The 116,233-nt window shown below is 40.2% G+C and overlaps 1 protein-coding gene across 2 annotated transcripts; it reads left to right on the top strand.

Annotated features, from left to right (window-relative positions):
- Positions 1–31,952: 31,952 nt before the first annotated feature.
- DTWD2 (DTW domain containing 2) lies at positions 31,953–113,920 on the top strand. 2 transcript variants are annotated; one of them, XM_066181357.1, is made up of 7 exons: positions 31,970–32,109; positions 64,838–64,928; positions 72,079–72,173; positions 81,455–81,644; positions 83,716–83,784; positions 107,814–107,942; positions 110,082–113,920. In XM_066181357.1, the coding sequence occupies exons 1-7, from the start codon at positions 31,979–31,981 to the stop codon at positions 110,250–110,252; spliced, it is 876 nt and encodes a 291-aa protein (XP_066037454.1). In that variant the 5' UTR covers positions 31,970–31,978; the 3' UTR covers positions 110,253–113,920. The 2 variants fall into 2 exon arrangements, with proteins under 2 accessions (XP_066037455.1, XP_066037454.1); XM_066181358.1 differs by lacking the exon at positions 83,716–83,784 and having other exon boundaries at positions 31,953–32,109; positions 110,082–113,919.
- Positions 113,921–116,233: the final 2,313 nt, after the last annotated feature.

Raw genomic sequence — 116,233 nt, 5'->3', positions numbered from 1 at the left:
ATCTTACTCGTCAGTCGATCTTACTCATGCAAGGACTGCTGATCATTGATAAATGATCTTAATTCTCCTGCCAGCTGCAAAATCTCAAAAATCAACCTCAGTGAATTTTTCAGGTAACAAAAATTCTGTTCATTGGGTTCTAGGTAAGAAAGTAAATAACTGAAAATAGTAAGAGACCCTCATTTGCAATTTTCAGTACAACCAGCTACTTCTGGCCTCACACTGTGAACTGCTCCAACTTTGCCTGCAGCCAGCTGGGACTTCTTCTCCAAGGACTGATCCAGAATATGCTGGACCGAAGAGGTCAGAGGTGCTGCAGATCTATATTGCTTCTTCAAGCTTTATTCGATCCACAGGTGTAAAGGCCATAGGATTTGAAGTGTAACAAAAGAAAGAGCAGAGTAAGAGTAGACAGCAATCCCAGACCCCTGTCTGAGAAAGGTGAAGAAGTCAGGAAGGTTGGGAAACTCAGGACACCAACAAAAATAATGAAGAAAGGAGTTTTACTCTGCAGTTGATAACTGCTTTTAAATCTATATCTATTTACAACACAGTATGACATTTATAACTGCAACACCCTAACATGCTGATATGCTAAGAAAATACAGAACTTCTCATTTCCTTTCTAAGTGAATTTGACCTTTGTCACTACTCCGATTAGTATGTTTGGCTTACTTTACAAAAGAAAGGACATTAACTTGTGTTCTCTCCGGTGTGGATAGAGTGAGCGCCTATGTAATGGCCTGCCAGGTTTATAAATCCATATCAGGGCTCCCATCCCCACAGGAATGGGGCACTACCTTCCTCCTCCCACATTTTCTGTCAGCAATGCGCTGTAGCCCAGGAGCTTTCACACCTCACCTCACTGCTGATCCCTGACATTGCTACTGTGCTTTTTCTACTTTTCAGCCTGGGGAATGGCAAAGACAGACACCAGCCATGTGCCCTGCAGTTTGATTGTTGCCCCTTCTCACTTCTGTAACATCTGTGAATTCAGCTGTGGACAAATTATGTACTGTATATTTTATTATAACATCAAAGTGAATGCATTGTAGGACACTGGCATTTAAAAAGAAAAAACTGTAAGTGGTTTAATACAATTAAAAGTGTATTTATACGTTGTCTTGTTGAAAAAAACGTAACTTGGTTTAACTCAGAATTTTAAAACTTGACAGTTTCTCAAAGATAAAAAAACAAACAGAAAGCTAACAGCTATAACAACAGGTTTTTCATGTTGTTTTTGTTCATTTTGCATATTTCCTCAACTTCTCAGAAAACACTTTTTCTTCTTTTAAGAGGATCTTTGGTTTGCCTTTCACTCAGAAGAGTTAAAAAACCAGAATAGGCATGGAATTTAACCTACAGTATTATAAAATACCATTATAAGTTCCTTTTCATTGTTTTTCCCCCTAACCTCAGTAAATCTTCTTTATTTGAGTCTTCCAGGATCTGCAGTTCTTCTCACAAGCTGATGAGTCCTGTCGTTCACAATTGCTAATGATTATGCTCACTCAGCCCTTTACTTTGCTTTTTAAAGGGGTACTATAAGAAATAGTGTCTGTATCAGAAGATCAGGAAGGTCAGAAAAGAAAAACCCTAATTTCCCAATATTTTAACAGTGGCTGTGGCTGTTCTGAAAACCTTACAGAACTGCAGCATTTGTGCATGTACAAAAGGGCTTAAAGTGAACAATTTTCTGCTTTTTGATTATTAAGAAAAACATTAGTTTTTCAATAACAATGTGGCCCTTAAATGTTCCATAAAGGAATACCAAGTATATGCATACACACTTTTCATTAGTAAATTCTGCAAATGTTTTTCTGACAGTATCCAGGGAAAGTCTAAATGAGAATTTTAAATCATACTCCCGCAAGTCTCTTCTAAATTCAAAATTGCAAATCTGCACAGCAAATCTGCACTGACAATATTCTTCAGTATAATGCAGTACAAAATTGATATATATATATATGTAATTTTTTTTCTTGCAGAATTACAATGATATACTTTGTGTTCTTTCTGTACAAGAAACATCCATGAGTCACTCATTAACAGCAGTGAGGCCACTTATGTCAATGATATACAGGCAGTTTTGAAAGAACCTGGCATTTTAAGTGGCATGTTTACAGCTTGTATATGGTACTAGAAAACATTGTATTCTTCCTGTATTTCTTAATAATTAGCTACAGGAAGATAAAGTACTTTTTTACATTTCTATTTTACCTTTCATGCTAAATAACCAATGCACTGCAACTGGGAATAACTGTCCCACCACATGCACTGTTTGACCTTGTCTTTGCTGCTCTTGATCTTTCTGCAGGGTTTCTTTGATTTGTGAATACATAAGGCAAAAGTTGCACCTTAGTGAGGTTAAGACTGAAAAGCCCTTACTGATCTCCTCAAGATCTGGTGTTCTTCCTTTGTGATCACACTGGGAATCACTTGAAAAACTACTTAATTCTCCTCTTGAGTTTTTGTGACTTTTAGCAGTGTAAACACATGCACCATAGAATCTTGGGAAAATGTGAAATGCATAAATACATAAATATTGGCATTTAGTAGTGTGATTCTAAACAGATGATCATTTTGTGAAACCTTTCTTTCCAAAAAGCTTGCTTTATTCATGTCTTCAGTACCCTGAGCTTCATTATTTGTAGCCTGAAGGTTAGAGTGACATTTGATAGTTTTTGGGTAGAGTTTTCATTTGGTGAAAGATATTTTGTGACAGCTAATGTTGCTGCCACATCTCCTGTACAGTGCAGAATATTGCCTTTCACTTCAGTGATCTGATGTAACCTTTTACTTGGTGAGGGAGATATTTACTGACTGGTACTCTTTTTTACAAGATATTTACATCTTTACAAGTAAAGATATTTTCATTTATTAAATTCAGGTTTTATTTGGCTTTCAGTGATACTTTGGTTCCAGCTGAGACTATCATAACTATTTGATTCTAAGATAAAAGTCAACCATTATTAAATCCTTCAGGCTTGCAAATTAACAGTTAACAATTAACAGACTTTCAAAATTTCCATTCATATAGAGAGTTTTATATTCATTTCACATAACTGGGATTTAAGCTACTATTGAAGAAAGTCATGAAAGGGCTGCTGGGTAGTACCTTAACTGTCCACTCCTTCCCCATGTATTTATAAAATATTCTGTGATCCCTGACAGCTGAGGATGCTGAGTTGGACTTTATCTCTCGAGTGAGAGTGGTGGGGGGCCCTGGTAGGTCCGCCCATCACTTTCCAGCAGGCTGCTCTCAGGATACAGATCTGCACCACAGCAGAGCTGGGAGAGCCAGGGGCGCTGCTGTGGCATGGAGCTGCTGTGCAAAATATCCACTGGTGGATTCCGCAGTGCATGGTTGAGAGCGATCTTGTTCAGCATGTAAAGGTCCTGTCCTACTGCAAATGCTAAACAGTGATGAATTCTAGATGCATCAGTTTTCACATGTCATCAGTCTCATGTGCACAGGGTACTTTTTGTGCCACGGTGCAGTAGTCAGTATCCTGGAAATGACTGAGCCTGGCTTTTTCCACCAATACAAAGATGCTGTCTGGTTGGTCAGTTCTTTGTGTAGACCTGGGAAGCTCCATCTGGCCTTGGAGAAGTTCTACTGACAGCTCACCTGCTGGCACTGAATTCTGATTAGGCTGCTGATATATAGCCTGTTACTTGAAATTCACGTGAACAGCTCTTGAAATAGCCATTATGCAGTATTATCTACCAGAATGTATTTGTCCTTTTTATGTAAATTCTGAATTATTCAGTAAGTTTATTTCTTTTTTATAAACTATGAATTTCATATCGAGCATAATAACAAATACTATTTTTTTTCGTTTACTCTGAAATGTTAAGTTATATGTAAATAAATATGTAGACTCCATATTCACACTATTAATTGTCATACTGCCAGTCTATCCCGACAAAGAATATTCTTTTATAAGTTTTGAACTCTCTAGGGTGTTTCAGATGGCATATGGTTTCCATGTCAAGCTTTGAAAGGTGAGACCCTTAATACATGTCCCTAAGAAACTTACCTGAAGTATAATGCAATCACTTTACTTTACCTTTCATATTTATATCAAACCCTTGAATATGTACATTTTCAAATTCAGTATCAACACATCTCCAGAAATCTACTGCATACAGACATTCATATTTATGTCTTTAAAATAGCTTGAAACACTCAAGGGCTAGCCTGGGGGGATAAAAACAAAAGTGATTTTATGCTAATATTTGAACCTGTTACCTCTTTAAGGCTGCTAATGCCTAGGTTTTTACCTCTTAGGAGGATGATTGAGCATTTGACAGAAGATTGTTTTTTCCTTATACCTGTACAAAAACTTAAACAGATGGCCGTTCAGGTATTGGGAAAGAAAAACACAAAACACAAAAGCTCATTGTTCTTTCCAGTTGCAGTGGAACTAACAATTTTATTCTCAAATGCATACACCCCTCCTTATCTCACAGCCATTTTGTGAGGTAGGCCTGTATTTTGTTCTTTTGCCAGCTGTTTTCAGGGTATTGCAAGTTACAAGTTGTTTCTTTTTCAGGTTGCTACATTTCATTAACATAGTTCACATTCATAGGTACAAATGCAGGGTTTCTGGACTGCCAAGCATCCTTGCATTTACAATATTAATATTACCTTTTTCATATTGTTTTTATTCCACAAGTAGGGAAGAGAAAGGAAGCACAATCAAATGAATGCACATTCATTCCACCATTCAAAGGCATATTCACAATGCTATAGAAAAATAAATTTAACAAAAGTGCTGAGACAAATGAAATGTTTCAGCCTGATGGTAAATTCTCTGTTGACTGCTATATGCTGAGTAGAAAATGGTGTTCTAATTACTGATTTTCAGTGGAACAAACGACACACTTGAAAAAAGCTATTAAAATTGCTGTCTTTCTCATCACTTGAACACCTGTATGTCATCTATTTTTCTTTATAAGTTTGTGTTTTTATAGAAGAGAATGGTTTTGAAACAGCCTCTATTTTATAAACAAAAAAATTGTAAGATTTTTTAACATAGCTGTGAACAGGATATAAAATTTACACATGCACATTTTAAAACATATAAAGTGTGCTGGTTGTTCCAGCATTTGGTACCAGACTTCATCTGTTTTGCAATTAAAGAAAACAACTTTTTACCAGATTTAAAAAAAAAAAAAAAAAAAAAAAGGCGCACACAATTTTCTTGTTTAAAGATTTTTATGAGTGTAAAGTGTCACTGTGTTTTATGAACACTATGACTTTCCTGAAACAGCATGTGCGTTTGTGGTGTACACTGTTTAATCTGCCTAAGAGGGATATTGATTTTTCATGACTCTTCTTCCACCACATATTGTACACTCCACCTCAATGGACTGATTTTATTTACTGCTGAGTCAATATTTACCACTTTGGTACTGCCTGCAGTAGTTTTAATCCCTGTCTGAATGGTAGCTTTTTAAAGGAGCTTTTTAAAGCTTTAGGCCTTAATGCGGTCGCATTCATCGAGTTTCTAGTGAAAGTTAAGGATGCCCAACACCCCAAAGTATTAGAATGCCTTGGTTATTATTATTTATTACCTGTATTGCAATAGCCTTGGAAGACTTGATTAAGCAATGGGGAAATACTGTGAGGCAGGGCGTATATAAAACCTAGAAGGTGCTTCTTGTTCCCCCACAGTGTTTTTCTAACCCCATGGAACAAGTAGTAGGATTTCTTTTTTCCCCCTGCATGTGTGAACAGAAGGGGATCCAGTTGTACCAGCAGCATTGTAGTAGTTTGAAGGCAAAACAAATGAGAGGCTCCAAGTCAGAGATACAATTTAATAGGAAAAAAAAGAAAGAAAGTAAAATAAAATAGATGCAATAATACAAAAGACCACCGACAGAGTCAGAATACAACCTGAGCGTAGTGATGGAAGCAGTCCAGATGAGGTGGTCTTCCTGAAGCAGTGATCCTGTAGAAAGGTCTGGTAGCTCGGGTCCTCTGGGAATCCAGTGGGTAAGCGCCGCTCTGGTGTTCAGAGTCTCAGCTTATATCCAGGCTGGAATGCTTAGTTTCTCCTTCTGGGCGGAGCATCTCACAATGGGATGGTGAGTCATGTGATAAGGCCTGATGGGCCCATTAACAGGAGGTAGTCCAGGAGGGGGTTATCTGTGAGCTGTGTAGCAAAGGTGCTGATGGCCCATTAACAGAAGATAAGCCAGAGTGGAGGAGGCAGGGAGCACTGCCTCACCTGGTTTCAACAGTTCATGAAGATGGTGATAGAATATACTTCAACCCAGGACATTATCCACCCCTTATTCTATTACCATCTACATCATCCCAAATCAATACCTTTCTTAAACTACACACACACACATAAATATATATAATGAAATCCTACACACAGTTCTCACTTAAAATAAGGTCTCCTTGTGGTACACAGTGGGTTACCCCATCATTTTGCATCACCCACCAAGTGTAACCAGGTCCTTGAGCAAAGACAACCCCACGGATGGGTTTGCCCTTGCCCGAGGTGGGATTAATCCAAACAGTCTTTCCTAACATACCTCTCATGTGTACCACAGGGACCTTATCTCCATCCACTGTGTGCAAGGATTCAGATTGGGCAGGACCAGCTCGATTGATGGACCCTCGGGTATTGACCATCCAGGTGGCCTTTGCTAAATTCTGTTCCCAATTTTTGAAGGTCCCTCCACCAAGTGCCTTAAGGGTAGTTTTAAGCAGTCCATTGCAGCGTTCCACCTTCCCAGCAGCTGGTGCATGATATGGGATATGGTATATCCATTGGATTCCGTGTTCTCTGGCCCAAGCGCTTATGAGGCCATTCTTGAAATGAGTCCCGTTGTCTGACTCAATTCTCTCACGGGTGCCATGTCTCCACAGGACCTGCTTTTCCAGGCCCAAGCTGGTGTTCCGGGCAGTAGCATGAGGCACAGGGTAGGTCTTCAGCCATCCACTAGTTGCTGCCACCATGGTGAGCACGTAGTGCTTGCCTTGGCGGGTTTGGGGAAGGGTGATGTAGTCAATTTGCCAGGCTTCCCCATACCTATACTTTCACCATCGTCCGCCATACCACAGAGGCTTCACTCGCTTGGCCTGTTTGATTGCAGCACAGGTCTCGCAGTCATGGATAGCCTGGGAGATGCTGTCCATAGTAATGTCCACCCCTCGGTCACGAGCCCATCGATATGTTGCATCTCTCCCTTGATGACCAGAGGCATCATGAGCCCAACGAGCTAGGAATAATTCTCCTTTGTGCTGCCAGTCTAGATTAACCTGTGATACTTTCACCTTGGCAGCTCGCTCCACCTGCTCGTTGTTATGATGTTCTTCATTAGCCCGACTCTTGGGTACGTGCGCATCCACGTGTCGAACCTTCACGGTCAGCCTTTCTACTTGGGTGGCGATGTCCTGCCACATCTCAGCAGCCCAGATGGGTTTCCCTCTGCGCTGCCAGTTGGCCTTTCTCCAACGGTCCAGCCATCCCCACAGAGCATTAGCTACCATCCATGAGTCAGTGTAGAGATAGAGCCTTGGCCACTTCTCTCGTTCAGCAATATCCAAAGCCAGCTGGACAGCTTTAAGCTCTGCAACCTGACTCGATCCACCTTCTCCCTCGGTAGCTTGTGCATCTTGGCGTGTGGGGCTCCATACAGCAGCTTTCCATTTCCGGTTAGCACCTACAATTTGGCAGGAATCGTCGGTGAAAAGGGCATATCGTCTCTCACTCTCCGGTAGCTCGTTATATGGTGGGGCTTCCTCGGCCCGTGTCACTTGCTCCTCTTCTTCTTCAGAGGATAATCCAAAGGTCTCACCTTCAGGCCAGTTTGTTATAATTTCCAGAATCCCAGGGCGATTCAGGTTTCCAATACGGGCACGCTGCGTGGTCAGGGCGATCCATTTGCTCCACGTGGTGTCGGTGGCATGATGTGTGGTAGGAACCTTTCCCTTGAATATCCACCCCAGCACCGGTAGTCGAGGTGCCAGAAGCAGCTGTGCTTCAGTACCAATCACCTCTGAGGCAGCTTGGACTCCTTCATAGGCGGCTAAGATTTCCTTCTCTGTGGGAGTGTAGTTGGCTTCGGATCCACTGTAGCTTCGGCTCCAGAATCCCAGTGGTCGTCCCCGAGTCTCACCCGGCACCTTCTGCCAAAGGCTCCATGACAGACCATGGCTCCCGGCTGCAGAGTAAAGCACATTCTTCACCTCTGATCCTGTCCTGACTGGGCCAAGGGCTACCGCATGAGCGATTTCCTGCTTGATCTGGGCGAAAGCTTGCTGCTGTTCTGGGCCGCAGTGGAAATCGTTCTTCTTGCGGGTAACCAGGTAGAGAGGGCTCACGATTTGGCTATACTCGGGAATGTGCATCCTCCAGAAGCCTATGGCACCTAGGAAAGCTTGTGTTTCCTTCTTGTTGGTCGGTGGAGACATTGCAGTGATCTTATTGATGACTTCGGTGGGAATCTGACGCCGTCCATCTTGCCACTTCACTCCCAGAAACTGGATCTCTCGAGCAGGTCCCTTGACTTTGCTCCTCTTGATGGTGAAGCCGGCCTTCAGGAGAATCTGAACGATCTTCTCTCCCTTCTCAAAGACTTCTGTTGCGGTGTTTCCCCACACGATAATGTCGTCAATGTATTGCAGGTGTTCTGGAGCCTCACCCTTTTCCAGTGCAGCCTGGATCAGTCCATGGCAAATGGTGGGACTGTGCTTCCACCCCTGGGGCAGTCGGTTCCAGGTGTACTGCACGCCCCTCCAGGTGAAGGCAAACTGAGGCCTGCATTCTGCTGCCAGAGGAATGGAGAAAAAGGCATTTGCAATATCAATGGTCGCATACCATTTTGCTGCCTTGGATTCCAGCTCATACTGAAGCTCCAACATGTCTGGTACGGCAGCGCTCAGTGGTGGTGTGACTTCATTCAGGCCACGGTAATCCACTGTCAGTCTCCATTCTCCACTGGACTTACGCACGGGCCATATAGGGCTATTAAAGGGTGAACGAGCCTTGCTTACCACCCCTTGGCTCTCCAGCTCACGAATCATCTTATGGATGGGGACCACAGAGTCTCTGTCGGTGCGATATTGCCGACGGTGCACTGTTGCTCGGGCGATCGGCACCTGTTGTTCTTCAGCTTTCAGTAGTCCCACAGCAGAGGGGTCGTCTGAGAGTCCAGGCAAGGTACTCAGTTGTCTGATGCCTTTTGTCTCTAGGGCAGCTATGCCAAAAACCCAGCGGTATCCTTTTGGGTCTTTGAAATACCCATTTCTGAGATAGTCTATGCCCAAAATGCATGGGGCCTCTGGACCAGTTACAATGGGTTGTTTCTGCCATTCTTTCCCAGTTAGACTTACTTCAGCTTCCAGTACAGTCAGCTCCTGGGATCCTCCTGTCACCCCAGAAATGGAAATGGGTTCCGCTCCCACATACCTTGATGGCATCAGAGTACACTGAGCACCGGTATCAACCAGAGCCGTATATCTTTGTGGGTCAGATGTTCCAGGCCATCAGATCCACACAGTCCAGTAGATCCCATTGCCCCTTTCCTCTACCTGGCTAGAAGCAAGGCCCCCCTATTCCTGGTCATGGCATACATTGCTCTCTTCTTGTAAATATGTTTCTGAGGTTCCTTCAAGAGGATCAGTCATATCATCATTCCTGTACCGTCTGGAGTTCTGTGCACGAGAGACCGGAGCAACATTGATTCTAGATGGGCTCTTTGTGGTAGGTGTTTCTCTTTTCAGTTCACGTACCCAGGCTGCTAAGGAGGAGGTGGGTTTTCCATCCCACTTCCTCATGTCTTCTCCATGCTCCCGAAGAAAAGACCAGAGGTTACCTCGTGGTGTGTATCCTCTCTCCCTGGCTGGGGAGCGCCTGCTTCTAATGGCAGAGACTCTCATTGGCTCTGGTTGGATATGGTAAATTTCTTCCTTAAGTTCTTTTTTCAGTTTCTGATGGCCTTCTTCAATCAAGTTCAGGACTTGCTCAGCCAGGCTTGTTTCCACAGACGAGACATGGGTACGAACTGGAGCAGTGACAGTGTCCTCGTAAATTCTTAGTTTATTAGCCAAGACACCTACCCTGTCCTCACCTTCCCTCCATTGCAGTGTTGCCAGGTAATGTGAGTACATCTCGGGTCCAAGCCGTGCAAATCTCAACCACATCCGTGATGTGCACTGGACATCATCTGGGTTTTTAGGAAATCTCTCATCTTCTGAAAAAATGATCTCCAACACAGCCAATTCCCTCAAGCATCGGATACCTTGTTCTATTGTGTTCCATTTTCCTTGGTGCACTTGGAGGTCTTCTTTACAAAGGTATCTATCCTTCACACTTGTTAGCAGTCGCTGCCAGAGGCTTAGAGGTTCTTGGCTTTTCCCAATCCCCTGGTCAATGACCACATCCTGGGACAACGATCCCAGTTGCCTGGCCTCACTTCCATCCAGAATGGTGTCATAGGCTGCAGCATCCCTGATGAGGAGCAGCCAGGTCAGGATGGACTCATTGGTCTGGCGGGTGAATTCCTTTCGCAGGTCACACAGCTCACCCAGAGATAGAGAGCGAGTGATGATTTCTGGCTCTGTCTCTTCTGCTGATTGTGAAGGTCCTGCTGCACCCTCATCAGTCACTATGCGGACTGATTTGGTCCTTGATTTCTTCTTCTGAACGGGGGCAACTGCTACTGGTTTAGGCTGTTCCGGTTCAGTGATGGTTTGTGTGAAGATGCTGATGGCACCCTTAGTCCCTTTCTCCTCTGTGACAGTCTGCATAGATGTGGACACTGTTGCCTCACTTTTGGCTTCTTTCTCCTCTGTGACACACTGTGTAGACACTGATATTGTTGCTCTGCTTCTTTTTCCCTCTTCCTCCAGAACACGCTGTATCACACTAGGTAGTGTAAGCATCGTGCGGGCCGTGCAGAGAAGACAAAGCAGGACTGACAACAACATCATGCTGTCCTTGGCATCCAGAGGGTATTCCATATTTTCAAAAACTGCTGTGTCATGCCTGAAAAGCTGGAAAAAATCATTCTTCACCCCTCCCCACAGGGGCTGGGTGAGATTGTTGAGGCCCCAGATGTAGCATCCTAGACCAGAACAAGAAAACAAAAGTGGGTGTATATTCTGAATAATGTTCATTGCCTCGGAGTTTATCAAGCAATGGACATAATAGACCACTAAAGCAATTTTAGTACCATACCCTGGTCTACGCAGGAGCATTAAGACTGGCAGATAGTATCCCAGTTGTGGAAAAATATAGAGAGATAGATATAAGACACATGTAAGCATGTTGAGCATAATAGCGAACAGGTGTCTTCTTCAATACAAAATTGTAATTCTGACTTTTCTCAATGCCTTGTTCCGCACGTTGGGCGCCAAAAATGTAGTAGTTTGAAGGCAAAACAAATGAGAGGCTCCAAGTCAGAGGTACAATTTAATAGAAAAAAAAAGAAAGTAAAATAAAATAGATGCAATAATACAAAAGACCACTGACAGAGTCAGAATACAACCTGAGCGTAGTGATGGAAGCAGTCCAGATGAGGTGGTCTTCCTGAAGCAGTGATCCTGTAGAAAGGTCTGGTAGCTCGGGTCCTCTGGGAATCCAGTGGGTAAGCGCCGCTCTGGTGTTCAGAGTCTCAGCTTATATCCAGGCTGGAATGCTTGGTTTCTTCCTCTGGGCGGAGCATCTCACAATGGGATGGTGAGTCATGTGATAAGGCCTGATGGGCCCATTAACAGGAGGTAGTCCAGGAGGGGGTTATCTGTGAGCTGTGTAGCAAAGGTGTTGATGGGCCCACTAACAGAAGATAAGCCAGAGTGGAGGAGGCAGGGAGCACTGCCTCACCTGGTTTCAACAGTTCATGAAGATGGTGATAGAATATACTTCAACGCAGGACAAGCATACACCTGGGAAGGAGTCAAACGTAATGGGAAATATTAGAGAAATGACATAAAAATAGCCATCAGGAAGCTGGTGTCCTCTGCATTGATATGCTAAATCATTTTGTAAATAGAGTCTCCAGACAGAGCTGTTTCAGTCTTTCTTCTGTAAATCGGTATATGGCTTCGTAAACAGTTTATTCTGACAGGTTCCAGCAGTGATTTATAAACACAAAATCTGCTTGAACTATATAGATATTAAAATACTAACAGGGAAAATGAAAAAAAGCTGTGCAAGTCTTTCTTCTGTAAATATAGGTAGCTCACACATAAAAAATTGTATCACCTTGGAGGAGACTGTCAGCTGTGTTGTAAAGACACTGTCCTTAAATACATTTTTGAAGAAGAAAAGTAAATTTATCTTCTCCAATTCCAGTGTCTTATTCTGTATGTTAAGTGCAGAATTTCCATTGCAAAGACCACAGTGACTCAGTAGCTCTACTAAATAAACAGTAGTGCTCTAATTAATCTAACACCTACAAGGAATTGTTTCTTGTACTTAATATCAAATATATTACCTCTATTCTAGAGGACTTTGCAAAGAAAAAAGGTGCCAAATACAGTCACATAGTAAAATAGAAGCATGGTATGTATTTTGGTTTGCATTTGCAGCTTATTCTATCTTCTTTCTAAATAAAAATAGAAAGCTCCAGTCTTGCCTCAGGAAGAGAGAGAAATGAAAGTGATAGCAATCCTATATGATCTATAATTAGATCCTGTGTTTAAATATACTAGTCCAGAAAGGAAAATAGTTAAACAGGTAACTAAATAAATAATCAGCACTAGAAAGCCTAAACCTGGCAGTTCAATCTAGGAAATGGTTTCCTGTTCTTGAGGTCCACATTGAAGTAAACATTGACCAGTCCTTTTTACCTCATTGCAATTCTGTGTGTGCAAATGTGTGCATCCATCTGTGTGGGGTTTTTTTGTGTAAGAGAAAAAGACCATGAATCACCACCAGTGCATGCTATTTGGCATGTTTTCAGCATGCATAGCAATCAGCAATGATTACTTGAAATATGAAGGGATTTGAATGTTTGATTATGTTATTGCTAGATGATTCAAATAACAACACATGAACCTTTGGGTTACAAGATTTTCATCATTCTAAGAATTCACAGTACTTTCATATTACATAAGAAATACTATATAACATAAAATGCGTTTTTGCCCAAGATGCAGCACTGGAGTTTTTGCCTTAACACCTAAGGACTGTTTGACAAAACAATATTTAATTATTTTATGTGCTATATAATAGGCAACACAAAATACAAAACAAAATATGAAAACCATTAAAATCAACGATTTGGGTTTTACCATAGATAAAATTTACTGTGACAATGGTAATTTTCCACTGAATGATTAATGTGCATGTAAACAAAAATAACTGTTTTCAGGTAAGTTCCAGTGAGTATTATGTCTTGGTTTCTGTGCTGCTTGTGCAAACTTAAAGCAGTAAAATCTCCAGGAACTCTTTGACAAAGGATATAAATATTTCTTGGGGAAAAAACCCCAACAAATGAATTGTTTGTTTTTAATTATCTGTGACGTCCATGTTAATTCTAAACTTCTTTTAGTTCTGAATTTTAATTTATGGGTCTCCAACTTCAATGCTATCAGAGCATTCTTTTTTATAAAGTTACATTTCACATGGACCATAAAAGCATTTTAAATTTGAGAAATGGTAAGTGTTATAAGGCCACTTTGCATAATATCCTACTAAATAAAATAATTTAATTTGAAGAAATTTAAAGTTTCATAAAAGAAGGAAAAATGAGTAGATTTGCTGCAGGATTTTATATTGCCCACTGGTCCAACAAGAGGAAAGAGAATGGCAAGTTAAGCACAATGCAAATCATTAACAAAATGTATTAGCTGTCAGTTTTATTGTATTTGGAGAAACCTAAAAGGAAAAATATCTACAAATAACTTCATTCATTCCTAAGACAAGTGATCTAATTTTAGCCAAGTGTGCATTTTATTTACTGATGACAAAAACTGGGAGATGGATCTGGAAATTTGCCAAACCCTTTTATAGTTTCTAAATATACAAAAAATAAGAACATGATCATCTTTTATGTAAATTGGAAAAGTGATGTGTTATTTGGTGTGTGAAACTGATGGACACAGAGGTACATAAATATTGGTGGAACACATTACTCCTCGATATATCTGGGCACTTGCCAGTGGAGTGTTTTGAGAAGCTCACTAGTGCCCTCTGAAGATGTTATTTGGTTGCCTGTTTATTGCAAATATTTGGCAAAAGCCCCTCTAAGACCCTCTCCCAAGAAAGAACAGACAGGATTAAGTTAACTGAGCAGAGATGGAAGTGTGTCCCTTCTCATTCATTACCACTGTTAAGTGAAATATGTGAGCCCTTGACCTAAGATGCTTGGGACACTAAATTTATTCACAGGTGCCCTTATTAGGATATAAATTTTTACAAACTTACCTTCTAGTGGTTTTTTGATAAGGTACCACTGCAGCAGCCTTCAGCAAAATCAGAAGCCAAAGCACTGGGCACAGGATTGGAAGCCAATATTGATTCCTTTTCCTGAAGGACCTTCGGGGCCTAAGAAAGGATTACAGGTGACAACCTGATGAATCTATAATTAGTTGGTTAGTCCGTTTTGGGATGCTGCAGGTGAGGCTACAATTCTGGACAGCACTGAAGTGAGGCATTTGGGATCCTTGTCACTTGATCCAGTCATCGACCAACAGATGATGACAGAGGCTAATCCTTGCAGTCTCTGGATACGGGTCCTAGGAAGTGTGGCAAAAAGATACCTGTGTGCGGATGACCTTTATATGCAACAAACCCAATAGAAGACCACAGAACAAGGGATTCAACGCTTGAGAGAAATGGCAGTGGCAGAGATTGTCTTCTCAGATGTCATAAACACTAGGAACCCAGACTTGGTACCATGTACATCTGTGATGTGGCAAAAACTTATAGGACTTGGGCCACAAGAATACTCTTCTGCTTTAGCAGTAATGAAGCAGGAGGACACGGAGGAGACTGTGCTTGATATGGCAAAGAAGCTCCGGGCACATGCAGATGCTGTGCATGGCCCAAGATGTGCCAGAATCGCAGCTGTGGAAACACATCTCCAGAAACTAGAAGATAAGATAGAGGAGAAACATAAGAAACTCAGGGAGGAGATTAGAGAGGACCTTCTCCAAATCTCGGCAGTACAGATCAGAGGTCCTGGTACCCAACGCAGGCTTTCCCGAGATAGGGAGAGTGGGTACACTCCACGAGCTGAGCTGTGGTTCTTCCTGCATGATTGCAGAGAAAACATGAAGAGATGGGATGGAAAATCTACTGCTGCTCTGGCACAACGGGTGCGTGAAGTGAAGGAAGGAAAAACTCAGAGAGGAAGTTCCACCAAAAGGGAAGCAGCTCCAGTTGCCCATAGACGAACTGCCAGGTATGATGATGATGACATGTCTGACCCCCTTGAAGGAACCTCTAAGACATATGCCCAAGGAAAGAAGGATAACCAGGCTTAGAGGGACCCTGCCTCTAGCTAGGTAGAGGCTAGGGAAAACCGTGTTTTTTGCACTGTGTGGATTCGTTGGCCTGGCACATCTGAACCACAAGAATATGAGGCCTTGGTTGACACTGGTGCACAGTGCACATTAATGCCATCAAGCCGTGTAGGGCCAGAATCTGTCTCTATCGCTGGTGTGACAGGGGGATCACAGGATTTTACTTCAGTGGAAGCAGATGTGAGCCTGACTGGAAATGAATGCAAGAAACACCCTATTGTGACGGGCCCAGAGGCCCCATGTATTTTGGGCATAGACTACCTCCAAAGGGGGTATTTCAAAGACCCAAAGGGACTCAGGTGGGCATTTGGGATAGCGGCTGTAGTGACAGAGGGCATCCAGCAATTGAACACCCTTCCTGGACTGTCCGAGAATCCATCTACAGTAGGACTTCTGAAGAGGGAAGAGCAACAGGTACCAATTGCCACTTCGATAGTGCTCCGCCGACAGTATAGAACAACTCGAGATGCTGTGATCCCCATCCATAAGATGATTCGAGAGCTGGAGACCCAAGGGGTGGTCAGTAAAACCCACTCACCCTTCAACACCCCATCTGGCCTGTGCGTAAATCTGAAGGAGAATGGAGATTGACTGTGGACTATCGTGCATTAAATGAATTGACTCCACCACTGAGGGCTGCTGTGCCGGACATGCTGGAGCTCCAGTATGAGCTGGAATCCAAGGCAGGGAGGTGGTATGCCACTATTGACATTGCTGATGCATTTTTCTCCATTCCTCTGGCAGCAGAATGCAGACCCCAGTTTGCCTTCACATGGAGGGGAGTGCAGTACACCTGGAACCGACTGCCCCAGGGGTGGAAGTACAGTCCTACCATCTACCATGGACTGATCCAGACTGCACTAGAAAAGGGTGAGGCTCCAGAACATCTACAGTACATCGATGACATCACTGTGTGGGGGAACACAGCCGCAGAAGTGTTTGAGAAAGGAAAAGAAATCATCCAGATGCTCCTGGAAGCCAGTTTCACTATCAAGAAGAGTAAAGTTAAGGGACCAGCCTACGAGACCCAGTTCTTGGGAGTAAAGTGGCAGGATGGATGGCGTCAGATTCCTTCTGATGTCATCAACAAGATTACAGCGATGTCTCCACCAACCAGCAAGAAGGAAACGCAAGCCATAAGTGCCATAGGTTTTTGGAGAATGCACATCCCTGAGTACAGTCAGATCGTAAGCCCTCTCTACCTGGTTACCCACAAGAAGAACGATTCCTACTGGGGCTCTGAACAGCAACAAGCCTTTGCCCAGATCAAGCAGGAGATTGCTCATGCAGTGGCCCTTGGCCCAGTCAGAATGGGACCAGATGTGAAGAACATGCTCTACTCTGCAGCCAGGAGCCATGGTCTGTCCTGGAGCCTTTGGCAGAAGGTGCCTGGTGAGACTCGAGGCTGGTCACTAGGATTTTGGAGTCGAAGTTACAGAGGGGCTGAAGTCAACTACACTCCAACTGAGAAGGAAATTTTAGCCGCCTATGAAGGAGTTAAAGCTGCCTCAGAGGTGATTGGCACAGAAGCACAACTCCTCCTGGCACCCCAACTACCGGTGCTGGGTAGATGTTCAAAGAAAAGGTCCCCACCACCCACCATGCCACTGATAACCACATAGAGCAAGTGGATCGCTCTAATTACACAGTGCACCCGTATGGGTAAATTGAATCGCCCTGGGATTTTGGAAATAATCACAAATTGGCCTGAAGGTGAATATTTTGGTCTCACAGATGAAGAACAAGAGCAAGTGACATGGGCTGAAGAGGCTCCACCATATAACCAACTGCCAGCTGAGGAGACACATTACATACACTCTTTTCACTGATGGTTCCTGTCGCATTGTAGGGATGAAGTGGAAAGCAGCCGTATGGAGTCCCACATAACAGGTCGCTGAGGCCACTGAAGGAGATGGTGGATCAAGCCAACTTGCAGAACTCAAAGCTGTTCAATTGGCCCTGGACATCGCTGAATGAGAGAAGTGGCCAAAGCTGTACCTCTATACTGATTCATGGATGGTAGCCAATGCTCTGTGGGGATGGCTCGAGAGGTGGAAAGAGGCTAATTGGCAGCATAGAGGAAAATGAATTTGGGCTGCTGAAGAGTGGAAAGACATTGCTACCAGGGTAGGGAGACTACCTGTGAAAGTCCCATATCCCCAAGAGTAGAGCTAATGAGGAGCATCATAACAATGAGCAGGTAGATCGGGCTGCATAGAGGTGTCAAAGATAGATTTAGATTGGGAACACAAGGTGTGGTGGTGTGATTTTTACAATGAGTTTTAATGTAAGACAGTTGTTCTTTGTACCCCTGTTCAGTGCCGTTCTATTTTAGGACCCTTTTGTTACAAATTGTAAGCTTCTCCCTCAGCCTTCCCCAGATACAACCCCTGATTAGTTTACTTTTCCCACCTTGGTTACCTGTCCATCATATGTCGGGAAGCCCTCCTACCCTGCCAGTCACCCAGGGCCTGTCCCCCAGGTCCAGAAGTTTCGAAGGGAGATCTCTGGTGACTGGCTGGATTGGAAGCTTTCCCCTCCTTCCTTCTGATCATTGGTTAATGTTAATGCTTGTTGTGTCAGTAGACACTCCCCAGCTATACCCCATTGGTTGCATGTGTACCCACCCTCAATTTCCACCCACTGTATAAAACCCTTTCCCCCCTGAGATTCAGGGTCTCTCTGAGGCACTGATCTTAGGGTGAGGGCTCCCTCCTTCCTACCAATAAACCTAAGTTTCAGCTAAGCCTCTGAGAGTCCCGTCTTTCCTCCTCTACCTTCACAATGTGGCAGGGCAGGTCGGCAGCCAAGATCCCACTTTTCTATAGATCTTGTGGGGGCGTGTCGGGGCTAGCCAAGCGTGGGAGGACATGCAACGCCGCAACAAGGGAGAGTTGTTCCTAGCCCAATGGGCCCACGATGCCTCAGGTCATCAAGGTAGAGATGCCACCTATAAGTGGGCACAAGACCGAGGGGTGGATCTAACCTTGGACAGTATCTCTCAGGTTATCCATGACTGTGAGACGTGTGCTGCCATCAAACAGGCCAAGTGGGTGAAGCCCTTGGGCGGTGGTCCAAATATAAGTATGGAGAGGCCCGGCAGATTGATTATATCACACTGCCCCAGACACGTCAAGGTAAGCGCTACGTGCTCACCATGGTGGAAGCCACCACAGGGTGGCTGGAGACCTACCCTGTGCCTCATGCTACTGCTCGGAACACCATCCTAGGCCTTGAGAAGCAAGTCCTGTGGAGGCATGGCACCCCTAACAGGATTGAGTCAGACAATGGGACTCATTTCAAGAACAGCCTTATTAACACCTGGGCTAGGGAACATGGCCTTGAGTCGGTGTACCATATCCCCTACCATGCACCAGCTGCAGGCAAAGTGGAGAGGCACAATGCACTGTTAAAAACCCAGTTGAAAGCATTGGGTGGGGATCTTTCAAAAATTGGGAGCAGCATTTGGCAAAGGCCACCTGGTTGGTCAACACCCGAGGCTCCACCAACCGAGCAGGCCCCGCCCAGGCTGAGTCTCTGCATACAATAGACGGAGATAAAGTCCCTGTGGTGCATGTCAGAGGTTTGTTAGGGAGGACAGTGTGGATCGAGTCTGCCTCAAGTACGGACAAACCCATTCGTGGGGTTGTTTTTGCTCAGGGACCAGGTTGCACATGGTAGATAATGCAGAGAGATGGAACAACATGATGTGTACCTCAGGGAGATCTCCTTGTTGGGTGAGATGCTACTGCCATTGTCTGTACATTAAACCACGCAGACATGAAATAGGAGGAAATGCATAAGTGAAAGGGTATGTGTAAGTATTGAAGGTAGGAGCAAGTGTTGAAGGTATGAGTAAGTGAAAGAGGGACTTTTGGGTGAGCAAAATAAAAGAGTGGGGAACCCTGCAGCCCTGCAGCCTGGGATCTGGATTCAGTGGCTCGGTATGGGGCGTGATAGGGACGTGATGGGTATTGCTTGCATTATTGTGGGGAGAACGAATGGAAGATTTATGTGGATAAATGAATGATGTAGAATATATACTGGTTTTGGTCATATGTTGACAATATGGGGATAAGGGGTGGAATGTCCTGGAGTGATGTTGTGAGGTTTGTATCCCCAATTGTCTGCTGAGTCTCTGTTGGATATTGCCCTGTGTGCCTTTGGTGTTGGGTCTGGGAGCAGGGGGAAGGGAGAGGTGTGCGGTTTGTTTTCAGAAACTCCTCTGCTGGCTGACCTTGAGAGATGGATTCAGCAGCACACGGTGACAGATGGAGTTATTTTTTTTCTTCAGTAGTAAGTTAGCTAGTTAGGAAGTAGCTAGCAGAGGAGGAGAAGCTTCACTTTTTTTATTTTCCCTCTCCTCCTGGTATTTTTTTCTTTTTTCTTTCCTGTTTTTTTTTCATCTTCCCTTGGAACTGTTAAAATCTCTCTGAACTGAGGACTCGGAGGAGCTCCGTGGGGGGGTCGCACCTGGAACCCACCAAGACCCATCCTGCGCAGCGTTTCCCACCGCCAGAGGGGCTGAGACAGAGCAACCACCTCCAGGAAGGACTTCTTTTCGAATCCTGTCATCTCTCCAGAGCGGCACGAAATTTTTGTGATCTGGTATTGTTGAATTTATTGTGCTGGGGAGTGCTTTGTCTGTTTAATAAACAGGGTTCTTTCCACTTCTCTCGGAGGAGGTTATTTCTTCCCTGAACTGGTTGGGGGAGGGGAAGGAGGGCCCCCGTAGGAGGTTTCCTCCCAAAAATCTGCCTTAAACCACTACAACTTCCCAGTAAACAGTGTAGTGGATAGTATCTGGGAATGTATGTTTCTCAATTAACTCTTCAAACCTACACTTTTTTTTTTAATATCATGACGAACTATGATGAGCTGTTAGTAGGCACATGTATTATAATATTTCATCCATGACAAATGCAGATTTACGGTATGCTGTGACATGATGCATTATTAGAGTTTCTGCTAATGTGATTTCATCCTAACGACACAATATCATAACATCATCTTTGCTGGAATGTACACACTTCAGGGTTTGGCTTCCATATGTCCAGAACTGCATTTGTCCACTTTACTGATTTTTACAGGTTTCATACTTCATGTATTTTTCCCCTCTCTTTTACAATGGGTTATACCATGTGACCTCCACATATTTTTATGTAGGCTGCTGTAATACTTGCACTGACACAGTTTTAGTACCTTGAGTAGTAAGTGATCAGTGATATGTATCTCTGAATTGAGCTGGTAATAAGAGGCGCAGTGTGTACTTTCCTGGCTGCTTACTGGGACGGACGTAAGGAGTTTCTGCAATGTCTTATCTTTTGCTGCAAATTTATTCCTCATTCTTGCTGAGACAGGACAATCTTAGGGAAATTACTTAGGTATAATTAATCCTATAATTTTCAAATACAACTGTCAAATACTTTTCAAAGAATTCATCTTATCAGATGCCTTATCAATCTTTATTTCCAAGTTTGTATCCTATTATTGAATCATGTGGGGGAAAAAGACCCAGTGACTGTAATTTGGGAGGTATACCCACTTATTCCACCTTTCCAATGGATACTGTGAATTTCTAATTTGCTTCTGTCATGAAGAATATCTCAAAAGGAATTTCATGTATTTGATTATGCCCAAGCACCACAGTGTAGTTATTTTAGTTGTAGTATCTTTTCTCTCTAACATTTTATTTCTAGCCAATTTCTTTATTTCAGCTAAGACACCCAGAAAGCTTAATACATGTTTGTCTGTATCCTCTACCAGTCTTTTCCACACTCTGAATTCTTGATTTCAATTACAGTATAATATCAAGTGTGTATAATTAATATAAATATGATGAATACAGTGAAGTGTGTTTGAATGATTATTTTAAATTCAGTTTTAAAAGAATTTAAAATTCCCCTTCTTGCTGTGGTCTAGTGTGAAATCTGTTTTTTTTTTTACAAAAGAAGGTTTTCCTAGGAAGGTAGTTATCCCTATGTCCTGCTTACTGTCTATAAAATCTCATAGATTGCATTCTCATCTTAGTGTGCTAAAAACTCCAGCAATATTCAAGAAAATTGATAGCTTCTATGAGTCTCCTTTTTCCTTGGATACAGCTTGTTAAAAACTTTTTCCCCACAATTTTGCAGCATTTTAAGCTTCAAGCCTTCTAATTCACAGAATTAGGGTCGTAATGGACCTTCAGATATCATCTAGTCCAGGTTCCACAAATTTCATTACTTTTCATCCCAAAAGTCAAAGAATCATCAGATTGGAGGAAAACTTGGATATCATCAAGTCCAACCTATAACCTAACTATCAGGTCTTAGTCTTGTAAAGAAAATTATTCCAGCAGGTCCTTTGGGATTCACTGCTTCCACTGATATCAAAGCTGGCTCTGATTCTCCAGAGAATAGGCTCATTCCTGAAGTGTCTGTCCAACACCATGACTGACCATGCCCTGTCTTACCAGACAATGCTATAAAATGCAAACACATGTCCAGGGTGTTCCTTAAGTAGTGAACTACCTTATAATTGTGACATTTTCCCTGCCTCCTTTGTCCTTACAATATTTTTAATGATTTTGCTGGCCTGGTATCTACAGGACTGTATAATACACCCTCCTTTTCTCTTCCCCATTCCTCCCATGCAGTGTCATGACTAAAATAATCTACACTAAAATCACTACTTTTGGTGTCCACATAAGGACAGCTCTATTTAGGTATGTAAGTACAACCCACCACACCGTTTAGTCCCTGCACAGCTGGCTGTCCTTACAGTATCAGGGAGATATCAATCCGTCATTCTTCTAAGAAAATCCCTGTTGTGACTTGTTGCAAAGTGAGAGGGGCTTTGTAGACTGGCTGAAGTCACGTTAAGGTTACAGATAAAAGATAATAGATGCCACGTCCTTGCGGTAGGAAGTACATTGCCCTAGGAAGTACATTGCCATTATATCTACACTATGTCATGGTTTCTACTGATATAATTATGTTAGGCATTGATCTTGCCTACTACATTATCTATCAAGCAGATGGTAAAGTAACACAAATATATTGACACTACCACAACAATTTGCTGTGCAAGGCCACTCATGGAACTACACATTTGGGTTATTTAGCACAGTTTAAAAGTTTTGCTAGAATGTAAAATTTCTTAGAGAAAAAAGAAATCAGTCCAATCTAAGGAAAAGGGTTTGATCAGGCTCTGGCAAAGCAATAAAATCAGGGCATTAAGAAGGAAGCTGTCTGCTTAGCAAAATAAAAAGATTCCTAAAATTAATAAGGCAGTTTATTTTTATTTCCTCTGATTTGCCAGCTGCTAGAAGAAAGAGTATGTTTTGCTTGACAGTACTTTCTATTATGTCAAGCAACTCTTTGTAGGGGATACAAATCCATGAACTTTAATTTTAACTTCTTTAAATGTCTGATGCCATTAAGGATATTGCTGGCATTATGAAGGATTAGCAACGATATGCAAGAGTAAGCACAACTATCAGAACCAAAGCAAAAACAGAATCCCAGAACCCAAGATGCAGAGGTAACTAAAGGGGATTTTAATATGCTATGCACTATTGCTAGCATTTTGCCTAAAAATTATCCTAGTTGTTTATGTGCATCCATTTAACAATTTAGGCTTAACCATTAGAATAAATATAAACTATCAGTATGGCTGTGATAGATGCAATATGTCACAGAGTGTATGACAGGGATAATGGTACCTAATAGCACCAGATTTGGGACATCTACACTGTTAGATGCAAAGCAAGAGAACTTATCTCCCCTGTGAGTTAGAAGCATCCAAGAAAGGTCCTGTCCAGGACCAGGAAGCACCCTGAATCAATCCACTTACTGCACCCTTGCTAGCACAGAGGCAAAAAGTATCTCCTGTGCTGTACATTTTGCTGTCTAAGGCACAGTTTTTGTTCAAACTTCTTTCTACTGGAAATATGTGTCTCATTAATGCAGCTTTCTTTCCATATCATATAGTATTGTCTTCTCTTTTACTACTACTACAGGATGAACTTTTATTTCTGTAATTACCTGTCACATTTTACTGTGATATGTATCCAACTACAGCCTAGTCCTAGAGTAGCATGGCAAATATTCAGATACACTAATTAATACTAGTTTAGTGTTTGATCTATAAATCCAGGACAATAGTTCTGCATTAATGCTGCTTTGGAAGCAGAGAGTTTTTATGACTTACTGTTTGCTTTCACATCTTTCAATCATTTTCTTAAACAGTCTAGAGCGGAAAATTGAAATGCTCACATTTTATGGAAAAATTTTGCTACTTTCTTGTCCCTACAAGAAGGCTCAGATGAATTTCCTGTGCTACTGTTGTCACCTGAGGCTTTTACTCCGTTTGCTGTAGTCTTGTCTGGAAGACTGTATTTGCAGAACCAGAAAAAAAAAATCCTATAGAATATATTGTGCATCCAGTCTGTGAAACTCCCCAGCCTAGGAAATGGTAAGTTACTGCTAAGCACGTGGACATGAGTAAAGTTGCCTGACATATCCCCTTTGCATTGTCATATTTTCCAAATGACCAAACATCCTGGATTTAAAGAGACAGGTACTTCTGCTTTTCAGAGGTGAATTCTTTCCACCAATAAATCATCTCTTTAGTGGGATATGCCCTTCTGACAGAAGAAAAAGAGCACAAGTTGAATGTTACCTTGCAAGAGAGGTACAGTTTATACTTCTTTCATCCACCCTTAAAGCTTTTTATTTCACTGTTCATTAAGTGCTGAAGTAATTCAGCTACACTTACGGTGGGAGTTAAAGAACAGGCAACAGTTTCTAGACAAGTGGAACCTGTCTCCTTTGACCACCTAGGGTAGGGCATACCATTACTGACAATGGAGCAGGAAACACCAAAAAATACTGTAATTATGGTGTTTGACCAGCTTTTCAACCAGAGGCCTGTGAAACTTCATACTCAGGTTATAATTTTCTTATGGCTTTGAAATGACTTGCCGAATGCAAAACTTTTCATTTGAGTGGAAAAGGGGGTTGGTTCTGACGTCTCAAAATGCCCTCTAAAGGTACTGCTAATTGGAACATTGACTTCTAGAGGATTTAAATTAAACCTCAAAGATTTCCATCAGTATTCTGAATAGTGCACCCTTTTCTCTCCCTGTAACAAGCCACATCTACATCAGTAGCACAAGCTGATAAAAGTGAATTCTCTGCTGACATGCTTGTCAGCTTCCAAGAGACATGTAACATACAGCAGTCTCCACTGGGTAGTCCTGGAAACAGGAGCTTTGTGGTTTAGTTCTAAAGCTATAAAATTCTGGAGGACATACTGACCCTTGCCTACAGTATCTTACTACTTCAAAGGCTGTCTGTCATCAACCTATTTTAATCTCCATCACTGAAGTTGACCTACTTTGTCTTACACTTGTTCTTTGCAATTTCAGCTGCATTTTACAATTACACAACATACACAAGCATATCAAGATTATACAACCAACCTCACTTGTCTCTATACAGTGCATAGGTTTTGATTTTTGAATCTGACTTTAGTTAAGCATTTTGAAAGTAGTATGAAGGACTCAGTTATCTCTTACTGTAATGTGCTCCAAGTCATCAAAGATGAAATCACAGGCTGCAACTACAAGCTTAGTGATTGAAATTACCTGTTATTAGCCCTGTGGCCATGATGCCATCAGAAGCTATCAGAAGTTACCAAACTTTCAAATCAGTGATGAAATGACTGTGTTTGAATATGTGTTTACACCTTAAAAATGTTTGCTTTTTTCTTCTATGAAAGAAGTAAATAAATGTTAGGGATTTCTCACATGATGTATTTCACTTACCTTGGATGTTCAGTCTAAGCTGTTTCAAAAAGGAGATGACACGAACATGTGACCTCATAGAATAACTGTGTGAAGTTCCATGTGACTTTCTTATGTAACATGAGAGACCTACTTGCAACAGACAAAACCAAAAGGAATTGAGAAGGCAATTAGTTTTTACAAGCATAAAAGCAATCAGACTCATGAGCTGAATTAGGCAACCAAACTATAATTCAGTGTATTCTTCCAGACTACGATCTCTTCACATCTTTTGCAGCTTGCCCATAATAGTGAAACAAAGAATTGAGTGTACAGAGATTTTCCAGATCAGCAAAGCCTTGTGAGTATTGTGCTGGCAGGGAGCACAGACCAAGGAGCAGCCTGGCAGGCTCTTTCACAGCACACCATGGCATGGGTGAGATGAACACTGCAGCAGCAGACCAATGGGAAAGGAAGAGTAGCAGCTTAGAAAAAGGAAAGGTGACAGAAAAAAGTGAAGCTGCCATGAAGGGTTATTTTTAGCTGGCAATACTTGCATATCTTGCCATATGCCCTTCCAGTACATTCTGCCTGTACACATCACAGGGCTGGCCCACACCAAGACAGCAACTCGTGACCAAGGCCATCCTCTGCAGGCACCAGTACATGCCCAGAAAAGCAGTTTTTTTCCCCCCAGCATTTACATTTTTACTGGTCTCTTTTTCACTGACACTAGAGATCTGAATGGAAAGGTGGACATTTTTCTCCTCCTTGTTCTTCATGCACACTTGTGACAGGCATGAGTGTGGCTGGTCACAGGATAAACCTAGCAGGTCTGTCTGAGAGGAAATAGAGAAAGAAACATGCAGAGTGGCTATGTGGATACATGGGCACTTGCATTACACCAGGCAAGATGGGGAGTGTGGGAAGGTGGGCAAGATCATCATCTTACTAGCTCTGATAATTTATGTGCACCTTCAAATTATTTGTTGCATTTAGAAATAAGCTTCAATTTTTAAAATTTGTTGAGTATGTGCTGACTTGAACAACATGCTCATTTGAGCTTGATAGAAATTGGCTGGACGCAGCCTGCAGCAGCATCATCTAACACCTGATACCCTGCCAGCACTCACTAGTTTCTGAGCTGGAACAAGTGAACATTGTTTCATGAGAATCTAATATGTCCATGTTTGTTTACAGTTCTCATTAGCAGAAGGAATTGTTAATCCACCACGAAAGGTGACTACTTGATCAGGAACAAATACCCGCAGAGCCATTGGCATCTGACCACCAAATGCAGAATGCTGAACTCCCAGCGCAGGTAGACTGTGAAAAGCCATACAAGCACTACAGATTTATTAAATTCATTTGGAAGTAGCCACCTTTCTGTATAATTAGCAACATTTTATAGTAACAAATGCAACCAAAATGTTCCAAAGCTGCCTCTCAATAATGTCTGCTACCATAATTGTATCTATGCCAGAGGTTCAGGGCTCTGCTAGTTTATCTGTGTAATGTAAACACTGTAAAATGTATTTGCAAGTGATGAATGGTAACTGCACAAGTGTGCAGCTGCAGACCAACCTTTGGTATTCTTAGGGTTTCTCTCTTTAAAATGAGGCTAACATAAGCCACTTAGGCTAACCTTCAAAAGCAAAGCTCCAGACTGTACTGATATTTGTCCTACCACAGTACTGCCCATATTCCTGGAAGAAAAATATTACTGTGTAAGTACCTTTATATAACTTCACTGAAATTAATTCCAATATAGATTCACTAAAAGGTTTCACTGATTTAAGACAAAGTAAAGAAATAAGGTTCTATTCAGTATCAGTGTGTTCACTGTTATAGTTTTTTTTCAAAATGGATGGTAATTATCTGCAAGGGAGAAAGAGAAAGAACATTTCCTGGTATTAACCATACGTGAAAATATGTAAACCAGTGGTTTTGAAATGAAGTAGTTACCTTGCAAAGTCATGCCCTGATTATTTCACTGTAACTCATCTGTGTAGTTATGGCAAAAATAAAAGTGTATGTATGAGAAATAGCAGAGACAGCTGGGATGGAAAATTATTTTGAGCTATTTCCTCACATGAAAATAGTTCCTAACTGCATGTTCTTACAGGGTATCTGCAAGCTGTGGGGAAAGCTCCAACAGACAACCATTATTATCCCCCAAATCCTGTGATTCTGGAAAGTACCTCTTTTTTTGGCAAATATGTAGAAGAGAGGTGCGAAAGAACAAGCTCTGCAGAAGACTTTTCATCAGGTAGAATAAAGGCATAATCATGGCTGCAAAGCATTTTGGACATAATGCACAAATTTTAGTTCTTAGGTCAACAGAAAAAAAACACAAAGGAAGAATAAGCGACAAACTGTGTGTTTCTATTGCTCCTGCTGTTTCTCTAGTTTATGTAAAGGACACTTCCAAGCTCCCAGTAGAAACTAAAATAGCTGAAATGAATTCTCCATTTTTCAAGTCATTTGCTGTCAGTATTTACAAAGCAGTGACTTATCATGAATGACAGACAAATCCAAAGACTTTAAACATAATGCTTAATGTCTGAAGCCTACAGGTTCAGCCGCTTGGGAGACAACATTATGTACTGTACATAATTGTTATGCAGTTCTTACCATGAAACCAGATTTTTAGTACTGGATGATTAAATCTTTGTCACTGTTTTTTTTTGTTTTGTTTGTTTCTTTTGTTATGTTTTTTGGGTTTGTTGTTTAGGATTTTTTTTTTTTTGTGTGTGTGTGTTCTGTTTTTGTTTGCTCATTTGTTTGTTTTGTATTGTTTTAGTTTCTACTTTTTGTTCCCTGAAATGTAATCGTTAGCTGCCCAGGCAAACAAGTAAGATGGGGTGCTTTAATCCCATCCTTTGTGTTGCAAATCTCTTATATTATAGCATCTTCTAGAATAAAAACAGGCACAGGCAGTTTTGGCCCTTAAGTCTCACAGTATCTCTGTGCGTGTGGAAAAATACAGTACCTCCAGCAACAGTCATGAAGTCCTTGGTGGAAAGTTGGAGAGGATTATTCCTCTATTCTGGCCAGCTATCTTGTCTCACAAAAACATTCTTTTTCCTTCAAAAAGGCCTGTTTTGGGAAACAAGTGGGCTGACAAATCAGGTCAGTACATGTTTAGGTCAAACAAAAAGCAAGCTCTTTCCCAAAACTCAACAGTTCCTGATTTTAAGTTCAGACACCCCCACACTTCTCCTGCACCGAGCTCTATTTCCACCCTGAGTAGTACTTACCAACATTGCTCTGGACCCCCCTAATCTAATAAACTGTCTTCCATATTGCACATGGGGTTCGATTCACACATGTTGTCATCTTGGAAGCTGCTTCATTGATACCATTCTGCTGTATGAACACCAAGATGTTTGTCTTCTGTTGTGAGGGAATGAGGCAGAATCACACAGCAAACAAAAGCATCACCCTTCTTTTTCATGGCTGCCTTTGTATAAGCATCTCCCAGCTCACCTGTCTACAAACTTGCTCCTCTTGGCTGACATTTCTCAGTGTCAGTCAGTTCTCCAGGCTCATCTGTGGTGCCCAGAAGGCAGCATCTTAGCCCAGCATGGCTTCCAAGCTCCCAGTTCCCACTGCACTCAGGCAGACTGTGCCTCCTGCTGACGCCAGTGACTGCGCAGTAAGACAGCTCGGGCAGCCCCTCCAGCTTGAATGCTGGATCAATTCTTGTCCTGAATGCATGGACAAGGATGGGGATAGACAGGAAACATGAACCACAGCTACCCGAATTCAACATTTGTGAGCTACCATGAAAGAACATTCTGTACAAGGACACCGCTTTTACAAAGAAAACAAAATAAAAAAATATAATGTATCCACCAGGATTTCAAATTACTTATGCTGGTATTTGAAACTCTGAGTCGAACCAAGCAGTAGAAATATGGTTTTTGGAATTAAACTGGATAAAACTGCTTGGAAACTACACCTGCCATTTGAACATGCTTCTTTGAGAACTGCCATGCTGACAGCTTTTTCATATCTCTTAAAATAAAGGTATATAAAATTTGAACTTGTTGGTGTGGAAGGAATTTTTGGTGACTTGTAGCAGCAGGAAATATAACTTGTTCTTACTCAGTAAGGGTTAACCCTAAAATAAAATAAATACTAAATCCTAGAACAAAAGGGAAATTGTTTATGTAAAAATGCAGAAGAGAATGGACATGCAGAAGAACAGTACTTTCCACAAAATTTAATGGACTTTCCACACTACAATGATTCACTAAGCACCTGACCATTTATTATCCCAAAAAGGGAACGGTGAAATGCATCAAATGTATTAAACACAAGTAAGAAGCTCCCAGTCATCCCATCATTTAGGTTTGTAAATTTACAAATTGCAAACATTGGTCCAAAGACATGCTGTGGATTCCTCAGGTTTCTAATATGATGGTGGATGTGTTAACTTGCATTTAAGTCTGCACATCAAATACTCAAGCTAATAATGCATTAGAATGATACTGTGAACATAAATACCTATTAGCCTGCATAAGATTATCAAGATCTGGCATAAAATATATTTTACTTTTTGTCTTAGACTTCAATATTCAGTAATTCTTCCTCTTAAATGCCTTTTTATTGAAACAAGTTGTTTAGGCTAAAATAATAATGCTTCCAATTTTAAAAAATTAGTATTTGGTGTCAGATTTGTAGCTTTTTGGCCTTTGGTAAGAGAAGATTCTTTGAAATAACACAGATATAGCAAACATTAGCGCTGTTAAAAAAAAAAAAAAAATGCTAGGGTTCAGCTGGCTTTCAGTCCCTTCTACTGTTGTTGATAGTCCAGAACAGCAATGTTCTGCTAACATGAACCCTCTGTTCTCAAGCCTACTCAAGGTCAGGTTATCCTAAGCAGCTCTCATGTTTCCATTTTCCTTCAGTTTCAACTGACTCACTGCGCTCTTCAGATGCACGCATACAGAGAAAAGCCTCCTCTCGTTGCTGAACCTCACTGTCACATTCACCCATTTCCTTGGCAACAAAATTACTTCAGACCAAGTTATTGTTACATTTATTTTAGGCATCGATCTGCAGATCTATTTTCTTCTTACCTGTGGTCTGACCAGAACAGTTTACAATAGTTTACTTTCTTTTTAAGTTGATGACTGAAGATGATTATACTTAGCAGAGCAGACAAAAAACTTGTCTTTGAAGACTTGTGGAAAGCTTTGAAGGCATATCCAGGCTTCTGCTGGTAGCCCTGCATGGGGACACTTCTCAGTAAGGTGAAACTAGGAAAGTAGTCATTAATACTCCTCGTCCTGCCCACTGTAATCTTCCTAACAATAGGCCTAAAAAAGCTGTTTGTAGGTTATAACAACTCACCTCCTGATGAGGCTTTCAGCTTAATAAAAAAGTTTCATCCTTCCCCACCATCCACATTAGTCTCCCTATCCTAAATTAGGCGGCCTATAATACTAGCAATAGATAATTTTGTAATTTAGAATTTGCTTAGTGGTGGTGGGCTTTTTTTTTTTTGTTTGTTTGGGGTTTTTTTTCCTAGGTTTTTTTCCTGTTTGTTTCTTTAGGGGTTGTTTTTGTTTTGTTTCATTTACAGTATATAAGTATATAGCCAGCTTCAGTATCAGTGGTCTCTGATTTTTTTGAATCTTGTGAGGAAAAATGACTTTAATACACAAGAAAATTAGTGCATATATAGCTTAAGCTACAAATACACAACTATAGTACAAGAATACACAACTTAAAAGCAAAAGTACATTAACATTGCACATGAATCTAATACAAGGAGGTCTGAATTACATCAAATGGCTCTGATGATTGTAAACACATAAACACAATACAGTTTATTTTGGATGCCTAACAGAAAACAGGAAATAACACAACGGGCCCACTCATCTGCAGATGCTAATTTAAGGAGAGGATCTCTTGTGTGGAAACTTACTGGCTGCTATATGTCAGTACATTTCCAATGTAAACTGCAACAACTTTGGAGTTGAATTTCATTGTAGTGTATAATGGACTCCGACAGACTCAGCTTATTAACATATCTATCTTAATGACTACAATATAACTTACAATTTGTCTTGGGCTGCAGAATTGCGTGAACCCAGGAAAGGATATAAGGGAACTAGGGCATGGGAAGTCCTGAACTCCTACCCTGCAGCACTTGGAATAATATATCAATTAAAGTGGATAATTACTTAACAACTAGAAGTTCGTGATTTTAAAAAAAAAAAAAGTATCAAAAATTCAATCTCCCACCCGAATGTCACTAGTAGCACCAGCAGCTGCTGTCTACGCGGAGCGGGGCGCTCTCAACTCGGGACCTGGGCTGTTTGTCAGTCTCTCTCGACGGTGCCGGTGCCGGTACCGTGAGGTGAGGACAGTGGCAGGGGCGGGCAGGGGTTCCCGGTTCCCCGTTCTCGGCAGGATGGGACTCACCCGGACCCGGCGCCGGTCCCAGTCCCGCTCCCAGCACTGCCCGGGAAGGCCGCGCTGACAGCACCCCCTGCTGGTCGCGCCCCACTGCGCAGCGCGAGGGGCTAGAACTGGCGCCGCCTCAGTGGGCGGGGCTCCACCGGCGCTTCGCGAGCTCCCATTGGGCCAGTCCCGGGAAGGGGCGGTACCGCCTCCTCGCGTGAGAGGGGCCGCGCGCTCTCCTGCCCGATGGCGCCCTCTGGCGGTCGGCGGCCTCGAGCTCTCGCCACGCCGGCATGGAAGGGAGCGGCGGCGGGGCGGATCCGGGCCCGGCCACGGCCCCGGCCGGGGAAGGCGAGGGCTTCGAGGGGCTGTGGGAGCTGCCGGTGGAGCTCTGCGAGAGACGGCCCGTATGCGTGCGCTGCAGGTGACGAGGGCGTGGGGCGGCGGAAGTTCCGCGGGGCCGGTGGGTGAGGCGGCGCCGAGGCCTCGGGCGGGCTCGGGTCTGTGGCTCGGCAGTGACTGAGTAGTCCTCAGGGGCAAGCGCACGGAGCGAGTCGCTGTGAGCGGGTTCTCGCTCGCCCTGTGCGCCCTCCAGCGCCTATGGCGTCGCAGTCATGGAACGGGTCAGGCTGAGAGGGACCGCGCGGGGTCATCTGGTCCAGCCTCCCTGCTCAAGCAGGGCCATCCCAAAGCACACGGCAAAGGATTGCATCCAGGTGGTTCTTGGATATCCCCGGTGACGGAGGCTCCACAGCCTCTGTGGACAATCTGATCCAGACACAGTAGAGGTGTTCTTCCTCATGTTCAGGTGGAACTTCGTGTGTATCAGTTTCTGCCTGTTGCCTCTTGTCCTGAAACCATCATGTCCTAAAGGCATGTACGCACCTCTTGTGTAGCCATAACATGACATGAATTAACTCTGTTGTCCAAGGAGCGGGTAAATGTGGTGAGCAATAGCTAGAGGCTCCATCCAGAGAGGATGCTGCACCTTTTCACTGTATGCTTACCTTTGAAAAGCAAAGGGGAACGGGAAGATGTGTCCCCTCAGTGCCACGCAGTGAGGCTCGTGAGGCTTCAGTATGGCTGGGCAGTCTTTGGTGCTTTGTCAAAAGAAAATGAGAAACTAATCTTACCTAACAGCTTTACAGCTGATTTTGAGATCTGTTCAAGCACTGGTTAATGCAGCTTGTGAATTCAGGAATCTTTTTGAAGCAGGCAGTGACTTATGGTCTTACAGAAATACCTCACAAACTGATTTTATGCTTATTGTAGGTATGTCCTTTTAGTAAAGTGAGTGCAGGTTCCTGAGCTGAAATGCTTGCGCATAACTGCCAAGGAAAATACACTTCTCAGCACCTAGAGTGATTCATCTATTCATGATCATTGGTGAAACAAGTGGAAAGGCATGTGCTTTTGCTAACAGTGTAGTTCTTTTTCAAGTGTTAGGAGTTCAGAAGCTTACTGCTGGTGAGTTTCCTGTTTGTAAGTTGTGATAAAAACTACCTATCATGCAAGTCATAGTAGTTGAAAGTGTTCACTGTTAGAAAGAGTAGTCATTAGCAGTTGATGCTCAAAGATGAAAACCAGGCAGGTGAGTGACACTTGCTTTTTGCTGCCCTCTTTTTTTCCAATCGCTTATAGCTCAAAGAACTTCTTGAGCTGGATGTGGTTTTGTATCTAATATCCCCCAGTAAATATAGGGGGCTTTTTGGATGTGAATTTCTCCAGTCCCCCTTAGACCCATGTAAACTCCATGTATCAGCAACATCTGGCTAGCAAGGACACATGACAGGCCTACAAACCACAGTAGGGAGGAATTACCTTTTAGTTTATTTTGTCTGTGGCTTCTGCCTTCCTCCCTTGCACATAGTATTCCAGGTGTGAACAAGCCAGCCAGAGATTTATACCTATGGTGATCTGTTTCTGTTTGTATTTATAAGGACCCTTCCTCATTCTATGGTTGCTTAGTTTCCTGGTAGTCTTTTGGAAAGCCAAAGTTGATTTTTGACAACTACAGTACTCTCACCCCTTTATTTATTGACTCTTTCAGAGATCTTAAATAGTTCTGAAAAGTAGGATTTCCTTTTGCTAAAGCCATGCCAATTCTTTTAATATAAACCACATATTTTTGTAAGGGTCTAAATAACCATATTTTTATTTGTAGTTTCTGTTCACAATAGCAGTCTTCTTTGTTGAAGTTGTTTTTTTTCAGTTGTAGTTTTTTGCTGCTCAGCATTTCTAGTCCTGACATGCCAAGGAATTGGCTGAGTGAGAGTTAACCCACGTTCCTTATTGGGCTTTTTAATGTTGAGTTTAAAATGCCTGTAGAGTACTGCCATTATTGTTGTTTATTTTGTTAGAGGGTTTCACAGTATCTGCTTTAGTTCTGTCAATTTTGAACAGATTCGCTGATGAGTTACATACAAAAATGGTTTCTAGAATAGGTATCTCTCTGTTTTCTTTCATAGTAAGCATGATGCAAAGTATTTATTCAGCTCTTCATTACCGTGTAGAGTATTAAAACATCAGCTTCCTAAAGAGCTGTGGATGAATTAGATGTCCTTGTGAGGAGCATGGGAACAATGAGCACAGACTCTGAAAGAAATGTGGGGGCAGAGTAAACGAGGATGAAAAGACCACAGAGCTACTTTTTAGGAAAAAAGGAAAGTGGCCTTGTGGTTTTGTTTTTGGGGTTTTTTTTGTTTGTTTGTTAGGTTTTTTTTGGTGTGGTGGTTTTTTTTTTTTTTTTGTTTGTTTTGGGGGGTTTTTTTTTTTGGTGGTGGTGACAGTGCAAGACTAAATTGTACATTCAATGCTTTTTTGCACCGTGTTCCCTCCATGCTATTCTTCAGGATTATAGTTAAATTATGATTTTCATTGATCATGACATTCTGTGGGATGACTTGGGGTTGAGGTGGGTAAGACTGTAACTTAGGGTCCCTCATGGGAAGCGATATGACCATTAACAGTACCATGTTGGTTTGGGCCAGGGTTATTTAACTGACTTCCTCAATTTTCTGAACTCCAGATTTTTCTTGTATGGTGTGATTTGCAGAAAAAATAAGACTGCACAACTATTAAGAGTTAGTTGAAGAGTAGCTATGTGTTTTTTTGGTGCCGAGCGCGATGCGTGATCTTTCCCAAGGCATGTGCCACTCCGAAGAGTCACCTATCTCTACTTATTCTCTAAGATATTACATATGCATTAAGTTGTCTGTGCATATTTATCACCTAACCCCGCCTATTCTCGCTTTGCATTGAAATGGTGTGATCAGTCTTTTGTGCCTGCGCAGTGCCCTCTGGTGGTCGTCGGTGGTCTTCATGGTGAAGTAAACCAGTCTTCCTCTCGCTGGAACTTTTTACGCCGTCCTCTTGTGCATGCTCACTGGCTTCTTGGTCACAGCCCCAGCCTCAGGGCTGGCCTTGGTCATATCAGTCCTTCTTATCACTGCCTCAAGCAAACAGTTCCTTTTTTTATCCGCTAGCCTCGCATTCTTTTCATCTTGCTGTTGGAAGCAAAGGCCTTGCTTCCTCTTGCAAGCCCAGCATATGTTGAGCGAGATACATTGTTCAGACTATTATCCATAATTGATCACCCTTTGACTTTTAGCCCCCTTATTACTGGTACCTTAATGAATGTCATTTAGGTCTGAATTCAGTGCAAAGGCATGGAAGAATGGGTTCTCTTTAGCATCGATTGGTGATTCCTCAGGGGACCTGACTTCAGGTTCTGATTTTTTTAGATATGTCAGGATACCTGACTGACAACTTGGTAACAAGTGCTCAGTCTGTCAAGATGTGAAATAGAGATGTGGAAATAAGGTAGATAAGTCTTCTTTTTGGATAATGTGAATGTCACCTGAGTGTCATGAAGGAACAGGTTGTTTCTAAGTGTAACGTGTTTGAGACTTTGTATTTCCTGTGATGATGGTGGGGAAAATATTAGCATTTGGAATAGCCTGTGATGGAGAATTTGTATGAAATAATGTAATACAATTTTATATTCTGAAGGTTTTTTTGTTTGTAAATGCCATTTAAAAAAATAAAAACGAAGTGTAAAATAACTCTGCTTATGATTGGTATTTGACATAGCAGGCAGGTGATGCAAATGAGGTATGTGCAGCTGACTATTTTATTCTTGAGGAGAGACTTTAATACATAGTCTGTCTGCCAAAACCAAAATGTTAATGGTGATAAACTTTGAATCAATAACTTCTTAATGCTTTCATAACTAACTTAAGTATTCTACTTGCTTTCAGAAATTAAAGATCCACACTCAAACATTTAAATAGGTGAATAGGCATAATATAGTTTCCAAGTTGCTGTTAGCTTCAAAAATAAAATGAGCAGGCCCCACAACTGAAGTAATGTAGGACAACAATTTGATTTTGTGGTGTGACACTGATAGTAATTTGACATTTTGAAATTGTGTCCTTCTGTGGGTCAGGTTTCATTGTTTTCTAGATACATGGTGTTCTGTTAGGCAAAAAGCCTTTTGGCAGTTCAAGAGCCGCGAATACACAATTGACTTCTTGCCACAAATCTTGACTGCATGTGTGGAAAATTCCATTGTTATAGGAGAACTTTTGGGTGATATTTTCAGGAGAAATTATAACTTTAAACTGTGAGTGTTATTTGTCATCTCTGGACATTGCTGGGTCTTTTGTAGGCCATCACAAATACCCACTGTTAACAGTCCTCTATATTTGCAGGACAGGTTTATGTTGTAAAGTTAGGTTAACAACACCTGGTGTTTTCTCAGTTCTGCTGTTATATATGCTGTGCTGCTGAGTATGTATTTCAAGGGCGGGGGCAGGAGAAGGAATAATATTAATCCTTTAATGTAAATATTCCCTTTGCCTATATTTAAAATAACTACAGTGAATTTGAGTGCAATGAGGGCTCTTGATAGCATTGATAAATCAATGATGACTTTTGATGACATGGTTCTGCTTCATATTTTGAGGAAAAATGCAATGTTCTTACATGAATGTCACATATTTGTTAATAATTGTGTTATGTTGTATAAAGGATGAATCTGAAGAAGCAATGTGGGCTTTCTTCAGCACAATAAATACATACAGATGCTTTATAGCAGACTTATATATTTAGGTGCAAAAATGGATTTTCAAAGTTTAAGTAGCAATCACAGAAAATGAAATAAACATGCATGAAGTCTTTTAGCACTGCCTGTTGCAAGAAAATAGCTTTATAGCCTTTTATTACTTGTACTTGGGAATAATTTTTTTCCAGTTAGCATGTTTTTGTTGTTGCTGTGTGAAGACGAATACCCACTTTCTCTGAGGACATAATTGTCAATTACCACCCTCACAGTCTGACATACTCAGCTGGGGCTGTAGCCCGGTCACTCTGTCATGTCACCATTCCCGCATCACAGAATCTTATATACAGAATGGTGAGGTTGTCAGGGACCTCTTGAGATCATCTTGGATCCAGACCCGTGCTGAAGCAGGGTCAGCTAGAGCAGGTCACCAAGGTTTGTGTTCAGCTGGGTGTAGCAGTGTGAAATTATTAGTTTGTAATTTTATGTAGAATGGTTTGTTCCAGACTACCCCGTGTTTTAACCCCTTTAGTTTTTCCCCAGTTGTGGGTCCTGTCCATCTCCCTGCAACCCAGCCCAGACGCTGGTGAGAGGCTGGGGTGATTGGCAGAGCCTATAACTTCTCCGCCCTGTATCACGTATCAGATGTCCTGTGTATTGTCTTTCTGTCTTGGTCACTCCCTCCTTACCTGGTATTGGTTATGGTTCCCCCTTACCCCTGTCCACACCCTTCATACATGAGCTGAAACCAGAACCCCAGGAGTCACTCTCTCTGGACCTGGCCCTGTGGGAGCAATAAACATCCAGCTTCAACCCACCTGAGAGTCACTTTTTCTTCTTCCATGTCCTCTCCATGCTTCAGTCTGGGTTTCCATGTGGACTGGTGAGTGATCAAGCTGGTAAACAACTCCAGATGCCACCACAGCTGGGTTTTGAATATCTCCGAGGATGGAGACTCCACGACCACTCTGGGAATTTCTTAGTGTTTGACTCCATCTATGTTCAGATGGAGTTTCATCGTTTACTTGTGTGTTGTGCCTCTTGCCCTGATGGTGGGTGCTGTTGAGAAGAGCCTGGCTTCATCTTCTTTCCCTCCCATCAGTCATTTATACACAGGGATAACACCCTCCTTAGCCTTCTCTTTTCCAGGACATAGTCCTAGTTCTCAGCCTCTTCTCATACAGAAAGCTCCAGTCCTCTAGTCATCTTTAGCTGTGTGCCAGACCTACTCCAGTGATTTTGTTATGTTCTGGCAAGCCCAGATTTGAACCCAACACTCCAGACATGTCCTTAGTAGTGCTGAGTAGAGAGGAAGGATCAGCTCTCTTGACCTCCAGATCAGCTCTCTTGACCTCCAGGCAGTGGTGTTAAATGCAGGCCAGTTTGCAGTTGATGGCCTTTGTGTCAAGGGCAAGGTCAGTTTTTTGACTCATGATTAGCCTCTTTGCCAGTTCCTTCTCTACAGAGCTAGCTAGGTCTTTGGTTCCAAAGGATGTACTGGTGCCTGTGGCTGCTCTTCCTCTCATACAGGACTTTGCATTTACCTGTGCTGAAACTTCATGAGGTTCCTTCCAGCCCATTTCTCTAGCCTGTAAAGATCTGTCCTGCCAGAGGTCAATGTTCCCAGATAGGGTTCTTCTGGATGTGCACTGTCCATCGTTATGTTGCTATACGGGAATGTGTGGGTTGAACCCAGCTCAAACCCACCACTCTTTTTGAAGTTAATTTTGTGTTTGTTTAGCTTTTGTACTATGCTAAGCCCTGTAAGTACTTTTTCCATGCTGGTCTGGCTGGGTCAGGAAGATGAAGTAGTCTCTATTGATTTTTTTAGTGGAGGCTGCTTACACAAACAGTTGATCCACAGAGCAGTTTATCTAAAGTAAAGGCCACTCTCCAGTCCCCTTTGTGCTGAAATAAGTCCAGCTTCCTTTGTGATAGCCATGGTAACTGTCTACATTTTTTTCTGAACTTTTTCTTGAAAGGGCTCATTTGTCATCAGTGAGACCTTTGAATGGCCACGCTGCCATGTGCTAGTCACTCCTGTAAGCTGTGAGCTTATTAGGATGTGCTCTGTCCAGCATACAGGTCAATGATGAAGAGGTTAAATGGCATTAGCCAGTATCAATGTGTGGAGTACTCCACTAGCAACTTTCCTTCAGCTGGATTTTATCCCACTGGTCATGCCCTCAGCACCTGGCTGTTGAGCCAGTTCTTGTCACTGTCAGTTTTTCCAGGTGGTACTTTATCAGCTTATGTAGGAGGGTGAGGCACTGTCAGAAGAATATCGAAGCTGAGTTGGACATCCAGTGCTTTCATCCACCAAGGTAGGCACCTCACTGTGGAGGGCCATCAAGTTGATCAAATGGGATTTTCCCTTTATAGTTCCATCTGACTACTCTCAATACCCTTTTTTTGTTTGTTTGTTTAGAAATGGTTTCCATGAGGATTTTCTCTACTGTCTTCTCAGGGGTTGATTTAAGGTTGACTGACCTGTACTTTCCTGGACATTCTTGCAGAGAGGAGTGACATTTGAAAGAAAGCAAATGTCACCTTTCAGCAACCTCTCTTGTTATCTGGAGATCATCAAAATAATAGCTGGTTGTAATAGTGTCAGCCAGCCCCCTTAGCATGCAAGAATGCTCCAAGAAGGATCCACTGCGTGGCAAGGCTGAGTGATGGTGTCGGCACCACTGTGGTTACCTTGCAGATCATGGTGAAGACCACTGTGAGGCAGGCTGTCCACGCACAGCCCATGGAGATCCGTGTTGGAGCAGAACTCCATCTGCAGCTCTTGGAGAGCCCCACACCAGAGCAGGTGGATGCCTAAAGGAACCCGTGGTCCTGTGAGAAGCATGGCTGGAGTAGACTCCTGGCAGGACCTGTGGACCTGTAGGGCAAGGAACGTGCATGGGAGTGGGTTTGTTGGCAGGACTTGAGACTCTGTGGAAGGAACCCACACTGGTTCCAGTTCATGAAGAACTGCAGGCAGGGGAAGGAGTTATGTTGGAGAATTTCATGGAGGACTGTCTCCTGTGGGAAGGGACACTGGATCAGGGGAGAACTGTGAGAAGTAATTCCCTTGCAGAGAAGGGAGTAACAGACAGTGTGTGATGAACTGACAACACTGCTGGGGAAGAGTGGGTAGAGAAACTGAGAGTGAAGTTGAGCCTGGGAAGAAAGGACCGGTGCGGGGAAGGTGTTTTTAGGAATTGTGTTTTGTTCTTGTTTTTTTACTCTGATTAACAATTAATTAAACCCATTTCCCTAAATTGGGTTTTTGCCTGCTGTGGTAGTTGGTGAATAATCTCTCCCTGTCCTTGTCTCATCCCATGAGCCTTTCATTATATTTTCTCCCCCTGTTCAGCTAGGAGGGAAGTGCTAGAGGCTTTGGTGGGCATGTGGCACCTATCCAGGGTCAACCCACCACAGATAGTAAAGAGACAATGGCAAATAGGAGGTCTGTCAGAAGAGCACAAGTACCTGGTAGTAAAATTTAGTTCTGAGATGAGGCAGAAAACACTAGAGATCGTAATCTTTCTTTAACATGAATCTGGCCGTCCAGTTCTTACTTACAGTCAAAGGTTATGTTATGAAGATGCTACATAGTGTAGTTTAGATGGCTATCTCTAGAGTGTCTGCGACTTCAGTGTTTGCTGAGAAAAAAGTTTTGGTAAGTAGTAGTATTTTGCAGACGTGTCTAACAGAGCATGTGTGAAAAGTGATTATGTTGATGAAATTAAGTCTTATATTTGCTTTTAGATTTTTTTAGAAGGATCTTGTTAGTGGCACAACTCCAGCCTGAGGCTAGGGAAGAGGGGATTACCTAGAAGGGAACTGCTGGAGGGAGGAACTAGGTTTTTTAAAGGGGTTGTCTTCAGCTGTTGCTTTTAATAGAAGAGCGGGTAAGCTGTTTATTGTGTTGCCGTATAGTTGATGGAATCAGAAATTACTTATCTCTTAATAGATTTTTGGCTGTGGAACTGAATTTTCTTTCTTGTAACTTTTTCATTTATTACTTTTCAAAAAACATGGTGCCTTTGCAATTCTGTTGTATCCTTGTGTCGACCCAGTAATTACTTGCATAAGTTTTCCAAAGTGTCGTCTGGATTGGGGGAACATAATTGCCTTAACTGGAATGAGGCTTTTGTAAGGTAATTTTAACACAGAAAAGCCTGATAAAATATTTGAGACCTTCTCACCTATAGGTTGTATTTTGTCAAAAAATAGGCAGAAGTTATTTGTCAAAGATTTCCTATCTCCTTACTGTGAATATAATGTAAATGTTTATTCCTAACATTCAGAGATTTTTATATAAATAGGGAATACATAAGGGTAGACGTGTAGATCTATTTCTGTTTCCATAAGTGTAGGTATTTAAGCAGCTGAGAAGGTAAGAGAGACCTGCATGTCAGTCAGGTGTCTGACGTTTCTCCGGGGCTTTGTCAACCCTGTAGCAAGAAGGACTCTGTTACCGTGACCATATTTTTTGTTTCCTGGTTTATGCTTTCTTAGCCATCTTGGGAAATGTGTGTTCACATAGAGAGATCAGAAGCACTGCACTCAGAATGCTAGAAGGTAAGTTCTTAAGCAGGAGGGTGCTAGTGGCCTTTTGCCCCCAGTCTTGAAGTTGGTAGTACTTCACTGGCCAGCAGAGAATCCAGCTGCAAGACCACAGAACAAATTATTGTTATGAATTTTATGCTTGAACACATTAAGAACATTTCTGAATGGTTTTACAGCAGAAAGCAGAATATTTTAACAATAAGTGCCTATTTTTGCAACGGCTGAAAGTTATTTTACAAACTGAAAATTTATTTCAGCATTAAGTGGTTGTGTTGACTTTCCTGGCCCTGGAGAAGCGGAGGTATTTATGCTGTAATACATCAGCTCTTCTGAAGAGGCTAAGAAATTTTATGTAGGGCTGGGGATGTGAAAAGCAAGAGTGTACAAACTTAAAGTCTCTTCCACTCAAGAATTATCCTTTTTGCTTGATAGGCACAAATGTCTTTTAAGTTTTTTATTTATTTTCAATAGAAGATGCTCAAGGAGATTTGAGGAATGTTAAGAGGGATGTCTTGAAATTGCGTCCTTGATAGTAAAAAAGATGCAGAATTTACCAGCTACAGAGTAAGATATAACTTGTTTGAAATTGATCAACTACAATATATATAATCTGTACCACATTTTAAGAAGAATAGCTAAAGGTAAATGGAAAAATTATCAAGTATTAGATTGGAAGTTCAGTGCCTTTTATAATCTTAACATGCTTCTGGTAATGTTGCTTTAAATGATTGTAGTTTGCTCACTAAATTCTGTATCTTCTATTGGCTAGAATTATAAATAATCAAGCTAAATGTATGTTTATTTTTATTGTTTATTTTTCTTATTTAAAAATAAACAAAAATGTTTAATTTTTCTGTGTTTAGCAGTTGCTGTATATGCAGTAACTCATGCTGCTGTTTCTTTGGTCCATATCACCAATAATGAGTGGAGCCAGAGCTGTTGGTGAATTAAAGATTTTGTAACTTCACTGTTACTTATTTCTGCTGCACTAAATTTCAAGGGCATTTATTTATTTCCTGCCATATTGTGATCAGATTAATGAGTAGTGACCTTTTTAGGCTGCTTCTTTTGGGCCTCAGCTGACTTGGTTAACATGCTTTTTTGATCTCTTGGCATTAAAAAAAGGAAAAAGAATATGTCAGGATGGCTGTGGATAACTATAGGCTAATAGGAGCACATGTGAAGACAAGAACTGCTGCAGAGAATAATCTTGTTAATTAAAACAGTGTAGTACCTTTGATTGGCTTGTATTCTGTAATTGCACCAAGTACACTTTTTCCTTGGGAATGGTAGTATATTGTAAAAGAGGTCAAAAATATTTCAGCATTGATCAAGCCTTCCCAGTTTAATTGTAAGGAATACTGAAAATACCAATGGTTATTTTTGTAGATTTGCTTTTGATTTTTGTAAACATAGCACATAGCTAAAACCTAAAAAAAGATGAATTTTGCTTTCCATTCTGTGGGGGTTACAAAAGTAGCTGAAGACTGTTATCCATATACCCAAGTAAGAGTTGGTTTATGTACAGCAAATCCAGTATTTTTCATGTAATTTCTGGGCCTTACGACTTAGGTCAATTTCAGCTGCAATGCTGTCTCGTTTGAGGAGAGCCAACCCTGACATATCCCTGAGATTTTTATTGTGTAAACTACTCTAGAGCTTGTCTGAGCATCCTGTGACTAATTGGTCTTAATTCACTAGATTATTTTCAGTCACCTGGGTTGTTTTTTTTTTTATTTTTAACGTTTTCCTTCAATTTTGAGTTTTGTTTTTAAAAAACCTTTACTGTCATTTCAGATGCATCCAACCTTCTTCATTTGTTGAAACAGTATGCCTAGAATTTCTTAAAATTCCTTTTTTTTTTTTTTTCCTGAGTAGTCTGAGAATGACTTATCAGGGTCATCTGACTTCTTCTACCTGATTTTTTCTGATGTCTTTCATTTATGATTTTTTTGTTTGTTTTTCCTTTCCTGACAGATTTGTTGGAGTCTTTTCTATTCCTTTTAATGACTGCATGTCATTCCACCACCTGATCTCCCATCCCTTACAATGCACTTGGGTGTCCCTTTCTCATTTTTTTAAAGTAAAATATTGTTCTGAGAACTGCATTTAGATTTCACTGAGCAGTTTTATAGCTTTACTGGACTTGTACTTTTGCTTCACGAGCTCTGCTGAAATGTTTTTCATTAAAGTCTGTAATGCTTTTGCTTGGAATAAATAATCCCAGTTCAGACTCCTGGATCTGTCAGCCTGCTAGTTGTCTGTGTTGTTACTAGAAGCATTCCTCTTTTGGCTTGTAAGACATAGTCAAGAGATTTTTTTTTTCCTTCATCTTTCTACATACGATTTCTGAGTTACATCAATTATGTCTATGCTTTATGGTACAAATTTCTTTTGAAATTCTTGTACTCAGTTCCTAAATCTACTTAGCATGTCAATATGGAAGACTGCAAACTGTCTCTAACATATGATTTTTATTTAATCTCAAATTTAGTTTCATGGAAATGTCTAGCTGTATTAGTTATATGAAGGGGAATGTGTCCTTTCAGTACTTAATTTTTGTTTTCCCATGAACATGTAAAGAAAATGGATCAAATGAGTCCTATGGCTCGTCTGGCACAAAGTAGTAGTAAGTCATCTGTGTTGTAAAGTTAACATGATTTTTTTTTTTTTTTTTTCCTAGTGAATAGTCAAATACTTACTATCTTAGTGTGAAAGACAGGTGTCTGCTGAGGAGAGCCGGAGCCTCCCTTGGGATGGAGAACATAAACCCTCTCCCTCCGAATTATTATAATTTTGAAATTAAGGGGGCTCTCAGGCAAAGGTATGGGGTTAGGAATAACAGTTCTTTACTAGTATTGTATAACAAGGCAAACAAAACAATAGCTGCGGCATTAACAACAAACAGAACCAGGAACCTCGTGGCAGCCTTCTCGGCCGGGACGGGAGGGGATGCAGGAGAGGCTTTGCTTCACATAACCCTGGGGCAGTCTGATCTCGGTGCCCCTGCAGGACCTCTGCAGTGTTCCAAGCTGGAACGGCAGGGCTGGTGGATGAGATGTATCAGAAGCATCACGGTGGTAGCTGGAACTGCGGGAGGTCCCGACAGGGCGGGTGGTGCGGGGCTACAGTGTAGCAAAACCACCCAGAGCAGTGCCCTAGAAACAACGGTGCGGCTTCTGCGTGGCAGGGGAAGGCGAGCTCAGAATTCTTGGACACACGAGCAGATGGTGGTAGATCCGTAAGTAGGACTGGACTTTGGTGGTGACTGTGAATTCTCCCCTCAGTAAACAACAGCTTGTCCGTCCTTCTTTTTTCCAATGCCGAGAGCGAGAGAGCGCAGCTGCCCCAGCTCCGTCCTTTACTTGCCCCCAAAACTCGCCATATCCTCCCCCTCCGAGAGACACTCCCAGAGACCAAAAGAAGGTGTAGCAGGTGCTGCACTCCTCTCCTTTGGCCACTTTGTTTTTCTTAAGCACTGATAAGCCCCAGTAGTTAGTTTCCTAGCAATTTACGGGGAAAAAGTCTATAAGTAAAAAATAAACAAACCTAACACTACATTCCCCCCCCCCCCCCGCTCCACTCTGCACTTACAGTGGCTTATCTTTATTTCTTTCTACATGTTTTCCTTAGTTTTTAAATATTAATAATTCATAATACAATTTTCTGAGTGTTTTTCCCTTCTTTTTTTTTTCCCTTTTTTTAAAGCAATCAATCAACTGTTGTCCAAAAGGCCAGAAATATTAAGTAAAATTGAGTATGCATGCATCCTACATTTGGAAGAAGCACCTTTTAATGCATACTTTTGTGTGAATTGACAATATCAGCTTATACAACTCTACAATATTTATTATAAAATACTTTTATTTTCTTATGGTGTCATGGAATTGGCATTCTTGCCTGTATTTCTGTGTAGCACTTCAGCATTTCTATTTGTTCCAGAAGTCCAGTTTAATGAAATTGAAACTAGACGAATTGTACACTAGGGAGAGAATAAGTGGGTTTAATTGGAATGAATATGAAATATTCAGGAATTCTATATTTTAATGCTTATGTCAGATAGTGGTAAGAAAATGCTCCTTATCTAAAAAGCACCTAGAGTTTATGGATTAATTGAGGATGCCAGACAGTCTGAGGAAATCTGCTGCCAGAAAAGTTAATTAGAGATAAGGCTAGTTTTGTTAACAATGGGTTATGTTCTTAACAGCTGTAAAATGGTAAACCAAGACAGTGGTATTTTGTAAAAAATGTACTTTGTAAAAAAGGATTATCTAAAAACAAGTGATTTAGATGTTCTTATGGTTTGCTATGTGTATGAAACAACAGCAGTGATCCAATTCAGTTTTATAATGTATGGAACTTATTTTTCCTGTTTTTTCTTTTTTTTTTTTTTTTGAATTCTGTATTACACTTAAGCAATTTAGGAATAAGCCACCTTGCCCCCCACCCTCCCCCCCTTTGGTTTATTAGAATTGTTGGTTAGAAACTTTAGAAATTCTCTTTGTTAGAATTTTCAACAAATGAAGATGTGAGGCTGTAAAATCATTAGAGTTTAAATTTTTGTCTTTAGTAGAAGGGCTTCTTAACTGTACTTTCCAAAAGCAAATTTGCTGCAGTAGTGGTGGATACGACAACACAACAGTCTGTGTTCATGCAGCAATAGCCAACTTTTATTGAGTGCTGTTCTCCTTATATTGTTTGGAAAGTCCGTGTGGTTACTCCTAATTGTCTTAATTAGTTGCCACCTGGCTATCTGGCCAAGAGCTGCCTGTATCCCCAGTGGCCTAGACCTGCTCCACAATGGCCTAGATTGGTGGAGTTATATAATTGAGGCAGGTATATAATTAGTTATATTTCAGTTAAAAAATATGATTGTTTTTAACTGTGAGTCCTCCAGGCCAGCTGTTAGCAAGCACAGAAATTTCTTCTTTAAAATACCAGATAAAGATCAATGAGTTCCAATTGTGTTGCTTCTTCTGGTGACCCAAGTCAAATTCTCCTTGAGAAGTTCTTCTAAAATTCTTTTAAAAACCCTAATGCATGAAAAGCAGGCAGCTAGTACAGTGTATTAAGTTGATCTTAAGTGCCTTTTAGAATATGTCATGTACAACTTGGTTAAAAAATAACCCCTAGTGTTCAACAAGCCTACTTACACCTAAAGCTGCTTCATGCCTTACAAAACAAACAGGCATGCTGGTGAATATATGCTTTAAACTCAAGTAGGTTTAAAGATGTCTGGGCACCCAAATATCTTGGAGCTTGTCATGGGTTTTGTGCTTAAGTCTTAAAAACTGCTTCAATAATGTCTTTAGTGTTTATAACAGTACAGTGGATGTAATCTGTCAAACTCTATTAATAAAGTTGATTATGCTAAATATAATTCTGTTCTGAGCCACTGCTTTCATTTTGTATTCTGTTCACATTGGCAAATGCAGATTTTGTAACTATTGGGAGAGGGGTCGAGGAGAAATTTAGTAAGGGCACTATGAGAGGACTACTGAAGTCATGTACCACTAAAACAAATGCAGGTAGGGGACAAATGGAAGAGCAGCATGCCCATGTTCTTCGGCAGACTGGTTAATGGATTTAGCAATATCTAACCATGGCTACAGGTTCTGGTTCTGGAGTAAGGGGTAGTTAGTTTGTCTGAGTTTAAGAATATCAAGGGAGTGTTTGAGAGCTTTCTACAAAAGTCAAGCTGGGAAGATACATGCTAGGGAATGGGTCTACAAAATAAACAAAATAAAAAGAGCCTTCTGGGCTGTTGAGCTCAAGCAGTCGACAGTTTAAAGTAGGAGAGGTCTATGTGGGGGTTTACGCTGTGGGCAGAGCTGTTGAACATGCTTCCAGCGCCCGGGCAGGTGGGGTGGAAGGCATGCACAGCCAGCTTCCTTGGTGACAGCCAGGTGGAGGGGGCAATGGCTGTACTGCAGGAGGTTAGAGCTGCTATTCAGAGAGACACTGACGGCTTTCTAGTCATGAGGAACAAAATTCACACATTCAGAGCTCAGTGCCCAGGCTAAACAAGCCCCAGTATCACTGTCAGCCTGCATACTGGCCTGCAAGGGAACTACTCTGCAGCAGACGTGAGCAGCAGGATAAGCGTGGGCCAGTAGCATCCCCTGGTGGGAGAAGAGGCCCTGTCCTGTTTGTTTCAATCAGAGTGTAGCTGTGTTTCAGCTTCACTAAAAACGGATTACACTTTTTGAGAGTGGTTGCATGCTAGAGCTGGTTGCCTCGTGAGTCTCTGGTATGCTAAGATCAGTTGGCTCAAGGCCTTTGAAATTATGCATGCTTTGAGTCGAAAGCTGTCCAATTCTGAATTATTTTATGAATCTGTTCATAGCTTTGTACTGCTGCGCTGTTTCAGTTCATACTAGTGGCCTCTTAGACCAAGCCATAATGCAAATTTGCACTAATTTATTAGTGCAAAATTAACTGTTAACTGTTGTGATCCTTCTTATTCCTGTTAATCTCTTACTGAGGTACTCAAGTGCAGTCTAACCTTGTTTTTTGTTAACTTTTATAAGCATGCTTGCTAAATATATCCGTAATAAAACTAGTGTTTCCAAGATACACAAGGAAGTTTAATCTATGCAGTGGACCTTTAACTTTCTTATTTGAAAGAAAGTATTATTGTGGGGTATTTTTTTCCAGGGATATGAAGCCGGCAAAGCACCTTGAGTGTTAAAAATCAGTGTGGTTCTGAGATTTGATGTGGTGACTGCTGTATTAAGCATTTAAAAAGCACTTGTGCTGAATTGATTGTTTACCTTAAAAGCAGCATCTTCCAGTATCTGAAAAAAGCTTTAGAACGGCTTCATGAATTGAATGCTTGGTTGAATAAAACAAATGTTCTGGATTCAGTAAAAATCAACTTATTTTAAAGAAATAACTTTTTACTGTTAAATAACAGGTACAGTGTTTTAAAATACATCATTTTGTTACATTATACCAGGAAACTGACAGATTGCTATTTAGTAAGATTGATGCTTGATCAGAATCCGTGTATTTGAAGGGCTGCTATTCAGAAAAAGGACACTAGAGCGTGGTGTAGCCTTTAAAGTGCTCTAACAGTGGAGTGGCCTCAGCAAGTCTGAAAAGAACATGGTATGCACATGGACTTTTTCATATGGTTTTATAATGTTGAGTTGTACTGAGGTTTTCTTTGTGTATAAACACGACTCCATTCTTCTACCATCTATGGCAGAAATGAAGATTATTCTAGAATACTTTAATTAAGATTCTATTTAATATTTAACAATTTTCCTAGTACAGGTTATTCATCATATGAAGCTCCATTAACTGTATTTTTGCTTGCATTCAGTTGAAGATAAATGACAGAATCTTTCTTTTAACAGGAGTGTATATTCTTTAAAGGAATTTCACCTGATAGACATTATCTACTTTTATGTTAATGCTAAATATAATTTAGAAAGGGAGTTCTGTTGTGTGTTATGTTTTACCATAATTATAACAAGACCTTCATTTAATAGTTGGGTGGGGGTTTTTTTAAGTTTTGAAAGGAATAAAGGTTAAATTCATAGCTAGAAGTGTCAGGATAAAGCATTGTTGTGTAGATTGAGAGATGTAAGAACTTAGCTCTTTTAACTTCTGGAAGATGTGTGGGCACTGAACCTGCTTTCACTAAAAATCAATCACAGAATTCCCTTGACTTCATTTGGTACAGAAGTGAGCTTTTAATTTAACTCCCTTTTTTCATCTGCTTGTTTCAAACTAGGATTCAGACTTGCTTTTCTTATTAAAAAAATAAAGTATGCATTTCAATAGGTTCTGTGTTTGAAGCACTATATGATGAAGTTGCACAGAAGACCTAAATTTCAAACGTGAAAAGACTTATTGCTTTTATGGTGATAGAAATTGCAGTTCTATTGAAATTTGGTCAGTGTTTTTTAAACTTAAAACTAAAAAAACCCTATAAGCTGGTACATAGAAATTTGGTGTTAGAAGTTTTTATTCTTGCCTGGGTAGAGTTTTGCAATGTTACCCTTAATGGCAAGTTGTAACCATCCTTTTTTGATCAAGAAAAAAATAACAAGCAATGACAAGCAATAACAAAACAACAGTGCAGGGATATTTTAGGTAAATTTAACTTGAGATTTATAAACTTCATTTACAAAGCTTCATTTGCTGTTTGAACCCCTCACTGCACCTGTAATGTATTCAGTGGCTCCTGTTAGACGTGCTTTAATCTCAGTTTCCCTGTCTCACTCCAGTATTAATTATGAACCCTTATTATACATGGGGTGCTAAAGAACCTGTGTTCTCTCACACCAAGATACCAGACTGAGAAGAAGAGGGGGAGTCAGCCACAGTTTCTGAGAGTCATCTGTGGAGAGGCTCTTTGTGCAGGCACACCAAGCTTGGCAGACCCAAGATGCTGGTGCTGTATTGTTGGATTTTTTTTTCTTTTTTTTCTTTTTTTTTCTTCTTCCTTGGATTGGTGGGTGTCCTGGGTTGAAGTATATTCTATCACCATCTTCATGAACTGTTGAAACCAGGTGAGGCAGTGCTCCCTGCCTCCTCCACTCTGGCTTATCTTCTGTTAATGGGCCCATCAGCACCTCTGCTACACAGCTCACAGATAACCCCTCCTGGACTACCTCCTGTTAATGGGCCCATCAGGCCTTATCACATGACTCACCATCCCATTGTGAGATGCTCCGCCCAGAGGAAGAAACCAAGCATTCCAGCCTGGATATAAGCTGAGACTCTGAACACCAGAGCGGCGCTTACCCACTGGATTCCCAGAGGACCCGAGCTACCAGACCTTTCTACAGGATCACTGCTTCAGGAAGACCACCTCATCTGGACTGCTTCCATCACTACGCTCAGGTTGTATTCTGACTCTGTCAGTGGTCTTTTGTATTATTGCATCTATTTTATTTTACTTTCTTTCTTTTTTTTTCCTATTAAATTGTATCTCTGACTTGGAGCCTCTCATTTGTTTTGCCTTCAAACTACTACATTTTTGGCACCCAACGTGCGGGACAAGGCACTGAGAAAACTCAGAATTACAATTTTGTATTGAAGAAGACACCTGTTTGCTATGATGCTCAACATGCTTACATGTGTCTTATATCTATCTCTCTATATTTTTCCACAACTGGGATACTATCTGCCAGTCTTAATGCTCCTGCGTAGACCAGGGTATGGTACTAAAATTGCTTTAGTGGTCTATTATGTCCATTGCTTGATAAACTCCGAGGCAATGAACATTATTCAGAATATACACCCACTTTTGTTTTCTTGTTCTGGTCTAGGATGCTACATCTGGGGCCTCAACAATCTCACCCAGCCCCTGTGGGGAGGGGTGAAGAATGATTTTTTCCAGCTTTTCAGGCATGTCACAGCAGTTTTTGAAAATATGGAATACCCTCTGGATGCCAAGGACAGCATGATGTTGTTGTCAGTCCTGCTTTGTCTTCTCTGCACGGCCCGCACGATGCTTACACTACCTAGTGTGATACAGCGTGTTCTGGAGGAAGAGGGAAAAAGAAGCAGAGCAACAGTATCAGTGTCTACACAGAGTGTCACAGAGGCGAAAGGAACCAAAGGCAAGGCAACAGTGTCCTCATCTACACAGACCCTCACAGAGGAGAAAGAAGCCAAAAGTGAGGCAACAGTGTTCCACATCTATGTAGACTGTCACAGATGAGAAAGGGCCTAAGGGTGCCATCAGCATCTCCACACAAACCATCACTGAACTGGAACAGCCTAAACCAGTAGCAGTTGCCCCCGTTCAGAAGAAGAAATCAAGGACCAAATCAGTCCGCATAGTGACTGATGAGGGTGCAGCAGGACCTTCACAATCAACAGAAGAGACAGAGCCAGAAATCATCACTCGCTCTCTATCTCTGGGTAAGCTGCGTGACCTGCGAAGGGAATTCACCTGCCAGACCAACGAGTCCATCCTGACCTGGCTGCTCCTCATCTGGGACGCTGCAGCCAATGACACCATTCTGGATGGAAGTGAGGCCAGGCAACTGGGATTGTTGTCCTGGGATGTGGTCATTGACCAGGGGATTGGGAAAAGCCAAGAACCTCTAAGCCTCTGGCAGCGACTGCTAACAAGTGTGAAGGATAGATACCTTTGTAAAGAAGACCTCCAAGTGCACCAAGGAAAATGGAACACAATAGAACAAGGTATCCGATGCTTGAGGGAATTGGCTGTGTTGGAGATCATTTTTTCAGAAGGTGAGAGATTTCCTAAAAACCCAGATGATGTCCAGTGCACATCACGGATGTGGTTGAGATTTGCACAGCTTGGACCCGGGATGTACTCACGTTACCTGGCAACACTGCAATGGAGGGAAGGTGAGGACAGGGTAGGTGTCTTGGCTAATAAACTAAGAATTTACGAGGACACTGTCACTGCTCCAGTTCGTACCCATGTCTCATCTGTGGAAACAAGCCTGGCTGAGCAAGTCCGGAACTTGATTGAAGAAGGCCATCAGAAACTGAAAAAAGAACTTAAGGAAGAAATTTACCATATCCAACCAGAGCCAATGAGAGTCTCTGCCATTAGGAGCAGGCGCTCCCCAGCCAGGGAGAGAGGATACACACCACGAGGTAACCTCTGGTCTTTTCTTCGGGAGCATGGAGAAGACATGAGGAAGTGGGATGGAAAACCCACCTCCTCCTTAGTAGCCTGGGTACGTGAACTGAAAAGAGAAACACCTACTACAAAGAGCCCATCTAGAATCTATGTTGCTCTGGTCTCTCGTGCACAGAACTCCAGACGGTACAGGAATGATGATATGACTGATCCTCTTGAAGGAACCTCAGAAACATATTTACAAGAAGAGAGCAATGTATGCCATGACCAGGAATAGGGGGACCCTGCCTCTAGCCAGGTAGAGGAAAGGGACAATCAGATCTCCTGGACTGTGTGGATTCGATGGCCTGGAACATCTGACCCACAAAGATATACGGCTCTGGTTGATACCGGTGCTCAGTGTACTCTGATGCCATCAAGGTATGTGGGAGCGGAATCCATTTCCATTTCTGGGGTGATAGGAGGATCCCAAGAGCTGACTGTACTGGAAGCTGAAGTAAGTCTGACTGGGAAAGAATGGCAGAAACACCCCATTGTGACTGGTCCAGAAGCCCCATGCATTTTGGGCATAGACTATCTCAGAAATGGGTATTTCAAAGACCCAAAAGGATACCGCTGGGTTTTTGGCATAGCTGCCCTAGAGACAGAAGGCATCAGACAACTGAGTACCTTGCCTGGACTCTCAGATGACCCCTCTGCTGTGGGAGTACTGAAAGTTGAAGAACAACAGGTGCCGATCGCCCGAGCAACAGTGCACCGTCGGCAATATCGCACCGACAGAGACTCTGTGGTCCCCATCCATAAGATGATTCGTGAGCTGGAGAGCCAAGGGGTGGTAAGCAAGGCTCGTTCACCCTTTAATAGCCCTATATGGCCCGTGCGTAAGTCCAGTGGAGAATGGAGACTGATAGTGGATTACCGTGGCCTGAATGAAGTCACACCACCACTGAGCGCTGCCGTACCAGACATGTTGGAGCTTCAGTATGAGCTGGAATCCAAGGCAGCAAAATGGTATGCGACCATTGATATTGCAAATGCCTTTTTCTCCATTCCTCTGGCAGCAGAATGCAGGCCTCAGTTTGCCTTCACCTGGAGGGGCGTGCAGTACACCTGGAACCGACTGCCCCAGGGGTGGAAGCAGTCCCACCATTTGCCATGGACTGATCCAGGCTGCACTGGAAAAGGGTGAGGCTCCAGAACACCTGCAATACATTGACGACATTATGTTGTGGAGAAACAGCAACAGAAGTCTTTGAGAAGGGAGAGAAGATCGTTCAGATTCTCCTGAAGGCTGGCTTCGCCATCAAGAGGAGCAAAGTCAAGGGACCTACTCGAGAGATCCAGTTTCTGGGAGTGAAGTGGCAAGATGGACGGCGTCAGATTCCCACCGAAGTCATCAATAAGATCACTGCAATGTCTCCACCGACCAACAAGAAGGAAACACAAGCTTTCCTAGGTGCCATAGGCTTCTGGAGGATGCACATTCCCGAGTATAGCCAAATCGTGAGCCCTCTCTACCTGGTTACCCGCAAGAAGAACGATTTCCACTGGGGCCCAGAACAGCAGCAAGCTTTCGCCCAGATCAAGCAGGAAATTGCTCATGCGGTAGCCCTTGGCGCAGTCAGGACGGGATCAGAGGTGAAGAATGTGCTTTACTCTGCAGCTGGGAGCCATGGTCTGTCATGGAGCCTTTGGCAGAAGTTGCCGGGTGAGACTCGGGGATGACCACTGGGATTCTGGAGCCGAAGCTACAAAGGATCCGAAGGCAACTACACTCCCACAGAGAAGGAAATCTTAGCCGCCTATGAAGGAGTCCAAGCTGCCTCAGAGGTGATTGGTACTGAAGCACAGCTGCTTCTGGCACCTCGACTACCGGTGCTGAGGTGGATGTTCAAGGGAAAGACTCCTACCACACATCACGCCACCGACACCACGTGGAGCAAATGGATCGCCCTGATCACGCAGCGCGCCCGTATTAGAAACCTGAATCGCCCTGGAATTCTGGAAATTATAACAAACTGGCCTGAAGGTGAGACCTTTGGATTATCCTCTGAAGAAGAGGAAGAGCAAGTGACACGGGCCGAGGAAGCCCCACCATATAACGAGCTACCGGAGAGTGAGAGACGATATGCCCTTTTCACCGATGGTTCCTGCCGAATTGTAGGTGCTAACCGGAAATGGAAAGCTGCTGTATGGAGCCCCACACGACAAGTTGCACAAGCTACCGAAGGAGAAGGTGGATCGAGTCAGGTCGCAGAGCTTAAAGCTGTCCAACTGGCTTTAAATATTGCTGAACGAGAGAAGTGGCCAAGGCTCTATCTCTACACTGACTCGTGGATGGTGGCTAATGCTCTGTGAGGATGGCTAGACCGCTGGAGAAAGGCCAACTGGCAGCGCAGAGGGAAACCCATCTGGGCTGCTGAGATTTGGCAGGACATCGCCACCCGAGTAGAAAGGCTGACCGTGAAGGTTCGACACGTGGATGCGCACGTACCCAAGAGTCGGGCTAATGAAGAACATCATAACAACGAGCAGGTGGAGCGAGCTGCCTAAGTGGAAGTATCTCAAGTTGATCTAGACTGGCAGCACAAAGGAGAATTATTCCTAGCTCGTTGGGCTCATGATGCCTCTGGTCATCAAGGGAGAGATGCAACATATCGATGGGCTCGTGACCGAGGAGTGGACATTACTATGGACAGCATCTCCCAGGCTATCCATGACTGCGAGACCTGTGCTGCAATCAAACAGGCCAAGCGAGTGAAGCCTCTGTGGTATGGTGGACGATGGTGAAAGTATAGGTATGGGGAAGCCTGGCAAATTGACTACATCACCCTTCCCCAAACCCGCCGAGGCAAGCGCTACGTGCTCACCATGGTGGAAGCAACCATTGGATGGCTGGAGACCTACCCTGTGCCTCATGCTACTGCCCGGAACACCATCTTGGGCCTGGAAAAGCAGGTCCTGTGGAGAAATGGCACCCCTGAGAGAATTGAGTCAGACAACGGGACTCATTTCAAGAATGGCCTCATAAGCACTTGGGCCAGAGAACACGGAATCGAATGGATATACCATGTCCCATATCATGCACCAGCTGCCAGGAAGGTGGAACGCTGCAATGGACTGCTTGAAACTACCCTTAAGGCACTTGGTGGAGGGACCTTCAAAAATTGGGAACAGAATTTAGCAAAGGCCACCTGGATGGTCAATACCCGAGGGTCCATCAATCGAGCTGGTCCTGCCCAGTCTGAATCCTTGCACACAGTGGATGGAGATAGGGTCCCTGTGGTACACATGAGAGGTATGTTAGGAAAGACTGTTTGGATTAATCCCATGTCAGGCAAGGGCAAACCCATCCGTGGGGTTGTCTTTGCTCAAGGACCTGGTTACACTTGGTGGGTGATGCAAAAGGATGGGGAAACCCACTGTGTACCACAAGGAGACCTTATTTTAAGTGAGAACTGTGTGTAGGTTTTCATTATATATATGTGTGTGTGTGTGTCGTTTAAGGAAGGTATTGATTTGGGATGATGTAGATGGTAATAGAATAAGGGGTGGATAATGTCCTGGGTTGAAGTATATTCTATCACCATTTCATGAACTGTTGAAACCAGGTGAGGCAGTGCTCCCTGCCTCCTCCACTCTGGCTTATCTTCTGTTAATGGGCCCATCAACACCTTTGCTACACAGCTCACAGATAACCCCTCCTGGACTACCTCCTGTTAATGGGCCCATCAGGCCTTATCACATGACTCACCATCCCATTGTGAGATGCTCCGCCCAGAGGAAGAAACCAAGCATTCCAGCCTGGATATAAGCTGAGACTCTGAACACCAGAGCGGCGCTTACCCACTGGATTCCCAGAGGACCCGAGCTACCAGACCTTTCTACAGGATCACTGCTTCAGGAAGACCACCTCATCTGGACTGCTTCCATCACTCCGCTCAGGTTGTATTCTGACTCTGTCAGTGGTCTTTTGTATTATTGCATCTATTTTATTTTACTTTCTTTCTTTTTTTTTCCTATTAAATTGTATCTCTGACTTGGAGCCTCTCATTTCTTTTGCCTTCAAACTACTACAGTGGGTTCCTCTCTTCCCTGGGAAACTCTGGACTTTTTCATGAGATGTTTTGGTTACACAGTTTTTCTGCTTTGTCTTTTCTTAGCACCTAAACTTGTGAAACAGATTGGGAATTATAAGATGGCAGTGTAAGGCTTGAGTTTAACATCTTAATGTCTTAATGGCACACTTTAAATGCCATTACTGATTCACCTTCTTTAACAAATTTAAAGCACTGCTAGCTGTCTGGCATCCAGCTTTTTAGGGTGCCAGGTATTTTGCCAGACTGTAGAGCCAAGATGCATGAAAATGTCCACAATCTCATTAGTTTTTGCCTTTCCTGGCTTTTCTATAATGACTGCAGTGCTGCATAAGCTAAATGCTATTTTATTTGTTTACTCATATTAGTTCCAGTGGAAACCATAGCCAGCTTTAATGTAAACAGTTAAGCTGTTGAAAGAATGCTCTCCTATTGATTGGTTAATTTAAGTTATTTATAAGGAAAGCTGCCTGCCAAAGTCTGCTTCCCTGTAATACGTTCAGAAAATGATACAGTGTGGATATTTCATTCTTTTCTTCTTCCTATCTCTTCTCTTTTAAAGCACTAGAAGATATTTATTGTGTTGGATATGTTTTGATTAGGCTTGTAAAGCTGCCATGAACATTCCAGGCTGAAAAGAAAATTCCCAAATTAATTTGTTTGTCCTTTATTTCTGATTTAATTGGTCAGACAGAAAGGTTATTTGCCTTGGGAAATGGACACCTGAGAACACAGCACAACTTAAAAGCCTTTAATAAGGTTCATGCTGCCTTTGTCCACATTTTTGAAATATATTGATTTTTGTCTGTATACATTCAACACAAACATATGCAAAAGATCATTCATTAAGGATAGCATGCTGTACTAAAGAATCTACTTATTTTGTTGGATAACCTGTTGCTTCCTATTGTAGTGTCAAAGTCTAAAGGAAATGTCCAAATTAATTTAAAATTCTTCCAATATAATTGCATGTCTCTCTAGTGTTACAAGCTTTTGCATAAAAGCCACTTCACCCATAATTGGTAATTCTCTAGATATTGTGTCTTGGATATGGGCTGCTACTCATCATCCTGATGATGAGGATAAAATCTCTTGTACTATTTACTTTGTGTTGAAAACCACTGTGAAAAATATGGTACTACAAAATAATAGAAGGTTGTAATGCTACATAAGCTATCAGATACTTGAAAGGAAAAATACCTTTCTTTAATAATTTTAGATATTTTTACAAATATGCATTTCCTAAAGAGAAATATATGTAAGTATGTATGTTCATTTGCCTAGTTTTTGAAGAACTGCACTAACTGCCATAATTTTTGTAAAAATGGGAAGGTTTTCCTTAATGACACCTCAGAGCTTGTTATGAGGTAGGTGACTGCTTCTGTCCCTTAATTCTGGAAAGCTGCATTTTTAATTTTAAATATAGGAAGAATAAGATCTTGTCTGTTAGTAAGGCTTAAGGCCTTTTCAAATGTATTGCTACAGTTGTTCAAATCCAGACCAGTTGAACTTCAACTGAAAATCATTACAAGCTAATAGTTGTTTGGTGCTGAAGAAAAAATGAGTTGGTTTTGTAAATCCTATTTCTAGTAGCTGGCTATCAACAGCTGAAAACTCAGCTGTTTTTGAGATAGATTTGTTGCTTTTTTTTCCCAGTAAGAGCTCAGGATATAAACCCTGGAATATATTGGGTTGCTCTGAAAATAAATGTTAAAATGGAACCTCATACAGTCTCTATTCTTGTTTTCAATACTTAGCTCACTGAGCTTTATGGTCTCCTGCTAAGTATAGGAGCTGGATAATGGTCTATTGCTTCTTTTTTTTAAGATAGTGAATTGTGCCAGTAAACCATACTCAGTGCAAATGGGTCAAACATGAGGTTCTCTGGTGGAGCGCTAAACAATGAATAACGTGTGCCTAGGGATCATCATAAATATAGGGCACCTGTAGAGTGATATTTATGGCTGATAAGAATAGTGGTTTTGTGATTTTCTGAACTAAAAAGCATGTCTTCATGCTTTAGTAACTTTTGACAATGGACTGCTTTTTTATTGCTATGAATTTCTCCCATTCCCATTATGTGAGGCAACATAACTGTTCATGAAACAGATGTAAATATGTGTTTCTTTTTGTCCTTAGTCTCTGCTGGTATTCCTTGATGCCTCTGTGAATTAACTCCCTTATTCTTTGTTCAGGCTTTTTTTTCCTGTCCAGTGAGCTGGGCAGAGGCCCAACATTGTTTTGAATTTACAAGAAAGCAAAGTTTTCAAATTGATTGACTAAGATGGAAAACCAGGGTTTTGCACAAGAGGCTGTAGCTACAGTGGAAAACAGAAAAAAGACGATGTATCTTCTCACCATACTGTGTAGGAGCAGGAGAACTTCTGAGAGTTGGTGCCAAGGTATCTCAGTGCTAGGAAATAGTTCTGTGATCTCCTAGCTGCTCACTAGTAGTGCATGCTTTGTTGAGGGGCAGGTAGATGGCTCTATCTCGCTGTCCCCGTTCTGTGCCTCTTGTCTGAAATATCTCTGACCCCATCACATTGACTTCTCCTGTTGCTGCATCCCTTGACCCTGTTAGTTCCAGTGGGATACTAGATCAGTTCAAAGGCAGTATTTGTCTAAAAATACTGTATTGTTTTTGAATGTCTCTGTTATATATCATGCCTCTTTATACTGTGACCAAGTTTGCTGTGTTGATGGTACGTCATGGCAAGAAGAACAGATGCTATGTTTTATTAACCGTACAACTATCAGGAAAGTGCCCTGGAAACGAACTTGTTGAATACAATGGTAACCTCTCTTTAATTGTTCGACTTTATGGTCTTGTTGATTTGGAAATTTGTGATACTGCCTTAAATGTCTTCTGGTACAAAATGCTAAATTTAATCTCGCATATTTTAATGAATTTAATATTTATACTGCAGTGGCTTTTCTTGGAACTAGACAGAAAAGTTTTGGAACCTGTACCAGAACACATTACAGGTTTAAAGTGTAAAAGGAGCCAGATCTGTAAGTTAAAAGAGATAAAATAATGTTTAAATTAGATCTTAGGAATAAATTGTTTGCTATAAGGGTAGCGAGGCACTGGAAAAATTATCCCAGGGGGGCTGTGGGTGACCCATCTGTGAAAGTGTTCAGGGCCAGAACAGGGCTTTGAGCAACCTGATCTACTGGAAGGTGCCTCTCACCATGTCAGGGGAGTTGGAATGAGAGGATCTTGAAAATCTTTTCCAACTCAGGCCATTTTGCTGTTGATCCACTGATACTGTTGATCTAAATGGATATTTCTAGGAGGATACCTTTTTTTTTTTTTTTTTGGCTGGTACTCTGGAGCAGTAAAATGAGGAAGCTGATAGTGTTATGGAGTCTTGATGTTCAAACCAGGGTCTCAAGCTCTTTAGCACAGTGCACATTTGATATGCATTGAAAAATGATCTGCAAAATGGAGAGACACCAAATGACTCCACAGTTCTCTCATGACAGCCTGAAAGCTGTGGTAGAAATTTTTATATGAATTAGAACAAGTGTTCTAGATTTCAGATCAACTGAGTTAGTTTATTTCTGTGTTCTGTTGCCTAAAGTTGCTGTCTTTATTGTGTTGAAAAGGTTACGAAAGCTTTTGTACATGATAAATAAATTTTCTTTAAATAGTACCATTTTTTGTTGCATTTTTTTTCAAAATAAATGATTCATGTTGTTAGGTAACATGGAAACAAGTTTTTTTCCATTATTGTGTATAATCTTTTCATTGAAAAGAAGATTTTCACTGTGATTTGTGTTAGATGTTTCTTCTGTCCACACATATTTAAGTGAACGTTTTTACTTAAGGAACAAGGATATGTTCCGTTAAATTTACTGGTTGAACCATTAAAAAGTTAAAATACCAAAACAAAACCAACCCATACACCTGTTTTATTTATTTATGACTTCTTGTGGGAAGCAAAACTTCAGCAGTATGCCTTTTTTGTTTCTTTGGTTGGTTGGTTGGTTTGTTTTGTTTCCTTTTTTTTTGCCAGGAAGCTGGTGTTACACAGATTACCAAATAGAAGAGGAAGTGCTTTATTATTGTTCTTGATACTCCCTTCACCTGTGTTTCTGATACTTAGTTTTATGTGGCTGTTGACTCCTAATGAAATTTGTAAGGATTTAATTTTAAATTTTTATGCCTTATGATCAATAAGTTTCTAAGTCTTTTGAAAGAGATGGGAGGAAGAAATGGGAGCTGGAATGCTATAATCTTTTATGCCTGATTTTTCTCAGGAAACCCCATTAAAACTAAGGCTTGAAATTTTGCTTGAGTAAAGAATATCCAAAATAAGCCTAGAGGAAACCTAGACAGGGCCAGTGGCATTACTCCATGTATTTTTGATCAGGTTTCTTCAGCACTCAGAATGTGCACCAGAGGTTTTTGTGGTGTGTTTAATTTTCTGTGTTTAATTATTTCATCCTTTCTTAGTAACACTTTTCAACTGATCTGCATTTTTGAGAACTGCCCAGCATTAAGCTGCTGTTTTCACAGGATTAGTTTTTGAAAGTTTTTACTATTGAATGTTATGTCATATTAACTAAAGACTGTGTTTTTTTCCTAAATGTTGAGTTAGGATTATTTCTTCCTAAATGCATAACTTTAAACATATCTATGTATAAGATGTACTTATTTATATATAATCTACTCTTTCTTTTATGTTTCCTCTATAGGTGTAGTGGTTAAGGTGAACAATGCAAAATGTCATCTTAAATCAATTTTTAGCTTAACATAAAGGTAGCGAAAAATAACAGTAGTTTTCAAATTTTTAAAAATATATGGGCTTCTCCTTTTAAACTTCACCCACACAGCTTTGTAAAACTCCTGAACGTTGTTTTAATGCATGGGTGTAATGGACTTGTGTCAATATAAAACATACATAAAAGCCTTAGTATAAAGCAAACATATGGTAACTTTGTGGCTTTTCTGCAGATTTCTCATGTGGGTTTTGACCTTGAAGACCTTGGTGTTTTGATAAAAACAGTAGAGAAATCTAATTTACTTGAAGCAGCCATTTCTTTTTTGGCAGACGTATTTTTTTGAAAATACAGTCTGCGGCCTGACCTTGGCAGTATGTGTTGGGACATGAATATGTTGCTGCAAGTTTTAGTAGTTAGAAAAAGTCAACCTTATTTTAATATTGGAAGCATTGTTTCTAGAACATGTGCTTGGCATGCTTAACCTCTCTTTGTTTCCATACAAATGTCTACAAATGCCAAGCATAAAACTGCAACTTTGTTAGTTTTTGCTTACTTTGTGTTTGAATCCTTGAATAACCTACTTGTAGTTTTTTGGGTATGGGCGTAAGAGTATACTCACTTGCATTCACAAAATGATGCTTGTTCTCAGAAAAAGGTTTTGGAAATGTGGCAAGGTAAAATTTAGTTCTGAAGCAAGTGTGGACATATTTGCAGTAAAATAATACAGAGATCTGGAAAGAATTTTAGAATTAGCTCACTATTTCCCAGACTACAGCATATTTACTTTTAGAGTATCTCTGCTCAGAAACTGGAATCACACTAAACCTGACACCACTGTCCAGATTCAGTTCTGCTGGGAGGATAGACCTAATGTTATTCTCAGTATCTTTAATTTAGATATAAATAATGGAAAGAAAGCTATGAAGTCAATACATGTACATGGCTGTGTTTTTCATGTGGAACACTCTTGCAAGATATGGAATGATTATTTCTTTTTCTTTTAGTCATGCCGTTATGGTGTGGTAAAACATCATAAATTTTTAGATTAGAAGAGCTGTATTGAAAAACAGGTAAGAATCCACTTGGGTAGATTTGAGCTGTACTGAAATTGCATACAGGTGAATAATACAACAAAAATTTTCCTCCTTAAAATCCTAATCCCCACCCGCAAACCTTTCCCTTAGTATTCTGTATGCTACTGCTCATGCCTGGAGCTGATTGCTACTTTGATTTCCAGAAATGAGAAAGCTGATGTTCAATGTTAAAGAAGTTCCTGCTGCTGCTCCTTCTTTTCTGTAACATCAGCTGTGTATGTAGGGCAAGACTAAAACAGCATCTTTAAGCAAAAGAAAAAGACCAAATGCCTTTTCTGGCTAGGTGGCCTTTCTCAGAGCAAAGGCAGCTTTTGTGCAGGTGGAACAGAACTTGGTTTGTTCTGCAGTGCTTCCTGTCCCACAGTTGTAGACTGGTGGGTAATGTTGGTTTCATAAAGGAATAATGTTAGGATTCTTTTGTCTCACAAATAACAGTTAGGTTCCAAAGTAAAATTACAGAAGTAAGTCTTGTGCCCTTGGGATGGGGTTTTAAAAGCATGTATTCAACATAATTAGGTACCTAATTGGGTGCTTAAAGTTAAGTGATGTATATGCATATGTAAGTAATAAAATTATATTGGGAAACTCTTCATTTGTCATAGCCTGTGCTCTGCTCCCTACAGATCAAATTATAGGCAGAACATATTTTCCAGCTATTTGAAAATTCTTACTTTCCAGGTATTTTTTTTCTTTTTGTTTGGGTTTATTTATTTTTTGTTTTCTAGAGAGATTAACAAAGCTTAGAAAACTATCTGTGAAAAATCCAAACCACTCTGGAAAATACAAAAAGCATATACCAAAGGGAAACTTGAAAGTAAGTAAGTTATAGCTAGCAAAATTTGTTATAATTAAACACCCTGAGGTCAGAAATCGCTGGAAGCTCTTTTTATGTGCTTACAGGAGGTAATGAACAGTGTAGCTCATGGGATTGAAGTCAGCAGCTAACTGTTTTGGAGCAGCTTGCTTTAGTGGATTTTCATGCCTTCCTCTCTCTTCAGCAGAAAATGCCATAATGGGGAGAACTTTAACAACTTATCTTGTATGTGAAACCAGCTGTTGGAGTGAACCAGCTGTTGGGGAGAAACCAAGGAATCACACTTTATACACACACCTGACTTTCTGATAAACCTGGTGATCATAAAGAGGATGAACTTTGACTTAACAATCAGGACACAGGCAACAAATAGTCTCCATGGTATTTGTTGCTTCTAGGCTGATACCAAAACAGATTTCTGTTTAAATTGCTCGCATATGAGAATGTTTGGGAAAAAGGCAAAGGGATTACACTGGAGAACAACCCATCAGACCTGGAAGTGAGGTGGTTTCCAGTTCATTCACGATGAAGGTCCCTAGGGTAGCCCACTGAATAGTCAGGTTACTGAGTGCTTAATTTTAGGCCCAAAGCTTGCCCATTAATACAGTAGAATGTGCCAAATTTTTGCAGCATTAGTGACAGGAAAATGCCAAGTACTACAAGGGAAAACAGACAGCAGGCTACTGGAGCAGTACATGAGAAGAGTGTATCAGAACAATTTCCAGTTTGTCGTTAGGATGCTTTATTGTCTGTGAGCTTTTTAAATATTTAACATCAGTTTTTCCTGGTGCTTATTTTATCCTTGTCTTGCATGAACATCCCCCACATCCTCACTTTGTATTTAGACTGGTGTTGGGTAACCTTTAATTGTATGTCCTGTGGAGAAGTGAATAGCCTCTATACCTCAAGCCCCAGTAGCTGGGGCTTGAAGTACGGGTTTTAAATTAGCACAGGCTGTCAACTGATGAAGAGGAGCTTATCAGTTCTTACCACCTTATTATAATGCTGCTATTTACTATTAAGTACTAATGTTTGAATGGGAAACAGTTGTACTGGTGTGGATCACTGTAACGTTACTTAGACTATCTCTCTGGGTGTGTGCTCATGTGAAAAAGCAAATTCATTCTCAGTCAGACTCATCATGAATTTAATCTGAACCTGTCTTCAGAATTCACTTCTTTGAATCACATCTGCTGCAGTGATTCATTGCTTACTGTCACTCCTGTGTGTGAACTGTTAACAATAAAGGTTACAAGGAGGGTGCAGGTGAAATTCTGCTCCAAGTCCCTATCACTGCTGAAAATACTGACTTTGTATTTTTTAAGCATGTAGGGTTTTATTTGAGGCGATGGTGTGATTTTAATTGATGAATACAAGCAGTAGTTGCACTATTAAGAAAATTCTTCATTTTTCTGAGTAGTTGAATAACATATGCTAGGAGCTAGAGTGACATCTGTCTGTGCACATGAATGTGTGTTTTTCTGGAGTGACAGTTCAATTTTTCTGTGAGTAACTTCAAGCATATTTCTTTGCTTCTGTTTATTTTGGATCATTCAGCACATCAGTTTCATACTAGGCATAAGATAATTTCTTTAGATATTGTTCTTCAGCTAGTCATTTCAACAGCTTGAGACAGTACACCAAAGATTTTAAAATAATTTTTTTTCTGACTTAGATTAGATGTTCCTGATAGGGATTTTTCTGTTTTCATTCTACATGTCTGCTGCATATTTCAACATAGATGGAATTATAAAAAATACAGCATGTCTGGGGTTTCATGTGTGTATATTCCTAAAATGTTATATTCTAATCAATCATTATAAATATTATATAAATTGTAAATATTGTATGTTCTATTATAGCTTATCATATTGTTGAAACTAACTTGTAGGAAAGCAGTAATACACTTGTCTGATATGGATGCTAGTAAGCTGCTCATCTTGAAGATGTCAGTAAATTTTTAGAGTGCTTTAACCCTAACCAAACTACAGAAAGTATCTGAACACTGTTCTCAAAATGCTGTTTCAATGAAAGCCTTGGCTCTTTATTTTTAGAAGTGAAAGAAGTTTTAAACATAAAATTACATGAAGTTTAATACATTGTGGTTAGGGGAAGTTCTTAGGGAATGTGATATGCATTTGTGCAATGTATTTATATCTCCTTTCACAAAATGCTGATTGTTTTTATTGTTCTCTCTCTCTCTTTTGCCATGTAGCCGTCCTCAGAAGGTGTGTCTGTGTCCTTTCCTGCCTGTACATCCACTAAAGGTCTCCACCTGCTTGTATATAATTCAGCATCCAGCAGAGGTGAGTAAGGCTGTGGTGACTGTGGGACATGAACTTGAATCTTAATGCAGCAAATAGTAGGCAGGAGAAAACAGCTGTGCTGTCAGCTCATTGTCATGCTTCAATCCCAGCCATCAGCTGAGTACCACGCAGTACCACAGTGCTTGCCCCTCTGCTAGACAGGATGGGGATGAGACGCAGGGGGAGAAAAGGTAAAGCTTTCTGTGGGAGAGATAAGAACAGTTTAATAAATTAAACAAAGGGAAATATCGTAGTAGTGGTAGTAGTATTAGTACTACTACTACTACTACTACTATTAATAATAATAATAATACCAAGAGATGCACGATACAATGTTCACCATCCACTGGTGCCCATCTCATCCCTGAGCAGCAATTGGCAGGTCCTGACTATCCCCAGTTTAAATATTGGGCATTATATTCTATGGTGTGAAATATCCATGTTTAGCTAGTTCGAGTCATCTGACCTGGACATGCTCCCTCAGGATTTCTTATGCTGGTCCTCACTGGCCTCAAGTGTGAGACACTTGAGAAGTCCTTGACTTAGGGCAAACACTGCTTAACACACTGATGTTTTCATTGTTGCAATCAACATTATTCTCATCCTGGATCCAAAAAACAACATTTTATCAGCTACTGGGAAAAAAATTAATTATATCCCCGCCAAAACCAGGGCAATCATATAATAATTTTTGTTTTTAAACTTCGTGACTGAATGCCAGTTCATCTGAGTTATATTTGTTGTTCAGTTCTTTTGAATTATTGTATCTTCTGAAATAGCACCTTGTTTCTGTAATTCCATGCATGCAAGATGTCTCAACTGTGTAGTTTTACTAGAACTGAGATCTACTTGCCTTTGTACAAATTTTAAGAATGAAATAACATTATTATTAAATAACGTTAAATAGCATAAAGCCACATGGTGTGATTGGTGAGGTATCCTGTGCAAGGCCAGGAGTTGGACTTGATGATCCTCATGGGTCCCTTCCAACTCTGAGTATTCTGTGATTCTGTGATTCTATGAACAGTGTTTCACTGAGGTGCTTAGAGTTGAGAAATGTATTTTGATTAAAGCAGTGATCTTTTATTGATGTTAGTGTTCTGTTAAAAATATGAATTAAGCTATTTATTTTAGTGATGCCCTTAGCTATTTCCGCTATGTAAAACTACAGTTCAGCTTCAGAACGGAATGTTTTGGTTTACCAATAGGAGAACATACATTGATGTTTTTCCCTTTGGTTGACAGTGGCCTATGGACGTGTGTAGTGGTTTGAAAGCAAAACAAGTGAGAGGCTCCAAGTCAGAAATATAATTTAGTAGGAAGAAAGGAAAAAAAAAGGTAAAATAAAACAAATGAAATAATACAAAAGACCACTGGCAGAGTCAGAATACAACCTGAGCAGGGTGATGGAAGCAGTCCAGATGAGGTGGTCTTCCTGAAGCAGCAATCCCATAGAAAAGTCTGGTAGCTCTCGTCCTCTGGGAATCTAGTGGGTCAGGCTGCTTGTACTGTCCCAAACCCCAGACTATATTCAGGTGGGAATGCTTGGTTCCTCCCTCTGGGCGGAGCATCTCACAATGGGATGATGAGTCATGCAGTGGGTCCTTGATGGCCCATCAAACAGAGATAGCTCCCAGAGGGGGTTATCTATGAGTCATGGGCAAGGCATTTGATGGGCCATTAACAGAAGATAGCCCTGAGGGAGAGGGCCCAGGAAGAGTACTGCTCCAACAATTGGATTCAACAGTTCATTTAGATGGTGATAGAATACTTTGTGCACATGCTACACTACAACCCAGGACAACGTGGATCATAAGGCATTTAGAAATTGTGCCACAGTTACACAGAACTGGGTAGATGGTGGGTCTGTGAATTATGCTGTGGAATTCAGAAAACTATACTCTCTTGGTCCAGCTGTTTGCTTGACATTACACAATTGCTCAAACAACATGCAAAGAGTAATTTCCTGGAAGAATTTAGGCCAAATACAAAAAAAATCCAATTTAAAACAAGTATTCTTTTGCAAGGAAATAAAACAGAAGCCAAGACATATTTGGGCCCTGAATAGGAAAACTGTTTTTTAATAGACTGTGTATAATAGGGATACTCTTCCATTACTTATTGCAAAAGTGCCTAAATGTATTCTGACGTCACTTGATGGGAAAAAGAAGGTAAAAAATATGCCAGAGATACTGAATTGGCATTTTAATTGTGTTGAATTTCCTGTTTCATGGTGGAAGATACTAGAAAAAGTTTGCAGATTTTTCTAGATTTAATACATCATTCCTGTGTCTGTCAGGAAGGCAATCTACTATTTTTTATGATTTAGCAATCACAACAGCTGTCTGTTACAATGGGATGCAAGTTTTTCCGTTACTCTGTATTGTGTAATGATAATTCGTACAATAAATTATCATTGGAAGATAACTATGGTAACTATTCAACTACATGAGGACCCTTGGCTTACCAGGGATAAGTGCTTATTAAGTAGTGGGAAACTAAGATCATCATACACACACAATGATCTTTGAAAGTGTTATCTTAGATGGTCACAGGCAGTGGTTTTGATTACTTAACTGCAGAGGCATATGTGGCAAAAGGTAACTTCCCTTTGCTTGTAGCTGCTCATACTAAAACACAATCAGTCTTGAAGGTAGATGTGCCTTCTGGGCTGTATCTGTTCCTTCAGTCTGCCATTGCATTACAGATACACTCTAACAGTCTGTTTCAAAAATATCCCATTAAACTAACCAGGTAGAGAATGTCTTTTCCCTGCTGCACACCAGTCCTAACTGTCATCCCCCGTATGCTTCACTGTTGGCTTTGGAAGTCTGCAGTGCATTGAAGTAAGTCTTCAACTCTGGTCACATGATGCTATTGAGGCTGATATTGAGACAAGATATTAATGTGGAAAGTCAGAAAAAACATTTTCTGTGCTTTGATTAATATGACTAATGTCTTCACATTCACGCTATGCAGAGGCCAAACTGACAGATAGACCTGTGAATGTATCAGGTATTGTGAAGGGGAGAGGAATCACTTATTGTAGAAGAGCAGATCACATGTGAGAAATCTTACTGTCAGACTTCCATTTTGCATAGTAGCTACATAAATTTTATAGATTTTTATTTGTGAAGGAATCCAAGGATAATGTAGCATTCCATGTCAAGGTGTAAATACTTGTTCTCAGAGGAGTGTTATTGTACCATTGCTCATCATGTGAATAATTTAAAAACTAAGAATATAGAAACCCAGCATCAAGACTAGTGCAAAGGTAGTGGAGTTATTTGCTCAGTCTGATTTATTTTTCTTCTTTGAATATAGGTAAATATATCCATATATATATATAAAAGTAAATGAAATAATTTTGTCATTTCTCCTTTTTCATGCCTGCTGTTATGATCCATAGGTCAGTGGCATAGCTAGATGTACCCCTAAGAACCTCTTTTTGTCTTATTTTTGCCTTTGATTATTCTTGAAGTGATTGCAAGTAGGATGTAGGCTATTACGTACTTTTCAAAACCCGAGTGATGTGTGTCACTCAGGACAGAACCCTGAAGCACAGCAGAGGTATCTGTTTAAATTTCTTGTTCCCTGCCTTCCTTTCTGTCAGAATTTTCCATGTTAACCATGTGAGAAGAAAATTTAGATTGTGTGTATTAAATGATTCTGTATATTGATCTAATGCCAGTAATTTTCTTTGAATTGCTTATTACAATATCTCTTCCATATAGTATTTCTTAGTGAACAGTAAGAAATTTGAGGGAGAAATTCTTTCTGCTTGCCCTAAAAATTCATAAGCAAGCGTGAAGGAAATATATACCCATTGGCTTTAATAAATATTTACTTGGAACTGTTGTTTCATTGTAGATGGATAATGCTTTGGTTACCAAAATTACCACAAATTCCCAGAAAATAATAATAATAAAAAAAACACAACGCAAAAGTAAATTGCCTTGAGTCTGGCAGGAAGTTAGCTTTTCATGCTGCAGCTCTCAGAGATCTCTGCCTCCAGTGTTTGGAGTACTGCTGAGCAGTGCTCACACAGCATCAGGGCTGTGTCTCCAAGACTGCCTTCAAAGGCCAGTAGCGTGGGGATGGGCAAGAGATTGAAGGGTATGTAGCCAGAACAGCTAAGCCTGGCTGACCAGGAGAATATTCCATACCATATAATCACACAGTAAGAGCTCGAGGAGGTGGGTGGCAAATGGCATCTGTCATTGAGGCTTGTGTAGGAACTGCTACATGTGCTGAGGCCTTATTTCTCAGGAAGTGGCTGCACTTTGCCTGCTGATAAGAAATGGAGAATAAAATATATTTATTTTCCTTTGCTTCTACCCATGGCCTTTTCAACCCACAGGTTAATTTATTTCATATTTCCCCACCCCATTCCACTGAGAAGGGAGAGTGTCTGGTGGGCACCAGGAGGGCAAGGTCAGCCCACCATGTAAGTCCTTTAATGAGAAGAGCAAAGGAGAGTAACTGCTCACTTTCAAACCAGTAAATAGAAAACTGCTCGTGTGATAACATTATGTATAGACTGGATAAATAAAATTTTTTAATGAGGAAAATTGTAAACAAATTAAATCTTTTTAAATTTTAGTTTGACTTAGCTCTTCTTAAGTGCTCCTTTCAGCTTTGCATTTTATGTTTTAGCTTCCATTTTTTTTTAAATTGGAAAATTCCATTTCCTGTGTTCCATTATACAAAGATAATGTAATTTTTTATATGAAAGGTAATTTTCAAGTAAGGATATGACATTAGAGGAAGCAGTTGAATAACTTTCTCCTGACTGATGACAACTCTTTTGGTTTTGCTTATCAGAGACAAATAGTTGATTTTCTTCCAGTTCCTTTATTACTGCTTCTTAAATTATTATGAAGAAGGAAGGCCTCTGACTAGTGAATTGGAATGTTGTTTAATTATGATAAAATAAAGACAAATAATATGGTACCACTGTCAATGGCTTATTCTGCTTTGCTGAGGTAGAAGAAATTGATGGCAGTTTGAAGAATATTTGTCCCTCCAATTGCTGGCACTTAACTCCCAAATTACCTTGATCATCATCTGTCCCTAGGAGACATCATTCTGCTGCTGCTGTGAAAAATGGTGGTGGATGTAGCAGGATAACTACTCCTTCAACTCCATTATGTTTTATTTATAGAGGATCAGTAGATAAGGTTCAGAAAAAGCAAAATTAATAAAAGTTTTAGGCAACAGTAATAAGTCTTTATAAACCTATTTTAACTATACTTTGGTGGCAAGACAATGTGAGAGTGCAGGCAGCTGCACATTGATATTTGTGGAAGTAACATATGCCAAGAATGAGTTAATCAGGCCTCATGTGTTCACAAATACTGTGCTGTTGAGATATGGCCTTTAAATCAAAAGGCAGACCAAACCTTACCCCCTACCCTGGGTTTCATTAATGAATCTGGTGGTTTAGGAACTGATGTTTGCATGTTCATTGTCTGAATCCTGAGACATTCAGGATGAGTAAGAACTAATTTATTTTACTGGGTGTCACGGTCTGCAAATACGTGCGGGGAACCTGATGGTTCGTTTTAGGGATCTCAAGGCGCAAAAGACACAGTGGGGGACAACTCAGTTTGCTCAATAAACAATGCACCTTTATTTAGTGCCCACAAGTGCGATAGAGGGGATTTGAAGGGAAATAAAGGATAGTGAGAAAAGAGAAAGAGGGGTTGGTTATAGGTACCAACGGAGAGACGAAATCCTCGTGGTCCAGTCAATAGGTCTGTCTTCTTCTGTGGGGAGATCTCAAAGTCCGTGGTTAACTCAGGGGTCCTTATAGTCCTCTCCGAAGCGACAGGCAGTTGGCCAAACAGGTGGGGGAAATCATTGCAGTGTGTTCATTTAGAGAACTCAGAGCAGGTTGGTCTTCAGCAGGTACAGTGTCAACCAGTGCAGGTCAGCAGGAGCAGTCACTTCACTGTGACTTGCCCATTGTTTCTGCTCAGATTCTGATGTTCCAATATGCATGCTGGGTTTTTCCATCAAACACACCTGCAGGCAGCACTTGGCCAACATCCCACCTCAGCCAGGCCAGAACTCCTGTGTTGAGATTTTAAAGTCCCTTCTAGGGGTTTCAGTCTCTGTCCTTGACGATGGTCGTGAGGCAGATGAGGGATCTTCGGGCTGTCTCTTACACTGGGTTTAGGGCTTTCATGATCTTACCTGACATCTAGTGTCTTACCTCCTGCTAGATTCAGATAATAACCTTCTTTTGTTCATCTTATGAGAAATAAACTGAAACTTCCATTTTTGGTGTTGGTTTGCTGTCTTCACTAAGTGCAAGATAAAACTATGCTTCTGCTTCCTTGATGGGAAAACAGAATTTGACATCCCACAAACTGAAGCTGAAATTGTACTAATTATTGTCTAGATAAAAGCTAATTCTGCTAAATGAAGCACAGAAATATATTGCTCTGTTTCAGGAGTAGATGGTTTGCTTCAGCTGCCATTACTTTCCGTCTTCCACCATTTTCAGAAGTCCTGCTTCAACACAGCTCTCTTTAATGCTCTTTGAGGAATGAAGAACCCCTGCTCCCCACCCAGGCGAGGTGGTCACCTTCCACATCTGTGGTGCAAAGATGTATACAAGTGCCTGGTCACCACAGCCTGAATGGCAGGAAACAGTGTCTTTGTGGCAGTGTAGGTGTCATTGTCCAGGTTACTCTGAAATGAAGTGACAGCAGAATGTTTGCGTTTCACACACTCTCTTCTCATGCAACCCATGCTTTTTTAAAAAAAAATCATGTTTGTGGAAATTGAGCCGTACCCTAGTTTTCTACTGGTCCTGATACTGTTACATTAATGCTAGTGGGTTTTTTTGACCACTGTTTATTATTCTGTGATTTTCTCTGAAGTTTTGTTGCTGCTTTTTACACTGATGGCCTTGTTCAAATTTATGATGATGATAGATTAGTTGAGACTAAGCTCAATACAGTCAGTCAGAACAATACAATTTGAAGCATCAAGATTTTTTTTCCTGAAGATTTTTTGTCCTGTTACCTCCTAAATTTTTTCTCTATCTGTAGCCAACAGAATTTGATAGAAAATGAAAACATTAAAAATTCATAGAAGCCTTTCTTGATTTTGTTTAAAAGTAACTTTTCTTTTTTTACAGGAAAGTCGAGTGTTAAGAACGGTACCTTTGCTAGCAGCTTGTCTCCCTCCAGACAAATGTAAAATTTTGGTTGGTCGACGTTTTAATGAAGACAGGTGAGCAGGATTGCCTGTCCATTTTCTGGTTCTCTGTAAATTATAGGAGTATATTTTTCAGTGTCTTTTTTAATAGCCAACAATGTTCCTAATTTTTATTTCAAGTGTGCACACTCACTTTTGATATAAGCTTCTGATTTGCAAGGGTAGTCAGAAACACTTGATATTCTTCCCGTAGGTTGTATTCTCAGTTCTGTGCTCTTGGAGTGTTCAGATTGCTACTTTCAAACTCTTAACTGTTTCCAGTTCTGTTCTTTGCTAATACTAGGTCTGTCTTGGTATTCTGTTTTGTTCTTTTTTGATTTGCTTTATCTGACTTACCATTTGGTCTCATGGAAGTAAAACTAATAGTTTTTACTCCAGTGTGTAAAATTGAGTAAGCAACCTTGTGGTGAGAAACTTGACATTTGAAAAAAATATATCACTTTCTTCTTTCTCTTAAAATTAATCATAAGAAAGCATAGCTTTCAGAATTTTTTTTCTAATATTCTCAGGCCCTGGAAAATATTGCTTTCCCATATAGTATCTTTAATCTTCATTAGATGAAGCTAAATTTTAGAAACCAGGTCTTGGTACAAATGCCAGTGAAGTTTTACCACATACATTTTCAGAAACAATGAATACTTACAAAGGAAATTAGTTCTCAAATTGAATTGATTCTTGGAGGAAACTCTCTGTAGAGTTCAGTGTACAAAAATGTTGGAAGGTAATACAGAATGAGGATTACATGTCTTTTATCTGTCTGTATTTTAGCTAGAAAACAATAAAAATCCATTGCTTTACTTTCAGTCTTCTATGATAAAAACACTAATAATTATCTGAAAGGTTCTAGGCCATAGGAAAATTTTACTCCCTTCATGTTAAACCTTAAAATGAAGCAACTTTTCAAACTGATACACATCAGGTATGTGTATTTGTCAATACAGTCTGCACCTAGTAAATCTTTGAGTTGCTTTAGAACTGATGATGACAGTATTAAAGCTGCTTCAAGTTTGAACTCAGAGGTGTTTCTCTAAACTACAGAATCCTTTTTAGGCCAAAACCTCTCGTGGATCTCAGCCTCAAATTCTGTTAGATTTTTTTGCTACACACCACTGCTGGAGGTAGTCATAGAAACAAACATAGTGATTTCAACAAACATACTAGGTTCATATGAATTTTGGTGAGCTGTCTTACCCAGGTGTGGGTATAAACTTGAAACTTTGAGCATCTGCAGTGTGCCTGCTTTGTTCTGTGAGATGTGAGACTGTAGAAATTGGGAGTGCTCAGTCACTGACTTTATGCCCACCTTCTTGGGAAGAGGAAGGAAGAGAAATGGAGAAGAGTTACTTTCCAGCTTTGCAATGTGTTATTTCTTAGCTATAAATGCATTCTATCAATGTTTTAAGCAATATTCCTTCCTTGTAAAAACAAAGGAACAGGCATTTTGCAGACTTGCAGAAGCAATTCAGTGTTTATTGTAAATGGGAATAGGCTGTACTGGTCCCTGATCTTCTATTAGGGCAAAAGTCTCTCCTAATGACAATTCTAAAGCCTTACAAATTTCAGTGCTTCATCTTTCATTTTATGACACATTAAACTAAACAGAACTTATTTGTTTTCTTTATTTCTTAAAAACCATACTGTCTGTAAGCGGTTGGTACCTACTGTACAGGCAACTTAACCAACTTTGCCCCATGTTGGGGCAAGACTCCTGTCTTTGTTACTTTGAAGAAATAAATTATTACAGAATGATTGTGGATATATTTTAGAAGTATCATTGTTTTGAAGCACATTAAGGCCATACCTTTGCTTTTTGTTGATATTGTCTGATAGTATTTGTGTCCTTTGCTGCTGCCACCAGAATTGCGTGTTTTGGAAGGGTATAAACTAGTACAACTCATTATCTCTGCTGTCACTGACCTTGCATGTGGACAGTGCCTGCAAATGGAAGCATGATGTGGTGCACACATTCTTTCTCTGCATACATGTAGAACCCTACCATGCAGCAGATCTGGCCAAGTGATAACCTGGATGGTTGTCCATACTCTTGTAAATAATCATAATAAAATGGTAGTGGAATTATTTGTATTATTGGGGAATACAGCAGCTCTTGGCAACAGCTTTGAAAATTTAGAACAGTTCAAGACAACTTTTGTGAGCATATGTAATTGTCACTATGAATTTGAGTGAAAACTAAGCCAAATGCAGCAGCTGACTTTCTTTGGAAGTGCCCATCACAGCAGCTCTAGCAGTGGCATGCCAACCACCAAACTGACAACTGTGAATTTGTAGCTGGCAGAGATCTGCTGTTAAGGGGAAGGGTACATACCATCTCAGCTGGGTAGCTCCCAGTGCCCATTGCTTGAAGGGGCAGGCACGTTTGCTGTCCAACTGTATCTTGGTTATTTTTCCTATGTTTTGTAATCAGTATCCAAAATGTATGAGGAGAACAAAGGGAGCCCCAGAATTGTGTCCTACAGAATAACTGGCATGACCTGAATGAAAGTGTAAGATTTAGATTTCCAGTGTTTAAGACAGTAAGACTGGAAATCAGGATTTTAACTTTTTTTTGGTGTTTCGATAAAAGAGTAAACATAAAGCACTTTTTTGTTTGTGTTCTGTTTTGTTTAGAATTTCCTCTACTCAACTCCTTCTTGGGTCCGCTTTTTTAATGTGGTTGAAAACTGACACACAAATTGTGTAGATTACATTTACCTTATTCTTCATTTGTCTATATTGCAGAAGAACTAAAGAACCAATTTCGGAAAGTCTTTCCAGAACTTGATATCTTCAACATATAATTGACACTATATTGGTAAAGATAAGAAGGGATTAATCCATTTTTTAAAAGAGCTAATATGTGACTTTTCCTAGTCTTCTTAATTCTTCCTCTAATCTGGCACTTCAATTCTACTGGAAAGATGAGGTGTTTGCACGGTAATTTGGCTTATCAGATAGCATTTCTCAAATAAAAGACCAGTTCCATAGGTTGTCTGGATTTTTTACCCCAAATACTCAAAGACATTGACCTTTTTTTGGGGTATTGATTACATTAATGTCAGATACTGATATTTCTTTGATGTACTAAAATGATTAAGCCAGAAGTGAACAGTTTGGCATGAGTGCTTAGGGCATGGTGGTATTGTAAAAATACTACTTCAGTGAGTTTTTAATATTTGCTGTTTTCTTTTCTTCAATGAAAATTGAATGTTATTGTTAGTACATGTCATATGGAGAGCAAGGGGAGTTGAAATATACAAAAGTGTGGGGGTGAACAGAGGGGCAACTAGGGCATCTCTTGTCTCAATTCAATTAACTGATTACTTGTTCCTGAATAGGAAGTTAAGGTATAATTTATATAGCTGGATATAGAGTATGCAGTATGGTTTTCTGAAACTGCAATTACAAAAGCATTTACATTTGAAGGATGTCTATTAAAATGCTCTCTATAAAGATACAGAATGTCAAAAAAGTGGACTGTAGTAGGGTGGGCAAAAAAAGTGCTAATGTCTTTTCCCTGCATTGTTCATAGACTTGTATCTAACAACAGCAGTATATTTGCTATTCACTATGGAAATGTTAGGGCAAAACCAGCTATAGTCTCTTATGCATGAGTAAAATACAATTTATTGGATTCGTGCTCTTTTTAGGCTACTAATAAAATTCTGTAGGTAGTTGTTTTTGTATAATAGTACTGATCCACTCAGCAGTAATTCTGGGCACATATTGAACAGAGATAGCAACTGTATCTAATGTCTAACCTGTCAAAAATCTGAATTATTTTGTTATGAGAGTTTTATAAACAACCTTGTCACTATAGTTTTTAAGTTTCATTTTATATTTTTGACTATTTGGATGGCTTTTTGTTTTACTTTTTTTACTTTATTTTACTTTTTAAAAAACTTTTCTTAAAAGGTAATCTAATCCTCAAGCCTTCCCTCCTTGCAAATATTCACACTTTGGTGATTCTGGATGCTGTGATAAAATTATAGATTCTAATGAGGAGACACTTAGAAGACAGCAGATGCAAATATTTCTGCATCTATCCACCACTGTTATTTAGGGCAATGTGGGGACAATTACAAATTTATCTGCATTGCTCTCTGAAATCAAACCACTCAAAGTGCTGGATTCTGTGCCTGGGGTGGGGCAGCTCTGGCTGTGTGTATAGACTAGGGAATGAGATGCTGGAGAGCAGGACCTTGGAAAGGGCTCTGAAGGTCCTGGTCAGTGGCAAGTTGAACATGAGCCAGCAGTGCCCAGGAGGGCCACCCGTGTCCTGGGGGGCATCAGGCACAGCATTGCTAGCCAGGCAAGGGAGGGGATTGTCCTGCTCTGCTCTGCACTGGGGCAGCATCACTTTGAATATTGTGTGTGGTTTTGGACACCACAATATAAATAACATTGAGGTGTTAGAGAGTGTCGCAGTGAAGGTGATGAACAGCCTTGAGGAGAAGCTGTACGAGTAGCAGTTGAAGTCACTTGATCTGTTCAGCCTGGAGAAAAGGAGACAGGGGAGACTCATTGAAGTTACAGCTTCTTGTGAGGGAAAGAGGAGGGGCAGACACTGATGTCTTTTTTCTTGTGACCAGCAACAGGACCCAGGGGAATGGCCTGAAGTTGTGCCAGAGGATGTTTAAGTTAGATACCAGGATAAGATTTTTCACCCTGTGGGGGGCTGAGTGCCAGAACGGGCTCCCAAAGGAAGTGGTCACAGCACCAAGCCTGTCTGAGTTCAGTAAGCATTTGGTCAATACCCACAGGCACATGGTGTGACTCTTGGGGTGTCCTGAACAGTAACAGGAGTTGAATCAATGATCCTTGTGGGTCCCTTCAAATCCAGCATATTCTATTATTTTACGGTTCTATGATTCTATGAAATCTCAGGATATTTGCCAGCCCACCTGCAGTTCAGTAGTTAGATCAGAAAATAAACGGACCACTTGGGAAAATGTGTAGCTTCACTTTCAAAGTAAATGCACCTCATTTCTGTTGATTTTATAAAGCTGTTTAAGGTAATTATATACAATAGATATGGCACATTCTAATGCTTGTTCACAAAGAATTCTTACTATGTCAAATAGCAACTAATCAAGTTTTGCCACTTAGCAAATAATGTAAAACTGTTTACAGGTTGTAGTTCTTTATTCAGGTGACTTGTTCTGTGAGGTTTTTTTGTGTGCTTTAGGCACATTTGGTGTCATTATGCCACCAAACTAACTTCACACATTTTTGCACCTTACCTCAATCAAGAATGACTAGATGTAGGCCAACATCATCAGCCGGTCACAGCCTTTGTTCATTCTGTGTGTGAAAGCAATTAGTGCTGGTTAACTGAACATGTGCTAATTTCCATCTGAAACTGTACTTTACTGTATCAGATTTCAGATTTCTCAATATAATTTAGATAACATTCTCTCTGGCTACTTTTTCTTTGAATACTATTGACTTCAGTCAATTCATAGCAGTTCCTTTCTGCCACTCCTTCCTCCTCACACTTTCCTTATCCCTCAGTGTGTGTGTGCTCTCCACAGGCTGCAGCGCCTTTGTGGGCATATTCACAGGGAACACACAACTCTTGGAGCTTACTCTCTGCCAAAACCTTGATGTGAACCCAACACAGCGTATGTCACAAATGGGAACACCTTCTTGCTCTCTACAACTACCTGAAAAAAGGTTATAGAGAGGTGGGTGTTGGTTTCTTCTGTGAGCTATCAAGCAACAGACAGAACAAGAAGAAATGGATCTTAAGATGTGCTTCAATGAGAGGTTTAGACTGGAAAATTCCTTCACTAAGATGACTGTCAGGCAGTGGAACGGGCTTCCCAGGAAAGTGGTTGAGTCACCATCCCGGGAGGTATTGAAAAGACCTATAGATAGCGAGTTTGGGGATATGGTTTAGTGGTGGACTTGGCAGTGTTAAGTGTCCAGTTGGACTTGATTGTCTTTGAGGTCCTTTTCAATGTAAACAATTCTATGATGATCCTTGTGCTAATGTTTCTGTTCCCAAAGATTACACTTTACATGAAAGAAAAGTAGATGCATGATAAAAAAGTAGATAAAACAGACGCACTGTTGCTGGATATCTCTTATGCTTCAGTCCTGATATTAAGGACCTTTTTCTGAATGTGGAAATGACAAAGGATAGTTGCCTTTATTTTTTATCCATTTTATTACCTGATGGGAGCTACTACATTATAGGAATTATGGCAGTATGCAGTCTTCCACGCAGTATTGAGAGAGGCAAAGGCACCTTCCTATAACTGAGGAGAAATAATAAAAATTATAGGAAAAACTGAGAAGTCTTAATTTAAATAAAGAACAGATGCTTTTTTTGTAGAAAGAACCTGATTGTTCTCTACAGATAACACATTAGCATCTGTTCTTTATTGTTAGTATTGTTTGCTACTAAATGGCAGTGTTGTACTTTTAAAATTTGAATGCTTGCCTTTCACACTGGATCCATGTTGAATTAAAACCACTTAGAGAGTTTGAGAGCAACGGAGTACATGTGTCATGAAAATGTGTCACAAAAATGGGATTGTGTTTGAATTACACATTTCAAGAGCATGCATCCCAGAAATAATGAAATGCTATTTAAGTACAATCATGAGAATGCATAAATCTTCTGTGACAAAGTGGTTGGATATTCAGACATGAATGAAACATCTGAATAGTTCTGCTTAGCAGAGATTGTTGTTGTACTAAATGGATTATAAAGGCCTGCAATACCTGCTGCATACTAAAACTGAAACTGATCTATAAGAGAAGCAAGTATTGCAAGTATTGCTCTTATGGAGCTCAAGACCAGAGTTGTATTTTACAGCCTAACTTTTAAATTGTGTCATCTGTTTGAGCTTTACATTAGCTGCTGGAGATGTCAAGCAGATTAAAAAAATAGTATTGACGTATGTATAGAAAGAGAAATTTATTATCGTCAGACTGATCTTTTCATTATTGCAATAAAAATCTTACCTGGATTGAAGTAAATTACTACAACTGTAAATGATACAAATTAATTTCTCTTGGGAATTCCAACATTTTCTGAAGTCTGCAAGTCTTGCAAAATGCCAGTGAGAGTATTGGAAATGTCATAATCATCTTCATCATAGTCTTTATAGAGGCTAGTCCTTCAATTACTTGAAGTCATTTTGTTTTGAGGAAAAGAGCAACTGAAGGCCATAATTGCCTGTTGATATTCATTACATATGTACAATAGAATTACAAGATTCCAGCATGGAAGGGGACTTCAAGGATCATCTGGTTCAAGCCTTTTTAGCAAAAACACAGTCTAGACAAGATGACTAAACCTGTTCAGCCAAATCTTAAGTATCTGGTGTTGGGGAAGTCATGGAAGTAATGCTTGGTGATAATTAAAGGGATGGAAGGACTAGGAAGAGGAAAGACTGGGAGAGTTGAGATTTTTTATCCTGGAAAAGAGATGGGCTAATTGTGACCTTCTAGAACAGGAAGGGAGGCTATCAGATGGATGGAGAGAGAGTATTTACAAGGGCATTTAGTGACTGAATAAGGGGGAATGGATTCAAACTGAAAGAAAGCGGGTTTAGTTTAAATATTAAGAAGAAATTCTTTACTTTGAAGGTGGTGAAGCACTGGGACAGATTGCCCAGAGAAGCTATGGATGCCCTGTCTCTGGATATGTTCAAGGCTAGGTTGGATGGGGCTCCGAGCAACCTGGTCTAGTGGGAGGTGTTCCCGCTTGTGCCAAGGAGGTTGGAATGGGATGATGTTTAAAGTCCATTCCAACCCAAGCCATTCTATGATTTAGTGATGATTCCATGATCCTTGGATGGGTATACATTGAAAACCACCATTTTCAACTAAATTGTGTTTTGAAGACTGAAACGTCAGTTGTGGTGTTTGTAATATGAACTTAAAGTGCTTCGTAATCAATATGGGTTTGGATTAGTTTCAAGAATGCATTTTTTTGTTTTTAATCCTCTAAGAGTGTTAATGATTTAAAATCTCTCAGGATAGTTTGCTCTTCAAAGACTTGGGTTCTCAAGGCAAACATGAAAATAATGACCTTTCTGATTGAGGTGGTTCTAAAGACTGTGTGATGGTACTGCTGAAATGAGGTCCAGACAAGTAATGCAGTCTTTGTTACAAGACTAGACTTTTCTTGGGTTCTCCCCTACCAGTCTGCTTGACTCCATTCTGGTGAGACCCCATCTGTGTCCAGCTCTGGAGCCCTTAACACAGAAAAGATATGGATATATTGGAAAGAGTCCAGAGGAAGGCCATGAAGTGATCAGAGGGCTGGACACATCTCTTATGGGAAAGGCTGAGAGTTGGAATTGTTCAGTCTGGAGAAGAGAAGGCTCCAAAGGAGACTTTATTAAAACCCTTCAGTACCTAAAGGGGGTTTCAAGAAAGAAGGGAGGAGAGGGGCTTGTGCAAGGTTTAGGACAAGGGAAATGGTTTTAAACTGAAAGTGAGTAGCAGGTTTAGATTAGATACTAGGATTGAATTCTTTACCCTTTTGTGGGTGAAGCATGGAAACAGGTTGACCACAGAAGCTGTGGCTGCACATCTCTGGAGTGTTCAAGGTCAGACTAGTTTAGGCTTGGGTTTTGAGACTTAGAATACTATTTAAATGACAATGTTTTTCACAGATTTTTACAAACTAAGACAGTGGTGTCCTGCAAAAACTTCAGGAGTTTCCATGTACATTAACTGTACACTTAATAGACAGTGTATGTACTCCTGTGGTACCATTGACAAATGTAGAAGCCAACAGGAAGGAAGAAGAAAGTGTGAAAGTATGGGAACAATAACTGTAGCGGTTAGTATAAGTCATAATTTAAAAACCCCAAAAAACAATGGAAATGATACATTTTCAAAAGTGTCCTGTACATGGGACCATGAATTGCTAATATTCTCTATATATATAAGTTTAAAAATGGGATAATTGCAGTAGTTTTATGCCAAGTGTTTGAACACATTTTCCTAGAATACATATATTTAATTTTGGTAAATGATTCAAGATATCTTTGGCTCCAGTGGACATTAGAATAGTGATTAAGCAGTGGAGAAGATATGATATATTGCTTTATTCAGTTTTCATTGATTACATTTGTGGTTTTTTGACTGCCCCCACTTAGAAGCTGTGGGAAAACCTACAGCTTCTGAGGTGTTGGAAGGAGAAAGTGAGAGATGAGAAAGGGATATTTTAAGTAAAATTTGGTGGAGATGGGTGGGAGCTAATATCTGAAAATGTGTGTGTGTCATGAAAACTTTCAATAATTAATTTAATTTTGTGTTTCTGTGCATTGAAGGTATCCTGAATTAGCAACTGTGTGCAGAAATCCCAATACTCTAATTTTGTATCCTGGAATTGAAGCAACCAATTTGGAAGAAGTGGCAGTGATGTCTTCTAATCCATCTGTTATGATCATCATTGATGGAACATGGAGTCAGGCTAAAGATATATTTTACAAAAATTCTCTCTTCCGCCTTCCTAAACAGGTGAGTTATAAATTGTAAAGTAAAAATTCTAAATTTGTCTAATAGATGCTTTCTTCTGATCAGTCAGATGGGAGTGGTTTTCTGAGGATATAACCAGCTAATGAGAAAGACAACTTGAACAGTTGTTTAGGCAATCTGTAAGGCTGTAAGAAAGAAGATTGTAAATATTGAGGGTTTCCACTTTCTGACTTGAAATTATTTTTCTGTTTTTGAGTTAGTGTGTGTAACTTATAGTGAATCATTGTTTTGCAAAATTGAAAACTAATTTGTGTAGAAAATTTTAATATCTTGTTTAAGATGTTAGAATACATAGATTGAAAAAAGCACTTCTTGATTAAAATAAACATTTCTTTTCCCCTGCATAAGTATTTTATATTGCAGAAATAGGAAAGCTCAAAGTTGAATTTTGTAGCCTCTTAGGAAAGGGTCACACTCTTCTCATGTATGGTCTCCATATTGAAAACTCTGTCTCAGGTAACGTGTGACAAATACTGTCCATTTGACTATATGCACAATAATTTTGTGTCTATATCTTAAGTATTTTCATCAGACTAGGATTGTTTGTCTACATTTAATTTTTTGACAAAGCTGCCATTTTTATTCAGGGACATTATTGAAAGTGTAGTTCAGAAAAAGTATTAATACCAACAGTTTTACTAGTGGAAAAAATAACTCCCTTCATCATTGGATCATAGTAACCCTGAGGCTGTTAAAATGTTTATTTTATTAAAATAATTCCTAGCAAACATATGGATCATTTTACATACAAGTAATGCTTTTAAAATTATTGAATCCTGCCTAAGGCAAATTAGAACTGATAAAGACTTTGAAGTGGTAGAACAAGTAAAAATAATGTAATGAAAATATACTAAGATACTACACCAAAAAAGTCTTGGAAAATTGAGCAGTAGTATTGACTATGATGCATGAGACAAAATTAATAAATATAGAAATAATTAATATCTATTTCAAAAAATCAGTAATGCCCAGTTTGTTACTTTACTTTGGATTTATTTTACTATTGCATTAGATTTCACTGAGATATTAAAATGTATATGTGCACTACAGGAAATAAAAAACATTCCATATTTACAAACAAATGTGTTGCTACCATAGGAGGTTATTACATCAGGAGGACTAGATATAAATCACATCTACATGGGATTTTATAGACATGCAGTTTATCCATAGCTGTTTTCTGTATGTTAAGATGTTTTGTACAAAATTTTCTAGCTGTCGGAGCAAATGTTGGTATAGGATGTTAATCTGTAACCCTCTGTACATAAGCATGAATGAAAACATGTAAAGATGTGACAGTCCAGAGAGATGGTTTTCTGGATGGAGGTTGGTAACTGGGTACTGTGTACCTCCCCTTCCTGCAAGTGGGCACCGCTGTACAGGGTGGAAGACTTTGCAGAAGTGAATGATTGGATATGGTTTGTCTCTGGGGTGAGCCACAGACTTCCTTTCTGAGGAAGTTCAGGGGAATTGATTTATGAAACAGAGATGCAAAGGATCGTACTTCAAGCTCTAGGGAAAAACATCAGCAGACAGCAGGAATATAAAAACCAAAAACATTCTTATGAGATTTCCTTCTTTGTGCATGCTTGAATTCTGTATTGCATCGATTGCAGTCTTTAACAGTTGCAGCTATTAATTAACACTCTACTTTTTATCTGATCCTTTTTTTCAAGGAAAATTATATTCTGCCATCCCTACCCGTGTTTTTTATTGGAATTGCAGTGCTGCTCTGGTTTTAAAGGGTTTGAATTTTTAGATTAAATGGATAATACAGTGATTCTTGAAATATTAAGTTAATAAAAGTATTAATTTTTTCTTAAACTATGGTAGATGGTTTCACCCATCTGGTAAATATAGCAGAGCTAAAATCAATAGATGGCTTGATTTTTATTTTATATGCTACTTAATACTTTCTATTATTGAAATCACCATGAACGTGTTATGATGACATTGTTGAGTTCCCAAATGCAAAAATAGCTTCCTGCAGAAAAAATGTTTTTCCATGTTGAAGAGTGACCTGGCTGATTTAGTATTTTGACTGTTATTTTAGCTTTATTTGTGCTGTGCTGTGCTAAGTCAGAACTTGTGCTGTAGCTGCAAGCAGTCACCTGTGAGACAGGTAAGGCTGAGTGAAGACACCGGCTAAGTGCAGAGGAGTGCAAAGGATGCGTTGTAGTGCTGTGTACAAACCTGCATGTTAGACTAAGTTTGGTCATTTTGTGTTAAAATAAGCTTGAGGTACCTGTGCAATCCCCTAGAACTAAATGGTTGAAATTAGCAGTAATGGGGGAGAAGGTTATTATAAAACTGTCCGCAAGTAAACACCAGCACTGTTAGATACTAAACTTTGTTCACCCTGTGACAGTGTTCTGTTTCATCTTTCTCAATGAGCTAGACATCATGGCCAACACTGTAGGCTTTTTCTGGCTTTTTACTGTTTCTACATTATTTCTTGTTTTCTACATCATACTTCATATTTAAATACTCTGTAAATGGTTCTCTATCTGAAAAGAGCTTTTGCTGATCATGTCTTGAAACTTTGTGTCGATGTTGCAATTTTTTGAGACTAAAGTGAGTAGAACATCCCTATATTTGAAATTCAAGGAATGGACTTTGGCCCGAGAGAGAGAAGGAGGTGGATGTGACAACGGCTATATAGTAGGGATATTAAAGGTGAAGAGAATGTGATACCTGTGGGCATTATCTCTAGTATAAAAAGAAACTAGAATTATTCAATAAGTGGTGATTTGAGCTTTTAATCAATATTCCAGAGGTAGAAAAGAACTATTTTAGTAATGAGGAGGTTAGCAGTTCTTAATTGCAAGATGTACTACAAAGACACAATAGATTGGAGGCATTGAAAGGAATATTTAATTGTATTACTTTATAGCTTTGCTGATTTGGGGTAATACAAATTACTATATTGAATGATTTTCAAGATACTTTGGGATATTTTAATAAACTTTGCTGTTGTTTTAAATTAGTATTAAAATCTTGAGATCTCCAATAAAAGCTCTTTTAATTAACAGCTCAGTCATCAGAGCATTTTTCTTTGAAAAAAATGTTAAAAGAAATTTAAATTGTGCTAAATATATATAGGAATCAATTTAACATGTTTAACTTTATCAGAAAGAAGTAAATTTATGTCTTGATCCAGAATCATTCTTTCTGTCTGTATTTTTTTTTTCATAAATTACGAAGCATGAGCTTGGACAAACTTCATAGCAAAAATGTATGAGGCACTGGGCTTAAGATGACTTTACAGAATTAACTAGATTGGAAAAGACCTTTGAGGTCATCAAGTCCAATCTAGAACAGAACGCCACCTTGTTAGTTTGGTGGCACTGATACCAAGCACCACATCCAGTATTTTCTTAAAAGTCTTTTCACCTACAGGGAAGACTGACTCCACTACCTCTCTGAGCAGCCATTCCAGTGCCCAGTCACCCTTTCTGTAAAAAAATTCCTCCTAATGTTGAGCCTAAACCTTCCCTTAGGGCAACTTGAAACTGTGTCCTCTTGTCTTAATTTTAATTGTGTAGAAGAAACCAAGCCCCAGCTGGCTACAATCTCTTTTCAGGGAGTTCTAGGGAGTGATATGATCTCTCCTGCGCTGCCTCTTTTCCAGGCTAAACACCCCCAGCTCCCTCAGCTGCTCATCATATGACTTTAATAGCCTTTAATATGATTATTACATCAATCAAGTAGGGTGCTTCATGAACTGGCACCCCCTGGAGAAGCACATTATCCCAGGATGTTCTGCATAGCTACAACTCAGACTTTCATGCAGCAGCTGCTGTTGCAGAGGGGTCACAGAGAAGGTATTCCATTAACCTTGGAGGAGATAATGCAATTAGGTTGAGAGAAGAACTAGCCATTTGACACAGTTCATGTGGTGGTGTATTGTGTGAAGCCATCACAGGCCACTGTGTGTGAAGCTGCTTCTGTTTATAAGGAAATAAGCACAGCATAGTGGGAAGAGATGACTAAACCCTCTCTTCTGGCCTTCTACTCCTTCAGTACCAAACAAGAGTTGAAAAAGTTAAACTGAAAACCACATATGTAAAAAGTAGGCAATCTATCCCAAGTGCTTACTGTTTTATTGGAAGTAGGTAATACAGAAATAATTCTTATTTATGGATAAGTATTTCTGGATCACTGTTACAAATCCAGGAATCTGCTATCCCAAACCTGAATGAATTATTTCTATCACCTGGTATTTTTTTCCTTTTTTAAAAACCCAGTGAAAATCTTAAGGTCATTGTGCTTATTCTGAATTGTGGAAAATTAATATCCATCCCTTGAAAATATTGTAAAGTGCTACACAGTTGTTGGCTTTGTTGGCCGTTTTTTGAAAGGGATGGGAAATAAAGCAAAGAAGTTTACTGGCACTTTCTGGATAGTGTGGTTTACTTACTTCTGGTTATTTTTGCCATCTTCCTGGTCTTGTGGCTACCCAAGGCGCAGCCAGATCAGGACAAGAGGGTCCCTGTCCCTGGCCTGCAGCTCCTCCTCTCCCTCCTTCCCCGCTCTTGAGGTTATCTTGCTGTGGCATTGAGGGAGGGTTGGGTTCCAGGGCTTAATGTCATGGGACCTGAGGAAGTATGTGATTTTTCTGAGGCTTTGACAAGCTTTGCACTGAGCCCTGTGCCCACTGGAGGGGAGATTGGTTGTCTTTTAGATGAAGGCTTTGAACCTCTTTTTTGTTGTATGTGTTTGCCCACACCCTGGACCTCCAAGATCTGTGCTTGTCCCAGGGTACTGTGCTTCTTTCTGTGTGAGGCCATGTCCATGAGTCTTGCTGGCATGCATCTGTCCTTGCTCACCTGCCATCTTACCTGGCTCACCCTTGGGGAGAGGACAGTGGGGCCCTCCCCTTGCCTTGTCTGCCCTGCTGGCAGTCACTCAGCCCTGGGGGTGGCCCAGTGCCCTTTGGGCTCACTGGCTCAGATTCAGGGCTCAGCAGAGGTTTTGCACCTCTTGGATGCTGGTTTTTTTTCTGGTGCCCATGTGCTCCCTCCTCAGAGGAGAGGTGTTTTGGGTCAAGAACAAGGCATATTGGTGTGCATGGTGAGACTGAGGAGCAGTGGCACTGGGACCTGCACTGTACCATGATGATGCCAAGGGGACTGTCTGTCCCTGCCCAGGTTCTGGGGCAGCTCTCACCATCTCAGTGTCATCACATTTTATTTACAGAATTTTGAGGGGTGGGGAGAAGAACTTGTATTCTGGTATTCAGGTACCAATAAATAGTTTCAAGTGATTGTGGAATGGTGCATGAAAATTGTATTTCCCTCTAATTTGAAGCTGAGGCATTAGCATCAATCTAGCCAACAGTCGAGAAAAGACTGATTTTATACAGTCAGGAAAGGGGTATAAAGTGTAGTTCACGGTTAATTTTTTTTCTTTTTCTTCCTATCTTGTTTAAGTCTAACATTTTACCTAATAATCTGTAATGCCTTGACATTTTGTAGCAACTAAATACTTTGTAAATATCTCAGAAGACTATAGAATATTTTCATGAAGCTACTGTTCTAGTTTTAATATTACCGTTTGCACAGATTGTTTAACTTCTTGTTTCTGCCTTAACTCACTGTTAGTCTGAAGGGTGTGTCTGCTTGTGCATGAGTAGGCTTGGTTTAAGATTGGGGGAAGCTTTATACTCATTGTGACTTTTTAATTCTTTGTTGATGTACTCTTCTGCTACTTAATGGGCATAATAATGTCAGCAGCATTGTGCCAACAAATCATCCTATTTATGCATTCATCACAGCATTGCTGTTATTCATATATTCAATAACTCATTTTCTTTTCTCATCATGCCTTCACAATTTCTGACACATCTAATTTGTTTTCTTTATTCTTTCTTTGTTACATGAAAATTGGTATCATCAGCTGAAATCTGGTTCCTTACAGCTAATTTTTAACCTTTGAGCTTTAGTGTTGAGTTCAGCTTGCACTGTATGCTCAAATCTGCTTGACTAGTCATGAGCATTTGTGAACGTATGCTTGTATTGTCAAGCACTGTTTCTCAAGCAAGTTGGTATTTTGATATCCAGCTTAAGATTATGTTTGGGATCTCTCTTGTTCTTTCTCTCTCTCCCTCACCCTTCCCCCCCTGAGGTGGAATTTATTTTCTAACCAGCTTTCTTGTAGCCCAAGATGTCACTTTTAAAGAGTTTAACAGGTCTGCAGTCTTGCTTGAGCTTTTAAAAAGTAAAAAGTGGCTTTGAGATCACAGAACCATCAGTAAATCTGACTTACTGTAACTGTGTTGTAACTGTTGAAAATAATTTGTATATTTCTTGTCCTGCAAGAGAATTCAGAGTTCCAAATACCATATTGAGAGTGTATGGCAGAATCATCCAAAAATTGCAAGAGTGTATGTGTACAGACTTTGATTGTTATTCAGAGGTTTTGACAAACACTGTCTATACCATCCTTTTGGTGATCATTTAGAAATTTGGAGGCTTGAGTTCTTTATCAATATCAAGAGCATCTATTTGCAGTAGCCCTTGTAGAAAACAACCTTTAGCAGTCAGAAATAATTTCAACTGATGCAAAGCAGGGTTTCTATATGAGCATTTTTAGTGAAGACCATGTAATTTAAAACTGTAATTATAATTTTGTTGATCTATTCACCTATCCGTTGATCTGTTCACTTATCTGCATCAGAAGAGTTCTAATTTCCTGTGTGTTAGACTGCATGATGTGTATATAAGGTCATGCATGACAACTGAGGAGGAAAAGTCATTCCTCCAATGCTCTAAACTTCCAGGACAATTGATGCAAAGGAAGTTCTTGAAATAAGGATAAAGTATCCAGAATGATTTTTTGGCCACAAAATTTATGTTCAGCTCTGGAATTGTCAGTTTTCTGAGGATAGTCATGTGTCAATGCCTTCTTACCCAGTCAACAGTGAAGACCCAGAAAGTATTTAACATCACAGTTTAAGATTAACACAGTCCCTGATTATTGCATGAATATTGCATATTGCTGGCTGTGTTTCTGCTCATCCTTTCACATATCTATGTATACTGCAGTAATATCTGTACCAAATAACTTAATGGAAAATTTGATTAAGATTAGGATTAGGAGAGCCGGGGATATATATGCAGTATTGGTCTAGCTCAATGCAACTGTTGAAAACAGGTGACACATCTTACAAGTTTACTGAAGCTGTTTATCCACGTGCTTCATGGCTCCCTCAGAAGCAAGTTGACTGAAGCAGTGTGCAGAGGTCACATTTTGCAGATTCCTCACTAAATACTCTCAATAGAGCTAAGTGTTGTAAGAAGAAATGTTGTCTTGTATAAAAAATGCTAAACAAGTTATCAGTAACTGGCCTGTTTTTGTAGTGATTGTAATTTTATTTTATGAGTAATTGTTAGTGGACCTGTTGTGAATCCATGTTGTTCAGCATATTCTAAAGCGATACTGAAGGTATAGTAGTTAAGTGACAAAATGTCATCATGACATTAAATTATTGAAAGTGGTAGTGATACCTCTATGGGGAGTTGTATAAGGAGTGTGAAGTTCAGTAACTGGACACTAATACAGGACAGGAAATTCACTGTAGATAAATGTTAATGAAAGCATACTAAAAAAACTTTTTTTTTTTTTTTAATATCTTAACAGCAATTTCCTTGTCAGCAATGAGATTTTGGGATTGTAGTAATAAATTTGATGAAAACCACAATTCAGCGCTCAAGAGCTAGATGTACATCTGCTGGCTTGAATGCGTGCATGCTGTCCCTTTCAGGCCCAGAGACCCCCTACATAAAAAGTGCACAAAACTTCACAAACAACTAGAAGAGAACTTAGGCATCTAACTACATTATCTGTGTACATTTTGAACTTTTCATACACAGATGATATTTCAAATCCTGAACCAGATTTGGAATTTCTAAATTGTCATGCATTTATTTAGGCAGTACTGTTGATGATGGGATTTTTTCTACTTTGAAATCTTTGCAACAAACACATCTTGAACACTTCTTGTAGTAATACAAGTTGAAAAACTATTTGTTGGCCCAGTACAGAAATTCTTTTAATTTTTAATTGGAACTGGGATTCCAATTTGTTGACTTTCTGTTTAGTAGTAGTAATCAAATATGATGACAGATTAACTTTATGCAAGACTCTCTCTTAATGTGCAGTCTTTGTAGATTTACTTCCATCACATGTAAAGTTATACCTGTAAAGCCCCAGAAAAATGGCTTGAGAAGCCTCTTAAAGGGGCTCACAGTTTTTAAAGTACTTGAAGTTTTAATGTACTTGGAGCATGGGAGAAATGCTGACAAGATATCCTCAAGCTGTCAAACAACAAAAAAAGCTTTAATGGCGACTTCAGAAAAGCAGACAACTCTGGCAAAAGTTTAAAGCAACATACAATCAACATAAAACACTTCACAAAGCATTAACTTGATGCCCCATTCAACTTAGCAGGCTCCAAGCCCATCTGATTTTAAGTTTCTCAAAACCCCAGGGAGAGGAAATTAGAAGAAGCAAGAGAGAAGGACAAAAAAGCTGTAGAAAAGAGCAAACACTCCTAGTTCCCATGCTGTTCAGCTGATAGGAAGTCCAACAGGAAGCAGAATCAAGACCTGCCCTTGCCTCATGTCCTGGCTAAACTACCCTTTGGCGTTCCTATGCCCTTTCCCCAGGTGGGACTTTCCTGATCTGCCCACTCTGAGGCAAGACTGGGGCTCCAGGGGCAGGTGTGGAGTACTGCCTCGGTTGTGCCAGGCACTGGCAAATACTGTAGGACTGGGATACGGGACCGGGGTGGGGTGTGCGGTGCAGGGCATCACCTCACTAAAGGCAAGGCCCAACCTGCCCTTTTCCCCAAATGTGCCCAAAATGTTTCAGCCAGCAATCTGTCCAGTCTCTTGGATACCCTCTCCAGCATTTATTTGTACCTGAGTTCACTGCAGCCCACCATACGTGCTTTTTTCTGCCTTGGCGATTAGTTCAAGGTCTCCTGTAGTGTTTACAAAAATTTCTTTTGCAAATTGTAGAACCATAAGATGGTTTGGGTTGGAAGGGACCTTAAAAGTCATCTAGTTCCAACCCCTTCCACAATGGAAGGACTACATCAGTGGACAAGGAAAGTTCTACTGATGTTATCTATCTTGACTCCTGTAGAGCTTTTGACAGGGTCCCCCACAACATCCTTTTCTCTGAATTGGAGAGAGATGGGAGACTGATGGACGAGGAAGTAGGTGAACAGTCACATCCAAAGGGTAGTGGCTCAGTGAGGGTCAGTTGCTCAGTGTTCCAGTTGCAAGTGGTGCCCTCAGTGGTCTCTACTGGGAGCAGTGTTCTTTTATATTGTCAGTAATGACAAAGGAATCAAGTGCACCCACAGCACATTTGCAGATGACTCCAATCTGAGCAGTGGGATGACACTCATGAAGGATTGAATGTCATTCTGAGGGACCTGGACAAGCTCAAGAAGTGGACCTGTGGAAGCCTGATGAGGTTCAACAAGGCCAAGGGGAGGGAGGCTGGACTAAATGACTCTTAGAAAGTCCCTTCCAATTGAACTATTCTATGAAAACAAATTAAAAAAACCCCTGAGGTTTTTATGCCTTCCTGTGTATGGATGGGCTTTCAGCTCAGGTATCCTAGCCAAATTTTGCCCAGAGTAGTTAAACATTTTCTTAAATTCAGTTTACCCCATTTTTCCAATTGAATTTAGGTGTTCTTCATTACACAGTTTGCTAGGCTTGAAATGAACTAGCACAAAATAGGATCTCTAGGTGTGGTAAATGTTACCCAAGGCTTTCTTTCTTAAACATTTTTTAAGCTGTTTGCTCATATTTATATGACATCCTAAGAATCCTGTGGTAAAATGCGTCATCATAAATCTGTTAAAATAGGTTGTACATTTGCTGCCTGTTAAAGGTAAACATAATGGTTTTGAGGCAAGACCTTCAGGGTGATTTGATGTTGTATTTCTCTGGGGAATAGTTTTTCCCCCCAAGACCCCTAATGCCTGTAACCATATGGTTTGACCTTTCCTTCCTTTCTTGACCTAATTGGCTGAGTGCCAGCCATCCTCCCTGAGTGAGAGACTAGATAAGACCCCTGTACTTCCTTGTTCTCTCTCTTGCCCCTGGAACCCTTCGAGAATAAACGCCTTGGAACAATCCTGGGGTAAGAGCTTCTTTTGGGATCTTCTGTCCTGTTCCTCTGAGATATCTCTCCAAAGCCTCTCAAGAGCTAGTCCAAGGGGGGCGGTGGAGGGATATTTACAATTTATGAACTTGTTTGTGGCAATAAACTGCAAAGTTTCAAGGTACCACACAAATGTTCTTACTCAGCACTGCATTTGTCAAAGGGTCATTCCTGCTGAGTTAATTTACTCCCTTCTGTCTGACCTTTTTGTGACATTCTCTTTCTGTGCATAAGATGGGTACAGTCTGCTAAACATACTTCTATTTGCAAACAATATAATCAGATTGTTAAGAACTCTTACTGTTAAATTAAAATACCATAGTACTATAAAACGCCCCTCAAAATGCTTCACTGTCTTCAATACAAAGGAAAAATGTACAAAAGGTGTTACTGATGACAAGAAACTGTGGTCTTTGACCTCATAAACTGGTAAATTAAAAGCACTGCCACTTCATAGTTGATGTGCTGTCTTTTGAAAAGGCCCTATAAATTTGAAATGTCGAGATTATATGCTGTCTAGAACTCCAATCAAGGGAAAAGAACTTCAGCAATTTGTCAGGTAGGGGGAACTTTTCTTATTCTCAGCTTCTGAGAAACGTGGCCCAAATCTGTTACAGTTTGGAAGATGGTATGATTAAATATTTATGAAACACTTAGGCATTTCTGTTTCTTTTCAATTGTTCACTGACCATCTTGTAATATGCCTGAGTAGTTGTCAACACAAACTGGTCTTCGAGTTTCCAGAGTTTTGATCTTTAGCCAAAGTTAGTCACATCAACATCTGGTTTAAGAATTCTTTGCCAATTTACCTTGTTGCTCTTGTCAAAACTTCATGCTGTGCAAAGAGTAGCACTTATTGGATTGTGTTTGTGGCTTCTGTGTTGCATCTGCTGCGTGAGCATGGGTTCACAGATGGTATGAGATGCCTGAAAGTAGTCTTATCAAGCAGCTTGCTTGAAACTCTGTCATCATAGAGGTTCTTTGGGAGAGCATTCTTAATCCTCCTCTGTAGAAATCAGTGAAGGGACATGCTGGCTATTTTCAGGACCTCACTGGGCACTAAGAAATAAAGAAAGGAACTGCTCATGAAGTATGGAAAGCAAGGTACAAACTCTTGCCACTCTTTTTATTTAAAAGAAAAGAAGTTAAAAAAATCCATTCTTCCAGGGGTCCACCTACTTTTCAATTGAAGTGGTGCTACTGGAGTTACTAGGTGTGGGAATTGGGCTGGAAGGCCCTGATAGAGAGCCAGGAGGAATCCTTAGTTTGAAGCTTTGGGAAACCCCTGTTAAGTTATGGTGAGAAGAGTTGTCTTTTGGGAAGTTGTTGTGTAAATTGATTTGTAAATATAAGGTTATGTTCTAGCATGTTCCCAATTTCTGTTCCCCAATTGGTTTAATTTTGCCACATTAATTTGTATATTCCTAATCCCCGGTTCCTGTTGGCTCCTTCCCCTTAAGCTCTGCCCCTACCTACCTTATATAAGTTACTGTAACCCCCTGACCCAGGCCCTTTCTGGTGAACCCTATATTGAGATCGCCTTGCTGTTTGTTATTTTGCCCCTTATTAAAGTCCTTTCTTTTTCCGGTCACCAAATTGTGCCCATCTCTCATTTATTTCACTGCCAAAGGGACTTCGACCCCTGAAATCCCATGGTGACATCTTGGTCTTCCTATCCATACCCAGGGATTGTCACTCTAGGTGGGAAAGTCGCATGGGCTTTCCCTGAATGGTTGCATGCTAGACAGGAAGTCATAAAATGCCATATGGTTTAAAGCAAATTGTATGGCAGATGTGATGAAATGCAAAAGTGTCAAAAGGCATAGGACACTGAATTGTTGTTGGCTGTAGGGTCGTCTGTCACCAATTCAACTTGCAGCAATACCAGAACTATCAATACAACATTAATGTATAATTTAATTTGCTCAGCTATGCACCATGCATGTATAAAAGACTGCATTTTCACTGACTTGTTCCAAACACATTTCTTATCTGTTTATGACACTGGTGATTTTACTAATAATCCCACAGGGCAGCCCAGTTATCCTTAGTGTGAAGGAAGCTCTGTGAGCCTTGATAGTAATTTTTTGTTTGTGCATTATATTGTTTTTTTCCAATTGTATAATTTTGGGTGTAGCAAGAAAACTTGTTTTCATTAAGTAAGTAGCTCATAACCTATCCTTTGTAAGATGACTTGTAAGATAAACATAATCATTAACAGCTGTTACAAATTGTGAAATGTTTGATATGTTCAGTTTTAGCTTCTGTCTTATTACAACCAAAACATTAAATAAATATTTCGAACTCTAGACAGTAAAATGTTTTATGTTAGGACTGTCAGAAATTGCTGTTTGAGAAAACAGATCGAAGGGAGAGAACTGGGAATTGTTTTGGGTCAAGATTGCAGGCGCAGTTGAGGTATGCTGAGAAATCCAACAGCATTCTGTCCTTCTGACATTTAGGGTAATTTAAATGACATTGGTCATTAGCATTTTTCTGGTCATAAGTATGTATTTATTACCTCTCAATACACTGACATTTTCTTTGTGACTGAAAGATGATTTGACAGATGTGAGAAGTATATACTTCTTTATTCTTGATGTCATGTTCCACTCTGGGGAACTGTGAAGATTTCTTTTAATAATGATCGTCTGGAACGAAATTAAGCCAAACAAGGCAAACGTTGTATCTGAGAACTGTTTATTGGTGACAAAAGTGCAAGATAAAAAGGAGTTGCTCTACCAAACAGGGCTAAAGAAGACAGAGAAAGAGGAAGAAATATGGGATAGTGGGAGAGGAGACAGAGGGAAAAAGAGGGCATTACCATTGGAGGTAGGGGAGTGCTGTCGATATCCATGAGGCAGGGGCTGTGCACGCTGCCTGCCTGTGCATGACTCCTGCAGTGACGGGTGACCAGACCCAAGGTGAGGGGTGCTCGGGCAGAAGGTGCAGAAGCCTGGACAGGCTTGGAGGCAGGCTGGGTTGGACAGAGGTGGCTCAGGCAGGGACGCAGAGATGAAGCAGGCAGGGCATTGGTCAGAGACACAGGGAGGCAGGACAGACATGAGGACCAGCAAGAGCCAGCAAGGGCAGGAGAGCCAAAAGGCAGGCTGGGGCCACAGCAAAAGCCTAAGACTCAAAAAGCCCTTAATCAAATGCAAGTTTTGACAAACAAGTCTCAAAAAGTCTCAAAAAAGCTGCTCAAATCATCAAGCCTCAGAAGCAAAAATGCCAAAAGCCCAGATCAAAAGGCAAGTTCGAAAAGCCCCCAAAAAGTCAAAAGGCAATGGACAGAACAGCCCCCCGGAGCTCCTGTTGCAGTTACTTTTTATGCCCCTGGCTCCTCCCAAAGTTTGCCTGCTGACAGGAGACCACTGGCCCAGTCCAATGTCCCACTGCAGACCACTGCTGGAGACCTTTTTCCATCTGACTGGAGAGTGTCTCTGGGGTACAGTGTCTTTGGTGTTCCCCTGCTGACTGCCTGTCTCATGTGAGACATGAAATGGTTGCCAGGCAGAGTCTCCCCAAAGACAAGGCTTCTCTCCATCTTCTCCTAGCTGCCTCCTGGACATGGCACATGTGCAACCTCTCCCCCACAGGCCTCTGACAATCATTGTTGAGGCATAACAAAACTCATTGGGTCCTCACACTTGGGTAGAAGCTTTGCTTGTTTTTTTTTTTCTTTTCTTTCATAATTGTTGTCAAACCCTTTGATGAATATCTGAATATCCAGGTGTTTGAATAATTCAGGAGCATTTGCAAATTTTGTACCATTGTACCCATACTGATATTCTCATGGAATATGAACATTTTGTAAAAAGCAAACTCAAAATATATTTAATTTTGATAGAATTTGCTTTCAAATAGCTAGGTTAATTGAAGACTTTTTTGTTCTTTTACTCTTTCTTTTCATGTTCCCTTCTGCCCTTGCCAAAGTTATTCTCAGGAGCTTCTTCCTCTGATTTTCCCCTGTGCACTGTGAATAGCAGTGCCTACTGCTATGCACCTACAGTAAGAAAACAAGAAATTACGCAAAGCAAAAATAATTAGTGGGTTCCAAAGAACAGTGTCATTGCATTGATGCTACATTTTGACACTGAAATATTTAATTTTCATTTTCAATTTTCTGGTATTTGCAGGTATAGTGGCAATGCGCGTAATTAATTTTTCTTCTTTCATTTCATGACCCCATTCTCTACATTCATGCTCCGCTCACTGACTGAATTTACTTGCAGCACTTTCCTGTTTTATTAATTATTAAAAGAATAGTGCTGCATAAAATATTGAACTGTTGGCTGACATTAATTTTTTATATGTAAGCACAGCAAGAGAGATATTACCAGAAATAATTTCTCGATTTTATTCTTTTCTAAACACCAAAAAAAACCAATGCCTGTAAATTCACTGGAAATGCATAGTAATTTTACAAAGTTGCATGAATAGCCTATATGACTTGTACTTAAATATAATTATTTTTCCATAACTTAATGGCAGTATTAAATTATTTCATTCCTTAGTTATAGGTCAAATCATGCAATTTCAGAAAATGAGCCCATAACCAGATGGTATTTCACTTATTTTTTTTGCAGAATATGTAATCCAGATATTCCTAGGTCAGCCTGTCTTCTGTAATGTCTTACCTGTGAGGATTTTCCTTTCCTTACACTTTTACAGTCTGTCAGCTCTTAGTTTTTTTGACATTTGGATCTGCCACATGCTGTGTTCTTTCACAAGAGCTAAAACTGTTCCTTTTAGGTTAGAACTACAGCTTGTCGGCACTAGTATTTTATTTCAGTTATCTGTTTAAACTGAAGAACAATCTATTTTGTGTCCCTTAAGGACAGCTAGGCTTCCTGGTTGGTAGTTGGGTTTTTTTGGGTTTTTTTGTTGGTTTTCTTGTTTTTTTTTTTTTTTTTGTTTCTTGTGCTTGTAAATATTCATACAAGAAATAAAGGGGATTATACATGTCCCTTGGGGTTGGTACTGAGGCCTATATTGTTCAACACCTTTGCTGGTGACAGGGAAAGTGGCATCAAGAGCAACCTCAGCAAGCTCCCTGATGACACCAGGGACATGCAGGAGGGAAGGGATGCCAGCCAGAGGGACCATGGACAGGCTTGAAAAGTGGGTCTGTGTGAACATCAAGAAGTTCAATGAAATACAAGTGCAAAGTTCTACACCCAGGTTGTGGCAATCCCAGACACACCCACAGGTTGGGCAGGGAAATAATTGGGAGGAGCCCTGTGGATGAGTTGGGAGTGATGGAAAACTTCACATAAGCCAGCAGTGTGTGCTCACTGCCCCTCTGCTCAGCTCTGGTGAGACCCCACCTGCAGGGCTGTGTCCAGCTCTGGTGTCCCCAACATGAGAAGCACATGGAACCCTGGGAAAAAACTCCAGAGGAGGAACATGAAGTCAATAAAGGGATTGGAGCACATCCCCTGCAAAGCCAGGCTGAGAGAGTTGGGGCTGTTCAGCCTGGAGAAGGGAAGGTAGTGTGGAGACCTCATGGCAACCTTGCAGAATCTGAAGGGGGAAGCAGGGAAGCTGGAGAGGGACTCTTCATCAGGAACTGTAGGGACAGGACAAGGAGTAATGGGTGCAAACTGAAAGAGGGGAAATTTAGGTTAGATATTAGGAAGAATTTTTTACTGTGACAGTGGTGATACACTGGAATAGGTTGCCAAAGAAAACTGTGGATGCCCCAAGCCTGGAGTCCCAAGGCCAGTTTGGATAAGGCCTTGAGATACCTGGTCTAGAGAGAGTTGATACTTTCCCATTGCAGGGGTGTTTGGGACTACACAAACTTTCAGGTCCCTTCCACCCATTTGCATTCCATGATTCTATAATTTAGGATTCAAAGTATGCAGATGGACATAAGTAACTTTCAGAAACATTGTTTACTTTAGTGATATTTCTAAACTACTGAATTTTGCAGGTGTTTCAGCTACCTTATTTAGCACTCAAAAGAGAAGAGAATTTAATTTGACTTTGTCAGATGTGGCAAGTGCCAAACTTTTGAATTCTCTTAGCATTCTTGAGAAGATGCCAGAATTTTGAGTTCTTACAAGATCTGGAATGTGGGGTCCCTGGTAAACACACTTCAGAAACGGTTGCAAAAGCAGAAAAAGCAAGGGCCTGTTGTCAGCAGCTTTATAGAAGAAATTATATGCTAAGGAAGTCACTGAAAAGTATTTTGTGTTTTTGTTTAGACTTTTGATTTTATAGGGCATTAAAGAGAGAAGTATGTAGGCTAAGGAATGATCAGGTAGTTGTTGGACTTTCTCGACCATCTGTGTACATGGTACTATGGTGCAAGTTTGAGTTATGACGTTTTCCTGCAAGAAAAATTGTGCTTTGGAACCTGAATTTTCCTTTAACTTTGTACACAAACCTATGTAAAGATGTTCAATGCAGATGAGTAGATTAGATTACAGATGTACTTGAAAAAGTGAGGTATCTATTTTGGTTGCTGTTTTTAATCTTTAATATGTATTCAGCTTGTAATTCTTTCAACTATTTAATAAATAGAAGTTTCATGTTTATGCATCAGATTCTCCATTTTATCATGAGATAAATTAGGAAGTGGGAAGTTTGCTATGTAAGAAACTTGTCTTCTCCAGATAAATTATGCTATTAGTAATGTTTTATGTTTACAGCGGTTTTTTTCTGTCCTTGTTCACTTACCATAATTTTTTTATACATAGAAAATGTAATCTTACCATGTGTGATCATAAAAGCTTTGTGGTTTTTTCTGATTTGCCTTTTAAAGCAAATCCTTTTTATGTTCATTGCCTCCTTACCCAGCCCAACAAATTTGGCTGAAGCACTGCAGGAGCATTCTAAAACCTCAGTCTGCCAAGGGTGGTGTGGATAACGTCCATATATATGTTTATGAGGGGTTTTAGTTTCTAATTTTTCTTCTTTTCTTTTGCTTTGTTTTATTTTGGTTTTTTTGGAATTTTTTAGTGTTTTTTTAAAAAATTCTGTAGGAATGTTATGTAAGAGTTTTTGTCTGTGAAGGATACATTCCTTTTGCAAATTATTTTCTTGTCAATCAACTATATCTAAGAGTGAAAGCAAGGAACACAGTAGAGAACTCCTCTGTACAATGTAAATTATACTTATTGAAAAAGATGTTTTAAAAGAAAGCTCAGAATATCTGGAAACACTAAAGCAAGTTTTTTCACAGAATGTATTTATGGTATTCTCAAATATTTTTCTATATGCCAAATTACAGGCTACTTAATTTATTTTGAACTTGTTTATACAGAAAAGAAACATAATGGAAGTGATGTTTTTAAAAACAGTTGTTTAACATAGTTATTGAACAAAGAGACATTGTGTAGGATTAGATTCAGATTATGAGCATGTAGTCATTCAGTGAGTAGCTCTCCTGGATTTCTTCTGGACTGTTTATCACGTAGTAGCCCACAGCAATGAAATATGGTTTTCAAATTGTTTTGGTTCCAGAAGCAAAGAGCATTCTTGAAAGCACATAGAGGTTTAATGTATTTTCATACATGAAAAACATACTTGATTGTCTTGGTTTTGGTTTGGGAAGACAGGTATCTGCCAGGTAAAAGCTGGAGTTTCCCTTGGAATAGAGAGTGTAAACCACCCCCCTTTTCTTCCAATTATAAATTTACAGTCAGAGGCTCTTAGGCAAAAATTTGGGAATGGGAATAGCAGTTCTTTACTAGTATGTATGACAAAGCAAACAAAAAAAAAAACAACCCACAACCAAACAACTACAGCATCAATTACAAAAGAAAACAGTACCAAGAACCTTGAGGGCTTTGTTTCACAAAACCCAGGGCAGTTTGGTTTCGGTGCCCCTGCAGGATCCTCAGAGCACCAAGCTGAAACAGTGGAAAAGTCCCGGGCTGGTAGCTGGGATGGCAGAGTGTCTCAGCAGGCAGGGGCAGGATGTCCCGGCAGCGCAGGGGGTGCAGGGTCACACTGTAGCAAGAGGAGCAGCGCCGAAGAAGCCAAAGGCGAGGCAGGGCCAGCCCAGCTCCGGCGGGTGGCCGAGAAGGCTCAGGATTCTGGCCTTACCGGTGATAGTAGATTTCCCAGGACTGGATCCCTTTGGCCACAGTGAAACTCCTCCAGCCAGCAACAGCCCAGCCGTTCTCTCTACACAACCCGAAAAAAAAAAGAGCCCAGCTCTGCCCTTTACCTTCCTTATCTCCCCCTTCCACCTTTGTCCACCTCTTTGTTTCGGTTAAGTACTCTCAAGTATCCAACACTTGGTCTCCTTGGTAACTTATGGGGAAAAAGTTCTTTAGAGAAAGAGGAAACAAACCTAACCTCCAACATTGATGAAGGAAAATCTGGGCACTGTTCTTATGCAGATGTGCTTTGTAAGAGTGTAAGAAGGCTTCTGGTTTTGACCTGCAAAAAAGGTATTTGGTAACTCTGAATTCACATTCTTCTGCAAAGGTTAAAAGGAGTGTTTGTCAGGAGAATCTGCATACAGCCACAGAGGCAGCAGATGCAATTACATTTCTTTCCCAGACAGAGTGTTATATATTTGCTACAGTTTCTACCACAGCAGCAGTGAGATGTCCTGAGGCTGGTTGTAGTGATTAGACTCTGGAGTCTAACCTGACATCATGAATGGCCTGAGAAAAAGCCATTATGGGATGTCTAATGAGAAGAGTTTCTAGGAAATTGTGAAAGACAATGTGCTAAATGTGTTGTCATTTCCTAGAAATTGAACAGATTACTTCAGGTTTACCTGAAAGTCACAATATAATCTGTGATTTACTTCACGATTTTACATGGATGTGTGTGGAGAGTGTGATTGATAACTGGCTAGCTGCAAAAGGTCACGCAGACATGAGAGAGCTTTGCTGAGCACACAGGCACTCTCATGAGAACCAGCAAGGCAGTAAGCTTCACATGTCCTTGAGCACAGCTGGTATACGATAACAAGACCTTGTAGCTGAAAGATATGAGGGAGAAACACGGTAAAACTAAAACTTACTCCAACTATGTAACCACAAAGAAATGTAGAAAGAGGCGTAGCTGACTTTTAGTCTGAGCACCAATCCTGAGCTTAACTTTTGCAATATGCATGAGCTTATTAGTGTTATTATAAAAGCATTGTGTTAATTAACAATAAATGAGATTTGCCGATCACTCATATTGAGTGCCACATTTCTCCCACCATGGATTTCCGACAGATGTGCCTAAATATTCAATCAAAACACATAGAATCATAGAATGTTAAGGGTTGAAAGGAACCTTAAACGTACTTTGTCAAGGCTGGGGTTACCTCCCACTAGACCAGGTATCTCAAAGTCTTATCCAAACTGGCCTTGGGACTCCAGGCTTGGGGCATCCACAGTTTTCTTTGGCAACCTATTCCAGTGTATCACCACTGTCACAGTAAAAAATTCTTCCTAATATCTAACCTAAATTTCCCCTCTTTCAGTTTGCACCCATTACTCCTTGTCCTGTCCCTACAGTTCCTGATGAAGAGTCCCTCTCCAGCTTCCCTGCTTCCCCCTTCAGATTCTGCAAGGTTGCCATGAGGTCTCCACACTACCTTCCCTTCTCCAGGCTGAACAGCCCCAACTCTCTCAGCCTGGCTTTGCAGGGGATGTGCTCCAATCCCTTTATTGACTTCATGTTCCTCCTCTGGAGTTTTTTCCCAGGGTTCCATGTGCTTCTCATGTTGGGGACACCAGAGCTGGACACAGCCCTGCAGGTGGGGTCTCACCAGAGCTGAGCAGAGGGGCAGTGAGCACACACTGCTGGCTTATGTGAAGTTTTCCATCACTCCCAACTCATCCACAGGGCTCCTCCCAGTTATTTCCCTGCCCAACCTGTGGGTGTGTCTGGGATTGCCACAACCTGGGTGTAGAACTTTGCACTTGTATTTCATTGAACTTCTTGATGTTCACACAGACCCACTTTTCAAGCCTGTCCATGGTCCCTCTGGCTGGCATCCCTTCCCTCCTGCATGTCCCTGGTGTCATCAGGGAGCTTGCTGAGGCTGCTTTTCACCAACAAAGGTGTTGAACAGTATTGGCCCCAGTACTGACCCTGGGGGACACGTCTGGCCACAGGTCTCCATGTGGACAAAGAGCTCTTTCCCACAACTCTTTCCATGCAGCCATCCAGGCAGTTGTTTATCCACCAAGTGGTCCATCCATCAAACCCATGTGTCTCCAATACAGAGACAAGGATATCGTGTGAAACAGTGTCCAGTGCTTAGCATAAGTACAGGTAGACAATGTTAGTTGCTTTGCCGTTATCCACTAGTTCTGTAGCTCCATCACAGAAGGCATGATACCCCCTCTGTAAAGCCATGCTGGCTCTTTCCAATCATCTCTTTGTTTTCCATGTGCCTTAGCATGGTTTCCAGGAGAATCTGCTGAATAAACTTGCCTAGCACACTGATGAGACTTCTCTGTAGATCCCTAGATCTTTACATTTTTTCAAAAATGGGGTTTATGTTTCCCTTTTCCCATCTTCAAAGTCTTTAAAGTCATGCCCTCATAGACCAAGGGTTTTGTGGCAGGTATCTTTTTCAGGCTGTCCATTTGTGACAGTTGCATGGCAGTTATTCCCTCCAGTATTTTAGAAAGAGAGTGCTCTTAAGATGTCACTCTGAATTAAAGCCAAGGTTTTGAACAAGATAACTTATTTATATTCTTAATTTAAATTTCAGTAGCATGTTGAGACTGAATTTACTCTGTCTTCTCTGGCAGACAGGTAATTTTACTTAACTGCATGAAATTTCTGTAAGATACAAAAAACTGTTTTGGCTTACAGGTAAAAGGTGCTTGTGCAAACTGGATACTGAGTTAAAGATCTTCCCATGTCTGTCACCCATCCTTTGTCTGAGGTTGTTTTTGCAGTAGCTTCCAGAGAGTGCTCTTACTGCCCACCACCTTAAAAGCAGTTTTTTTCTCAACTTCGAAAAGGATGGGCAAGATAGCAGAATGTGGTTCCCTTTCTGAGATTTTTTGTGCCTTTTGAGTTAGTTTAAAGAAATGGCTATTTTTTTCCCTGAAAGGTATTTATTAAAGAAGTAGAACATATGACCAGTAACCAGTGCCTGTGTTAAGGAGGAGGACAGATGGTGCTTTTTTCCTTCATTCTTGAAAAGTTAAGCAAATTAATTCCCAAGCTGACATTCAGATTTTCAAAAGACACTATCAACATTAAGAGGAAGGGATCTTAAGTTTTTTATAGAAGCCACAGAAAAATATATTATGCCTCTGCCTGTTTTGAGATGCCTGTAGAGTTATTGCCGGAAACAGAACAGGCAAGAATTGTTTAGTGTGCCCTGTGAGACAGATGTACTAACTTTTTTGAGTTCTTGGTGACACATTGTTTTCCAAGTATAATTTTGCATAATGTTGCGTTCTGTTTGGAGAGTAAAGCTGGTGAGAGTAAAGCTGGTAAGAGTAATGATGAAGAAATTGGCATAGAAAAGGTAGAAAGATATTGACATTAAGGAGAGGACTGAGGAGAGAACTTAGAGCTTTCTGCTAGACCTCCAGTTCTATTATTTAAAATAAAAGCAGAAATCAGTTTTTTGTCATTACTGACTTAAATTTTTAAAATTTCAAACAGCAGGTCTTTGACCGCATCAAGGCAGCACTTTTCCTCCCATCTGGTTTGAACAGCTGAACAAGATCAGCTGGGTCTTCAGTTGCCTGGAGCATGTCCAAGGAAGGCTCAGGAAGAAAACCTCTGCCCCAAGAAACACTGAAGGGTCACAATTTTTGCTGTGGTTCAAGTCCTTTGTAAGTGCTCAAAGGCTGTAGCATTTGCTAAGGGAATTGTGCATTGGCAGATCAGCCAGTGTTAAGTTAGTAACAGTTTGTGAGAAAAGCTGAAATTCAGGGGTTTGGAAACAGGAGTCTTGAGTTACAGATAGAAATGAAACTTTATTTCATGTGTTGCTTCATACCCCTCATGGCTTGGAAACAAAGTCCCCAAACTCCTTCCCACTTACAGAGAATAGATACACTAATTTCAGTGTCTTGGCTGAATTACAGTGAGTAATTGCATTCAGTTTATATAAAGTCCTCTCTAGTTTGAGTTGGTTGAGATAGTTTCCCTCTTCTTTCTTATGCTATTTTAGTGAGTAGTATTAAACTGGCTGCTGTTTTTTCAACTTGTCTTTTCTGTACTTTGTTAGAAACTGATATTATTGCCAAGTGTGCACATGATTTGCAAATTGCTTTGAAACAAAACCAAATTATTGTATTGTAGTATCTATCATTTTATGGAGAAGTGCTTCTAAAGTATCGTAATTGTTGTTTTGAAATGTACTTAAACAGGGCATTTGTGTATTCTCATTCTGAGATTTTGAAGTCTGGTGTAAGAAGTAGACCGTGATTTTGTTTAAATTAACTGTACATGAACATTTCTGTAAATCTGAACTAAACTTCTTCAACTGGATTTGAGATACACAGGTGACAGATAAAGAATTAATCCATATAGGTAATGCAGAAATTTGGGTGAGATTGTTGCAATACGGTACCTGAAATTATTAACTGCACAAAAGGCAATGCAAGTTTAGATCTCTTGGTGACAAACAAAAGAAATCATCTTCCTACCCAATCAAGTCTGAGGACAAATCAGTGTTTCACGTATCTTGGCATCTTTTTTCCAAGAAGATATCTTCCTGTGTCTGAAATATTTATTAACTATATTAATGTGTTTTGGTTTCTATGTTGTTTCTGCTTTGTTTTACCATCCAGTTTATGCTCTGCATGGGTAGAGTATTGTGTGTTTTACTGGTTCAGTAAATCTACCTAGTTTCAGATGAGAACTTTGGTGAGCCTGTCCAGTTTGCAGTAGACAAGACTACCCTGACTGTATTTCAGGTGACTAGGGATCATTTGTTCAGATTCTGTGCTGCTTTGAAGAGTAGGGTAAAATGCATGCTTAAAGAAGCCGAAGAGACAAACTGTAGCCAGCAGCTCTCTTGATCAGGTATTCTTCCTCTGATCTCCACCACTATTAATCTTACCCCAGGGAATATGTAATTTTTCAGAAAAATGAATGGGGACTTGTTTCCATCCTTTCTCTTTCTTCTCATGCAAGAAGAAATTCCATTGCTGCTGTTGTTGCTATAAGTACTAGAAAGTTGCCCTTTTGTGCATTGTCAGTTGTTTGAGCTGCAGTTACACACATGTTTGCTCCATGGTTGTGTTGCAGAGTGCAGGCCCCTTTTCTTTGTAGAAGTTGTGTTGCAATCATTGATAAGTTTTCTTACTCTGGAATGTTGATTATCTCAAATGTTTTTCAGCATGAGGCCTGTTGGGGGTTAGGTTTGTTCCTTCTTTCTCTAAAGAATTTTTTCCCCATAAGTTACCAAGGAGACCAAGTGTTGGATAGTTAAGAGTACTTAACCAAAACAAAGAGGTGGACAAAGTTGGAAGGAAGAAATAATGCAGGTAAAAGGCAAAGCTTAAGGCAGCTGCGGGCTCTTCTTCCGGTGTTCGGTGTTCGGGCTCTTCTTTTTCTGGTGTTTGGGAAGAGAAAGAACGGCTGTTGCTGGCTGGAAAAGTTTCACTGTGGCCAAAGAGATCCAGTCCTGAGAAATCTACTATCACCAGTTCGGCCGGAATCCTGAGCTTTCTCTGCCACCCACGGGAGCGGGGCCGGTTCTGCCTCACCTTCAGCTTCTTCAGCGCTGCTCCTCTTGCTACAGTGTGACCCTGCACCCCCTGTGCTGCCAGAACATCCTGCCCCTGCCTGCTGGGACACCCTGCCATCCCAGCTACCAGCCCAGGACCTTTCCACTGTTTCAGCTTGGTGCTCTGAGGATCCTGCAGGGACACCGAAACCAAACTGCCCTGGGTTTTGTGAAACAAAGCCCTCAAGGTTCTTGGTGCTGTTTTCGTTCGTTATTAATGCTGTAGTTGTTTGGTGAGTTTTTTTTGTGTTTGTTTGCTTTGTAATACATACTAGTAAAGAGCTGCTATTCCTATTTCCCAAATCTTTGCCTAAGAGCCTCTGATTGTAATTTATAATTGAAAAAAAAAAAAAAGAGAGTAGAGGGGGAGGTTTACACTCTCCATCCCAAAAGAAACTGCAGTTGTTTTTTTTTATTACCTAGCAGATACCTGTCTTCCCAAACCAAGGCAAGGCCCAAGGAATGTAGTCTAAAAACCAGCAGACAGAACTATTCCCAACTGCTAGAAAAAAAGCCTTAAGGTGCTGTCCAAGAAGGGGGAAGCCAGTGGGCCTGCAGGTGGTTTCAGCCTCTGGAGAGATACTCCATTAAGAACAAAGCTGTCAGCTGTTGAGAAAAAGTGTGAATATATGTCTGCTTTGGTGCTCAGGTCACATGTTGGAGAAGTAATGGACTGAGTTTCCCTCTTCTTTGATACCTGTTTTGGAGTTTCTAAGTAGGGACCATATGCTTCTTCCAGCATAGATTTCTGTATACTTCAAATAACTAGGCTTCGTACTCTGTCGTGATGAAGATCTCTACATTGTCAGAGAAAGAAGGCATAAAACCAAAGAAAACCTTGAGGAGTAACAAATGAAAATACTATGTCTAAATTCTACATTTTTTCTCATAAGCAATTTTATTCTCTTCTAGTTTTCCATACCAAATTGAAGGAAGTAGTTATGAAAGGCTTCATTTTTCTGTATTTCCTATATTTGAGTAAATTGAGTTTTTATAGATAACTTGCTTGGCCTTTCCAGAATGCCTTTTGCTCTTTTCTTGTTGCCTTTTTTTTTTTTTAAATATTATTTTAAATTTTCATTAAATTGGGATAGATAAGGCTATCATCTACTCATCTCTACTCATTGATGTCTCTTTGGCAATCTGGGGGTTTCCTTTTGTAAATGAGATACCTTGAACTTTAAAGAATGGGTAACTGCATGTAAGAGAGATGAAAGAAAATGAAATATTTCAAATAAAAGGAAAAATGAGAAAAATGAAGTAGGCAAGTATTGAATAAAGTGAAGAATGGTGAAAGACTTCTGGCAGGCAAAATGGGAACAATATTATGGCCATGGGGATCACTCACTCATTTTTTCAAGAAGAAGAAAAATAAAAGGGAATCGATGGGATGAGTTTAAAAAAAAAGAAAATTAACTTACTCTTTTAAAAGGATTTATTTGGTATTTTTGTACTGCACTACAATGTTTTTGGAAAAAGAACTAAGAATTTTTGGTTAAGAATACTGACAATGTCACTAAAACTGTGTTTGCTTTGCAGATTACATTTTAGATGTATGGGGAGATGAAAATCTTAGGAATAAAGAAATAATATCTGAATTTTCACAGAGAGTCAAGTAGTGTAAATTCTGTGTTGTTTCAACCAATGTTTAAAAACCTGGTAAAAGCTTTTGGAGCTGTTGGTTGAATTAAATTTCCTTTTCTTAAAAACATAATTTGCAAGATAAAGCATTTATCACTTGAGGTAGAGCCAGTAAATTATTTTCAGACATTTCAGACATAATTTTGTTAAGCAAATAGTTCTAATCAGTGACCTAATGCATTGTATGAATAAATACAGTTTCTGGAAGTCTTACATTCAGAACTTTGGCAAATAATATTTTGCCAAGGTGTAAAGTGTTAATTACTAAATGGCCATTGTACCTTGCATGGGACTGTGTGTGTGTTTAGAGTGTTCAATTAAAAAAAAAGCATAAGTGAATAATTCTATTTTTGTTATATCTGCGGCAACTGAAATCAGTTGCTAAAATTTCACTTAGCCTTTCTCTGACATAAAGTTTTATTTACTTTGCATGTTCATACAGTAACAAATGTGCAGCTTTTGTTTGTGATGGTGACTCATGATTGTTGCACCAAACAGTAGCACGATATTGGCTACTGGGAGACAAAACAGCTAAAAGGAAAGAGGACAAGTGAACACAGAGGGAAAGGGGATGTTTTTTGCTTGGTGTAGAGAATAGGTATCTTGTTTGTTTTCCTGACCTGTTTATTTTACTAGAGTTTGCTATTTTTCAGGTGCAGTTAAAACCCAGTATTTCAAGTCAATATGTAATTCGTACACAACCAACAAACACCTGTCTGTCTACTCTTGAATGTGCAGCTGTTGCTCTTTCCATCATAGAAAAAAATACGAGTATACAAGAGGTATGTAAATTTAAATACCTGAGTTTTTCTTCTTTGAATGGTAGAGGGGCAGCAAAGGTACTTAGCTATTAATGTAAAATTTGACAGTTAAAATCTTAATGACATTTGTAATAGTTTTATTGCATAGCAAACTAAAACACAAATGTAGCAGTGGAAAATGTTTTTCGTTTGTTAACTCTAGTGTATTCAGATTACTGTGACTCTTTCATGTTGTTCTTTAAAAGTGAACACAACACTCTCAAAAACCTAATTTTGACTCTCAACAACCTAATTAATTTTGTGACAGAAGGAGTGTTACTGCATGGAAAGAAGTAAATTGTTTTCTCCAAAAACTAGACAGCAGAGATGATCTGAATACCCCCTCACAGCTATCTTGAAGATTAAATGCTTTTTAAAGCCAGGTCCCCTGATCTCCTGCACTCCTCAGCCATGGAATGTAACCCAATGGGTTATGTCTGCCTACCAGCCAGCTCACAACTCTTACATGTCTCTGGAGGAATTTGGGACTTATAGTTCTTGAGTTTAAGTTTATCCCAGGTCAGAGAATACTAATTGGACATTAGCCTTTCCTTGTAAATTGTGATCCCACTAGTCCATAATGGAAGAGGTCAGTAAGAAAATGTCCTTCTTAATCTTTTGTTATTGACATAAGTAATATCAATTTAATAAGCCCTCTGAAAAACACTAATAAGTATTTTTACACCACAGATTTAAGTCTACAATTCAATTCTGTGCCCAGAATATAGTAGTGAATGATCTGTGAAAAGAGATTTAAAGCTCATCTGTGTACCCACTACATTGGTACACACTACTAGTCTTCACCCTGGGGTATTCATACCTCTCTCCATCAGCTAATTAATATTTTTATACTCAACATCTGCCTATTAAAAAAAGGTGCCCAGGTCAAAAATTGCTCCTGTAGCTGTCATAATATATAGTATGCCACCTCTGTGTCTGCCTCTGTGACACTAGAATCACCTGAATATTAAATGAATTGGATTTAAACCCAGACTTGGACAAAGTGTGTGGACACACAAGAAAATATGGCTCAGAAATTGGAACTCCAAGTAAAGATAGTTTTCAAGAAACTTGTATACATATGTGGGGTTTTATATTTACCTTTTTCTTTGTTGTGCCAGGACAACATATTTTTCCTTCACTAGGACTTCTGTCTTACAGTGAATGTTTAGTTGATGTCTGTAGTCACCAGTCCTATATTCTGATTCATCCTGACCACTGAAAATTGGCCCAGCATACTTTTCAAAGACAAAATTACCGTTTTCTCTAAGCATTGCAGTAGCCAAGAGCTACATTCGTGCATTTTTTATACACTCTCTGAACTGAGTGCTATAAGATGGTGAACTGAAGTTGAGAGCCATGGAAATTAAAAATGTGCACTTGGTTTGATACCCAGTATGCCACTTGATTTTCCTGTGTGCTTTGAAGAGTCATATTTTTCTCAGTAGGATCTCAGCTCCTGCTGACTGCAGTTACATATGTGATTACTTCACACTTCTGGACATGGGGGCCCAGTGACTCAGTCAGGCAACCTGAGAATGAAGAGTCTACAATTAGAAAGCACTTGAGATAAATTTGGTTTGTGGGACTTCATTAATCATACACAATACCTCTGGGCAGAAACATGGAGAGAGCTGAGTCTCCAGGATAGCAGTCCAGCTGCCTTAATCATGAGTCCCTCCTCTCTTTCTAAAACCCTGCCTCAAGCAATTTTTGTGAAAGCACAAACAGCTTAGTTATTGTGACTTATTTTTTTGCAGCTTTTGAGCAAGCCACAGTAATTGATTGTAGTCCATTGCTAAGGTCAAGTCAAAGCCATAACTTACAGTAATATGGCTGGGGCTAAAGTCAGGATTGAGTGATCCAAGAAAGGAATGAGGGATGGCACCACGTAGGTGGTGTATGACTGCTCTGTGGTTCTTTTCAGTATATCTTCTATTCAGCTGCACCCTTTGTGTCTCCAAAGGTTATATTTTAACAACAAATATCATCCAAATTGTATTTTATTAGCATTTTTAAGTAGTCATTGAATTAAAAAAACCTGTAATAATTGGCGTCTCTAAAATACGTTACTAAAAGCTTGGGGGTTTTTTTGTCCCCCACCCCTTCATGTTTCTGCAGACTATACTCCATCCACTTCAAGCTTTATGCTCTTTCCAACTTCAGCATGGTGCCCAGATCCATCACAGCAAGGAACATCTTCTCAAAAATGGCTTATATGACAAGCCGATGCCAAAGAATAAACGCAAACTCAGAAGAATGGAGCTTCTGGTGAATAATGTTAAAATATAAGAAAACTGTACTGGCTGTACAGTAGGATTTATGTGCAGCTAGAAAATTAATATGAATCTGGATTTGATCCAAACTGTTGACTATACAGTAATAAAACAACTTTTAGGCACTTCTTAGGCAACAGTTTATCTACCAATGTGACAAACAGTAATGGAGTAAGCCAGGTGCCTTTGTTCAGATGATGGAGGAGCACTCTCATTTCCTGTAGAGAAGAGGAAGAAAACTGAATATAATTTAGACTTGTGTTATCACTTGGGTATCAGATATGATCTTCAGTATGACTGGATGAATTTATTTTGGAGAGGCTTTTATCAGTACAAACAGACAAGAAATGTGAATATGGATGTGATGGAATGGTAAGGCTTCAGCAGTTAGAATTATGTTGAATTTCTACCGAGCTTTTTAGCTTCAGTATCTAATTACAGTAATCTTTCAAACCATAATTCCTTATATCCTTTAGTTCAGACAAGCATAAGGAATGTTATTTTGACAGTTTTTTGTAACTTGGAAATTTTTATTTCTTGTATTATTAGAACTCCTTTTTGTAAATTTACATATATTTTACAATGCAGTTGGGTTTAGTTTCTCTCACACTTAATTTTTAAATTAAATATGCATATGTTTTTTAGAGAAACTGAACAATTCTGACTTACACAAAGAAAAGTAGAAAAAGTGATTTTTGGAATTATAACTCAGGTGCTTTGCTTACTTGAGCAAAACTAGTCTTCCACAGATGGGGAGATCTCTTGGATATAAATACATCATACCTATACTCTGACATACAATGATTTTGCTGCTGAAGGAATTAAAAAGCCCAGTGTAAACTGCTCTGTGGGAAGTATGATGGAATGACAAATGATTGTCTGGTTACAACCAACTAACATAATTATAGGTCCTCTTGACTTCATGTGTTTAGTTTTTCACTTCTAAAAGTGATAAGACTGCTCTTCTTTCTAATGGGAATTGCTAGAAGCAGAAGAATTGGGTATTTTTAAAGGTTTTCTAATAATATTTTATAATACTTTATGATCTGGAGGGAGAAGTAAAGTGAAGGTTCTGATAATCCGTTCTTCTACATAAATAAATGTCTCCTGCATTTAAGAGATAAACATGCCTAATGTTTGTCTTTACTGTCAGTTCCACTTTAGGTAACAACATGAAGCTAATTGGGTACTAAATAGTCTTAGAAAAAGATATTTTGTCCTTAATTTATGATCTGTAAGACAAGAAATGACAGAAGCGGTGTGGGAACGGGGTGAGGGGTTGTGTAAGCACAAATAACCAGTATTTTACTGAAAACTTTTCTGCAATTAATAAGAGAGGTCAAAATTAGGTCAGAGATTAGCCAAGAAGTTTTAGTTAACCCTGAGCTAATAGTGACCTTTTATTTAGGTGTGAGTAAACAATATAATTTGTCTGGCTATAGCTTATATAACCTTTTTCTCTTCTCCCAGTCTAGGTAAATCCTGTATCTGTCACTAAATTCAGCAAAGCCAAATTAGTTTTGACAAATCTGAAGCAAACCGGTCTCATATGGTTAGATGCACTTTTGTTCACACTGGAGCAGAGAAAGGGCACGTTTATTCCTGTAGCACACCAATTGCCAGGCTAACTTGGAGTCTGAAATTGCAATCTTGTGTGATTTGTGTGCACAGCCTTGTGTGTGATGCTGTGTCCCGTTTCAGGGTTGACAGGGCTCCTACTGGGCTGGTAATCTTCCTTCCCTGTTCCCTGTGATGTGGTAAATAATTCCTTGAGGAAACATGGATATCAATTAAGCTTTATTGTTAAAGTCAAATTTACATATATGGATGATGTTCACATTTAATGTTGAATATGTTAATTTAATTTACCTTATTTTAAATCCGTCTCTAGCAGCACTGTATCTTTTGACCTACATTGTGAAGTTTAATTTCCTAGGCAGAAGATTAAGTGTGTCTTTACATAATATGTGAGTTTATATTATAGAGAACAGAAAGAAATTTGTGTTACAGCCTAGGATTCATAGCCATCTGCAAAATGCCTTAGAATTACCGGATCAGAGAAATAGTTGCCTTAATTGAGTTATAATCCTACATTAAATACTCTTGTGCATGCAATCTCATGTTTTTCAGCAAAGGACAAATTCTGTGCAGCTTACAATAAGCACTTTTTATCTTTGCTGATTCCTCTTGTTCTTTTAAATTTGCTCCTGTGGATAACAGGATTTTGTAGGATCCCATGCTAGATGCATGGAAGCCTTTAATAGCTAATTTCCTCTGTTGTACAATACTAGATCAATTAATATGCAACAGTTACTGAAGAAATTAAAAACAGTGCATTGCAAACCTCCAGGCATTTTATTTTTTTTTTGATTTTTTTTTGTATGTCCCAGCTCAGCTGTAATGTAGTGAACATTTAGGTGCAGCACAGCAGTCACAAGAAGTTCTGTTTCAGATTTGTTTGGAGCTGTTAAACACAAAACAGAATACTTTTTAGGTAGAACGTGCATGATTTTAAAAATATGCACAGTGTAAGAGGAAGAATTTAGAAAGTTTGTTTTCAGGTCTTTTGGATTCAGAATTTGCCGGCAAGTACATTACCTCAAAGAAATTAATACTCTGAAGTCCAAACTCTCTTGACAAGAAGCTGTGTGTGATGAAGTAGCACTCTTTAGAATTCATTAGAATTCATTAGAATGAATTTAATTTGCAATTTTACTTTGCTGTAATGGTAAATCTGTTTCATTTTTCCCTTACCAAAAGATTAATGAGTGGAACCCCCTAGTCTAACAAGATATTGATTAAAAAGGAAGGAATGTGTTTGCTTCTCAGGTTTTGTCCTTTGTCCTTGTCCACTTTGAACTTCCAAATATTGCTACCAAAATGAAATCTGCCTTCTGTGTGCCCCAATGTCATGTGTTGGGAAAATGGTAGCATGGATAATGGGCCTTTGAACAGATGCAAATATTTTTCAAAGGTGAGCACTGTTAATTCGCCATATCTTCATCGTCTGTAGGACTAAATCTATGAAAAAAGACAAAGATAGAAATGTTCTAAAATTAGAACACAAACCACACCTCCCCTTTTATTTAGAAAGCTTTCATATTAAAGAGATGCTTAGGACAAAAATAAATGTATTTTTGTTCAAGATTCTACTTTCGCTGCCTCATAACCCCACAGTGCCAATAAGTTACTCTTTTATTAGGTTTTCTTGAGATAAAAGGGAAACTTTCAACTGACTTCAAAAGAGGCAAAAATTATTTTAAGACCAAGGGTTTTATTCTCAACTGCTACATTAGATTAAAAATTGCTTATGCTGCATTATTTTCTGCAACTTCCCTACTTGTTCTGAAATTTAATTAAAAACTGGACTTTTAAAAAGAGATAGTAGTTCATGCTTTTCTCTTGATGTTTGAGTGTTTTATGTCTATATACATGAAAGCACATAAATTACATACTTGTTTCTGCCTCAAAGCAATAAAATATCTAATTTACTGTATTTTCCACTGCATCTCTACAGAACTGAATTTGTTCACATGTGCTGATATTACAAATCCTGGTGCTTTTTTTGGGTATTTTAAACACCATTCAATCAGTTAATGAAGAGATATGGCTTTGCATATGTTCTGTGAAGGAAAAGGTTTCTTTTGTTATCCATTGAAACCTGCATGAAGACTAAATTGCTGTGGCAATTTCTCAAGCATTTCAGTTTCAGAGCTCTCTTCTCTCTTTCTGCAGTTGTAGCTGACTCCTGTTTGGTACCACACAAACATGCACATCTTCCTCCACTGTGGGAAACACCACCCAAGTGCTGCATCTCCAGCTCTGTGCCCTTGTAGGTGCAATGAGATAACCATTCTGTTTCTCACCTACAGTTTCTCCTTCCCCAAATTCCTATAATCAAGTTAAAAAACAAAACAAAATGAAGACCAAAACAACAGAACTATTTCTGTTCTTATGCAGCCATTTCTTATTTCCATTCTACAAAACTTACACTTTAGGGACTTTCATATTGTCTTGGTTACGAGGTTTGTTCCATGTATTCCAATTCAATCTTTCCACATTCCCAACCCTGAGACCTGCTACTTTTGTCTCATAGAGACAGATAACAGAGGAAAATAAAGGGTTTTAAGTAGGATAAGAGACTATTGTGGTTTAACCTGAGCCAGCAGCTAAGCCCCAGGCTGCTGCTTGTTCACTCCCCCACCAACAGGATCAGGAAGAGTACTGGAAGGGTAAAAGTAAGAAAACTAATGCATTGAGGAAAAGATGGCTAAATAGGGAAAGTAAAAGTTGTGCACAGTAGCAAAGCAAAATAAAGAACTAATTCACTGCTTCCCATGAGAAGCAGGTGTTCAGCCATCTCCAGGAGAGCAGGGCCCCATCATGTGAAACAATGACTTGGGGTGACAAATGCCATCACCCTGAACATCCTTTTCTTCCTTCTTCCATTAACTTTAAGTTAGGATGCCATGCGGCCTGGAATATCCCTTTGCCCAGTAGGGGTCACCTGACCTGGCTGTGTCTCCTCCCAGCCTCCCAGGCGCCTGCAACTCCTTCACCAGTGTGCCAGCATGGACAGTGCAAAGGCCTGGGCTCTGTGTAAGCCCCGCTCAGCAATAACAAAAACTTCTCTGTGTTATCAACCCTGTGTTCAGCACAAATCCAAAACACAGGCCTGTGTTAGTCACTGTGAAGGAAATTAACTCTACCACAGCCAAAACAAGTACGGAGAATTAGGTAAAAGTTGTTTCTGTTGCTAGAGTATGTCTGCTCTAAAGCTTGGTACTTGTCACTGTAGCTTGGTGTTCCACATAATATCAGGATTGTCCTGTTTGGGAAGTATATCCTAGGTTAGCTGCACTGGTTTAGTGGTTTAATATTTACTAAATATTTCTTTGAATCCCTTTGTATTTCCCAGAAGACGCTAACTGTTGTGGTGTGAAATTATTAGTTTGTAATTTTGTGTAGAATGGTTTGTTCCAGACTACCCCGTGTTTTAACCCCTTTAGTTTTTCCCCAGTTGTGGGTCCTGTCCATCTCCCTGCAACCCAGCCCAGACGCTGGTGAGAGGCTGGGGTGATTGGCAGAGCCTATAACTTCTCCGCCCTGTATCACGTATCAGATGTCCTGTGTATTGTCTTTCTGTCTTGGTCACTCCCTCCTTACCTGGTATTGGTTATGGTTCCCCCTTACCCCTGTCCACACCCTTCATACATGAGCTGAAACCAGAACCCCAGGAGTCACTCTCTCTGGACCTGGCCCTGTGGGAGCAATAAACATCCAGCTTCAACCCACCTGAGAGTCACTTTTTCTTCTTCCACGCTCTCTCTACGCTTCAGCCTGAGGTTCAGACCCAGGGAACCTAAGGATACAAAATTGCATGCAGACCGGTGAGTGAACAAGCCGGTAAAGGACTCCAGACACCACCACAGCTAACTACTTTTGTATGTGAGAAGGTACTTCTATCACTAAGCAGCAAAAGAATAGCTGTATCTATGGGACCATGGAAGCAGTAACTGAGAACCTCAGTAGCTGTAACAGAACGATTCTTTTGGACTTGAGTGCTAAGATTTGCTCTCAATAAAGAGAGATATCAAAGAGTCTGTACCAAATACTTTAAGCACATGAAGGCATACCAGCTTTATGTATTAGTGGAAGAGAACAACAAAAAATATTTTCCAAATTAATAATATATGAACCATTTGCTGCTTGCATACATGAATGGAAATATAGATAATGTATTTACAAAATGCATGTTATGGTTAGAAGTTTATCACCATTTTAAAATACATTTTAAAAGGAAAATTGAATTTCTATGAAACACTAGTCTTGCTTCTAGTTACCTGTTTCCTTTTATTGCCGACATATATGTATATATATATATATATAGTATGTAGATAAAAGTAATAATAAATTTCTAGTGGGATTTTAATATGTTCTTTTAAAAGCTATTTTGTTAGATATACTGAAAAATGGGTCATATACTTGTCATGATTA

This window comes from Chamaea fasciata, unplaced genomic scaffold (genome assembly GCF_029207755.1).
Source record: "Chamaea fasciata isolate MVZ Bird 193981 ecotype frontalis unplaced genomic scaffold, bChaFas1.0.hap1 SCAF_4, whole genome shotgun sequence".
NCBI classification, from domain to species: Eukaryota; Metazoa; Chordata; class Aves; order Passeriformes; family Sylviidae; genus Chamaea; species Chamaea fasciata.
Note: the sequence above shows the minus strand (reverse complement) of the source record. Positions and strands in the feature narration are given on the sequence as shown.

What these genes read in the sequence shown, in the direction of transcription:
- DTWD2 (XM_066181357.1), top strand. Translation starts at nt 31,979, where the DNA reads ATGGAAGGGAGCGGCGGCGGGGCGGATCCGGGCCCGGCCACGGCCCCG. An exon ending in AGCAGTCACCTGTGAGACAG is followed by an intron (nt 83,785 to 107,813) that starts GTAAGGCTGAGT and finishes GCTATTTTTCAG; the next exon opens with GTGCAGTTAAAACCCAGTAT. An exon ending in AAAATACGAGTATACAAGAG is followed by an intron (nt 107,943 to 110,081) that starts GTATGTAAATTT and finishes ATGTTTCTGCAG; the next exon opens with ACTATACTCCATCCACTTCA.